Source organism: Mustela nivalis (genome assembly GCF_964662115.1).
Source record: "Mustela nivalis genome assembly, chromosome: 19".
In the NCBI taxonomy this organism is placed as follows: domain Eukaryota; kingdom Metazoa; phylum Chordata; class Mammalia; order Carnivora; family Mustelidae; genus Mustela; species Mustela nivalis.
This window is the reverse complement of record NC_139038.1, coordinates 3658651-3802829: the sequence shown is the minus strand read 5'-3', so window position 1 is coordinate 3802829 and position 144179 is coordinate 3658651. Positions and strand designations below refer to the sequence as shown.

The window sequence follows — 144179 nt, the reverse complement described above, 5'->3', positions numbered from 1 at the left end:
AAATCGGAAATTAAATTGGACAGTTTCCTAGAAAAATATCAAGTCCCAAAATTGACAAAGCAACAGAAAACTGGAAAAAAAAATAAAAAACAACCACCACCACCACTAAACATTAAATAAAATGGATGGGCACTCGGAAATAGACCCATCAAGGAAACACCAGTCTCAATAAAAAATCTAGTCAAGATTTTTGCAACATGCATAAGCCATAAATGGATTTATATCTGGAATATATGAAAAAAAATACTAAAAATAAATGAGAAAGAGACACAGCCAAAGAAATACAGGCAAAGGTAATGAACTCACAACACAATATGTTGTTCATGACCACATTCACATCTAATAAGTAAATAACATGTAAGAATAAAGCGATCTCAGGGGTTGTTACCCAGAGAGGAAGAGAAACGGAATGAGGGGGGATAATAAAATAGCTCCAATGGTACTTATAAGGTTTTAGATCTTTAGAAAATCCAAAGTAAACAAACTTTTCACATCTCCTCCGTCTAAATGATGACTGCAAAAAGTTTCCTTCTTTTCTCACTTTACATGAGATCTTTTCTAACGGGACTAGCTGAACACAGTTAAGAAAAGATCATGGGCTGTGATAGAAGAAAACCTCCTTCAAGAAGACCCAAATGCAAGTCATGATGGAAACAACTGATAAGCCTCATCAAGACGCAGAACTATAGAACCGGTTTCGCTTCACCCCCTCTCAAGTGTGTGAGCCGCCCCGGCTCAAGTGTGTCCTGTATCTTGAGCAAAAAAGTCTCAAAGAACGACAGATCCAGCCCCATCTCTGCATCTCCGGGTACCCCCACTGTGGCTCTACCTCTCCTCGTGGAGTGTGGGGAAAGAACCGTCTACACTGAACCGTGTCTGCCTCCTGCCTTCTTTGACACTCTGCAGTCAGATGCACTCACACACTCCGCTTCTCTCCCCCTCGCCAGCGCTGGCCTAGCTTCCTCCACTCACTTTTCCTGCCCCCTTAGCTCAGTCCACATCAACTCTACTCACTGCTGGTCATATTCACACCAAAAGAGAAATTTCATCACACCACTGGCTTGCCTAAAACACTTCAGATGCTAATGGAACCCAGTCCGTACCCCTAGCTCAGCTTGATATGCTCCCCGAAACCACCTCCAGCCTCCAGCCTCACCACACTGCCCCCAGGCTCTTCCATGGTGCAAAATCCAGCAGTTACCTGCAGGCTTCATGGGGGCCTCTTACCTTTGCATAGACTGTTCCCTACCCCTAATCCTTTTGCCCCCTGTCACCTATGGAGACCTTATTTCAAGTCGGATACTCAGTCATGCCTCCCCTAGCAGGAACTGACCTCCTGCCTGGGGGTCCCTTCATCCAGTAGGGCTAACTATCAGAGCACCCACACTTTGGTGGCCCTTATCTGTTCACAGGACGGACACCTCTATAGGGTTCTAGCCAAAGATGGGGCTCAGTGCTTCCCCAGTGCCTGTCCCACTCAACAAATGTTTGTCAGATGAAGACTGACACTGCAGATCCATGAAGTACCAATCATTTCACATCCTTCCTTCCTTGCCCTCATAGCTCAGAGCCTACCGTTGGCTGCAACGTGGGGTCCGAAGGAGTGAGGGTAGGTCGGACAGGAGGGACTTCCTTCCTCAACAGTCCCTCCTCAGCCACGGGAGGCCGGGCCGCACCAGCGGAGTTCAGGGACCTGGATGGGCAGAGAAGCTCCAGGTCAAGGGATGGAAACAAATCCACCGTTGGGAAAGAGAGGTGACCATTGGGGGGAGAGCTGCCCCCCAGCTCACCAGGGCCACGGCTGTCACTGGGTCCACCGCACCAAGCCCCCTGCGGACCGTGGGCTCCAACGAGGCTTGGCTGCAGGACGGCAGAAAAGCAGTGAGACAAGCCTGCCCACGGCCCCCGCCCCAAACCAGACAGGAACCCCGACCCTCCCCAGTAGACGTCAGACGGAGCCGCCCACCGGACCCCCCCCCCCCCGCCCGCCACCCTCCACCCGCCACCCAGCACTGCACCCCTCCCAGCATCCGCCAGCTCTGCAGCCGTGGCTCTGCCACACGTGCCCTCTCTACCGCTCAGGCGGAGGGAATAGCCAGTCCCAGATGCCGCGGGGGCCTCAGGACCAGCCAGGTCCAAGGTGCTGACCACCGCGAGCCCAGCCTGAGGTCCGGAAGTGCGCACAACACTCTCGGAGACCTCCAGACACAGCCGAGATGCCCCTGGACTGGAGGAAACTACAATTCCCGGGAGCCTCCACGGTGAGGTACTTCCGGCCGGCGGTCCACACATTTCCGGCCACGGAGTCGCGGCTGTGGGCGGGCGGGCATGGCGCGGGGGCCACCCCAGTGGTCTCCCGGGATGTGAGTGAATGCACCCTCTCTCACATTGTTGCCGGCGGCAGTCGCCCTAGGGTCTTCCCACCGGATCGGATCCGGGCAGTCCCCAGTCCTGTGCCCTGTTGAGGGATGGGTTATAGCTGTCCCCCCTTGGCCCCCTCTTTGGGCGCCAACCTGGGCTTGCCCGTATACCACCTCCCCAGAAGTCTACTACCACCTGAGGGGCTCCATGTCGGGCACTTGATTTTGTAAAAGCAAATAAACAAACAAACAAAAACCACTCCTATCCTTCAGTCCTCCTGAGAGTCCCGAAATAGGTATCATTATCCCCCATTTCACAGATGAGGAATCAGAGGCAGCCTTTCTCAATATTTTCCCTCTGGAGGAACCCTTGAAATAATTCTCAGGTCTCAGGGAACCCTTGCCTAACTATTCTGTCTGCAGCTCATGGTGGAATAAGGCGGTCCTGAGGTTATGCATAGGAGATACTGAATATACAAGTGCACAACAGCCGGACCAGGGACCGAGAAGGGACTCTGACCTACCAGCAGCGCAGCCTCCCCAGAAACCAGCTCCCTTGTCCGCAGTGAACAACGCTGGGAGCCAGATTGCAAATCTCCAGCCACAGTCTCAGAAGCTGAACAATCCCTTCTGTAACAGCCCCAAACAATGAGGACTTCCATCAATAACTGACAGCTTTCCTAAAGTTCATCCTCGCTTCTAACTCGGGATCAACCGGGGGGGGGGGGGGGGGTCGATTATACACTGCTAACCCATCACACAGGATGCCTCACTGCCCGTGCTAGCCTCCAGCCTTCTGCTGCCACCAGCCTCCAATGAAGGCATATTGGAAGCCTTCCTTTGGTCCCCACTGTAGAACTTTCTCATTTCCCTGCCTGATTTTTGAGTTTCTGCCGAAATGCAAGGAACGTTGACTGACTCCTTTGGTATAGCAAGTTCTGAATAAATAGGTTTTGCCTGTTCTCGTTTGGTTAGTGTTTATTTTCAGAGATAGATTTGTCAAGGTTTTTTTCCCATACATTCTGTTTATTCTGGCCAGCTACTCTTTTTGTGTGATATTCCCCTCATCATTTGCCATTAAACATTTATTATTCAAAATTCACCGAGTGAAGGTAAAGGAATTTAAAGCTTAAAATGATGCTTTTCGTATGCTTGTAGCACTTGAAATATTAAGTTATTAAAGCTTAATGCTTTGGGAGATCCTACGTTATAAAATAGTGCCAGTAAATTGTATTGATTTTATAAGGTTGCTGGAATTGTCTATAGAATTTGAACAACCAAATATGATATTCGTCTAAAAGAGATATTCTTTAGGACATACATGTATTGTGGGTGAGAGAGAGAGGTCAGGGCAATGAATGCTATCATGTGATTTTTTTAAACAATTAAAATGATATAAATTTAGTGCTCGCTTCGGCAGCACATATACTAAAATTGGAACGATACAGAGAAGATTAGCATGGCCCCTGCGCAAGGATGACACGCAAAATGATATAAATTTAAATTTTAACTACTAATATTCAAATAGTTTCTTATCAGTGAACTCATTATGCATTATTGGGTACAGCCTATAAGAGCTTTTAGAATATACTCTTAGATTCAGTTCATGATCTTTTAAAGGAAAAGAAGGTAATCCTATTGTTTTGTTACAAGAAGTTGCCTCTCCTTTTGTTTCTCCTTCCTGGGTCAGGTTTGGGTATCAGGGATTTGAGTCCTTTGCAGATTCAGCAAAGCTTATAGCTTTACAGCTTTTGTTCTAGAGATAGTTACAAACAGTAAAAATTATCCTGTTAAAAAACATTCAGAAAGATTCATTTGTGAAACTTCTGAGTGTAGGAACTTTTACAGGTTAATTCTCTTGGGGTTTCATGTCTTTTGTTCTTTTCTTCCTGTTAAACTGATTTTGGTAATCTATATTTTTTCCAAATTATTCTTCAATTCAGTATTTTCACGATTTTTACTAAGGGTTTTTTTTTTTTAATTAAGCCTATTACTTTAAATGTCCACATCTATTTTTTTAGAGCATTTTCCCAGAATTGTTATCTCTTTTGTGTTAACACAACCAGAAATGTATCTTTTTTTTTCCCCCCCAAAGACTAGGCTTTAGATTCGTTTATGAATTCAATTTTTTTCTTTACTTCTCTGATGAGAGAGAAAAATAAAAGTCTTATGATTATCTTCTAATATCAGGATGACAAGGAATTTACTTTAAAATAAATGGGAGCAGGGCGCCTGGGTGGCTCAGTGGGTTAAGCCTCTGCCTTTGGCTTGGGTATGATCTCGGGGTCCTGAGATCAAGCCCCGAATTAGGCTCTCTGCTCAGCAGGGAGTCTGCTTCTGCCACTCTCTCTGCCTGCTTGTAATCTGTGTCTGTCAAATAGATAAATAAATTCTTAAAAAAAAAAAAAGTAAATAAAATCATAAAAAAAAAAGATTTGGGACGCCTGGTTCCCTCATTGGGTTAAGCCACTGCCTTCAGCTCAGGTTATGATCCCAGGGTCCTGGGATCAAGCCCTGCATCGGGCTCTCTGCTCAGTGGGGAACCTGCTTCTGCCTGCCTCTCTGCCTACTTGTGATCTCTGTCTGTCAAATAAATAAAACCTTTAAAAAATAATAAAATAAATGGGAGACCCTGGGAGGGGGAGGGCTAATCAGTTCAGCATCTGACTCTTGATTTTGGCTCAGGTCATAATCTCAGAGTCGTGAAATTGAGCCCCACCTGGGGCTCTGCAGTGAACATGGAGTCTGCTGGAGACTCTCCCTCTCCCTTAGCGCTCCCCCTTAAATAAATAAATGAAATCTTTTTTAAAATAATAAAATAAATGGGAGCACTCCATTTAGGAACATTCCGATGCTAATTACAAAATGAGAACTAAAAATGGACAGAACCACATTATTTAGGATGTGGATGAAACTGCTGTAAATAGAGATGACAAAACAGCAGCGCCTTAAAAAAAATCATAGATGATTTTTTTTTCCTTACACAACCCTCTGGGCAGCTCCAAGGGAGTCAGAAAACTAAACTCTTTCTAGATTACTCCTATACTCTTCCAAGATAGCCAGCCCCACATCCGTCCCTCACTCGGCAGTAAGAAGGAAAAGAAAGAGCCTAGAATGAGTTTTCTTGTAAGGCACAATCCGAAAGAGGCACAAGTCACTTCTGCACACATCCCATTGGACGGGTCTCCGTCCTATGACCCCTCCTGTCTACGAAGAAGACTGGGAAATGAAGTCTTTATTCTGGGAAGGTAATGTTCCCGGCTAAAAATTGAGGATTTATTACTTTAGGAGCGGAGAACAGATATTGGGAGATAATGAGCAGTCTCTGCCTTTGGAGATCAGAGAGCTTGCAGGAAGTCATGGAGAACGCCAGCCAAACGACCGAGGCAGATTGTGATATTAACCACGAGCCTCCCCCACCTCATCGAGTTAGACTGCAGATAGTGCTGCATTTTATTTATTTTCCCCATTTCACCAGAGGACAAAATTTAATCTTCTAGGGATGGAATTGAAAATGATAAGCAGTAATAACCAGCCAGATATGCCGAGTAGAGCCGGAGACAAGGGGATCTAACTGCTCTGATTATAGATTCTCATGTTTTTCAATTTATTTGAAAAGCGTAAGAAATGCATAGTGTAACAAACCGAACAATACAAATAGAGAGAGGAAGCTGACACCCCTTGCCCCCGGACTCCCAAATAACAAATGTAAATAGCCTAGTGCCTAGTCTTCCGTATAATTCTCCTGCCTCGATGTAATCATATGAAATCATACAAAGGCCATTCACATTTAATATGGCCATTAATATGTTTGGGCTTAAATCTCTCATCTTGCTCTTTGGTTTCTGTTTGTCCTATTTGCTTTTTATTCTCCTTTCCGTATTTCCCAGCCATTTTTTAGATTGAATTTTTTTTTTTTTAATGATTCCTGCCTTAGACCATCGGCTGTTAGAAAAGAATATCAGAGAAAAGGCGGCTTATAAACACAGAGAATCGTTTCTTCACAGATCTGGAGAGGCTGGGAATTTCAAGGTCAAGATGGCAGCAGATTCAGTGTCTGGGGAGGACCTGCTTCCAGGTTTATAGACTCAGGACTACAGGTCTTCTCTCTGTGTCCTCACATGGTGGGAAGACAGATGGAGCTCTCTGGGGCGTCTTTTATAAGGTACAAATTCCACCAAGGAGGGCTTTACCCTCCTGACCTCCCAAAGACATCGCCTCCTAATATAATCACATTTGGAGTTAGGTTTCAACATAGGTATTTGGGCAGTGGGAATGGGGGGTGCACGTTCAGTCTATAGCATAGAGGCCACTCTTAGGCAATAGGCTTGAACAATGGAAACATGAGTAAGGCATAAGGATCCACAGCGACCCCTGGGCTGAATCCCATCAGGTGACTACCTCGAAATAGTCACAGATCCTAACTCACCAATGGGCCACTCGCGAGGTACCACAAAAGGACAATTCTGTATGTTCCCATACCTCCTCACTTCCCCCTTAAGTCTAGCCCCCCACCACCACGTCCTGGCAAACAGCCTCCCCTCTGCTGTCCTGCCGGCTGCTCCCTTGCAGTGAGTTTAATAAATTTCATTCTCCTTTGTTCTGCCTCATGTCGAATCCTTCCACCACCCAAGCCACCAGCCCCCGCTTGATCATTGCCCCCATATGTAACAGTTACACTTTATTTCTTTTGTTGGCTCATTAGCTGTAACTATTTTTTTAGTGGTTGCTTTCTATTCACAGCATCCATTTTAACTTCTCACGATCTACCTTCCAGTGATATTACAGGATATCTTACCTAACGCTCTCTGGCACTCTGTCCTGAGAGCACTAACTATTTTGGTCTCCTTGGGCTTCTCAACTCAGGGAGTCTACGGGGCTTCACCCAGGTTACCCTCTTTGTCCCAGGGCTGGGGCATCACAGAATTTCCCCCACTGAGTCTCTGCTCTCACAAAAGACAGTTCACTGCCTGGTGTCCAATGTCTCCCAAATATTTATTTCACATATTTTTGTTACTTTTTGTTTTTCAGATAGAATATTTCTGCACTATCTGCATTGGAAACAGAAATTTATCTTCATTTTTGAAAGATACTTTCACTGGATATAGAATGATAGGTCAATGGAGTTTTGGTTTTTTACTGTCAACTCTTTAAAAAAGTCATCCATTTTCTTCTGACTTGCTGGATTTATTCTTCTGCAAAGAAGTTGCCTTTTTTTTTTCCTTCTGTGTAATATTTTTGCAGTTCCCTATTAAGAATTTTAGAAAAGAGGATGCCTGGTGGTTCAGTGGGTTAAAGCCTCTGCCTTCAGCTCAGGTCGTGATCCCAGGGTCCTGGGATTGAGCCCCACATCGGGCTCTCTGCTCTGGGGGGAGCCTGCTTCCCTCTCTCTCTCTCTCTCTGCCTGCCTCTCTGCCTGCTTGTGATCTGTCAAATAAATAAAATCTTAAAAAAAAAAAGAATTTTAGAAAAGAAACAGCAAACTAAACTGAAAGAAATTAGAAGGGTAATAGTCATAAGACTGGGGAATAAACTGATAATTGAAAATAAATGAAAACAAAGAGGATCAAAAATTCAAAAGACCTCATTGTGAGAAACAGAACTATCTCACTTTGAAAAGATAGAGAGTATCTTCACGATTTTCTGGGTGCCTACCTGGCTCAGTCATCAAGACCAACATCAGTCTTGATGTTGGTGTGTGACTTTTTAAAGATTTTATTTATTTATTTGTCAGAGAGAGAACATAAGCAGGGAGGGGGCAGGCAGAGGGAAAAGCAGGCTCCCTGCTGAGTGAGAAGCTTGCTGCTGGACCCAGGGATCATGACCTGAGCCAAAGGCAGACACTTAACCAACTTAGCCACCCAGGCGTCCCTAGTGTGTGACTCTCCGTCTTGGGTCATGAGTTCAAGCCTCACCTTGGGTGTGGAGATTACTTTAAAACTAAAATAAATTTTAAAAATCAAGTATAAAATATCTTCACAATTTTAGAAAGAAGTGAAATTTCCTAAGAAAGACACAAGAATCATTAACTATAATGGAATAGATTGGTAAGACTGCATCAAGGGTAAGGACACCATAAAGAGGATGAATAACTAGCCATAGCACGGGAGAGAAGATCTATTATACCGATAACTCACAAAGACTCATCTGAAGAACTAAGAATTCCTAGAAATCATTGAGGAGAAAAAAAAAAAAAAAAAAAAAGGAGATGACACAATGGGAAAGAGAAATGATTAAAAAAACCCGAACAGATATTTTCCAGAAGAGAACACCCAAGTGGGCATTTTGGGATACAACGTTAGTAATGATCAAGGAAAAGCAAACTATAAACCACCAGGTTGGCAGGGGCAGCACCAAAGATAAGCAAGTTTGTAAAAACCAACCAGGCACTCATTACCGGGGAAGAGTGGCTATTAATACAACGACATGAGGCAACACTTTGGTCTGCTGCAGTAAAGCTGAGCGTGACTGTTTGCTGTGCCCCAGCAATCTTATCTTTAGGTACACACTGATGAGCAAATTTCTCTACCTCAGCACTATTGATATTTGAGGCCAAATAATTCTTTGTTGTAGGGGGCGCTGTTCTGCGCCCAGATGCCAGAAGCCCCCTCCACATTTATGACCACCAAAAAGGTCTGCAGACACTACCGATGTCCTTGGAGTGGTGGGAGAGGGTGGGGAGGAAAATTGTCCCCATTTGAGAACCACTCGTTTAATATAATCAAGTAGCTTATGCAAACTGGCCAGGGAGTCACAGCCTCGTCAGACCAGAGATCTAAATCATGAGAAACTTGAGTCTAGAGTATGTGGCTTGCCAGGTGGAATCTGTTTTCCTTCTTCCATGGCTGAAGCCGGAGCCATCTTCCATGGGAACTAATGGGGTTCCTTCAATAGCTCCATTTGGGAGCTGGACTTGGAATCCTTAATTCAAATATGCAACAGGGTTTGTCGCTAATTCCTATTGGAAACATTGCCCCCAACAGCAACTCTCGACCTGCGGTTCAGCGTCAAATCTCTTTCCAGGGGTGTCTGGGTGGCTCAGTGGGTTGAGCCTCTGCCTTCGGCTCGGGTCATGATCTTAGGGTCCTGGGATCTAGCCCTGCATCGGGCTCTCTGCTCAGCGGGGAGCCTGCTTTCCCTTCTCCCTCTGCCTGCCTTTCTGCCTACTTGTGATCTCTGTCTCTGTCAAATAAATAAATAAAAATCTTAAAAAAAAAAAATCTCTTTCCAGACAGGGAAACTCACCCCAAAGAGAAGGCAGCTCTATGCTCTTACAAAAAAAAACTAGTAACAATCTAACAAACAGCCAATGACAGCACAGTTAAAATAACACAAAGCCGACGCTATAAAATGTCCCAGATTTCAGGATTACGAACTCCTGATATCATCAAGCTTCAGCTGAGGAATTAATATCCCATACTGAAAGGTCCTCCTCCTTAGAAAAATTTGAATAACTAAATCTCTTACCCGTTACTTTAAAAACCCACCTTAGTGGGTTTCAGGAGCCTATATAGAATCTGCCATCTTTCTTTCAAGTCTGCTCTGTCTTCCATAGAAGCTAATGCTTCCTTCGGCATCTCCAAGGTGGACCAGTTCTCTCCCAAGGCTATTGTCCCACTTTTCTAAGATTTCAACAAGTCAACAGGATATCTATAAATACCACAGCAAATTAAAGAATTCAGAAGTTGCCATCCTACCCTAACAACAAATTAAAAACTGACTAAACTAAAGAAAAACAAAAACAACTCTACTTAGATCCATCAGACATGGGAGGTCACAGGGCAAGCTGTGGTCCCCCCAAATCGAACATACAGATGGGCAGATTCTGAGACTCACAACTTACCAGGGCAGAAACCTTCACATGAACCAGTCTGGGTTAAGAAAACCTCAACTGTAATGGATGAATTACTGGAGGTTCAGTGTGGGCAAGTCTGAGAGTCCAGGGAGGGGGGTGCCCTTTCAGGACTTTTATCTTAGGAGTTTCACCCTGTGCTCTCAGTGAAGAGGGCAGGAAAACCGCCTCATGCTTCCTGCAAGGGGAAGGGGAAAGTAACCATTTTTAAATACACCAGAGCATTCTGTTCTTCTTAACGAGGCCGGCCCTCAGGAGAAACTAGTTAACCAGAGCCTAACCTACTGGGGCTTTATCAGAGCCTAAATGACCGGGGGAAGGAAAATACTCAGCCATGGTGCACTCAGCGGGGGAGGTGCACTGAACCGCATCTGGGAGGCTCACACTCCAGAGGCACTCGCTGGTGAAAAAAAAACTGAGACCTAATCTTTGAACTGTAAGTGCTCCCCCTCCCCAACACTTTAGCACCACATTACTAACGGCCCATTACAGCGTTTTTACTTGGGGCATCATGTGTGGCCATCAAGACAAAATTACAAGGCATACTAAAAGGCAAAAAAACAGTTTGAAGAGACTGAACATTCATCAGAGCAAGAAACAGATACGGTGGAAACATTGAATTATCAGACCAAAAAATTTTTAAAACTGTGATTAATAGGGTAGGGGCTTTAATGGAAAGGGAAGACAATATGGAAGAACAAATGAATAATGTAGGCAGAGCAATGGAAACTCTCAGAGAGAATAAAAGGGAAGCATTAGAAACCAAAATCACTGCAACCGAAATAAAGAATGCCTTGGATAGGCTTATCGGTAGACCAGACACATCTGAGGACAGAATCCGTGAGTGTGAGGACATCTCAGTAGAAACCTCAAAAATTAAAAAGCAAAGGAAAAAAGAAAAAGAATGAAAAAGCAGACTAGAATATCCAAGAACTATGTATATAAAAATGACATCACATATATGTCACGGAAATGCCAGTAGGAGAAGAAAGAGAAAGGAAGAGAAGGAATATTTGAAACAAAAATGAGAATCTCCCAAAATTTTTGTCACACACCAAACCGAAGATCCAAGAAGCTCTGAAAACACCAAACAAAATAAATGCCAAAATGCACGCAAATAAATAAAGAACAAAAACTGTATCTAGGCATAACATATTCAAACTTCAGAAAATAAAGAAAAAAATCCTGGAAGAAGCCAGAGGGGAAAAATCTGTTTTATCTATAGAGGAAAAAAGATAAGAATTAATCTGACTTCTCAGAAACCATGCTAGCAAGAAGAGGATAGAGTAAAATATTTGAAGTGTGAAAAGAAAAATAACCCACCAATTTAGAGTCGTGTAACCTGCAAAATTATTCTTCAAAGGCGAAAGGAAATTAAAGACACTCTCAGACAAATGAAACTGAGGGTTTTGTTGTAATAGACCCGCCCTGCACGCTTAGGCCATTAGACAATCACAAATTGAAACAACGATGAGATACACAATGACCTCACATCTCTCAGAATGGTCGAAATCCAAGACTGAGAACCCCAAATGCTGGGGAAGATGTGGAAGAGTGGAACTCTTCGTTCGCTGCTGGGGGGAATGAAAAATGGTGCAATGGCTTTGGAAGACAGTGAGGCACTTTCTTTTAAAACCAAACATAGTCCTACCATATGAACCAGCTATCATGCTCTTTGGTATCTACCCAAAGGAGTTGAAAATGTATGCCCATACAAAAACCTGATTTTTGTAGCAGCTTTTATGCATAATTGCCAGAACCTGGAAGCAATCAAGATGTTCTTCCATTAGATGAATGCATAGATAAGCTGTTGTCCATCCAGACCATGGAAAAGCATTATGCAATGCTAAAAGAGAAACGAGCTCTCTGCTCAGCGGGGAGCCTGCTTCCACCTTTCTCTCTGCCTGCCTCTCTACCTACTTGTGATCTCTGTTGGATAAATAAATAAAATCTTTTTTAAAAAAAAAATTCAGCCTTTCTGAATCCACAGCCAGCATGCTGGAGGATGGTGCTTTATCGTTCACACCTGGATTTTCAGCCTTGACCCAGAGCACAAGAGGAGGAGAGGAGAGAGAGTAGGAGCGAAACGGAAAACTTTCTTGGTTTCTTCTTCACCAAGATACCAGTTGTGTTACATTATATGTTAATTTAAAACAAAATCCCCGGTTGTCTAGGATTTCTAACCTATGAACTTAAAACTCATTTGAGGGAAATGCCCCTTCGAAAGGTTAATGGTGACCGGGCTTCCCACATAAGCATGTGGGTAGGAGCAGGGGATGGGGGCGGTTGGAGGCAACATCACACACACACGTCCTTATCAGTAACACTCCTGGAAAAATTAATGAAGGTGTAACAGTACCTAGTTTCTTCTGCTTAATGTACTTTCCCATATAAGCTAGGCATTTTGGTCTCTGATCCTGCTTTAACTCACTCTCTGCACCTGAATGACGTTGAGTTGCCTTGGGATTCCATCTAGGAGAACTCTCTGGTAAATGCAGGTTACCTTCAGGTGAATCTGGTGAGCCTCCCTCAGAAGGGACAAAGGGAAAATAGCTACCGAAACAGGGATATTTTGCAGAATAGTAAGATGCTAGTTTATTTCGCACAACTCTATGCCAATCAATTAGTAAACCCAGAACTCCACGCAGAGATTGGGAAACTTACAAGAAATTTATAGTTTTCTAGAAAGATGCCATTTATCGAAATTGACCCCACCAGAGACAGGAAGCCTGAATAGATAAATTACTGAAGAAGAAACAGGGGAAAATAATTGAAAAGCACCAGGTCCACACTGTTTATAATAGAGAAATTATACCAAACCTTTAATTTAAAAAAATGGGGTCCCTGGGTGGTTCAGTGGGTTAAAGCCTCTGCCTTCAGCTCAGGTCATGATCTCAGGGTCCTGGGATCAAGCCCCACATCGGGCTCTCTGCTCAGCAGGGAGCCTGCTTCCTCCTCTCTCTCTGCCTGTCTCTCTGCCTACTTGTGATCTCTCTCTCTGTCAAATAATGAATAAAATTTTTTTTAAATAAAATAAAATAAAATATTTATTTTTTAGATGATTTTATTCATTTATTTGAGAGAGAAAGAGACACAGAAATAGTGACAGCAAGATCGGGGAAGAGAGGGAGAAGCAGGCTCCATGCTAAGCAGGGAGCCGATGCGGGGCTCAATCCTAGGACCCTGAGATCATGACCTGAGCCAAAGGCAGACACTTAACAACTGAGCTACCCAGACACCTCAAAAATAAAAGCTTTAAAAAATAAAATAAAATAAGACATTGTATCAGGTGGAATTTCCAACAGGATTGTAAGGATGGTTCAATGTGGGAAAAGTTGTTACTATATTATAATAATAGGACTAAGGGGAAATTTTGTATGACCATTTTCATAAGAAGTAGCATAGGGCATTATTTTAAAGTTGACACCCATTCATGATAAAAATGCTATAAAAATAGGAATTAATGAACACTTCCTTAACATGATAAAAATATATATACTTTATCCCAATGAGAAAATACTGGAAACTTGCCCACTAAGCTAGGGCCACTCTCCGGCTCCTTAACACTGTGCTAGAGTTATTTGCTGCAATGAAACAAGAAAAAGCAAATTAGAGCAAAGAAAGAGATAAAACTACAATTTCTGATGGTTTGATCAAATTAAGCATTTGGGGGAGTGTCAGTTTGCTCAGGTCATGATTCCAGCATCCTAGGATCGAACCCCATGTTGGGCTCCCTATCTCTCTCTCTCTCAAATAAGTAAATAAAATCTTTTTAAAAGGAGCATTTTGTAAAAGATGCAAGTATTAAAACCAGCATGCAAAAATCTATATAAACATAAATCATTCGAAGGATACATTGGAAGAAAAAAGGTATACTGGGAGAGATGACCCTATTGGTGATTTCATAAAAAAAAATAATAAAATATAAGCATAATCTTAAAAAGAAATATCTAAAATTCATATAAGAAGCTATAAAAACACATTTGGAAAGGCAAAGGCGAGCTTGAACGAATGAAAAGTCGTGTCACATTCCTGGATTGGATCATCATGAAGATGTCAGTTGTCCCCAGGTTAATCTATACATTTTACAGGATTTCAAGAAAAAAAAAATAATAAACCATTCGTTTTCTTCTCCTGGGATTAAAAGCAAGTAGATTATAATTTGGGCAAGAAGAAATAAAACAGCCAGATAGTGCTTGAAATACAGCCAGATTCCAAGGTATTCGAACACATATACAGTCTCTGTCATTAAAATGAGAGACACTGGTCTCGTCACAGACAGAAGGGCACAGAAACCGAAAATCCAGAAGCAGAACCAGGTACAGACTCAAAACAAAGAACAAGACACAACATTTCCAATCAGTGAGGGGAATAAAGGACTTTTCTTTCTTTCTTTTTCAAAGATTTTATTTATTTATTGGATAGACAGAGATCACAAGTGGGCAGAGAGGCAGGCAGAGACAGCCCAATACGGGGCTCGATCCCAGGACCCTGGGATCATGACCTGAGCCAAAGGCAGAGGCTTTAACCCACTGAGCCACCCAGGCGCCCCTATAGAGGACTTTTCAACGTGTGATGCTGGGACAGCTGGCTGGCCTAATGGAATTAGATATAATTAAATCCATTCCTCACACCATACACCCAATAGATTTCAAATGAATCAGAGATTTCAATGACAAACAAAAAACAAAACCATATGAGTATTAGAGGAAAACATGAGGAAATTTCTCTGTAACTGGGAATGAAGAAACCTTCTCTATAAATATGACTCAAAATCCAGACACAATAACGGGAAAAAAATAGTAAACTCGACTGAATGAAAATAGGAAACATTTACAAAGCTTAAAATACCATGGCCAGAATAGAAAGGCAATTGATGTACCAGGGGAAATATTTGTGGTGTAGGTCCTAGACCTACAGGGTCTACGGACCTATAGGGTTGCTCTGCCTAATACAGAAAGAGATCTAAAAATTAGAGGATAAAAAGACAAAAATCCTATGTAAACATGGATAGTTCTCAGAAAAATAGCAAATTCCCTCAAACATATGATAAATTGCTCAATCTCATTCATTATAAGAGAGATATGAGGGGAGGCTATTTCCCACCTTTTGGATTGGCAAAAATCCATGTTTGCCAAAATATTCCAGAAATATTTGTTAATCACCTCTGGAAGATATTAGGAGACCAAGTCATTATTTTGAGGATGGGTGTATATAGAAGGAAAAATTATCTTGTCATTCCTATATAAACAGTATCCTTGGGTAAACAAATAACTAATAAGGAGTAATCTGTAAATTCAGAACTGATTGAATCATACTATTTATCATTTTTACAATCCTTAATGAGCCCTTTGGCAATGATCACCCACCACCAACGACATCTTTAAAAAAAAAAAAAAAAAACTCCTCTCTTTCTGCCTGCCTCTCTGCCTGCTTGTGATCTATGTCTATCCAATAAATAAATAATCAAAAAACCAAAAAATAAAAAACAAGCAAGCCAGATGTTCTGTTCCTCTATATGGTCATAAGGAACATCAGCTGTGAGTAATCCTGAAAATAAACAGAAAAAACAAACCCAAAAAACCCCATAAAAAAACCTGACCACGCCTGTGGATCTAACTACCCACACTACAGGAAAAACAAGGAGCAGCAGAGAAATATGTCGGATGACCCCACAATGAGACAATCCACAAAATCCAGGCTGTGGGAAATTCCACAGTTTCCTTAATGCTCACACTCACTTCTCCGCTGCCTTCCCCTCTTCCTCCGAATTTTTATTGTTGCGCTTTTCATTTCACGGTTGTGTAAACCGCGGATCAGAGCGCTTTGGCACGGAACCCTTGGGAGATGTTGGAGAAACAAAAGAATAACTTGGCCCCATCATACAAGATCAGAAGCGGCAAAGCTAGCATGCGACTTGACCATCTTGTTCTGAAATGTTGCCCCTCCCCGACACACACACACGCGCACACACACACACACACACACCTGATTTGTTTCTTGATTCCCTACCCCCGCCCCCAGAATGGAAGCCACGGAGCCCCTGAGTGCCTGAAGCGACAAGCATTTTACACTAGGCCTACTATTTACGGGGTCTAAACAGTCTCAGAGCTCCTCCTCTCCTTGGTACAAAGACCTCCAGGGTGCTTTGTCCCCTGAGCTCGGGTAACCGCATTGTGCCCCTGGGTTAAGTGGCAGCCCAGAGAGTTTAGTGGTGGGTGAATTAGTGCCCAGTTGGGGACTAGAACCTTGCTCCCCTAACTCTTACTCCAACACTATGCCCTCCCCACAGACACCTTTCCCCACCATCTGGAAGGTTCTGACACCTTCTGAAACACTTGAACCTTCTGGGCCCCGCCGCCGCCTAGCACAATACCAGCATGCCCCTGCGAAATGGCCATCACCAACTTGTACCCTGGCACTCGCTTGCTAAAGACACCTGCCACCACGCCATCCATGTTTCCAGCTGTCACCAGGGGACCGCCGGGGTCAACCAGCAGGTGGAATTTTTCATTGCCTGCAAAACCTCCCACAGAGCTGATTTTCCCCACTCTCTCTCTGGAGGCACCTGAGGCCCCATGCTTATTTTGTCCCATGGCTAATATCTGTGACAAAGCAGGCCCTGAGAGAGGGTGAAGATACCCTGATTACCTCAGCGACAGAACACGCTGTGCCTGTGAATCATATAATCCCATCCCCATGGCAACAGAGAATCACAGAATCACGATCCTTTGGGGCCCGGTGGCAATAACACCCACTTTAGCCCAACCCCTTGGATGAAAACAGAAACACAAACAAACGCCTCTCGCAAATGTCATTTACTGTTCAGACAGCCTTCATATCCTCATCCGTATCCTTTGTTTGGATTGTTTTGAATGAGTGTTGATTCAGAGAGGAGAAGCCTCCCCGTGTCCACTTTGGCTGCTGATTTGGGGGCTGATTTCAAATCCAAAGCTTTGTCCCGCAGCCTGCGGAACAAAGGAGCGTGGCTTGATTGATGGAGGCCGCCCAAGGCTGCAAGAGAAGAATGTAGATACGTTGACATCAAAGACCACAGAACCAAGGCAAGGATTTCCCAGTCATTTATCTCTTGATGCATCTTCCTGTGGAAGAGAACACCATCCTTATCAGCTGGAGGCACAGCTGATAATGGGAAAGTATTTCTCTATAGTCAGGACACCTCGGACTTCTGGCCTCAGGGCAGCTCTCCAGAAGCTCAGCACTTCTTCCTGGTGTCGGAGGAAGTGGGAAGAAGTGTCCTGCCTCGTGCATGAGTCTGGGCCTCATTCAGCACAAAGAACTCTGGAATGGGGCAATGTCTCCAGGCCCATGGGAGGAACCTGCTGTCAGCCGAGATTCACAGAGCAGGGTGCATGGGGGCTTGGCACTCAAAAGATGAGTGTGTCCACCTCCGGGCAGACGAGTTCGGGGAGGGAGGGACAGGGTCTTACTCGCCGCTGCAACCCCAGTGGTTAGCCCAATTCCTGGCATACATTACCAATTCCTGGCATACATTAGGCATTGGGAAAAAAATGTTTTCATGTGGCAGGAACATGGGGAAAGGTTGGTTTCCAGTCTTCCTGCTCTTAAGTGAACAAAACAACAAGGATAACAGGGGAGGATCCCAATGACTCTGCCCCACAGGATCCCCATAAACTTCCGAATTTATGGGGCGCCTGGGTGGTTCAGTGGTTAAAGCCTCTGCCTTTGGCTCAGGTTATGATCCCAGGGTCCTGGGATCGAGCCTCACATCGGGCTCTCTGCTCGGCTGGGAGCCTGCCTCCTCCTCCTCTCTCTCTCTCTCTGCCTGCCTCTCTGCCTACTTGTGATCTGTCTGTCAAATAAAAATCTTAAAAAAAAAAAAAAAACAGAACTTCCGAATTTACGTAAAGGAGGACAAACATGTCACGCCAGAGGGACAGAACTCTGGCACGCAAGGAGCTCGGAAGGTGCCACTGCATCCTAACAAATAAAAAGCTGAACCAACTGAAAACAACAACTTTTCATCGGCCCATGAGGTCGTAGGGTAAGCCACTGGCCCCCAGATCAGACAGACACACACAGGCGAATGAGAGAAAGAATCAAGCTCACCCCAACAGAAACCCACAAGCAGGGACGTTGGAACTATCTGACCGGGAATTTAAAAGGACAATGACTCATATGCTAAGGTTTCTAAGGGATAAAGTAGACAGCTTATATTATTCAAGACAGTGCAGTATTGCCAGAGAAAAGACAAGTTATTACACGTTTTTATCTCCTACTGTTAAAAAAGAGGATGAGCATTTGATAGGCCTCTCCGAATCTGGGAGACAATGCACGTCACCCATGAGAATAGCACTCTAATTTGTTTTTTAGGTGACTCAGAAGGCTGACATTTATGACTGCTGCCTGAGCAAGAGCGAGCTCTGTCTCATGTCCCAGCTGAGGTCCAAAGGCCCTCCTGTCTGAACCTTTGACTTATATGACAGGTCATAGACCACCGTGTCCCGTGTCCCCATGGTGGGCGCCATGATGCTAGAAATAGCAACTGGACGTGACGTCTCTGGCACATCCCGAATGGAGAAGCCACAGTGCAGATACCTAGGATTCTAGAACAAAGCTCTGCTGTCTTCAGCACATGCGTAATTCAAAGGCAGCTCTTTTCATGCTACCAGCTTCTGGCCCAGACTAAGCCCTTGACCATGGGGCATCAAGTGAGTACAAGACCAGAGCTGCCCATCACGAATTGTGCATGACCACCCAGACCCACCAAGTGATAAAAATTGAGTGGGCAAAGCCATAGTTCATGCTGGTATTTTCTAGATTAGGCCTGAGCAGGCTCACGGGGCAAAAATAAGTTACATGAATGGAGAAGCCAGACTGGCTCCCACATTCCGCTACCTTTGTTGCAACTACATCTGTCGCCCAACTTCACATCTGTGGCCTCATTGGGGTCATCTATAACCGGATGATGGAGGAGGAAACGCTAAGCCTGGTTCAGTGCGGGTGCCGTTTGGAAAGGGAGCACTGTCCCTCTGTTGTGTTGTTCAGGGGTGACCCTGGAATCAGGCAGTGACGGGAACTCCTCCAACAGAGTGGCATTTCAACAGGTGCATTTGCTGGTTACGGGGTGTGCGAGGAGCATTGACCTGAAATTAGCGTTTACACGGACCCCCTGGGAAACACCAAACGGCTTGTCTTGTCACACAGGAGATGAAGGGAAATAGGTTAATTTTATGTTATATGAGTATTACCTTAATTAAAAAAAAAAAAATGGATGGGTCTTCGAGCCAAAGGGGTAGAAAGAAGTAGAAGGGACCAGGGACCTGCTCGGAGATTTGTGTTTTCTGTCCCAACAGCTTTAGGCTCTGCTGGATTCTAGGTCCTGGATCCCGGGAGCTGCGGAGTACACAGTGGGGACACAGGGTACCCGGTGTACACAGGGTACACAGTGGGGATCTACTTAGCCTAAAGGTAATGACTGCCCCCTGGTCATTTGGGGCTCCGAATGCCAATAGACCAGAAGGCAAAGAATGAACCTTCTCCGCTGGCAGGGGTCCTAGACCCTGATGTGTTTTTCCTGTGTGTTGGGAGCAGGAAAGAGTGTGTGGAACTCCATGGATGCCCAGATCCCAAAGTGGGCTTCTGCTCCTAGTGAGAATCAGAAGCAGCAACCGCAAAGGCCCCCCAAGGGCGTGGCCACCAGGGGCTCAGACCTCCCGGGAAGGCGAGGTACCCCACGCAGCAATCAACGTCCACCCACGGACATGTTAGCTGGAGATGGGGGATGGGGTGGAAGAAGAGGGCGGTCACAAATGTCAAAACACCAACTGCGGTCATAGAGATTGGAGCCTAGCCCGCTCTAAGCATTTTTTTTTTTTTTTTTTGAGGTCATGACCAGCTACCACTTTGGAGAATCAGTGAGAGGATTGAGTGTGAGCTGAGGGACGAGCTGTCCGTGGTTCACCGGCGACAGGTCGGCATCCACTTCCACACTCCAGAGGCTGGGACCTGGAAAGAGCCCGCACCTCTCCGCCTCTGAGCCCTTCCGCTGGCGGCCGGAGGGAGTGCGGCTGGACCGTGCATGGCGAAAGCAGAAGGGCTAGAGAGAAAATGCCCCAGGAAGCAGCCTGCATGCAAACACAGGTGGTGAGTCGCTGAATAACAGCCCCAGCCTCTTCATCCTTTGGGTGGGTGACTTTGAGAGGCCTTCTGCCTCGTCTCCCAGAAGTCCCTGGGGGGCTGGAGCTCCGGGGGTAACTGGCTTCACAGCACACTTTAGCTACTTTAGGTTCCTTCCCTGTCCCACCTCCCCACGCCCCCCGCCGGTATTACTGGAGATCACATCTCAGGGGCGCCTGAGTGACTCAGTCGGCTAAGCAGCTACCTTCCGCTCAGGTCATGATCCCAGGATCCTGGGATGGAGCCCCAGGTCAGGCTCCCTGCTCATCAGGGAGACTGCTTCTCTCTCTGCCTCTGCCTGCTGCTCCCCCTGCTTGTGCACGCGCCTCTCTCTCTCTCTCTCTCTCTCTGTCAAATGCTTAAATAAAGTCTAAAAAAAAAAAATCACATCCCAAAATGCCACTGGCACTTCAGTCTTTGTCTCAGGGTCTTTGAGAAGAACACAAACCAAGATACCATGTCCTCTAAATTTTCTAGTTGACTTAAATATATGTTTTTATATTTCTATTTAAAATACATTATATACAGGGGCGCCTGGGTGGCTCAGTGGGTTAAGCCGCTGCCTTCGGCTCAGGTCATGATCTCAGGGTCCTGGGATCGAGTCCCACATCGGGCTCTTTGCTGAGCATGGAGCCTGCTTCCCTTCCTCTTTCTCTGCCTGCCTCTCTGCCTGCTTGTGATCTCTCTGTCAAATAAATAAATAAAATATTTTAAAAAAATACATTATATACAAATAATATTCCTGCATATATGCATACCTATAATTTATATATCATAATTAAATATTATATATTATATTATTATGTAATATATAAACTATATAAAAATATAGATATGCATATATAGGAATATTAATATGTATAAACTTATATACGTACATAAACATATATAAAAACATGTATCTAAACTTCTGTTGGGCCTATAGTTCATTTGAATCTAAACTTTTTTTAAAATTTTATTTATTTATTTGACAGACAGAGATCACAAGTAGGCAGAGAGGCAGGCGGTGGGGGGGGGGAGCAGGCTCCCTGCTGAGCAGAGAGCCCTATTCGGGGCTTGATCCCAGGATCCTGAGATCATGACCTGAGCCTAAGGCAGAGGTTTAACCCACTGAGCCACCCAGGTGTTCCTAAAACTCTTCTTTTCTTGATCAGAGTTATGCTCATCTTAATTTTTTTTCCAAAAAAATCAGTTTCAAAGAATGTTCTCCTTTTTTTAATTTTCTTCTGATATCTCTATGATTGATTCCTGAGTTGACCCTATGTTCATTAATTTTTTTCCTGCTGCTTTGGGTTTGCCTCTAGAGTTCACCATTTAGCTGCTTTTGTTTCCTCAGAAATGTGCTTAAACAGCTGTCCTTCTGTAAGTGTCAGTGGTGTTGCACAAATGTTGACTCAAAGTGGCTTTTACTCCCATTCTATTCTAAATATTGCTCGATTTCCTTTGGAGTTGCAATCGTAATTCTTGAATTTCAGATCCAGAAGTGGAAGCTATTTTAATGATCTCAGCCCCAGAAACTCTACTTAATTAATGACATTAACCAAGAAGGTTATGATGGGGTTAGCGCAAGCCTGACCCGAAGCAGTAACAGGAACATTCACACAGAGCTGGAAAATGGCTCAGTCTTGACTAAGGGGCAAGTGAAAGAAAGATCTGGAAATGAGATAAACGGTTCATAGGTCAGTCATTGCCTTCAAGGAAGACCGCCTAATGATTTAATGGTACTAGGAAAAGTTTAGCAACTGGGGCACCTGGGTGGCTCAGTCGGTTAAGTGTCCAACTTCTGATTTGGGCTGGTTGTTATCTCCGGGTCATGGGATTGAGCCCTGAGACAAGCTCTGTGCTGGGAGTGGAGCCTACTTAAGATTTTTCTTTCTCCCTCTGCCCTCCTTCATCTCAAAAAAAAAGACACCTTCTCAAAGCAGAAAGGTAGGGAGTGATAGTGGACCATTCCAGAAATCTCTGGAGAAGGGAGTCTGTGCTGGGTCTTTCCATAGACGTAAATTGGGCAATGTGTGATTTTCCTGAGCATCGTGGAAAAGTAAGGTCAGATAACGGGCAGGCACAACCAGATATGGAGCACTGGAAAGGCTGGTGTGGGAGATGTGACAGCAGTGACCGAGGACAAATGAGGACTTGCGGAATGTCCCTGAGCTCGCAGCAGAGTGAGGGACCGTGAGTCGCAGTGGCCTCCACCCACACCGCTGGGAGAACTCTCTCTGCAGCCATGGGAGGAGTTCCAGGCTTTTCTCAGAAGCTGGATGTATTCAGTTTACAGCTGTGTAAAGTCAGGCTGTGCAGCCTCGTGATTCCAGAAAGCTCCCAAAGTGCCATGCTCATGGAGACTGAGCCAGCCCTCCAGGATTGAGGAGCAGCTATGGGTTAGGGGTAGAGGTGGGGACAAGGGGGAGGGGCAGGAGGTGAGGACAGAGGAGGAAGTTCACGGGGGTGATCAGGACTTAGCCCAGCAAATTAAGAACGTGGCCTGAGACAGCAGGAATCGTTGAAGACTCCGGAACAGGAGATTCCAAAATACCCACGTTCTGCCCTGATGTGCTGGATCCAGCTCACGCCAGCTTGCAAGAAATGGCTTTTATTTTTCTTTTTAAGATTTTATTTATTTGTTAGAATGAGAAAGAGAGAGAGAGAGAGAGAGCACAAGTACGGAGAGCGACAGGCAGAGGGAGGGGGAGAATCAGGCTCCTTGCTGAGCAAGGAGCCCAGCTCAGGACTCAATCCCAGGACCCTGGGATCATGACCTGAGCCAAAGGCAGATGCTTAACCAGGTGTCCCATGGCTTTTATTTATTTATTTATTTATTTATTTGGCTTTTACATTTTTAAGAGTTTTGCAAGTCAGTCGGCAACAAGTTGGTGGTTGAGATCAGCCACGGAGGAAGGATTTACCCATGGAAATCATCAAACAATGCAAGTCACTGTGCTCTGGTACAAAGTTGGCCCCCGGGGAAAACAGGAAGTGTGAACGGGTCAAGAGAAGGTCCACAGCTGATCCTAGCTAGAGAAAGCCCCTCGGGTCATGTGCCTATCACAGCTGGAGAGAGCCCAGAACACACTTGAGCATGAGGACCAGGGGACCTACTCCCAGTGAGGGCACACACGCATGCCAGCCACACACTAGCTCACCTGATCTAACCAACCCTCCCGAAAGGGCTTAAGAGTTCAGTGTCCAAGAAGCCATTAAACACAATGAGGTGTGCCACCTCTAGGGGAAACCCTGGAGATCGCTGAGAAAAAAGACATGCATGCTTGCTCACAGAACATCTTTTGCTTACACGACCCAGCCTCGGGCATTACCAAGCTCCGTCCATCCCTACAACTCGCGCCTCCCCTTCAGAAAATTTAAGAAATCAGCCCTCTGCTACTGCGTTGATAGGGACCCCAAATCTTCTTGGGTCAGATGACTTACTTCTAACTCTGTCATTGGCATTGGGACCCTGGCTCCGCCCACCCCAGCCAATCTTGTTGGTTTCACGAGCAATCTCCAATAAGAATCCTCCAACTCTGGCCTTAGGGGTGCATACAGCTCTCCCTTAACCCTGGGGTACCATCCCAGCCAACTCACCCGCACATCACCAAGGGGGGCAGGGATTGGTGCTGGAGGAGCCTTCAGTCATTCTTCCAGGAATCTGGTTCCAGAGCTCAAGCTCTCCTCCCTGGGAATGTTTTTAAAATGACCACTGCGCAGCGTCCCTTCTGTGGCATTCTGCTGGTCTCCAGGTCAGCCCAGATCCAGGGACAAAGTCACACCACAAATGGCATGAACACGCAATTCATGGCGAGGGGGCTGTCATTATTCTAACAACCTGTTACAGTCCTTGGTTTCCATTTCCATAGCTGAGCCCACTCTGAGAGGAACTCCCCTGGATCCAGTACCCTCAGTTTGGCTCAGGACCTGGTGTTGTCCTCAACTTCTGCACCAGCTGGACCCAGAATTGTATGATGGCCTTTTTCCCCAGGTAACTGAAAAAAAAAATTTAACTAGAAATAAATGCTTTCTGCAGTTAAAAATTTACCTTCACAAAATGTGGTGCAGCACGCTTTCTCAAACTTACTTGCCTCCTAAGCCCTTCATGCAAATTGTGAGACCCCGAAAGCCCTATCATGTTTACCACACTAGGAACTGAAACTGAGAGTTCTTTAAATGTTGACTTATTTTTTTTAAAGATTTATTTATTTATTTATTTGACAGAGAAAGATCACAAGTAGGCAGAGAGGCAGGCAGAGAGAGAGAGGAGGAAGCAGGCTCCCTGCTGAGCAGAGAGCCTGATGTGGGACTCGATCCTAGGACCCTGAGATCATGACCTGAGCCGAAGGCAGCGGTTTAACCCACTAAGCCACCCAGGCGCCCTAAATTTTGACTTATTAATTCATTTAGAAATAACAGTGATGAGCTCATTACAAAGTAACAAAAAATAATAGCAAACTCATTAGAGAGTAACATAAATTTTTATTGCTATGAAAAATGACTGTATTTTCCAAAACAGTCCCCTGACCCCCCCCCCCAAAAAAAACATTAGAGCTTGAAGAATGGCATTTTTTTTTTTTGCATTTTTGCAAATCTCCTTCATGTCAGATTTCGGAGGAAGCTGCTGTATTTTCATATCTGCTTCTGCATTCAGTCTGTTGCAATATGTTGTTTTAGTTGAAGTGTGTGAAGAAATTAGGGACTTACACATATATATGTGATGGGAGAGGAAAGGAGTATTTTAACAGCCATGTCAAATAATTGTGTATATTCTTCTTTGGGAATCTTACTAAAACTTGACAAATGGTGGTTTCTTAAAGGTCAGTTGGCTCAGTCAGTAAAGCATGTGACTCTTCCTCCCGGGATTGTGAGTTCAAGCCCCGTGCTGGGAGTAAGGTTACTTTTTTAAAAAGGGGGGGACTAACTGTAACAAGTAATCTAAAACCATATCCACATACATAAATCTTTTGGTTTATCTCCCATTTTGCAATAGATCTCGTATATATGCATGATTTTGTCATATCAGGCTTTGCTCATTTAGAGAATATTTCTTCACTGAATTATGCAACTTTTCCAAATGTTGACACATTTCATAAAGTAGGAGAGAATCACATTCATTAATATCACCCGCCATCTCATCAAAACACCTTGTAAGTATTGGGAAACTGTCAATCTCACATTGGCAGATATAAACATAGAATATAGAATATAGAAAAATTAGAATAAATTCTAATTTTCTCTTGAAAGCTCAAGTTTTATCACTGGCAATAAATACACGGTGATTTTCTTGCATTTGCTTTCTAGAAAATGTCTGCCAAGTACTCGAGTCTGAAGAATCATAGTTGCTTGGCCAGTCATTCTTAAAAGATGATGTTCCAAAAAAAAAGATGATGTTCCAAAAAAGAAAAAAAAAAAGTGGCCAGCGCAGCTCGTGACTTAAATGATGATGCCAAGGCTTTTCCTCAAGACAACCACTGTGTTCTGTGCAAATTTAGCATCTCACCATTCGCAGTATGAAAAAGACCTACATACTCAAGTGTCCAGATTGAAGGAAATCTGCATCTTCACTGCTTTTAATAAAGCACATTCTTAAGTGAAGCTGGATTTTTTTTTTTGTCCTTGCAAGTGTGTGGTAGTAAATAATACAGTGACCATGATTTTCGTTTGGTGCCATTGTCCTGATTCGTGCTAAGACACCCACAGTCTTACCTATCATTACCTTTCCACCATTAGCAAGAGTGGAAAATAATGCCAGATGTTATGATGAAAGAAGTTTTGACCTCAGACAATCCCTGAAGGCGGTCTTGGGAAGCCCCAGAGTTCTTCAGACCACACTTTTTTTTTTAAGATTTTTACTTATTTATTTGACAGAGAGAGATCACAAGTAGCCAGAGAGGCAGGCAGAGAGGGGGAAGCAGGCTCCCTGCCAAGCAGAGAGACCAATGAGGGGCTCAATCCTAGCACCCTGAGATCATGACCTGAGCTGAAGGCAGAGGCTTACTTAACCCACTAAGCCACCCAGGCTCCCCTCCAGACCACACTTTTTGAGAACCACTCTACGATAGTGAGGATGACTTACACCCACATAGGAAGTAACCTCACAATTGTAATGTTGAAGGAAAAAAGCCAAGCACAGAGGAGTAGGTCAATATAATTCTGTACATACCTAGGAAATAAAGCATCCAAAAACCTAGAGAATATGGTCCATGGCATTGAACGTCAGGATGACAACTCCCCTTGCAGTGGTAGGTAGTGCCTGGAAGAGAGCAGGACGGGGGCTTCTGGAGTGCTGGTCAAGCCCTTTTTCTTGTTTTGGATACCAGGGCTGGAAACGTGTTCACTCTGTGAAAATTGAACAAGCTCATGATATATGTACTTTCCTATATGTATATCATCCTCAAATTAAGAGGTGTTTCTGGGGCGCCTGGGTTGCTCAGTGGGTTAAGCCACTGCCTTCGGCTCAGGTCATGATCTCAGGCTCCTGGGATCAAGCCCCGCCTCGGGCTCTCTGCTCAACATGGAGCCTGCTTCCTTCCCTCTCTCTGCCTGCCTCTCTGTCTACTTGTGATCCCAGCCTGTCAAATACACAAATAAAATCTTAAAAAAAAATAAAATAAAAGGAGCTGTTTCTAACAAGATTTCCAGTAGTACCAAGTGTAAAAAAATACCCCCTGCTGAAAATCACCACCAACAACAACACAAGAAACCCTGAAAGAAGTCCCTAAATGAAAACAAAACACAACTGTCCCCGGCAGTAATCATGACCAAATATGTACAAAATAATGTGTCCATGAAGGTACCTCCGTGACAATTCTTTGACTCCTTAGGCAACGCTTCCTATGTGCCAAACGGGCAGGAGAGAAATGTCGAGAGAGAGGAAGGGATGTTCTGGACCCTATCTGGAATGTTCATGTAATGTTAGGCAAGGACATCTTCTTAACATTAGCATTAGAGCTTTAGTAAGAAAAATTTAGGACATGGAGTACATCAGCTGCTTTTGTGCTCCCTTCCCAAAGGTCCTTCAAGAAAGAGACAAGCTGAGGCTAAAAATGACTCACACAAGAGCAGACAAGATGCAGTTCTGGGAGAAGAGGGTTTCTTGCTGGAGGCCTGCTTTCCAAAAAAGGGCCAGAGTGCCAAGCCCAGGAGAGGAACAGAGTTGACGCACCAAATGTACCCCAAGTTCAGGGTAAAGCGTTAGGGACATAGGATGGCAAAAGAGAGCCTGGGGGAAGGTTGATTGTCAGGCTCTTCAAAAACTCCTCCCTTTGTGAACCCTCTATGACAGGGGACCAGCTCACTTGTGGTGCGGGAGCCCCGAGGTTCGTGGGGGCAAGCATCTCATGCAGAAAGTCCCTGCTGAAACTCGTGGCCTCGCCCTCTAGATTGGATGCTCTTCTGCACCTCGTCTGTCGAGTTTCCCAAGTCTGCACATCCATCCCCTCCCTGGCCCCATGAAGCCCTCGGAGTCTCTCCTAGGGAATGGCCAGGAGTGACCTCAGCCTGGGGCAGCCCTGAGTACGTAACTGATCCCTCAGGATGACTGTCTTCTCTGGATCTCAGCCCACTAATGACTCAAGATCTTGTCAGCCCTTTGATTATTTCAGGAAGCTGTTTTATTTCATGTGACATCCATTTCATGTTGTCGCCTGTGGAAAGCTTGCCTCAATGACTTCACTGTTACTAAGGGGATGCAGCCGTTCTCCAAGTGGGTTTTTTTAATTTATTATTTTTTTTAGAGACAGAGGGCAGGCATGCACAAGCAGGAGTGGAGAGGCAGGGTGAGAGGGAGAGAGAGAGAGGGAATCTTAAGCAGACTCCATACTCAGCGCAGAGCCGGAGGCAGGGCTCGATATCACCATCCTGAGATCTTGACCTGAGCCGAAACCAGGAGTTGGATGTTCAACTGCCTGAGCCACCCTGGCGTCCCCTGGCGCCCCTCAGAGAGGGTTTTTATTTTATTTTTTTTAAAAGGTTTTATTTATTTATTTGACACAGAGAGAGAGAGGGATCACAAGTAGACAGAGAGGCAGGCAGAGAGAGAGGGGGAAGCAGCTCCCTGCTGAGCAGAGAGCCCGATGCAGGGCTTGATCCCAGGACCCTGAGATCTTGACCTGAGCTGAAGGCAGAGGCTTTAACCCACTGAGCCACCCAGGCACTCCGCCAAGTGGGTTTTTAAAAGGAAGTGCACACCTCCACCGGCTTCCAACCCTTCCGCAGCGCTCCTTCTGCCCCCTGGAGGAAGCTCAGATTCCTCAGCGGGGCACTCAGAGCCTTCAGGATTTGGTTCCAGCCTTTCTCATCCCTTGCCCCCATGTCCCGCCTCCTGTCCGTTCCCTGCTTCATTGGCCAGCCCCTAGCTCCTCCACTCCCTGGGTTCTTTCTCACCATCAAGACTTTGCTTCTGAACATCTTTCACAATCTTTCAGCCTCTCCCCTCCTCCAACAGCCCAAACTTTCCCCCAACAAATGGTTGCCCATCCTTCCAGAATCTGCCTCGCTCGCTAGAGATGGAGACTTCCTCTTTACCCCTCCTCCAGGAATGACTGAGCACCCTTCTCTGTGTCTGTACAGTTCACTGCTACATTACTTATTTTTTAAATTTTTTTAAATTTATTTGACAGACAGAGATCACAAGTAGGCAGAGAGGCAGGCTGAGAGAGAGGAAGGAAAGCAGGCTCGCTGCTGAGGAGAGAGCCCAATGTGGGGCTCGATCCCAAGACCCTGGGATCATGACCTGAGCCGAAAGCAGAGGCTTTAACCCACTGAGCCACCCAGGCGCCCCTACATTACATATCAATTGCAATTTTTTTTAGCACATGCATCACCTTATTAACTGAGTTTTTCCCATGGGAGTACTTCCCATCGTTTCTTTACTTGGTTAGTACTGCTGGTTACCTCTATCGGTGTGCTGGGGCTACCATCACAAGTACACAGACTGGGCAACTTGGACAACAGAAATGTATTTTCTCACAGTTATGGGAAGGCCAAGATCAAAGTGTTGCCAGATATGGTATCTTCTGAGGCCTCTGTCCTTGGCATGAGACGGCCACCTTCGCTCTGCACCTTCTCTTCACGTGGTCTTCCCTCTGTATGTGTCTGTGTCCTGATCTCTTCAGCCATTGTGGAGTATGGCCCACCCTAATGACCTCATTTTCACTTAACTACCTCTCTAAAGACCCTATCTCCAAATACAGTCACGTTCTGAGGTCCTAGAAGTTAGGACACCAACGTATGAATATTTGGGGGGCACAGCTCAGCCCATAACATCACCCTACTAAGAACCTGACACTAAGCTTATTATCAGAGAGGATGGATGTGTTCTTACCTTCTGAAGTCTAACCCAGAACATCTGTCGCCTGCATTGAATTCAAGCCACAGCAGGAAGGAAATCATTTCAGCACCTCCCAGGGGCCTCCTTGTCTCTCAAGATGAATGGGCGGTGGTGATGGCCCTGGAGAGTTTCCAGTGGGCAGGCAGAGCACTGGGAACCACAGGTCTACAATCAAAATAGGCAGTTTGGTGTCCTGGGGGGCAAGCCCCTCACGTGGGCATCGTCCTAGCAAGGTACTTTGAGTGCCAGCAAGAAGGCTTTTGTCTTTCAGAGTTTTGTACTCAGTTCCTCTTCTGCGATGGCCAATGAGCAAGAAAAGTCACAGGATCACCGTCAGGATGCCAATCCGCATGGCCTTTCTTTGACAAGTTGGGCCCTCTCTCTGGCGGTACGTTATAAGGGTTGCTTCTCTGGTTCTCAATCCTTCCCCCCACCCCCAATCTTGAGTCCCATGACAGTCACGGCTTTGGATTTCCGGTGGGTGGTCTGTGATGGCTGGATCTCAGGGCAATACTGAGGCTCACATCCCCTGGTGACGTCAGCTGATTCGGGGGGCTTGAGAGTGGCCTGGCATCCTTCCAAGGTGGTCACTGAAAGATAGTGGCTTCCTCTGGCTGGGAGGCGGCATGTGTAGGACCACACCTCACACACTGGGATCACTTTGATAGATCCAGGAACACACTCTGCTTGTTTTTTGCTTTTTGGAGCTCAACCAGCAAGACCCGATCACATCTTATTCAGGCATCTCTTTGAGACCTTGAGGGGTTTATGGCTTCTCTAGGGATGCTATTTTTATCAAATGTATTCAACAAATATTTATTGAGTGGCTTTGATGTGCTGGGTGCTGGGTGCTGGGCACTGGGCACCGGAGAAGAGTGGGGAGAAGAGAAGAAAGAAAGAAAAAGAACCCAGCCCAGCACCTGTCCTCATTCAGTGTGCTGCACTGGAGGAGAGAGCATTACTCAAACAATAACTAATCAATAATCCATACATAATAACAAATGATAAATGAGCTACAAAGGGATGTTTCAAAGGGAAAACTGATCTGTCAGAGGTTTCCATGACAAAAATAACATTTGATCAAAAAACTGCATGATGAACAGGCAAGGTGTAGGCACTCAGTATACATCTGTAGAGCTGGAATCTTCCCCCAGAAGCTTCCTTTGAAAACGTGGATGTGAAAAGAGATAGAAAACGAAGCAAGAGCGGTGCAGCGGGGGTGGGCGTTGCAGTGGAAATCACCTGGAAATCGGCAAACCTTCAGGGTTTCAGATCAGAATCAGACATTAACCGTCTGTGTGACCTTGGGCATGTCACTCGCCCTCTGTTTTCCCCCTATTTATAATACTTAGAGATTAGACTGGCTTCTGGTTTTCCAAAGCAGGTGCACATACCATCGGTGCTGGGCAAAATCATTTTAACAGATACATGTGTGCATGTTAGTAGAATGTAAGCAATAAAACCAAGCAAAACAAAACCCATGATTTCAAAAAGCATTATTGCTCATGGGGTGCCTGGGCAGCTCAGTGGGCTAAAAAACACTATTGCTCAGGAGAAGGGTAAAGTAAATAAGTAAATAGTGCTAAGACTTCCACTTCCCAAGCTGGTGAGTCATCTTCCCACAGCAAACAACCGGAAAACTGAAAAAAAAAAAAAAAGAAATAATATATATATATGAAACAGAAGTTTCTAGACATTGGGCCGCATACAAGACAGGACAGGATGCCGAACGGTAGGATAACAAATGAGCTGAGCCCTATAACCACCCCAGCTTCTGCCTGGAAGCAATTTCCGGACTCAAGAGGCATGAGGAAGGCAAATCTAATCAGAACCCAGGAGCCTCACTGAGTGGAGGAGATATAGATCAGAACTCAGAGAGACTCAGGCAGCTAGAAATCATAAGGCATGATTTCAGAAAGGGCAGAATCATGGAGTTCATATTATATGTGGAAGTAAGAGCACAAAAGGTAGAGGAAGAGATGGTAGTATATTCTTGTAAGGGTCTCAGATTAAATGTAAAATGGTGCAACGTTTGAAGAGGATTGTGAAAAGGTCAGCATGCGTGTTATGAACCTTAGTGAAATCATTAAAATAGTAATACAAGGAAGAATAGCGAAGAAACCAACAGTAGGGAGAAAATGAAAAACTCGACATTGCTCAATTAAATCCAAACGAGGGCAGGAAAAAAAGAATTGGAGGGTCAAATAGAGAACAAACACAAGACAATCTGGATAGATTTAGACCCAATCACATCAAGAATTATATTAAATTTGGGGGCGCCTGGGTGGCTCAGTTGGTTAAGCCACTCCCTTTGGCTCAGATCATGATCCCAGGGTCCTGGGATTGAGTCCCACATCGGGCTCCTTGCTCAGTGGAGAGCCTGCTTCTCTCTCTGCCTCTGCCTGCCTCTCTCTGCCTGCTTGTGCGCTCTCTCTCTCTGACAAATATATAAATAATAAAATCTTTTTTTAAAAAGAATTATATTAAATTAAAATGGTCTGAGCACTTCAATTAAGTGACAGAGATTGTGAGATTGGATAAAAATGCAGGAGCCAGCTATCGGCTGTCAACAAGCCTACAGTTACAGGTGGAAGTTTCAAGACTCAACTCTCACCAGGTTCGAGAACAAGGGGATGGAAAATCAGTAAGGATGTAAATTCTAACATGGACCTAGTTGGCGTGCATAGAAGTTTCCCTGAAGAACAGTGGGATACACATTTTTTCCACGTGTCCATGGAAAATGCACCAAAATTTCCCCAGCCATATGACGAGTCTTAATGAATTTTTAAAAGTTGGACAGCATACAGAGTATGCTTTTTAGCCACAAAGAAATAAAATTAGAAATCAAAGAGAGGGGCGCCTGGGTGGTTCAGTTAGTTAAGCGTCTGACGCTTGATCTCAGCTCAGGACTTGAACTTGGGGTCCTGAGTTCAAGCCCTAGACTGGGCTCCACACTAGGCATAGAGCCTGCTTAAAGAAAAAAAAAATTAATTAGAGAAAGATATCTAGAAAACACCCCAACTAAAAGAAAAATTTTAAACACAATTCTGAATAACCCATGAGTCAACAAAGAAATCTCAAGTGAAATAAGAAAATGTTTAAATTGAATGGAAATTTTAAAAAAATACATCAAAACTAAAAACTCCTTTTTTGACAGTAGGTTCCTTGGGGCTCAAACTCATGACCCCGAGTTCAAGACCTGAGGTGAGATCTAGAATCTGACGCTTAACCAGTTGAGCCACCCAAGAGCCCCCAAACTGAAAACTTCTGTTCTTTTTTTAAAATTTTTTTATTTTATTTATTTATTTGGGAGAGGCATAAGTGGAGGGAAGGGCCTAGGGAGAGGGACAAACAGACACCCCGCTGAGCAGGGTGCCCAATGCAACATGGGGCTGGATCCCAGGACCCCAAGATCATGACCTGAGCTGAGGGCAGAAGCTTAAAGGACTGAGCCCCCTAGGCCTCCCTAAAAACTTCTTCTCTTCATAAGACACTACTAAAAAATGAAAAAATGCTTCTGCCCCACCCCTGCTGGTGCGTCCTGCTATGGTTCCAGATGCCCCCCCCCCACCATCTCTGCAGCTGTGGTGGTCTCAGGGAGTCAGTGCAAGAAAGTCAAGTTGAGCAATAACACGTAGAACGGAGGGGGATGCAGAGAGCAGTGAATGTCCCCTATCAGGCTCACCCTATCAGCAGGAACGGGGGAGTTTGGGTGGTGGGGACCAGAGGTTGTTTCCATGTTTACACAGTCTGGCCAATGGGAACTGTCCTTCCATCAACTGGATGCCTGAAGAATTGTTTCTTTTCCAAATGTTCTTCTAGAAATTTTGCCTTTCTCATTTGGGCCCCATCTGCAGTTGATTTTTGTATGTGTGTATGAGGGAGGGATCTGTATTGTTTTGTTTTGTTTTTTTCCCTCCATGGGGATAATCAGTTTGTCTCAAGAGCATCCTTTTTTTCTCCCTAGCTATCCTGTGTCAGGTCTCCACTTATGCATGGATTTGTTTCTGGGCTCTCTGATCTATTCCACTGGTCTCTTCCTCTGTCATTGCCACACTGTCCTACTCACTGTGTATTAATAAGTCTTGAAATCCAGAGAAGTAAGTCCTCTTACCATATTCTTCATCAGAAGTGTCTTGACCTTCTTTTTTTTTTTTTTTTTTTTTGCTCTTTGCATTATTGTATAAATTTTGTAATTGGTTTAACCAATTCCTCCAAAATCCCACAGGGATTTAGTTTGGGATTACACTGTTATCTAAAGGCCAATTTGAGGGGAAACTGATCTTTGGAATATTGGGTAATCCTTTTCTTGAACATAGTATGTTCCATTTATTATTACCACTAATGATGCTTATAAATACTGTTTATCTGAGTTTTTGGTGCCTGCTTTACACTCAGGCACATAATTAGTTTTCATATGTATATATTTGAGAAGAATACCTCTTCCTCCACTACGTGCACTATTCTCAAGCCTGTTAATTATGTTGTAAAAAAGAAAGAAAGAAAGAAAGAAAGAAAGAAAGAAAATGAAAAGTCAAGAGAGTGAGAGAAAATATACACAATACTAAGGACTCATATCCAAAATATAAAAAGAACTCTCACAACTCAATAATAAGAAGACAAACAACTCAATTTAAATAATGGGCCAAGGGGCACCTGGCTGGATCAGTCGGTAGAACATGGAACTCTTGATCCCAGGGTTGTGGGTTCAAGTCTCAGTTGAGTATAGAGATTGCTTAAAAATAAAATCTTTTTATTTTTTTAAAGTATTCTTTTTAAAAATTTTATTTATTTATTTGACACAGAGAGATCACAAGTAGACAGAGAGGCAGGCAGAGAGAGAGAGAGAGAGGGAAACAGGCTCCCTGCTGAGCAGAGAGCCCGATGCGGGCCTCGATCCCAGGACCCTGAGATCATGACCTGAGCCAAAGGCAGCGGCTTAACCCACTGAGCCACCCAGGCGCACAAAAATAAAATTGTTTTAGGGGGGACCTTGGTGGCTCAGTCAGTTGAGCAGCCAACTCTTGATTTTGATTCAGGTCATGATCTCAGGGTTGTGGGATTAAGCCCCACGTGGGGTCTGCTTGAGATTCTCTCTCCCTCTGCCCCTGCTCTCTCTCTCCCTCCCTCCCTCCCTTCCCTCTCTCTAAAATAAACAAATCTTTTTAAAAAAAATAAAATATTTCTAAAAAATAATGCTTTCCTCCCAAAAAAGCCCAAAAACTTCACAAGAGAAGGTGTAAAAAGTCCAGCAAGCGCAAGAAAAGATGCACCACACAATTAGCCATCAGGGAAATGCAAACTAAAACCACACCAGTACAGCACCATACATCCATCACAATGGCTGGAATTAAAGATTGCTGATTAGGAGAAGGAGGACCTGGGACTCTCCTTCCTTGCCAGTGGAAAAGCAAAATGGCACAACCACTTCGGAAAACAGTTGGACACTTAATACATGACTCAGCAATTCCACACCCAGAGAGATGAAAACACATATCTGCCTAAAATCATATACATTAGTGTTCCTAAGAGCTTCATTCAAAATAGCCCCAAACTGGAAACAATTCAGTGCCCATGCACAGGTGAGTGGATAAACAAAGTGTGCTATATCCATGCAACGGAACTCTACCTGGCAACAAAAAGAATAAACCACTGGCACACATTAACAACGCAGAGAAACCTAAAAAGCACGTGCTGACATAGCCTTGTCCGATGAAACCTGCAAAACATTGCTGGAAGACATAACCAAATGAAAATACATCCCAGGTACATGGACTTGAACCACTGATATTGTGAAGATGTCAATATTACCTATAGAAATTTATAGGTTCAATGCAATCTCCATCAAAATCCTAGGAAAATTTTTTTAAGCAAACAGAAAAACCCATCCTAAAATTCATATAGAATCCTGATTGGACCTAAGCAGCTGAAGCAATTTTGAGAAAGAAAAACAAAGCCCAGAGGAGTCACACTTCCTAATTTCTTTTTTTTTTTAAAGTTTTTATTTATTTAATTTGAGAGAGGGAGAGAGGGGGGGAAGAGGGAGAAAGAATCTGAAGCAGACTCCACACTGAGCCAGAGACCCATGTGGGGCTTGATTCCACAATCACCAAGATCATGACCTGAGCTGAAACCAAGAGTTGGATGCTTAACCAAGTAAGTCACCCACACTTCCTAATTTCAAAATTCACTACAAAGCTGCAGTACTCATAACTGTGTGGTCCTGGCATAAAGACAGACATACAGACCAATGGAATAAAGAGTCCAGAAATAAATTCTCAAATATATGGTCAAATGATTTTTAACAAAGATGTCAAACCCATTCAATGGGGGTAATGAGTGTTTTCAACAAATCGTGCTGGGGAAAGTGCATATCCACATGGAAATTTTTAAAAATGAATTACTTAATTCCATATATGAGAATGAACTAAAAATGGATCAACCTAAATGAAAGACCCAAAATTATAAAATAGGAGAAGACATAGAGCAAAAGCTTCATGACATTGGATTTGGCAGTCATTTTTTTGGCTGTGACACCAAAGGTACAGGCAACAAAAGAAAAAAGAGACAAATAGGACTTCATGAAAATTTAAAAATTGTGTGCATCAAAGACATTATCAACAGGGTTAAAAAAAAAAAAGGCAACCCAGGATGGGAGAAAATATTTGGAAACCATACATCTGAAAAAGGACTAATATTCAGAAAATATAAAGAACTTCTGAAACTCAACAACCAAGAAACAAACAAATCCACACAAGAATGGCCAAAAGATTGAATGGACAACTCTCCAAAGAAAATATACAAATGGCCAGTAAGCCCATGAAAAGATGCTAAAGATCATTAACCATTAGAGAAATGTAAATCAGAACTACAAAAAGATATCATCTCACACTCACTAAGATGGCTACTATTAAAAACCAGAAAATAATGAGTACAGGCAAGAGTGTGGAGAAATTGGGACCCGTGTACCCAGTGCGGGGCAATGTCAATGGTGGAAAATAATGTGATGTTTCCTCAAAAATTAAAAATAGAATTACCGGGGCACCTGGGTGGCTCAGTGGGTTAAAGTCTCTGCCTTCGGCTCAGGTCATGATTCCAGGGTCCTGGGATCGAGGCCCACATCGGGCTCTCTGCTCAGCGGGGAGCCTGCTCCCTCCTCTGTCTCTGCCTGTCTCTCTGCCTACTTGTGATCTCTGTCTGTCAAATAAATGAATAAATAAATCTTTTTTAAAAAATAGAATTACCGTATGACACAGCAATTCCACTCTGGAAATATGCTCAGAAGAATTGCAAGCGGGGTCTTAAAAGAGATCACTGAACACCCATGTTCACAATAATTGCTAAGACATGAAAGCAACCCAAGTGTCCATTGACAGATGAATGGCTAAAACAAAATGTGTCATGCACACAATGGAATATGATTCAGTCTTAAAAAGGAAGGACATTCTGAACCTTAAGAACGTTATACTGAGGGACATAAGCCCATCACAAATACTGCATGATTCCACTGATTATGAGGTTCTTAGAGCAATCACAATCACAGTGACAGACAGTGGAACAGTGGTTGCCAGGGGGAGGTGGGGGTCTCATTCAACGGGTACAGAATTTCAGTTTTGCAAAATGAAAAATCTTATGGAGACGGATGGTGATGGCGGTTGGCACAATGTACATTATGAATGTGTTTTATACCACCGAGGTGTTTGTTTAAAAATGGTTAAGATTTAATATTTGGTTATGTGCGTTTTGCCACAATGAAAATAATGAAGAAAATAAACATGCATTGAGCAAAAGAAACCAGACACGAAGGTACCTGCTTTATGATCTCATTTATCTGAAACTACAGAGAAAGCAATTCTAATCTAAAGTGACAGAAAGCAGATGAGTGGTTGCCTAGCACCAGTGTTAGAGATGGTGGAAAGAGCACCACAGGTCGAGGAAGAAATACCAGAGAATATTTTGGGGTGATGGGAATGATCTCTATCTTGATGGTGGTGGTGGTTGCATGCGTGGGCATATAAATCTGTCAAAACTCAGAAATGTACACTTAAACCGGGCACCTTGTACTGCATATAAATCATTCTGCAATAACACTGATTAAAAAAAAAAAAAGCAATGTGATCGAATAGCAGGAAATTACTGCTTCTGAAAGCAGACAGAGTTTGGGAATAATTTCCTCCATGGCCAGACTAGCACAGCTTCATCTAGATAAAAGTGATGGCAGTACTTATAGCTCTTGGGAACAAAGTGAAGATGATTTACAAATTGTGGTAATGGCAGTCCTCTGTGATTATAAATGATTTTACAAGTGGCCACTAATTGTAACCAGAAAACTTAATAGAGGCAGCGGTCTTGCGATGACTCACAGAGGTGTGTGAGTTGTACCCCCAGCTTTCTGGAATGCATGTAGCGCTCGTAGGGGTCATCCCTTCCACCATGACTGCGTGGAAATATAACCAGCACACGCGATATGAATTTCCACAGATGGAATTGAATTCACATGCTTCTACCCAAGAAAACAGGAAAGTATTGCTTCTGGACAACAGTTCTGTCCGCAAGCAGGTATCTTCTGCCCTTTCTGATTGCTGGTGCTGATTAACATTAAGAGAAGAAAAAGAGGGGTGCCTGGGTGGCTCAGTGGGTTAAAGCCTCTGCCTTCGGCTCAGGTCATGATCCCAGAGTTCTGGGATCGAGCCCCGCATCAGGCTCTGTGCTCCACGGGGAGCCTGCTTCCTCCTGTCTCTCTCTCTCTGCCTGCCTCTCTGCCTACCTGTGATCTCTGTCTGTTAAATAAATAAATAAAATCTTAAAAAAAAAAAGAAAAAGAAAAAGAGTAACCCCTCTTATTGACATCAGATTTCATTTCTCTTAAACTAAAAACATGGAGCAAAAATCCCTTTACTTCCGACTGATCACAAACTAGTCCATCAAACTATTCCATCTTTCTCTCTCTCTCTCTCTTTTTAAATTGAATTAATTTTTTTCACTTTCTGTTTGTTTCTTAAGCACGCTTTACATCCAATGTGGGCTCGAACTCACGCCCCTAAGATTGAGTCATTTGCCTTACTGACTAAGCCAGCTGGGTGCTTTTTTAAAGTTTTTATTTTAATTCCAATTAGGTTTTTTTAAAGGTTTTGTTTATTTACTTGTCAGAGAGAGTGCACAAGCACAAGCAGGGGGTGGGACAAGCAGAGGAAGAAGCAGCCTCCCCACTGAGCTGGGAACCCTATGTAGGAGCCTGGGATCATGACGTGAGCCGAAGGCAGACGCTTAACCGACTGAGCCACCAGGTGTCCCTCGTTCCAGTTCGTTAACATACAGTGTTCTATTAGTTTCAGATTCCCATCCTTGTCTTGAGGAAGCAGATTTTCAGGTCTATGCTTCACAACATGATTTTAATTTTTGCAGTTTATTTGTTGGTTTACTCTAATTTTGACTTTTTAAGAATTCAACAACATTGTTGTATTTCATGGACTCCATTTTTATGGTCATTTTCCGCCTAATCAAAGTGAGACTTGTTTTCTATTTATGGAGCGAAATAAGGCTTCCTTTTTAAAATATATTTTGACAAAAGTGAATCCACCTAAAGAACAAAATAATACTTATGGGTCATGGGTTTTTAAATTTTTAAATTATATTTTGACAAAAATGAATCCATCTAAAGAACAAAATAATACTTATGGGTCATGGATGGCAAATGTTGCAGTGTTGCTGTACTGCTCATATGTTTGAGGTCTGTTGAAGACTGTTCCCTGTCCTGCTCTGCTGTCTTGTGGTTCAATGAGAGGACAGGTGTGAACTCATCAGTGGCATCCTGATAAGAGGGACCAGTGCCAGGGACACCTGGGTGGCTCAGTCGTTTAAGCGTCTGCCTTTGGCTCACGTCATGATGCCAGAGTCCTGGGATCCAGTCCTGCATGGGGCTCCCTGCTCAGTGGGGAGTCTGCTTCTCCCTCTGCCTATTGCTCCCCCAGCTTGTGAACTTACATGCGCACTCTCTCTCTCTCTCTACCTAACAAATAAAAAAAAAAATTTTTTTTTTAAAGATGGAGCAGGGTCTACATATCACTAACAATGACCACAATTAACTAAATCTTCAGAAGCCTGTGCCATCAGACCTTACCACCCTCTTCCTTGTGCAACCGGTCTTTCCTTCTCATTCATTGAAGATTTTAGGACTTGTCTCATTCTGTACCCTACCCCTGTTTCTGACATATTTCTTGATGATTTAATATCCTTTTAAATAATCTAGCTACATCCATGCCTTTGTTTCTTGGTTCCTCCCCTTGGAAGATCTACATCTCCTCCCCCACGTCAGCCATGCTCATAGTTGTCCATGGGCTTTATCGTTACTGACAAGTGCATCATCTCCAAAATCTCAGTGCCAAGCATACCCCTTTTTGGCCCCCTCCTATCTCTCCAGCTCCTTTTTCCCCCTGCACATAAGCAGGTTGCTGGAGAAAGATCCACATCCTTGCTGCCTGGCCCCATTTCAAATTTCGGATCATAGAACTCCACTACTGCATTGGGCTGGTCATTTCACCCTTTGCTCTTTTCTTCACCAAACTCTCAGATCTTCTCCCTGACCTCACTATCAGCTAACCTCCCTCCTTCTCCTTTCCCGAAGGTTCAGTCCCATCGTATGGCTTCTCTGAGCAGCATTTGGAAATGCCAATCATTTCCTTCTTATCGAAATACTTTCTCTCTTTGGCCTCTGAGATACCACACTCTCCTGGTTTTCCTCCGCAGCATCCTTCTCTAGATTCCAGATGTTGACATGACCCTGAAATCCATCCTCAGCTTTCCTCTCATCCCTACCTACACTCATTACGTTTTACACATTTTCTCTATCTCAGTGATTCCCAATTTAAATCCCTAGTCTTGCATTACCATCTGTTTTTCTGAAGCTGCAGACATATACCCAACTGCCTACTGATGTCTCTACTTGAAGATCCAGTTGGCAATTTCACGTGCCCAAAACATGTTCCTTTCTCCCTACTCCAACTAAAATCAATCCCTCCCAATCCCCCCTCCCATATTTGTGACCTAAACCACCATTCACCCAGTTGCACACGCCAAAAACCTTGTATTTACCCTTGACTCCTTTCCCTCTCACCTCACATCCAATCCATCTGCAAATCTCTCTGTTCCCCCTGAAAAAAAAAATCCCTAATTTGATCATTTGTCCCCACTTCCTTCCTGACCGTACTAGTTAAAGTCACCATCCAGTATTACCCGGACTCCTGCAGTCTCTTCCTAACTAGCATTCCTGCTTCTACTCTGAGCTCTCTAGGACCAGAGTCCTCTTTGTAAAAATCAACCCACGCCCCCACTCTCAATGCTCTAGTAGTTTCCCATCGCAGAATAAAGTACAGATTCCGTATTAAGACCTTCTCTGACCTGGCCCCCCATCACCTGGCCCACCCCCATTCCCTACCACTCTTTGTCTCACTCCCTGCATTGCAGGCACCCACACAGTTTCTCTAACACACCAGGCATAGCCCCTCTGCTTGAAGTGTGTTTCCTCCCAGCGGTCACCATAGCTCACCTCCTTATGTCATTCCATTTTCTGCTCAAATGTCCCCTCTTCAGAAGACTCCCTGACCACACTTGTACCTCCGTCACTCTCTACCCCTCCCTCTGCTTTATTTTTCCTGTGGGTCCCCCCGACCCACAACACTTCCTGCTTAGGCTAATATTTAGTTCGTTTGTTAGTGAGTTCGCTAGTTGGTTATATACTTACCCACTAAAACATCGCTCTGGGAGGACAGGGACCTTCCATACCGTTGTATCCCCAGTTCCTAAAACAGTGCCTGGCACACAGGAAGCTCTCCAAAAATATGCGTTGAATGAATGATTTGCCAAAGGCAAGGGGTGCAAATAAGTGTATATCCAGTAGATTTCCATGGGCACCTGCTCCCTCCCAACAGCCCCCCCAACACACCCTCCTTTTCAGCTCTAGGGAGAGGGTGACATTTCCTGGGGTTGGGGGAGGGGCGCCTCAGTTTCCTTCGTCCTCCCACCTCGTGGGGGAGTCAAGACTCAGTGGGCGGTGAGCGGACAGAGGTCCCTCTCTATGGTCCTACTCCCCAGGCCCCTCCTCCCTAGCACCCGGCGTGCCTCTATGGTTCTTCCTGTCATTAGTCGGGAGGGGGCGCTGTGCGCAGGCGCGGGGTGAAGCCGCGGCGGGGCCGGAAGGAGTGCAGCGGCGGCCTCGGCGGCGGCGGCGACGAAGCTGTCGGCGGCCGCTCCTGGTGACTAAAAGCCGTGGCGACAGAGGCCGCCGAGCCCGCTTGGCGAGCCGGCGAGCTGAGTGGCGAGTAAGTGTCGGCTGCGGGGCGCACCCGGCTCCTCGGCAGGCCGCGTGAGGCGAGTGGCGTCTCAGCCCGGCGCCTCCATTAAGCCCCGGGGTGGGGGCGGGGGCGGGGGCCACGGCCGTGAGGGGCGGCGGCGCCGCAGAGTCGGGGGCGCGGGCCTGGCCCGGCGGCCGCCCGAACGCGAGCGGGCCCGGGGCCGCGCGGGGCGCCGCTGAGCGCAGGGCGGCTCGAGCAGCGGGGCCGGCGGCCAGGCGGGAGCCACAAAGGCGCAGGCGGCCGGCGGACCCTCCCCCGCGCCCGCCACTTCGGGAAGTTTCGCGGGCCGGTCCCTCGGCCTGCTGCGCGAGGGCGAAAGCGCCGAAAGACCGAGTTTCCCCGGCGGCACCTCGCGGGAGGCGGCGTCGGTGGAGCCGAGCACGGCCTGGAGCGCGCGGGCAGCGATGCCCTGTGACTCTGAACTCCGGCGCCCCCGGCCCAGGGGCGCCGGGCCTCAGTCCCCAGTCCTCCCGACTCGGTTCAGGAGGGCTGTCTTCTCGAGGAAGCCGGCGACTCCCACCCAGCCCTCGTGAGGACATCCAAGTGCGTCAAAACCCCGTGCAGCGCGGGGAACGCGAGCCCGACAAAATGTGCCTGGAGCGCCGCGCAGTGAACGAGACCGGCGTTCCCGCGTGGGATGTGGCTGGAGACTGCGTGGAACGATTGTCTCAAAACTTTGGGCCACTTCAGTCCTGTGGGAGACCCCCTCCCCTCCCCCAGGGTGCCTGCGGGGTCCCATGTAAACCAGCCAGGGGCCCTGTAAATAACCCGAATATCGCACACGTGACAAGTGCCTGGGTCGACCTGGTCCTAAGCACTTTGCTAATGCAAAGAGAAGATTTATTTACCCTGCTGGGAGCTGGGAGAGATCAGGGAAGATTTTAGGACCGACCTCAATTTTAGCACGCTTGCGTGAAGAACGACTGCCGAGGAACAGCCGTGCTTTGTTTGTGCTTATTGTATGGGTGATTTATTGGGGCTGGGCATAGGGAATGGTGTGACTCTGAGGAGAACCTGGGGCCAGATTTGGGATCTCCCCCTCCCCCCCGTAATCCTAAATAGAGGTTAGCGGGCGCAAGTGAAAAAGAAGCCTTCCAGCCCATGTGGAGGAAGTCCAATAAAGGAAGTTGAAAGTTGAAATGGGAGTCAAGGAGACAAAGTTTATGAAATAGGGTAGACGAGAGCACCTTTGCTTGCTAACTCTGATGGCTTCTATTTATTTATTTATTTTATTTATTTTTAGATTTTATTTATTTGACAGAGATCACAAATAGGCAGAGAGGCAGGCAGAGGAGGAGGGAGAAGCAGGCCCCCCCCGCTGAGCAGAGGGGGGGGGCAACTCTGGGCTCGATCCCAGGACCGCCACCCAACGCCCCTGATGGCTTCTGTTTAATCAGTGTTCGTTATATTCCAGGCTGTGTTAGGTTCTTTTCAGACCTTATAACTAGTTGTCATAGCTGGCGCTGTTATTTTCATTGTCAGAAGGACAGAACATGATGCCAGTTACTGTGTACTAGACACTGTTCTAAGCATTTTAAATATATTAACTCCTTTAATCTTCAGTGATGGGGGTTCTGTTCTTAACAAGGAAGGAAAAGAGGTACTGAAAAATAACTTACACAGTCACAAAGCTTGTAAGGGTCAGAGCTGGAACTTGAACTCAGTTGGGTTCCATAGTTTATGCTCCTAATTATTTTGCTATACCTATGAATGATACTTATTCGAAAAGTTCTGGAGTATTTACTTGGGGCCAGGCAATGTGCTCTGTCCTGTGGCTATGGGAGTCAGTAAGACGTAGGGTCCTACATCTTTAGAACTTGCTTTAGCAGAGGAGCTAGCTATCTAATACAGCTTCCTAAGTAATTGTAGGTTATTGTGCCAAGAACTCTGAAGGATTGTGATATGTTGTGTGAATGAACAGTGGGGGATGGTCAGGAAAGGTCCTCCTTCTGAGGAGGTGATACTTAAGATGAGAAACTCAATCAAGGATGAATGGAGTTTATTTGGTCAGAGACAGTGAAAAATAATCAGCCAGCTAGAGGGAAGAGGAAGCAGCATGGCCTGTTCAAGGGACTGAGCCATGGTCCCTGCAGAATTGTGAATAGGGGAGGGGTGCAAACTGAGGCTAGCTGGGTCAGCAAGGGTCCTAAGGCCATGGGATTTTGGTCCTACCATGATGAGATTTTATGATTCAAAAACCAACAAACCAACCTCCATGCTACATGAAGATAAGTCAGACACTATTGAGATAGAAGGGGTCTCGTATCATGAGTTCACAGAGGATTCACCTGTAAAAAGATTGTTGAAAACGATTTTTTTTTCCTTTTGTGGATGAGACTGTGCTTGCTTATTCCAGTTTCTGAATCAATTTTTACTCAACATTTGAGGAAAATCTTGGGTTATATATGTTAAACATTTTAGCCAACCCAGTGAAGATTTTAATTTTTGGTTTTAAACCTTTCCTATTGTAGAAAGACACTGATACGAGGATTTTTAGAGCTCTTTTGAACTCTGCTAAAACTGCAGACTAATTGTCTACATAATTCTGTCTTTGGTTATGAATGCCATTTTATCTTAATTCTTTCACTGTCTATATATTAAAATATACACCCATTGTATTTTTTTTTTATTCTGAACTCCTCACTTGCCTTGTTCCTTCTTAATAGAATTGCCATCCTTCAGTCACCCAACATCTAGGTGTCCTCAACATCTAAGTCAACTTTGACTCCTTTATTTTCTTCTTGCCTCATGGCTCTTTACATACAAAAGCCCATTGAATCTAACCATAGTTGGTATCTTACATCTTTTTCTTTTCCCTGCTTATTGTTATCTCTAGTTCATACTTCACTGCCTCTTGTTTCCTGGGTTTCCTGCTACTAGATGTTTTTTATAGTCTTACACATTGCAGTTAGGTTGATTTTCCTAAAGTACAAGTCTCTGTATTACTTCTTACTGGTTAGAAAATAAAATTTGACCTGTACTTCAGTTATCCATAGATGCACAGAGCAAACCACTCAAACGTATAACTTAATATGACAATTTGTTTTTTTTTTTTTAAGATTTTATTTATTTATTTGACAGAGAGAAATCACAAGTAGTCAGAGAGGCAGGCAGAGAGAGAGAGAGGGAAGCAGGCTCTTGTTGAGCAGAGAGCCCGATGCGGGACTCGATCCCAGGACCCTGAGATCATGACCTGAGCCGAAGGCAGCGGCTTAACCCACTGAGCCACCCAGGCGCCCCTAATAGGACAATTTGTCAGCAATTTTGTGACTCAGGAGATTGGGAAGGACTAATGTGGGATTTCTTTTTTTCCCCCGTGGTCCACATGTTGCTAGCAGAGGTGGTAGGGCTGGAGGTTCCACTTCCAAAATGCTTTTTCACTCCATGCCTTGCCACGGACTGCAGGGAGGCAGGGCTCAGCTATGTTTTATTTCTCTGGGTAGTGTCAGCTTTCTGTGTGCTCTCTCCATCAGGAGGCAGACTTCTTAATGGTAATTCTGGCCTCCAGGAGCCCTAGGTGGAAGCTGCCTAAAGTTCTCTTAAAGGCAAAGCTTGGAGCTAGCACATCATTCATTTCAGCTTAAATACAACTATCTGGGCAAAGCTTCCCTCACTACCTGCCCTGTCCCAACTGGAATAGTGTCTTTATTGTGCTATTTCTTTTTATTTTGTAGTGTGCTTCATTGTGTACTGAGTTTCTCTCACTGATTTTACTCCCCCAAGTTTTTTGAGGCAAAATCCATGTTGGATTTTCTTTGTACGTATTCCCCATGGTGCATAACACTTTTTTTTTTTTTTAAAGACTTGATATATTTGAAAGCAAGAAAGAACACAAGGGGAGCAGCAGAGGGACCAGCAGATTTTGTGCTGAGCACAGAGCTTGATGTAGGGCTTGATTCCAGGATCCCCAGATCATGACCTGAGCCAAAGTCAGATGCTCAATGAACTGAGTCACCCAGGCACCCCACAACTGTTTTATACTACATGGCAAGATGACAGTAGTATTTGCTTAATTCTTTAATGTATTTTAATTTTAAATAGTCATGTAGGGGTGCCTGGGTGGCTCAGTCAGTTAAGCATTCAACTTGATTTCAGCTCCTTGATCTCAGCGTCCTGAGCTCAAGCCCCATGTTGGGCTCCACACTGGGCATGGAGCCTCCTTAAAAAAAGAAAAAAGAAAAGATAATATAAATAATTCAAGTTCAGTATAGAAAAGTCAGGAAATATAACAAAGCAAAAAAAAAAAAAAACCTACTCTAAACTTTGTACTTAGAAATAACCATTATTCACTTTTTGTTGTGTTGATTTAATATTGATTTAACGTTAGTATAGGCTTACAACGAATGAATATCCAAACGACGGATAAGATGAGGAGCTAGGGTTTGAATGAAGAGCAATAATCACTTACAGTCACTCAGAAAACCATGCTGGGAAACAGTATTGTGGAGTGTACGATGTGGGCACATACAGCTTCTTGCAGCCTCTACCTGGCTCTGCTTCGCCCACCTTCTGCTGGAATGTTCACAGAGATTAACTCATTAACTTGGAAACATACTACCCCAAGACCAGTGTTGCAGATGTGACAGACATATTTATGGCGATTATTCTGGAAAGCAGGAACATCACAAACCCCAGGACCATGCAGTATTATTAGCATGTGGAAGGAAAAATGGAGATGTAACACAAATAGAAGGATGAGAAGAAATTTATGACCGAAGAAAATCCTGATAAACTGATTGTTGTCACTTAACCCTAACTCTGGTTATATATGGCTCTGATGGATGAAGATGTCTTTGGAGCCACTCCTTTACTCAACAACTGTGCCAGACACAGGAAATACCGCTCTGAATAAGATGTTGTCAAGGGCATATGGAGAACACAGTTGACATGTGAACTTTGTCACGTGTTGCTATATCCATCCAAGGAAGAGGAGATTTTTAAAAAGGTAATGAGGACAATTGTAGGTGGTGGAAAAGAATATAGAATTGTCACCTCATTTTTCTTAAGTTTTTACAATACAGTAGTACTACATAACAATTCTCTGTGGGGTGAGGAAGTGCTAAAATGTATGCTAATCTGGAAGCATTATCTGATGTATTGACTATAGAGTATAGACACAAATGTACATATGATAATTTTTACAATAAAAGGAAGAGGCAAAAACTATTCTGTTAGGTACCATTTCTCATTTCTGGATTCCACATTTATTGAGCCATTTTCTTCAGCTGTGTGATGAAGAAGCTACTTCCTGAGGAAAAATGAAGTTTCTTCTAGAAGGAAGTAAAAGTTTAACTGAATAGTTATCATAAAACTAGCAAAAAGTAACCTGGAAGAGGAAAATAAAGTCCTACCCCAAAGCTGGCTATATTGTCAGCTTACTAATAAACACTGTACATCTACTGTGTACTTTTGATAACAAGCTCCTGTTTTGGTGACATTTACCATTTACAAAGCGGCTTCTCATATTCCAGCACAACCTTACAAGGTAAGAATAGCAATTTCCATTTCATAGGGAATAATAGTAGCCATAATGTGACACTGGGCATGTGCCATGCACTATGGTAAATATATTCAACTTTAAAACAACTATCCTCATTTTACAAATAAACTAGGTCCAAGAGATTGAGCAATTTATGCAGTCACTGAGTCACTAAATGGTGAAACCAGGGTTCATGCTTAGGTAGTTTGATCTGAAGCCCAGATGAGAGGACCGAGTGTCAGGGACCTTAATGACCTTTGCATAGAAGCTAGTAAGGAGTAGAAATTCCCTTGTCAGACTCCTTTTCTCACTGAAGTTTGAGGACATTGTATGTACCACTCGCTCATGAGGAATCTTGCTTTTAAAGCACTGCCAGTAATCTGTTTAACTACAAGCTTGACATTCTAGCTAAATTAGGTATATGTAAAATGAGTCACATGTCCCTTTGACTTTCAATATAAAATTGAAAGAACCTTGTGGTAAAAGAAGAAACAAGAAACGTGGCTAGTGGGATTATGTTCACAATACTTTTTTAAAATTGCATTTGAAAGAAAAGTAATGATTTGAATACAGTTTAAATTTGACATTAGAACTCTTTTACCATGCTGTTTATAAATGATGCCACTTTTATTTCAAGGGAGATTTGTAAATTTTTAAAAATTGAGATACCTTTGTCCAGTTACAGATATCAGAAAGTTTTACTATTAAATTTAGTCTTGATACACAACTTAGTATTCTCTATGTTGGAAAAATGCTGATGTTATTTGATTTTTAACTTTGTATAGGCATCATTGTGTGAGAAGCCAGAGTATGGGGTCTACTTTCTCTAAAGCATGTTGTTTCTCCCAGGAAGGTGGAAAAAATTGAGATTTTCTTGGCACCAAGAACGTTGGTTCTTAATTATTTTCATTAAAATAAAGCAAGAAAATGGTTCACATGGTTCAAAACACTACTGTTTCACAGAGGCAACCACTTTTTTTCCTCTCATAATGGCTTTTGTTCCCCTAACTTTCCTATTTTGAAATAGAGTACACACAAAGAAGTTTGACCCCAAACTCAGTTTAGGCCTGTGCCTAAACTTCATCTAAATGAAGTCATTCGAGGTATATTCTCTTATATTTGGATTCCTTCCCTCAACCATTATGAATGGCTTAATGGATTAAAAGATGCTTGTATCTACCACCCAGTCTAAGAAGTAAACTCCCATCTCTAAGCCATGTCCATGTTCTCCTATCCTGATCTTAACTCATTCCTTCCCCCAATATTAACTCTTAATCTGACTTTTATAATCATTTTTTCATGTTTATTTTATCACCCAAGAGTACATTCCTAGATACTGTAATCTCATTTTTAAATTTTGATGTATTTTTTAAATCTAAGTTTCCTCTTCCTTTTTTTTTTTTTTTCCTTATAATTTATCTGTTGTTGAGCCTGATCCATTTAGCCTGTAATTCCCAGAGCCTACCTAGGTGTTCATCAGACTTCTAAAAAAATTATCATCCCCATATAGAACCTTTTAAAACATTTTTATTTCTAATCCTTTCTCATTAAATACTAAGGAATAAGATTTTACTGGATGGGACTGAATTTTGGAGGGTCACAAACCACTGTAATATCTTAAGATCTTTTCACACCCTTGCAAAAGCACTCCCATTGAGAATATATGGTCTGGGTTGCATAATTATGCTGCAGTTCAAAAATTTCATTTTCTGTCTAGCCTCTATTTTAAAAGGGGTTGGGTCCAGATCCTTGTCCAAACTCTGGTTCCATCTCTTTCACAAGACTGTAGATCATGTTCTTTCCTTGGAAGGCACTTAGTTCTTGTCTCTACGATGTTAGCAGCCAGTGATACTTCAGATCCAGATTTAGTAATCATTGAGGATTGCAAAATGGTATTTTAGTTGGATTTTTTAAATTAATACTGGAATACTTTTTTATAAAGAAATCATTTTCTTGTCTACTATTTGTCCAGTTACATACAGTTTATATAGAAAAGGCAAGAAAGTACCAAATTCCTTGCCTCTATTTCATCTATATTTTATTTGTTTGCTTGCTTATTTGTTTATCTATAGAGAGGAAGAGGGAGACACAATCTTAAGGAGGTTCCACACTCAGCACAGAGCCCATCATGGGACTTGATCTCACAACCCTGAGATCCTGACCTGAGCCAAAATCGAAACAGACGCTTAACTGACTGAGCCATCCAGGCACCCCTGTTTTACCAGTTTTAAAGATAAAGTTTTGGTTGATAGTATCCTTTGAAAATGACCTTTTGGAAAATAATTATGGCCATTTTTATTTGTGTTTTTTTAAGAGACTCATACCATATTATTATCTTTTTTGGAGCTCAAATTGTCCCAAGTTTGGCCAGTGAGAGCCTCTTCAGCATTTTCTTTTTCTGTGTTATTCTGACTGAACCCAGCTTTTGATAAGTAGTTTTTGATTGCTTTCTTGATACCTGGTATGATATCTGGTATTATGGCTCGTTTTGTAATATTCCTGCTCCAGAATTGGAATTAGTAATTTCTCCAAAATCCTGGTTTCTTTTGGTGGGAAATAGTATTTTAAGACATAATCTAGGCATTGTTCATTGCTACAAGTAATAGGTTTTCAGGCCTTTGGGGGTGGAGGGGGGCAGGACAGAACTAAAATATTTTATGAGTTCACACTAATTCAGATTTAGGGCTGAATCTTCTTTTATAGGTTTTTTCTATAGGCTTTTTCTTCTATATTATAAATAAGATTCCTTTTTTTACACTGAAATTCTTGATTCTCGAGGGCACAGGGATTAATAGAATATGCCATAACTGCTAATCTTTTTAACTTGTTACACACAAAAAAGTGTCAGAATGAAAGTCTCAGAATGTCTCAACTGTTAGGATTTGCTTATGCTTCCCCCCATAATTTTTATAATTGTACTATATTGCTTAATTTTAGTTCTTATTTAATCTTTGTGCTACAAGTAATTAATTACATATTTAATGTTTACTGCCAGCCTTTGTGTTGTTGTCTTTAGTCATTTTGGTTGCCTAAAGTTTATTTTTCTGTCAGATTCCTTAGGAAGGTCCTATAGAAACAATCCATAATCCTAAATTCTACATGTTGATTAATTTGTGCTCCTTTTCTTTGAAATTATTTTTGCTGGATATAAAATCTCTGGTTTATATTTTTTAAAAAAGTATCTTACACCATTTTCTAATGACATAAAGCGTCACTATCAAAGTCTGCTGATCTAATTTTCTTTCTTTTCACTGGCTCAAGCCCAGCCCCTAAAAGGATTTTTTTTTTTTTTTCCCTTTAAAGTCTGTGTGTCTTGGTAGTTGTCATTTTGGGTGGTTTTGTTTTGTTTTTCTTGGTTCTTTTTTTAGGTATTTACTGTATTCTTTTGAAATGTAGTCTTAACATTTTTATTTTAGGAAAAATAAAATTTTTTTCTGTCACAATTTTTAGTATTCTCTTCCCTTTTGATTTATTCAAGAGCTGCTGTTTGTTACACTGGACAATCTTTGTCTTGAATATTTGTTCCTTATCTCTTTATTTTTCTATTTAAAGTTTTCCTTTTACCTTTCAGTTCTCCTAAGCAGAATGTATTGTGTTTATTCACACTTATGTTCCTTCTAATTTAGTCTTCACTTCTAAAACTTCTTAAAATTTTCTTTCTTTCCTGAGATCTGCCATGCCATTTATGAGTTTTCTTGTTCTGATTTATGTTGTTGTTTTATGTCTTGTATTATTTTCATAGTGTCCTTTGGGTGTTTTTTTCTGGCATGTATTTGTTTATAGGGATGTTGTTTTGCTACTGCTTGTTTTTCTTACAACTTTATAGGAGTTTTGACATCAGTTCTTTTCTAACTCATTTTTTCAGCAGAAACTTTGCAGGCCAGAATCTTTGCTCATTTTTAATGAAATTGGGTTTTGGGGGACTTATAGAAGGAGGGTAAGTTTAGGATAGCTTTTTCAACTTCACAGAAATCCCTTTTCATGCAGTTTTCAAAATATGACAGCTTCTTCCCCCCAGTGGCTTGCCTTTTCACTCTTAATAATTTATTTTGTGAATAGAAGTTTTTATTTTTAATGTTCAAAATTTTATTTTTAATGTACAATATTTACAGTAGTATAATATGTACTACTATCTTTCCCAACCCCAAGTTTGTGAAGGCATTTTTTTTAAGGTATCTTCTAGAAACTCTTCTACCTTCCTATTTAAATCAAGAAATCACCTAAAGTCATTTTTGTCTAAGGCATGAGGAAGAGACTTAGTTCCTCATTCTTCCTGTCCTCCCCCACAGCTTTCTAGTACAGCATACAGTAAAAACATGTTTTCCACTGCTCTGCAATGCCACTTTTGTCATAAATCAGACATCCGCATGTGAATGAATCAGTTTCTGGACTCTGTTCCTTTCATCTGTTTTTCTCTTCTTTTGCCAATACTGCATGGTTTTAATTAACTGTAGCTTTGTATTAATAAGACTCAACTGTCTAATAGTGTAAGTCTTTCACCTCTTGTTTTTCTTTATGAATGCCTTGGTTATTCTTGGCTCTTTGCATTTTCCTGTAGATTTTAAAATCATGTTGTATATAGCCACTTTTTAAAAATCTGATTAAGGCTATATTAGATCTGTAGATCAGTTTGGGAGGAATTGACATCTTTACAAAATGGAGCTTTCCAGTCCATGACTGTGGTATGTGTCTCCATTCATTAGTGTTCTTTTGTTTCGCTCAGTGATTTACAGTTTTTTATATAGAGGTTTGGCACCTCTTTCATTGCATTTATTCCTTGGTATATGATAGTTTTTGATGCCTCTAAGGAGTATCCTTTCAAAACACCATTTTCTAATTGCTTCTTACTAGTATAGCATTCATTTTTGCATATTGGCCTTATATCCGTAGACTTTGTTATTCATTCCACTTACTCATTGCAGTGGTGGTTCTATGTACCGTCACTTATATGTATTTGACCCACTGTTTCGTTCCTCTGTTATCTTCCAGTATTTTATCATTTTATTTATTTTTTTAAGTAGGTTCCATGCCCAGCGTGGGGCTTGAACTCGAGACCCCAAGACTGAGACCTGAGATCAAGAGTTGGACACTCAACCGACTGAGCCACCCAGGTGCCCCTGTTGTTTTATCTTTTGATAATCCTTCTGGAACAAATGTTTATGTGTGGTATAAAGAATGAATCAAGGCTCATTTTCTTCCTCTATTGATACCCACTTGGCCTAGCAATGTTTATCGGGAGACCATTGTTCCCACTACATTACAGTAGCACCTTTGTTTTTATATAGATGACCAAACGTATATGGGTCTGTTTCTGAGCCCTCTAGTCTGTTTTTCTGTCTTGCGTCAGTAGACAATCTTGGGGCCCCTGGGTGGCTCAGTGGTTTAAAGCCTCTGCCTTCGGCTCAGGTTATAATCCTGGGGTCCTGGGATCGAGTCCCACATCGGGTGCTCAGTGGGAGCCTGCTTCACCCCCTCTCTCTGTCTTCCTCTTTGCCTCCTTGTGATCTCTGTCAAATAAATAAAATCTTAAAAAAATCTATGTATGTATATATATAAAATCTTATCATCTGCATATAATGCCATTTTAATTTCTCCCTTTCGGCTTGATATTTTATTTCTCTTTATTGCCCTACTGCACCTTTTACAACCTCCAGTACAGTGTAGATGAGAAATGGTGCAAACTCTCCTCAATTTTAGGGAAAAAACTTTTCATTGCTTCATTGTTAGGTGTGAGGTTTGCTCTAGTGTTTTTGAAATGTCTTCAACTTGGCAAAGGTAGTCTTCTCTAATAACCAGTAGGCTGAGAGATTTTAATCATGAATGGCTGTTAAATTTTAATGCTTTTTCCTCCAACCTACTGCAATGATGATATAGTTTTTTCTTTATTCCAATAACATACCTTACTTTGCTTTTGGTTATGATTTTTGCATCTGTGTTCATGAGAGAGATTGGTCTTTCTTGTGCTGTTCTAATGAGCTTAGAGTATCAGAATTATGCAGGCCTCATAAAATGATTCAGAAATAATGTTTGTTCTTTTTCTGTTCTCTCAGTTTTTGTAATATTAGTTACACTTCTTCCTTGGATATTTCGAAGACTTTACTGGGAAAGGTTACAGGGCTTTTACAGTATTCTTTGTGGGAAAGTTATTAGTTACTGATTCAGTTTCCTTATTTGGTAGAGCTCTTTTGAGATTTAGTTTTCTTTGTTCAGGGCCACCTAGCTGGCTCAGTCCACAAAGCATGTGTCTTGATTTCAGGGCCATGAGTTTGAGCCCCACGGTGGGTGTAGAGATTACCTAAGTAAATAATTTTTAAATAAATAAATAAAAACTTTTCTTCCCCTATGGTAAGTTGTATCTCAAAGAGTTTATCCAGTCACAATTTCAAATTGATTGGTATAAAATTATACAAAATACTCCTTTTATATTGTAGAATCTGTGGTGGTGTCTTCTTTTACATTCCTGATAATGGTTGGTTGTATTTTCTCCCATTTTCCCTTTATCAGTTATGAGAGGTTTATCAGTCTTCTTAATCTTGTTAGAGAAACAACTTTTTGTTTGGACTTTTCTTTATATGTTTGTGTCTATTTTGTTGATTCCTGCTGTTAGGATTGTCTTCTATTTTTCTGGTTTGATTTACTGTGCTTTTTCTAGCTTCCTGAGATTGAGGCTTCAGTCATTGATATCGTGGTCCTTTTTCTTCTCTAAACTAGCATTTGGATGTATAAATTGCCCTCTAAACACTGCTTTAACTCTAGCCTATGAATTTTGACATATTTTGTTTTCATTACTGTTTGATTCATCCAGTCAAAATACAGGCGTTTCTAATTTTCATCATAATTTCTTCTTTAATCCATGAGTTGTTTAGTTTGCTTAATTTCCAGTATTTAGAAATTTCCTGGTTATCTTTTACTGACTGTTACCAGGTAACAATACACCGTATGATTTCAAGCCCATGAAATTTGTTGAGACTAGTCTTATGACTCAGGGATATAATCCATTTTGTAAATGTTCTCTATATACTTGAAAAGAATATGTGTTCTACAGTTGTTAGGTAGAGTGGTCTATCAGTGTCAGTGAGGTCAAGTGGTTTGATAGTGCTCTTCAGATCTGTCCGGCTATAAGTGTGGATTTGTGTTACTTCCTTAACTTCTGTCAGTTTGAGGTGTATATATTTTTGAAACGGTATTATTAGATTCATACACATTCAATACTGTATCTTCTGTGAGTTGACCCTCTTAACTGGATGAAGTCTCCCTACTGGTCTCTGATAACTACTTATGTCAATTTTGTCTGATTCTAGTCTATTCATAGAATTTTTCATGGGTTTTGTTGTACCCCTTCTGCCTCCCTCCCAAAAAGAAAAGATTAGTTGAAAAGAGAGCTTCAACATAGAATTGGAGTTTATTTAAAAAATCATATGGAGGGGCGCCTGGGTGGCTCAGTGGGTTAAAGCCTCTGCCTTTGGCTCAGGTCGTGATCCCGGGGTCCTGGGATGGAGCCCTGCATCGGGCTCTCTGCTCGGCAGGGAGCCTGCTTCTCCCTCTCTCTCTTCCTGCCTCTCTGCCTACTTGTGATCTCTGTCCGTGAAATAAATAAATAAAGTCTTTAAAAAAGAATCAGATGGACATCTTATGACTGAAAAATAAAGTATCTTATTAGTTGACCAGTCTATTGCTTTCCATCCTTTTGCTTTAAAGCTTTTTCTTAACAGTGTTTATGTTGTCTGTTTATGTAGTACAGTTTCCAGTATGATTATATTTAAGTTGTACAAGATAACGACTTAACATAAATTGCAAAGTAATTACCTTGGGAAGTTTAGTTAACATCATCATCTCATATGGGTAACCCCCCAAAAAAGAGAAAAATGTGTTTTCCCTTGCGATGAGATCTTTCAGGATTTACTCTCTTAGCAGTTTCCAAATACACCCTACAGCAGTGTTAACTGTAGTCCTCATGTTGTACCTTCTGGCCCCATTATTATTTTATAACTGGAACTTTGTTCCTTTTGACCTCCTTCATCCAGTTCTCCTACCTTTGGTAACCATATGTGATCTCAGTTTCTACGAGTTTGGGTCTTTGTGGGATTTTGAGTTGTTTTTTGGACTCTACATGTGAGATCATATCTTGTTTGTTTTTCTGTCTCATTTCACTTAGTATATAATGCTTAGTGTATAATTCATCCATGTTCTTGCAAATGACAGGATCGCCCTCTTTTTTACACCTTAGTAGCATTGTTTTCTAGCATTTCTTATTTTTTTTTTCTTTTTAAAATTTATTTATGAGAGGGAACAGAGGGAGAGGGTCAAGCAGATTCCACGTTCAGTGCAGAGCCTAACGCAGGGCTCATTCTCAGGACCCTGAGATCATGCCTGAGCTGAAACCAAGAGTTGGACACTTAACTGAACTACCCAGGTGCCCCTCTATTTTCTTTACCCATTCACTGAATGAACATTTAGGCCGTGTCCACATCTTGGCTGTTGTAAATAATGCTGCAGCAAACATACATACCCAGAAATGGAATTGCTGGATCATATGGTAGTTTTATTTTTAATTTTGGGGGGTTATTTGTTTGTTTGTTTTAAATATATTTGAGAGAAAAGCACAAGTGAGGTTGGGGTTGGTGGAGGCAGAGGGAGAAGCAGTCTCTCCACTGATCAGGGATCCCAATGCAGGGCTCCGTCCCAGTACCCTGGGATCATGAAGTGAGCCAAAGGCAGAGTCTTAACTGACTAAGCCCCCAGGTGCCCTTTTTAAAATTTTTTGATGCACCCCCATACTAGTTTGCATGAAGAGAATTTACATTCCCTCCAGTAGTGTAGGAGGGCTATCTTTTGTCTGTATCCTTGCCAGCATTTGTTATCTCTTTACCTTTTTCTAACAAGGGGGAGGCCATCACTCTTGGTTTTGATTTGCATTTCCCTGGTGATTAGTGATAATGAGCACCTTTTCATGTACCTGTAGTCCAATTTAGTATCTTATTGGAAAAATGTCTATCTAGGTCCGTTGCCCATTTTATAATTGGATTATTTGCTTTTGGCTATCAAGTCGTGGAAGTTCTTTGTATATTTTAGATTTTAACCCCTTACAAGCTACTATGAGTTGCAAATATTTTCTCCCATTCTGTAGGTTGCTGTGATTGAGTTTTTAAGTTTATTTTATTCTTTATGTGTTCCATTTGTTTTTTGATGCTTTGTTCCTCTGTTCTTTTACAATAATAGGTTATGTTCTTTTACAATAATAAGTTATTTTTTTAAATTATTCTTCTCCGGCCACCCATCAGCTTTTCAGTTACGCATTCTTTTATTTTTCCCTTCAGTGGTTTCACCATAAGCTTAGAATGCTACCTTCAAATATGAGGGAAGAGTTCTGACAATCCCTCATTCTTAATGTGTTTTTTTTTTTCAGACCCTTTTGAACAGATAGTGACCATGTTTAGATATTAGCAAGCACGTATGTGTACGTCTGCATTTGAAAATGGCAGAGGGAAACAATAATGAAGAAGTAATTCATTTGAACAACTTTCACTGCCACAGGGGACAAGGTAAGTGTTTGTTCTCACTTTCTCCCTTTTATTATTGCTTTTTCTCATATGGTATAGTCATAGTTTCTTTGAAATGAACCTGTTTTGCACCATGTGGACCCCAGAGACATTTCATTTTTAGACCTCAGAACATCTGGTGTAATGGGCTCGTTAGACTGGAATTTTGTGTCAGATGGTGACACATACTGACATGAATGAAGTTTTAAGAATCTTTCATCACAAGTGGATTATTAAGCTATTAATGAGCAAGCCACAATAAGCTGTGAATGTGCAGTCATTGGATCTTAAGAGGTGGGAGTGTGGGAATTGTGACAGTTCCGTTTTTGAAGGAATGGGGTCTTCAAAGGAGTGCTTTTCCAGGCCTGTATGATCTGAAAGTGCTGCTACAGCATTTTTGTCCCTTCATATGATGCTTAATTTTTTTCCCCAAAAGATTCTGATTGCCTAAAATAGGGAATTTTAGAATATATATTCTTTCATTGTACGGTGTTTAAAATTTGGGGAAGTTCATTGATTCAAAAAGGGAAGGGAGGGCGTCTGGGTGGCTCAGTCGGTTAAGCAACTGCCTTCGGCTCAGGTCACAGTCCTGGAGTCCTGGGATCGAGTCCCACATCAGGCTCCCAGCTCCATGGGGAGTCTGCTTCTCCCTCTGACCTTCTCACCTCTCATGCTCTCTCTCACTGTCTCTCTCTCAAATAAATAAGTAAAATCTTTAAAAAAAAAAAAAAAAAGAAAAGAAAAGAAAAAGGGAAGGGAGCCTGCATATCTGTAACATTCCTAAATGCATGTGAAATTTCCTGTCAAATCAGAATTTACATTTACACCTAGGCTGAAAGGAAAAAATTCATGCTGCTGAGTAGGAAAAGTATTTTTTGCAAGTGTAAATACCATGGAAGGGGGCTCCTGGATGACTCAGACAGTGAAGTGTCTGTTCAGGTCACGATCTTGGGGTCCTGGGATCAAGTCCCAAGTTGGGCTCCTTGCTCAGTGAGGAGTCTAATTCTCCCTCTCCCTGTGTCACTCCCCCTCCCCACTTGAGTGCATACACATTATCAAATAAATATAATCTTTTTTTTTTTTTTTAATTTCCATGGAAGAAATTGTACTATATATTTTTTGAGGTTTTCTTCCCATTGATAATATTTTGTGCTTATGAAGATGATTTTTTTTCCCAGCAGAGAGTAAATTATATACATTTGGCTTTCAGAGAATATTTAAAGTTGAGCAAATTTCTTTTTTTAAGATTTTATTTATTTATTTGACAGAGAAAGATCACAAGCAGGCTGAGAGGCAGGCAGAGAGAGAGGAAGGGAAACAGGCTCCCTGCTGAGCAGAAAGCCCAATGTGGGGCTCAATCCCGGGAACAGGGATCATGACCTGAGCAGAAGGCAGAGGCCCAACCCACGGAGCTACCCAGGCATCCCTAAAGTTGAACAGATTTTATTAAGCAAATAGAAAAATAAAATGCTTAAACTGTGCAAATTATTAATGCAAAAGAAGCACTACTTTTTAAGGATTTTACGAAGAGTTTATTCTAGCTTGGTAGTAAGAGAGCCGTAATTTATTACGAGTCAGAAAGTTTTAAATCTTAGCTATAATTTGTATATGGGATTGTTTCCAAATCTTTTAAACATGTATATCAAATTAATGTTGTAGTTGTCTTTTAGCTGGGTTTTAAATATACTTGAACAGGGTTTCAGAACAACTAATTCCTTTGGGGAAATTACTCACTTTGGAGGTTTATTTTTCTGTTAGACAAGTTTTGGTGTATTTTGCACACTGCATGAGGATTTTTTTCAGGATTGCAGAGTTTTGCTTTTATGAGCCATATTAATAATTTTTATAGTGCCAGCTCCTGTAGATTTCTTTATTTTTAAATCTGCTTTATGAGGTATAATTTATTTAAATGCACACATTTTAAGGATATAGTTCAGTGAGCTTTGAAAAATGAAAATACCCATGTAATCACCCCCTTTATTCATGATGTGGGACATTTCTGTCTTCCCAGAAAGGTTCCTCTATGTCCGATCTGCAGCCAGTCCTCACCCTACTCTCAGCCTAGGGAAACTACTGATCTATTTTTTGTCACTATATAGTTTCATATAAATGGAACCATACAGTCTATATTCTTTATGCCTGAATTTTTCTGTGCAGTGTGATGTTTTGAGATTCTGCCATGTTGCATTAAATTAAATCCTTTTTAATTGCCGTGTAGTATTCAATTGCAAGAATTCCATACCCAGTAAAAATAGGCTTAAAAATGAAGGTAATGGTCGGGTGCCTGGGTGGCTTAGTGGGTTAAGCCTCTGCCTTCAGCTCAGGTTATGATCCTAGGGTCCTGGGATCGAGTCCTATATCGGGCTCTCTGCTCAGCAGGGAGCCTGCTTCCCTCTCTCTGCCTGCCTCTCTGCCTACTTGTGATCTTTCTCTGTCAAATAAATAAATAAATTTTTTTTTTTAAAAATGAAGGTAAAATAAAGGTTAAAAGTACAGGAACAAAAAAAGACAGGTTATGCAAATAGCACAGAAAAGAGATGGTATGTCTGTGTATTATCAGATAAGGTGGACACTTTAGCCAGAAGTATTAATAAATAAAGAGTTTATAATGATAAAGGGGTCAGTGCACTGGAAAGATAAAACAGTTCTAATCTCTGTACACTCAGTAACATGTTGTGAAAATACACAAAGCAAAAATGAACAGAACTAAAAGGAGAAATGGATAAATCCACAATTATTTTGGAGATTTTAAGCATGTTTCTTTCATTAACTGACAGAGCAAGCATACACAAACATTGGTGTGAATATAGAACACGATCAACAAGTTTGACATAATAGACATAAATGGAGTATTGCACCCAACATATTTAACAAAATTGGCCATTTTGAACCACAAAACAAGATCCAGGTTTCAGAGGATTGAAATCATATAGCTTATATTCTCTAACCATGTTGGAATTAAGTTGTAAATCAATTACAGAAATATAATTAGAAAATTTCTCTATGTGTGGAACTTAGGAATACATTTCAGAATGACTTACAGTTCAAAAAAGAAATCACAGTGGAAATAAAAATATTTTGAATTGCATGATAATGAAAATACAAATTGTTGAAGGTTATGCGATGCACCTAATAATCATGTTTGAAGAAAACTGAATAAATGAAGACTCCACAAACTTTTGAAAGTCAGATAGTCACTGTTTTTGTTTGGGAAGTCTTATGCTGTCTGGCAGTTACTCAGCTATACCATGGTAAGATGAAAGCAGCAATAGATGATGTATAAATGAGTGATCATGGCTATGTTCCACTAAGGACATGAAGTACAGGTACCATCCCACCCCACACTGCTGGCAGGAGTGTATATTAGCACAGTTGAGAAAATTATTTGGCGTTGTCCACTGAAATTGAACATATGCTTTCCCTATGGTTTAGCGCTTCCCTCCTAGAATGTACCCAACTGAAATGAGTATACCAAGAGACATGCATAAGAGTGTTCAAGATAGCATTAAGGGGCATCTAGGTGGCTCAGTCAGTTAAGTGTGCAACTCTTGATTTTGGCTCAGATCATGATAATCGGCTGTGGGATCAAGCCCAAGTTGGGTTCCGTGCTGGGCATGGAGCCTACTTAAGGTTCTTTCTCCCTCTCTCTCTTTAAAAAAAAAAAAAAGAGTGTTCAAGACCGTTTTATCCAAAATAGCCAAGACTGGAACCAACCCAAATGGCCATTGACAGAAAAATAAATATCTTGCGATAGAGTCACATAGTGGATTACATACAGCAGAGAGCTACGGGACATGCCATAGCATGGATGTGTGGGCCTGGTATTTGCAAGAAAGCCAGGAACGAATGTATACTCAAAAAACAAGCAGAATTAGTCTGTGGAGCTAGGAGACTATTAATGTGCTAGAAATGTATTTACTGACCTTGGTGATGGTCCCTCAGGTATGGGCCTTTTGATTAATTCATGGAGTTTGACATTTGGTTCATAGATTTTGTTATACTTTAATTTTTTAAAGGCTAATGTATTTATATATGGTGTGTTGGGGAATAATCTTGTCAACCATTGGGCTTCCACTCTGAGACGATAGGTTTCAAGCCAGCTTTTTCTTTGGGTCTTCCAAGGGTGTCAGTAAGTGTTCTGTTCTTGGGCCAGTTCTTGCAGAGAGGAATGTACATTTCCTGCCTCAGGAATCAGAGACTGCCAGCATTCTGGGAGCGAAGCAATAGAAGGTGGCTGGAGGCTTTTTCATTATGCTCTGGCACTGGCACTGGCACTCTCTTGACCCTGTGCCTGGTGCCTCTGCCTTAATGTCCCTTCATAGTGGACCTCCACCGGGTGGGTTTTTTTGGAATGGCTGACTTGACAGATTCTCTTCAAAACCAGTGGTAAAATTAGACAAAGTTGTCCAACACTCCATTCTGCTTGCTAGGTGGGGTGTTGCCCAAATCAAGAATTGCTTAATAAAGCCAATTAGAGTCTTCCAAAGAAAATTAAACAAAATTGTAAAAACAACAACAAAAATTATTCAGTATCAGAAAATAACCGAAGGAATATAATGATCGGGAGCATTCAGGAAAATGTGAAATTCTGTCATGAATTGGGCTACCTCTGGTTGGCTGTCCACCCTGCAGGCTGGGGGTGTGAGCCTTCTCCCCTCAAGCCATCATCGTTAACTTTTTTTAATGTTGAGGAAGTGGATGCTTGAGGAAGTTAGGTAATAGCATCCCGCGGCTTTCATATGGTGGAGCGGAGACTTGAACCCGGGTAGTCTGACCTTAGATTCAACAGACTGCTGTCCATGGCTCACCACAGGGTTGTTACAGGGATGAAGTGAAATAATTGACTTTAGATTGCTTTTCAAATTGTTGAATACTGTAAAAATAAATGAGGCATTTGCCTTGAGAAAGATATTAGAGCTTTAATGGAGAAATTTCAACATTTGTAACTGATGGTGCCTCTTTCCTCATTGTGTCCCCCCCCCCCCAAACTCTCAAATGCATTTGCTCTTTTTTACCTGTTTTAACCTTTAATGTTCCCATGAGCCAGGCAGAAAAAAATTAACAGTTTCTTTTACCCAGTAATTCATAGACATGCTCTATTTTTTTTTTTAAGTACCATTTTCTGCAAGATATTTATTTATTTATTATTTATTTGTTTGTTTGATGGGGGGGGGGGGTGGAACATAAGCAGGGGGAGTGGGAGAGAGAGCGGCTGGCCTCCCCCCAAACAGGGAGCCTGATGTGAGGCTCGATCCCAGAACCCTGGGATCATGACCCAAGCCAAAGGCAGACGCTTAACTACTGAGCCACCCAGGTACCCCAGCATGCTCTGTTTTCAAACAAATAAAAGGAGTTAGAAACTTCCAACATAATTACTATATCCAGATAGCTTAACTCTAGTTGTACTTAAAAGGATGGGGCACCTAGGTGGCTCAGTCAGTCACGTATCCAACTCTTGATTTTGGCTCAGGTCATGATTTCAGAGCCCTGAGTTTGAGCCCCACATTGGGCTCCATGATCAGCGGGGAATCTGCTTCTCTTCTCCCTCTCCTTCTGAACTTCATCTGCTCCAGCGCTCACTTATGTTCCCATGTTCTCTCTTTCTCAAATCTTAAAAAATAATAATAAAATTTAAAAATAAAAAGAAATTAGGATGTTTCTGTTGTTTACAGTCGTAGATGATAAATGGGTTTTTGAAATACTGAACTGTGTATAAATTGTATCTAAAGTTTATGTCTAAGGTGAACAAATTAAATGAAAATTTTACTAGTTTTGAGTGAAAGTTTTTTCAGTTGAATAATAAAACAATGTTTTATTCCCTGGAAAGAATAGAGATGAGGTGGGAGACCATGATTTCACTTTTTAAAAACTGGCAGTCAGGATTTCACCGACAGATTTCTCAGACCTAGTATAAGAAAAGGTTAATAATGTTGTTAGATTTTCTCTATTGCTTCCCAAAATGTATTATTGGCAAGGCTCACCACAGAAACGTAGCTGTTAATATTTGGGCGTGTGTGCTGCTTGAGGAGATAAGCTAACACACCAGTAGCCATGAATTCGGCTTTAGGCTTGACCCTTTTCATGCCAAAATTGAATTAAAAGACTGAAGATCACGCTCATCTCCTGGTAACCATGTTCTCTGCCTCCTTTTAGACTGGATCAATCTCAGAGATGGACCCATCACCATATCTGACTCCTCTGATGAGGAAGGGGTTCCTATGCTGGTCACCCCGGCCCCTCAGCAACACGACGATGAGGACCTGGATGATGATGTCATCCTGACAGAAGTGAGTTTTCTTAAACCTACCATGATGAGGCATTATTGCAAGTTAGTGATCTGATTCTTCGGCCCTAGGCTAGTGGTTGTTGGGACCTCATAGGACAGCTGAGAGCACCATTTCTATTGCACTGTGGCTCTGTGTGTGCTGTGGTCGTGCATCTCTGAGAATAGCCCCTTTCTGCCCTGACTGATGCCCCCGTAACTTTAGAAGCCAATGTTTGGTCTGTTTCTCAACTTCTGCATTATTGCTGTTTGTGCACTGGTCTCTACTGTTGCAATTACTAAATCCTTCTTGTAGTGTTCATCTCCCCTTTTTACTGTACTTTTTTCAGACTCATCCTGGATATTTTTGTGCTTCATACTTTTATATAAATTTTGAGCACAGCTTTTCTAATTCCAGTAGGTAGCTTGATGATGGAATTCAAAACAAACATTATTGTTAAACAACAATTTTTTATAGTACTGACCCTTTCTAACTTCTGTTCCATTTGGCCTATCCTTCCTTTATATTCCTCAGCTAGAGCATTTGAATTTTTTTTTTTTTTCAGTTTAAATGTTAAACATTTTTTGTTAAGTTTCTTCCTAGTTATTTTATCTTTTCTGTCACTTTTGTAAAGGATATCTTTGCTTCAACTGTACTTTCTAACCATTTTTTTTTTTTTAATTTAGAAGTGTGGTGGTTTTTATGTTAATTTTATATTAATTTCACCTTGTCTTTATTGTCTATAGTTGTTTTTCGGTTGATCCTATGACCCTCTCAAGGGATGGCAGCTGATCTACCTGCAAATAACGATACTTGCAGTTTCTTCCTTTCCAGTTTTTATTTCTGTCTATATCTTGTCTAATTATATTAAATAATGCTTTCTCAAAAATTTTAATAATAGGAGTAGGAGTGAGAAAAATATCCACTGACATAAATGGGAATACTTACTAATGTTTCTTTGCTAAGTGAGTAGTAGATTTTTGCTTGAGTTATCCTTTTTTTTTTTTTTTTTTTTTAAGATTTTTATTAGAAAGAGAGCATGAGCAGGGGAGGAGCAGAGGGAGAGGGAGAAGCAGACTCCTCCCTGCGCAGGGAGCCTGATGCAAGGCTGGATCCTGGGATTCAGTGATCATGACCTGAGCCAACAGCAGACTCTTAACTAAGTGAGCCACCCAGGCATGCTGAGATACCATTTTTTTAAAGTATGTTACGGAAATAGCCATCTACTTTAAGTTTTTATTAGTGAATATAGAATTCTGTCAAATTCCATTTCAGCATCTGTGGAGATTGTCATATAATTTTTCTTCGATCTGTTAATGTAAAATTTTCTGCTATCTCTGGATCAACTCTGCTTGGTAATGGTATTGTAATGTAATGGTAATAAGCCCTTGGATTCCATTTGCTAAGATTTTATTTAGGGTTTTCTCCAAAGTTGTTATGAGGGAGAGTGGCCTGTAGGTGTATATGTGTGCACCTGTGCTGTCTCTGACAGGGTTTTTACAAACATGATTGATTCTGATTTCATGAAAAAAATTTAGAAGTTTTCTTTCTTCTTCTTCTTTGTGTTGACATTACTGTTTTAAATAATATCAGTGTTGTGTGTTAGAGATTTGATAGAATTTACCCTATAGGTATTTGGGCTATTGCTTTTCTTGGGGGCCAGTTCTTTGAAACTGTCTCTGCTTCCTCTGTGGTAATTAACATGTTTAGATTTTCTGTCACTTTTGTTTTGTTTTTTTTTTTAAAGTAAGCTTTACACCCAGCATGGAGCCCAATGCAGGGCTCAAACTCAACAACCATGAGATTAGGACCTGAGCCAAAATCAAGAGTCACTTAACCAGACCCCAAGGTGTCCCCTCTGTCACTTCTTCTTTTTTTTTGAAGATTGATTTATTTTAAAAAGTGGGGGAGGGGTAGAGGGAGAGAGAATCTCGAGCAAACTGCACTGAGCATGGAACCCATCACAGGGCTCGATCTCAGGACCCTGGGATTACAACTTGAGCCAAAACCAAGAGTTGGATGCTTAACTGACCAAGTCACCCCAGGCACCCCTTCTGTCACTTTAATACCAGTTTTGTTCTGTGACACTTTCCTACAAAATTAATTCTTTAAGTTTTTTTTTTTTTTTAGTGTATTAAATAAAATTAAACCTCTTCTCTCTGTGTCTTCTGAGTCTTTTTTTTTTTTAAGATTTTATTTATTTGAGAGAGAGTATGAGCAGGGGAGGAGCAAAGAGAGATGCACACTTCCCACTGAGCAGGGAGCATGATGCGGGGCTCGGTCCCATGACTCTGGGATCATTACCTGAGCTGAAAGCAGACGCTTAACTGACTGAGCCACCCAGGTGCCCCTCACATTTGTTTTTCAAATACGGTTGGGGAACGAGCAATTTCAGATGGAGGGATTTAAACTCTCCAAACAAGGATTCATTTCCAGAGAGGTCCAGCACATCTCCAATTCACCCCGAGCTTGAGATTTACCAGAACCCTTCCCCATGGTGAGTTCTGAATTCCACCTTTGGTGCCCATAGCTCCTCAGCGAGGATGTCGGAAGTGTTGTTTATCTTCTCCTCTTCATCTGGGTCTGGAATTAGCAAATGCAGCTACAAGAGAAAAGTACCCCATTGTGGGGCTCATTTTACTGGACTACCACTTCCTTGTCCCTGTCCCACTATATCTCTGAGGCCTTCAAGTAGATGTTTGATGTTGCTTTTATATTTTGACCCAAGTTTGCTGCTTTTACTCAGTAGAAGCATTGATCTAGTATGTTGTTACTAGAAAAAGAAGCCCAGGGGCACCTGGGTGGCTCAGCAGGTTAAGCCTCTTCCTTCGGCTTAGGGCATGATCTCAGGATCCTGGGATCAAGCCCCGCATCGGGCTCTCTGCTCAGCGGGGAGCCTGCTTCTCCCTCTCCCTCTGCCTGCCTCTCTGACTACTTGTGATCTCTCTCTGTGTGTCAAATAAATAAATGAGGGGCGCCTGGGTGGCTCAGTGGGTTAAGCCACTGCCTTCAGCTCAGGTCATGATCTCAGGGTCCTGGGATCAAGTCCCACATTGGGCTCTCTGCTCGGCAGGGAGCCTGTTTCCCTTCCTCTCTCTCTGCCTGCCACTCCGCTTACTTGTGATTCTTTCTGTCAAATAAATAAATAAAATCTTAAAAAAAATAAAATAAAATAAATAAATAAATAAATGAAATATTTTTTAAAAAAAGAAGTAGTCCACTTTTTTGTCTTTACCCATGTGCTTTCTGAATCAATGTGCCAATAACTTGGTTATATGTGAGTGTGTGGTTGGGTTTTGCTTTAGGGGATCTTTTTAAAGAGACTTTTAAATTTAATAGAAGAATTGATCTTGTTTATATTAAATTATTTATTTAATCACTACATCCAGAGTAGGGCTCAAGACTTCTGACCCTGAGATCAAGAGTCCTTCACTCCCCTGACTGAGCTAGCAAGGCACACCCCTCATTTATATTTAAAATGTGATTATTATCATTTGTTTTTAGTTCTTTTGTAATATTTATTTTGCTTTACATTTTTATTCTTTTAAAAATAATCTTTCAAGAACACCTGGGTGGCTCAGTCAGTTAAGCATTTGACTCTTGATTTCAGCCTGGACCATGATTTCATGGTCATGGGCTCAAGCCTTGTTAGGCTCTACATTCAACAAGGGGTCTGCTTGAGGTTCCCTCTGCCTGTCTCCCCAGCTCATGGGCTCACATGCTCTCTCTCAAAAATAACGAAGTTGTTTTTAAAAAATAATCTTTCACTATATATTCCTTGCATCTTGGAGGTTTTGTTTTTACTTATTTTGGAACTGTGGTGTAGCTGGTAGTTTGAAAACTTTTTTTTTTAAAGGTTTTTATCCTTAGTTCTATTCTTTTTAGTTCTTCTGGTATAACTTTTATAGTTTCATATGCTGTCCTTACATGTACCAGTTGATTAATCAGCTTTAAGTGTATTTTTGGACCCCTGGCTACTTCATCTCCCATTTTTTGACAATTATCTTATTTCCACTCAACCATGATTTTAAACATTTATATTAAAGAAATAATTATTGTATTACTAATTTGTGTTTTTGTTTCTGTTTTGTCATTATTTTACCTGCTGTGTAGTACTAACTTTCTAATTGTGTTATTCATCTGCCATTTCTTTTTTTTTTTTAAGTTGGGTATCTTTCTATAGTTTCTAGTTGGTTTTTATTACTCAACTTCAAATGCAATTGAACTTCTCCTGGACCAGGCAGTTATGTTGGGGAAAGGCTCAGGGACTGTTGTTGGCTAGCGGGAGTTCTCTCTTACCAGAGGGTGGGTGGGTGTGTGGGTGTGTGTGGGTGTGTGTAGGTGCGTAGACATGGAGTGTTTGTGTACCTGGACTTTTGTTTATTTAGCGTTCTCTTCTTAGGACCTGGCAGAGATTGCTGGCTCCAGAGAAGCCCATTTCAAAGTTTCTGTCCATCCCGTGTCACTGACACGTGCCCCCCCTACAGAGGTGTTTGTCCCCTCATAGTCTAAGATCCTCAGAAACTCCTCTGTCAGTGGAGTGGCCGTTCCCATGTTCCAAACAGGGCACTGGTCTTATCCTCCCGGGGCACATCACCATCTTTGGAAAACTTTCTGCCTTTCTGAAGTTTTCTCTTCCCTGCCAGACATCTGTAGTTCTGCATTTATTGGCTCCTTCTCTTATATGCTGTGATTTGGGATTGCACATGTCTGCTGGTTTCATCAAAGATTTTGAGTTTTGTGTCTTATTCTTCTGCCTGGATTGGGGGGATTTCAGAGAAGAGAAGGGACAGAGGACCTGTATTCCATTACCTTAAAATTGGACATGCATTTTAATTTAACCACTCTCTCGGGCATAAACTGTAGAATGTCTCCGATTTTTTTCTTTTTATGTTTTGAGCAGTGTGGCAGTGAATATCTATTAAATATGTGCCCTTTAGCTACAGAAGGGTTTATACAATAGATATAAAAAGGTTATACTGATAGATCCTAAGGATATGTATTTTTAATCAGTAATGCCAAATTGCTCTCCTCAATTCAGCAGCGGTGAATGATAGCCTGAGAGTTTCTCCACATCCTTATCAGTGTTTTGACTTATCTAACCAAAAGCTCTGCCAGTCTTATGAGGGGGTGGAGGACATCCTTTTTTAATTTGCATTTTGCTAATTACGGATGAGGTTTAAATTGTTTTCATGTTTTTTGAACAGTCCTTGTTCTGCTGTTTTCTTGTTCTTTCATTATTTCCTCTGCAGTGCAGTTGCATTTTAGTGGTGTCCGGTAAAATTATAGCTGTAATTATATAAACTATATATGTAAATTTTTATAAATTTTTAATAATTTTAAATAAATTTTTAAACTTTATATATATAAATTTTATTATATATAAACTATGTGTAACTATATAAGCAAACTAGAACTCAGGTTCCAATCTATGAATGGCTGTGTTGATTCTTAGAGTTGGAATCAAATTTCAGTGTTAAGATAAATGTTAAGAAGAATAGGTTTTGTGGGGTAGGGTGTTTTGGGTTTTGTTTCTTTCCTGTCCTGTCTCCAGAGCTCAACATAATTACACAAGGAGACATAGGTCTAGGAAAGAAATTGAATTATTATTAAAATTTCATTTTTTCTTAGACAAATAAACCTCAGACATCACGACCCAATCTCATCAAACCAGCTGCCCAGTGGCAAGATCTCAAAAGATTGGGAGAAGAAAGGCCTAAAAAGTCTAGAGCAGCCTTTGAATCAGATAAGAACGGCTATTTTTCAGTGTGTAACAGCTCATTGTTTGATTCTGGGGCGCAGGATGATTCTGAGGATGACTACGGTGAATTTCTGGATCTTGGTCCTCCTGGAGTTTCTGAATTCATTAAGCCAAGTGGCCAAACAGAAAGAGAACCCAAACCTGGACCAAGTCATAACCAAACAGCAAATGACATCATCAACCCAAGGTCAGAGCAGAAAATCGTTATCTTGGAAGAAGGTAGCCTTCTTTCACCAGACAGCGATCCTCTGGACACTCAGAACCAGTCATCTGAAGATTCAGAGACAGAGCTTTTATCAAACCTTGAAGAATCGACTGCTATCCTGGATGATCAGGCCATCGAAGAAGACTGCTGGTTAGACCATCCTTACTTCCAGTCCCTAAACCAACAGCCCCGTGAGATAACAAACCAGGTTGTTCCTCAGGAGCGGCAGCCTGAAGCAGAACTGGGCCCATTGTTGTATCAGCATGAACCCCCGGGACTCACTTTTCCAAGACCAGCTTTTCCAAGACCGGAACCCCAACAGGATGGGATTCCAGGCCCCTCTTCTCCTCAGCCTGCCCATCCTCTAGGAGAACTCGAAGACCAACAATTAGCAATAGATGATGAAGAGCCAGGGCCAGCCTTTCCACTCCAAGGATCTCAGGAGCCTAATTTGGAAAACCTTTGGGGGCAGGAAGCTACTGAGGTAGATCAAGAACTCGTTGCACTTTTAGTGAAAGAAACAGTAAGTTTTATTTTATTTAAGTGAATAATTACATTAAATGTACTAGGTTTTCTTTTACTGCAAAGTCACAGCAGGGTGGTGGGGGCACTTTGTTTTCATCAGGGATCTAGAGCTGAATACATAAAACAGAAGAAAGACTCTGAAGAATAAGATTACCTAGAGCTGCACTGTCCAGTGTGGTGGTTTCACGTACCTGTTTAAGTGCCTTAAAACTAGATAAAATTTAAAATTCCGTTTCCAGTGGCACTAGTCACATTTAAAGTGCCTGGTAGTCACATGGGTCCAGAGAGCTACCATATTGGAAAACACAGAATAGAACATTTCCATCACTGTTTGAAATTCTGTTGGAAAGCCCTGATGCAGAGTGTGATGCAGGGCTGTGGATTCCGACTCAGCTGCTCATTGCCCTTGAACAGGCTTTCAGCCCTTTTCCCCTGGGTGTTTTTGTCTGGCACACGAGCTTATGTGCATGTTAAGAGGTAGCGCTTTCTCCTTTTCGGACTCCTTTGGCCTGGGCAGAGGTGTTCAGTGTTAATTGAAAGAGTGAAGAACAGATACGCAAAGTGGCAGAGGACCAGGTAATCTCTAGGGTCCTTTCTGGAGTCCACACTCCATGTAGACACATTAAGTCTGGGCACAGACTTGCCTTACAGTCTCTTTCTCGTCTTGAGTTATTTTACTTTTTGCCATCTGATTTTTATTACAATTTGAAAGCATTCTAGTGGATGAAAAATAATGTTTTTATTCCTTTTCAGGAAGCCAGATTTCCAGATGTCGCAAATGGGTATATTGAGGAGATAATTCATTTGAAGAATTATTATGATTTGAATGTGTAAGTACACCACATGCCTTTTGTTTTTCTTACTGTAGTGAAATACACATAATATAAAATTTTACGGTTTATACCATTTTTAAGTATACAGATCAATGGTATTAATTAGCTCCACATTTTTGCACAACCATCCCCACCATCTCTAGAACATTTTCATCTTCCCAAATTGAAACTGTCCCCATAAACAGTAACTCCTTATCCCCCACCGCTGCACCCCCAGCCCCTGGGACATACACTTCTACTTTCTGTCTCTCTGAATTTGACTACTCCAGAAACGTCATAATAGTAGAATAATAACACAGTATTTGTCCTTTGGTGACTGGCTTATTTCATTTAGCATTATGTTTCCTTTAATGATCCTATTAGAAGAGTTCTAATTTTAGTCATATACAGACTTTCTGGGTTTTACTTAGTGCTGCATGGTTGTGGAATTAAGGTGCTTTGTTAATTCTGAGCATTGATACTACATGTTCTGGTCAGGTTGTTAAAAGACATTTTCTTCCCTTTATTTGTAACAGAAAGTGTTCTGCAACCACTCTGCCTGTTTGGAGAAGTGCATGGAAATGTTTTCTTTAGTGTTTATCATAAAAATGATAACTATAGGGGCGCCTGGGTGGCTCAGTGGGTTAAAGCCTCTGCCTTCAGCTCAGGTCATGATCGAAGGGTCCTGGGATCGAGCCCCGCATTGGCCTCTCTGATCAGCAGGGATCCTGCTTCCCTTCCATTCTCTGCCTGCCTCTCTGCCTACTTGTGATCTCTGTCAAATTAAAAAACAAACAAACAAAACTATAATTTTCTAAAAAATTGAAGTGTCTTCCAAAAAACAAATAAGTCTTTCCCCTTTTACACTCTTCCTCCCCCTTCTAGTCTGCAGAGGTGAAATTGTTGTAAATTTGTGAAGAAAGTAGAATACTGAAACTAAGAAAATTTTCAGTTAATACAGATCACATCCTTTAGACAGAAGAGGTAGTATACCTAAAGCTCTATCCTCAGAAGATTATGCCCAGTACTATAGTACTCAGCCAGGAGTGCAAGTGAGAGCTGTTCCCTGCCACGGCCAAGTGGGAGGAGCCCTATTGCCCAGGTCAGCAGCCAGAGGAGATGCTCTTTTCTAATTCATACAAAGACTGTTGGTGCCAGGGGCCACCTTGTCCGTCGCCCTCTATCCAGGGACAGCCACTAACCAGTTTTTGGTTTTCTGTTTGTTTCTAGGATTTTTTTTTTTTTTTTTTTTTGAGAGACAAAGATAGCGAGGCAGAGCACAAGTGGGGAGGTGAGGGAGAAGCAGCCTTTCCCAAGGAGCAGGGATCCCAGCTCCAGGCTTGATCCCAGAACCCCGGGATCATGACCTGGGCTGAAGGCAGACTCTAAAACGACTGAGCCACCCAGGCAGTTCTGTGACCAGTTTTTAAACCAGAATTGAGTCAGAGTTTTATAATGGTGTTTATCTCTTTAGCTTCTTAATCTAGAACAGTCCCCCACTTAATTTTTTTAATGTCATTGATTTTCCTCCCAGTATTATTTTTTTAAGTAAACACTTTTCTTTTTTTTTTAAGATTTTACTTATTTATTTGACAGAGATAAACACAGCGAGAGAGGGAACACAATCGGGAGAAGTGGGAGAGGGACAGTCAGACTTCCCACTGAACAGGAATCCTGATGTGGGGCTCGATCCCAGGACCCTGGAATCATGACCAGAGCCAAAGGCAGACACTTAACAACTGAGCCACCCCAGTATTTTTTAACATGGGTTGAAAGACTGTATGATGAACCCCATATATCCACCACCTGGGTTATTATCTGGTGTTGCTCTGTAAGATTTTGTCCTTTTACTTTTTAGTCTTTTTCTAAGTTACTGTGGACTTTAAGATTTTATATAAGTGATATTTTACAATCAGTTTAAACCTTTTTTGGTTTTGGTACTGAATTATCCTAAGTTTGACCAGTAGGAGCCTCTTAAGATGCATCTATGTCATTTTGACATGACCCTATTAGTCTGAGCATGTCCTTGCTTTCTGAAATACAGAGTTGCTTGGGCTTACCTTGAATGTTTCTTCCCTAAACCAGGAATAGGATTATTTCTCCATGAAACCCAGGTTTTTGCCACTAGCATCACTTGTCAGCTCTTAACAGGGGACATACCAAGAATATCGGGTTTTTTAATCATATGTTCATAATTTCACATTCAAGTTTAACATTAAAGTTTTTTTCCCCTCGGTCTTTTTTTTTTTCTTCTTCTTCTTCTTCTTCTTCTTCTTTTTTTTTTTTTAAAGATTTTTATTTATTTATTTGACAGACAAAGATCACAAGTAGGCAGAGAGGCAGGCAGGGGTGGGGAGAAGCAGGCTCCCTGCTGAGCAGGGCACCCAATGCTGGGCTCTATCCTAGGACCCTGAGATCATGACCTGAGCCTAAGGCAGAGGCTTTAACCCACTGAGCCACCCAGACACCCCTCCCTCAGTCTTTGTAAATTTTACATTTATGTGTCCCTCCACTAAAAATGTAGTTTCTAGTAACATTAATACAACTTTTTATCCTACAATATACATAAAATTGTTGTGGCAGTGCTACTACCGATGACTACTATTGAGTAAAGTAAAAAATGTTTTATAGTTATTTTATGCTTAATGCGTTTCTCACTAAGATGGTACAGTTAGAACATAGGCTATCCTAGGTAGTAGAATGATGACATTCCTCAGTTCTAAAAATTCAGTAGCCAGTATATCCTCAAATAACCCTGTTCTCATCCTTCTCCTGTCCCGCTTCTCCCCCGTGCTCTGTGGCTCTTGACCCCCATCTCTTGCCTCTGTGATATACTCTGGATGATTCCTTCAAGGCAATCCTCTAGCTCACTAATTTTCTTTTTAGTGGGGTGTAATCTGCCACTAAACTCATCCACAGTGTTTTTAGTTCCATTTCCTATATTTTTCTCGTTCTGGCATCCTTAATTGGTAATTCTCCAGATCATTTTTCTAGTGTCATCATTTTGCCTGTATTTTTAATCCATTTAGTTCTTTAAACACAATAAACATAGCTTCTTTGTGTTCTGAGTATGATCATTCTGACACTTGAGGTCCTTGTGACCCTTACAATGTTGTTTCTGCTGACTCTTTGTATCCTCTTTTCCTTGTGCATTTTGTAAATTTTGACGGTCAGCTCATTCTTGGGGTTTTGATAGAAATGGTTCCTTCAGGAAGAGTTCGCTTTGTCTTTCAGCACGTGCCTAGGGGCAGTTGTTGGTCTAACACTACTTTATCCTTTAGATTGTTGTCTGTAAAGCTTTGAGTCATCGAGATAGTAAGAATTTAGTCCTGGATGAGGACTGAGTATAATACTCACAAATTCTCAGAGTGCATTTTGTTTCCTCTCCGTCCACTCATCATCAGTATTAAGGCATGTTTCTCCTTATGGCCTGTGAGCTTTGTCTCTGTGCCCTATGAATTAAGGACTTAAGAAGAAGATGATTATCATTATCTTTATTTTCTTTTTGAATATGTAAGTGACTTGGTGAGTACACTCAGGAAAATCTTGCTTCTGGGATTTCACTTTCACTTAGGTTTGGATTCCTAAGAACTTCTAATTTTAATTTGATGTACTTCTTTTTTTTTTTTTTTTTTTTAATATTTTATTTATTTACTTGAGAGTAAGAGAGAGAGAGCATGAAAGGGGAGAGGATCAGGGGGAGAAGCAGACTGCCTGCTGAGCAGGGAGCCTGATGCAGGACTCAATCCTTGGACTCCAGGATCATGACCTGAGCTGAAGGCAGTCGCTTAACCAACTGAGCCACCCAGGCGCCCCAATAGTCAGCATTTTTAAAAAAACTTTTTTTTTTTTTTAAGATTTTATTTATTTATTTGACAGAGAGATCACAAGTAGGCAGAGAGGCAGGCAGAGAGAGAGAGAGTCAGGGGAAGCAGGCACCCCACTGAGCAGAGAGCCCGATGCTGGGCTTGATCCCAGGACCCTGAGATCATGACCTGAGCCGAAGGCAGAGGCTTTAACCCACTGAGCCACCCAGGCGCCCCTAAAACCTTTTTTATTGTGGACTGTAATACACATATAGAAAAATGCACAAAATAAAGATAGCGAGCCTAATAATTTATCACAAACCAGACATTCATGTAACTAGCATCTAGAAATCCTCCCTCAAAAAAGGACATTGCCACCATCTTCAAACACTGAAGATTTTGTGAAGATTTCATGTTGTCTCTATCCTTTAGTGACTGGCTTCTTTCACTCAGCATTGTTTCTGGGGTTTACCCATGCTCTGTGTGGAGGCCAAGAAAATTAAGGCCATCCCACCTCAAGTTTAGCTGATGTGGGAAACAGAGGCAGAAGAAAATCATTATAATTCCTCACCTACTGACAAGCCCTTGAAACAGAGTGGCTCTCCCCTGGGGACTTAAATGCCCTCACCTTGAGGTTTTGCTAAGAACAATCCTAGCCTAACCGACCCCCTACCCGGACAGGTCCGACCAGAATCCTGTAAGTCTACTTTAACAATTCCTTTAGGAAACTTTATCTTTAAACCTCCAAGATAGTGTGGAGAATCATTCCCAAGTATATGGCCCACTGATATACATCTAAAAGGTCTCACGAGAAGATTTTTATTATTGGTAATAAATAACCTCTCTCCCAACAATAGCTAGCCCCTCAAGGTCCTGGAGACCTTGTTTCCGAAAGTCCTTAGAGACTTACGCCATCCCTAATCCCCTTTGTCCTCACCCATCGCTGAGTCCACCCCTACTCTGCCTTTAAAAACTCTGACTATAATCTGGCTTGGGGTCCAAGTTCTTAGTCCACTGTGTAGGGTACACTTGGGCCCAAGCTTAAGCTTGTCAAATAAACCCTCGTGTGATTCCATCAGTGCTTGGCTCCTTGGTGGTCTCTCAGATGCAAAAACTCGGGCACAACACTCTGTATAACTATAGTTCATTCATTTTCACTGCTGTGTGGTATCCCATTTGTTCAAAATACTATAATTTTTCCCTCTGGTTTTGATAAGCATTTGAGTTGTTTCCACCTTTTGGCTTTCACAAATAAAGCACCTTTGAACCATTCTTCCACATCCCTCCCGAGCCTCCAGTATTTACCAGATTTGGCCTTCTTTGCCATCCTGTTGGCTACTGTATTTTCTTTCTCTCTCTCTTTTTTTAAGATTTTATTTTTTACTTGAGAGAGAGCGTAGAGGGAGAGGGAGAAAGGGAGAAGACAATTCACTGCAGAGCAGAGAGCCCAATGCAGGGCTCAGTTCCAGGACCCTGGGATTGTGACCTGAGCTGAAGGCTGATGCTTAACTGACTGAGCCAACCAGGTGCCCTGACTACTGGTATTTTCAAGCAGAAATTTTTTATTTCTGAATTTCTGGTCTTGTTTCTCATTTTTGGGAAGATTCGTCTGCCATTACTAAAAATGAAAGTAATGACTTCATAATTACATTATTTTTAACTAATAAACTTTGTTTTTAGAGCATTTTTAGATTCATAGGGAAATTGAATGGAAATAACTAGTACATATTTGCAATAAAAAGTATCTCGGGGCACCTGGGTGGCTCAGTGGGTTAAAGCCTCTGCCTTCAGCTCAGGTCATAGTTCCAGGGTTCTGGGATTGAGCCCCCTCATCGGGCTCTCTGCTCAGTGGGGAGCCTGCTTCCCTCGCCTCCTTATCTGCCTGCCCCCCTTCCTACTAATGATCTCTGTCTATCAAATAAAAATCTTAAAAAAAAAAAAAGTATCTCGACTTCCCCTCAACTAAAAAACAACTAATTTTATTTTTATGCAAGCTTTTAGTTCTTCTTGGAATGCAAACACAGTTTTTTCAAAGAGTTGATGCAATTCTGGGTATCTTGTTTGTGAAATAATGGCGATGTTAATAATGATCACCTTTAATAACAGTTAATTATTGAGTTTAACTCTTTGTTAAATACTTTGTTCTTCGTTTTCACCGTTGTTCTAAGGAACATAATTTTCTGTATGGCACTTTCCCTTTTCTTTCTGTATACTCACTACTTGCTGAAATCCTAAAAGTTAAAATTCAGGGTTGGACATTATAAACAAATTCATGGTCACTGAAACATATTTCCCCATAGATTTCCAGTGGAGTCATACCACTTTATGTTGCTGTTGGAGCTGTACGTGAATTGCTTTAGTAATGTCTCAGTGATGATGCATAATGGTGGTGTTAACTAGGCATAAGGGAGCTTACTGTTTATTTCTTTGATAATGGGGGCTGCATGGGATTTTTCATGTATTTGTTTACTAATTGTATTTCTCTCCTATGTGAATTGTTTGCACCTTTTCTCACTGAATTCTTTTGCTGTTGTTCATGTTTTCCCGATTAGGAAATGCAATACTGGTTTTGTTCCGTTTGGAAAACATAAATGATTAAGTATAAACCCAGCACATGTAGCTAATACTGTAGGATATACTGAAGAATGTAGAATACGGATTTGAATAGGAAATGCCAAGTTTAAGTATTTTTTAATAATTTATAGTAAATATTAAAATGACCCTTTAGAAATTTAGTATACTTTAATGTTTCCCTCTCATTCTACAAATGTGAATGTATTATTTTTCAACTTTTGCAGGATTAATTTCTGTGAAATTGACAGATTCTGTGACAGTTTGTTCTCTTACCTGCTGAGTCTCATCCTAGGGACTTACTGATTCTATGCCTTTCACATCACTCAGATGCAAATATTCATTCTTTTTTTTTTTTTTTTTTTAAAGCTTTTATTTCACACAGAGAGAGAAATCACAAGTAGGCAGAGAGGCAGACGGCGGGGGGGTGTTGGGGGAGCCATGCCGACCAGAGAGCCCAATGCCGGGTTCCACCCCAGGACCCTGAGATCATGACTTGAGCTGAAGAGAGAGGCTTAACCCACTGAGCCACCCAGGCCCCCCTCAAATATTCATTCTTAAACATATAAAAATACTTGTGAAATTCAAAGAAAGGGGACTGTGCGGTAATTGTACATGACTTTTATCCCTGGGCTCTTGGGACCTAAGGTGTTAATTCTCACAACAGCTAAGCTAAATATTGTTAATACAGACCCAAAAGGAGGCACAAAGCAGAGTTGAGCAAGCTGGCATTGTGGGTGGCTGACACTCTCGGTTACTTTATGTGCAATCTTTAAATCACCTATAGACATAACCATCTGGTCATTTTAGCACGAGGGATTTATTCACCAGAGAACCAACCTCCTGTGATGGTAATCTCTTTGAGCTGATTACTAAGACTTTTCACTCACATGTAATGAATCTTAAATTAGATCGAGGCAGCAGCAACTATCTAAGGAATAAAAGCTTGGAATACTAGCCTGGCTCATTTAGTAGCAGTGCTTTCTTGAGACCCTTCAGCTTGTCAGGTCAGATCAGGTATGAAATAATATACATGGGTGGGGAGATTTGAGTACTGACAAGCCTCCCACTGCCTTGGCCCCAGGCTGTAAATATTGATGTCTTGGGTTATAGTTACATTTCTACAAAAAAGAAACTTTGTATTTAATTACCTGTGCCACTGAATATCATTTAACCTTCAGGAAAGTTTTTTTGGTAAGGGTAAAGGTGTTAAAATACAAATGACTTTGACAGTTCAGAATGAGAGCCTCCAGGGCACCTGGGTGGCTCAGTGGGTTAAGCCTCTGCCTTTGGCTCAGGTCATGATCTCAGGGTCATGGGATCGAGTCCCACATCAGGCTCTCTGCTCAGCCAGGAGCCTGCTTCCATCTCTTTCCCTGCCTACCTCTCTACCTACTTGTGATCTCTGTCTGTCAAATAAATAAAATCTTTAAATAAGGGGCGCTTGGGTGGCTCAGTGGGTTAAAGCTTCTGCCTTCGGCTCAGGTCATGACCCCACGGTCCTGGGATCAAGCCCCGATGCATTGGACTCTCTGCTCAGCAGGGAGCCTGCTTCCTCCTCTCTCTCTGCCTGCCTCTCTGCCTACTTGTGATCTCTGTCAAACAAATTAATTTTTAAAAAAATTTTTTTAAAAATCTTTAAAAAAAAAAAAAAAGAGAGCCTCCAGAGGCCTCTGTCTCAATCAGTAAAGGACCTCCGACTCTTGACCTTGGGATCATGAGTTTGAGCCCCATGTCAGGTGTACAGATTACTTAAAAATATATTGCATCATAAACAAGTTTGACTTGAGATTGAAACTTACGTAAGTAACCGAACGCAGACCTCTGATTTCTGCCATGTGGAATTCCTTCTCTTGCAGTGTTTCTGGGTGTGATCTTCTTAATACTGAAAATACGAAATGAATGGTCAGAGAAGAACCCCTAATACATGGTTGGCTTTTGTTTTGTTTTCTAGAAATTACACCTACTATTTTACTTCTGTGTCATATGCTGTAATTCTGTATCATGTACTTTAGAAAAATACTTCCAAGTAGAAAATTGTAAAGAATGAGTTTTTTAAAAATAGGAGTTATAATACTTTCTTTCTGCTAGTACTCTAGCAGATCATCTGCCATGCGCCCCACATAGATGCCACTGGCTGCACCCATGATAGCTGTGCTGTTAAAGAAGGTTCTTCACTGAGTGACCTTTTTATCTTCCCTCAAGTTCCTGATATCCGGTCTTCATTGGGATGTGGTAGCCTCACTTAACCAGAACATTATAAACAGGCATGTTTGAAATGAAGAAGGCGCTCCACATCTGGGTTGTAGTTTGTCCAGATGTGCATGTGAACAGAGTTATTTCGACCTTGAGGCCTTTCCCCATGGACACTAGATTCTTGGTGGTGACTAATTCTCAGGTCAGCCTATAGAGGTCTGTATAACCTGCAGAAGGGGCTGATGAAGAAGCCCCCCCACACACACACTCTGTTCCCACTTCTCCCCTCTGGGGGAGAAGAGGAGCTGGAGGGGAGTGCTTTTTCTCTCCTCTTCCTGCTGGACCTGTCCTCCTGTTAAAGGCTCTACTGTTGGCACTGGACAGGAGAGACCTGGGAAGAAGGGATTCAAGAATCCTGGGGTGGAGTCATTCTAAGAACCTGCAGGAGCAAGGAAAGGGAGAGAGGTGGAGTAGGGAATCCCCATGACCCTTTGCGCTGAGAAGCTTTCCTGCTACTGAAGCACGAGAGCTACACCTCACCCCCCAGCCTGTCCTCGTCTCTGTGGAGTCATCCCAAGAGCTCAGTATGTTGTTGTATTTGGTTGTCACAGGGTGAGGGACCTCGCTGGTTAATATTTGTTCAGTCTGGACAGTGATATATCAGCATGTGTTATGTTACTCTGTATCCTTACCTTTAAACGTGTTTCATAATAGTGATAAAGGGACAAAACTATGCGTTTGGAGTGAAGAGAGTCTGTTCTTAAGCAGACATGGTCTGTTCCTTCAGCCCTGCAGCTGGGCCAACTGAATGTCACTGAAATTCTTCATGGGGACCGATACGACCAGAGGGTTACAAAAAGTATTAATGAATTAACAGAAGATTCATCAGTCTTACATAATACCCAGTGCTCATTACGCCAGATGCCCTCCTTAATGTCATCACCCAATTACCCCAACCCCTCTCCCCTCCAGCAACCCTGTTTATTTCCTATGATCAAGAGTCACTTATAGTTTGTCTCCCTCTCTGATTCCATCTTGTTTTATTTTTTCCTCTCTTCCCCTATGAGCCTCTGTTTTGTTTCTTAAATTCCACATGTCAGTGAGATCATACAATTATCTTTCTCTGATTGACTTATTTTGGTAAGCATAATATCTAGTTCCAGCCACATCCTTGCAAATGGCAAGATTTCTCTCTTTTTTTTTTTTTTTTTTTTTTTGATGACTGAGTAGTATTCTGGTGTGTGTATGTGTGTTTATTATATTTACCACATGTTATTATATTTACCACATGTTCTTTATCCATTCATCTGTTGATGGACATCTGGGCTCTTGTCACAGTTGGGCTATTGTGGAAATTGCTGCTACAAACATTGGGGTGCAGGTGCCCCTTCAGATCACTACATTTTATCTTTTGGGTAAACACCCAGTAGTGCAATTCCTGGGTCATACGGTAGCTCTATTTTAAACTTTTTCCATACTGTTTTCCAGAGTGGAACAAACTGTTTTTAATTGCGAATGTGAATACATTTTCCCACCCCTTGTCTGTTACAATTTTCTCACGGACCATAGATACTTTTCATCTAAATTTCCCAGCTCCATACAGTTCAACCAGTAAGAATTTCAGTGACTTCATGACATTGACACCTGACGAACAGGGAAGTGTGCATTAATTAGTATGTTTATTGCTTTTTAAAACTAGAAGCAAAAATAGGAATTAAGTATATCTGTTTTTTGTCTATTTGTTTTATTTTTCGGATCTGCAAACAATTTAATAGGCCAGTCATAGTGTATGATGAGGCACATTATTTTTCAAACATTGTATTTAAATCAATGGCAGGTGTGAGATTTGGAAGTATTGTGAAAATAACATCATTTATTTTTGCAGACTTTGTAATTTTCTTCTGGAAAATCCAGACTATCCAAAGAGAGAAGACCGAGTCATTATCAATCCCAGTAGCAGCCTGCTTGCCAGCCAAGATGAGACAAAGGCAAGTGTTGTGCTCTTTGTTTTGCAGTCTGCCTCAAAGCCCTCTGCTTTTTTCATCTTTGTGGTAAGAAAATGCCTTATTGGGACACATTTTTTAAAGACCAGCCAGGAAAATAGGATTTCAGAATACACATACCCCTTCAATGGGTTTTCCCAACCTGAGTCGCTTTGGATTCTGTGTTTAACTTCTTTTGTTGTAACTTCAGCATCTCTTCCCACAAAAAAACCTTCCATATCTTTAGTCTTACAAAGCAAGTTTTTAAGATGAAACAAGAATTGGCCAGGATTCTTTGTATCATTTTGGTAGTGGTTGTTTTTTCAATATTTTATTATGAAAATTTTCAAACATAAAGCCAGAAGAATTTTACACTCATCACGTGTGTATCTACCAGCAGTACTATTAGAAGTTAACATTTTATTATATCCACTACATCACAAACCCATTCCTCTGTCCCATCAGTGCATTTTTTTTGTATTTCTTATATAATTCTCTTAGATTTCATTATGATACATTCTTGTGATACATAAATCACAAGGAAATCAACACACTGCCCCATACCTACATACTTCAGCGTGCATTTCATCACCTAGAGTTCAATATCTGTTATAGTTTTTCTTTTGATGTATGACCTACATATAATGCATGCACCTGTATAACCAAATCTGTATTAAAAAGTTTGATTTTTCTAATCTTTTTTTTTTAAGATTTTATTTATCTGAGAGAGGGAAAGAGAGAGCAAGCACAAGTGGGTGGAGAGGCAAAGGGAGAAGCAGAGTCCCCGCTGAGCAGGGGACCTTCCCCCTGCCCCACTGATATGGGACTCGATCCCAGAACCCCAGGAGCATGACCTGAGCCAAAGGCAGATGCTTAACCAGCTGAGCCACCCAGGCACCCTTGATTTCTTTTTAAATCTTAATCATCACTTTTATTGCAATCCTAACTAGCATTTAGTGTGTCAAGTGGTGAAGGAAAGTGTAGATCAGAACTGCTACATGGCTGCTTGATCCTTCTGCTCCCCATACTGTTTTTTGACAGTCTTTTTTATGTATTCTATAGCAGGAAAAATGCTAGTTTTTTCTGAACATTTTGTGGACAGAAGCTGGCTGAAGGCTCCGTTTCAAATCCGTAGCTATAATTTTTTTACTAGTTCTGGCACATACTCATCTCCAGACTCCAGACGGCTGATTTAATATCTCCGAACCACCAGTTCCTTCATTTCTGTACAGGACTGGTACCCTCTGTGGAGTAATCATGAATACAAGTGAGATGATTCTGTTTCGTAATAAGCAGTTCTTAAAGTGATGCCCCTTGGTGGGAAATGCATTATCTGGCTTCCTAATGTCATGCCCCCCACCCCCTGCCTTCTCGTTCCAGTCGCCTGAGATAGACTTCTTTGATTACTCTCAGTTGGTTCCTCTCGACCAGCGCTGCTTCATCCAGGCTGCTGACCTCCTGATGGCCGACTTCAAAATGCTCAGCAGTCAGGACATCAAGTGGGCCCTGCATGAGCTCAAAGGACACTATGCAATCACCCGAAAGGTGCTGTACTTGGTCTTCTGGTGGGGTCACACCTCTTGACTGCTTCTTCCTGTGATAACAGAACGAAGAGTTCAGCTTGTGGAAATTGGGATGATTTATGATGGCAAAGCACTAAGGAGTTTGTCAGGGTGAAGATAAATAGAGGTATTTACTGATCAGGAGGAACTGGATGAAAAGAAATCATAGTTTAGAAGAAGGGAAGTTCTGAGGGCACCTGGCTGGCTCAGTCAGTAGAGCATGTGACTCTTGAACTCACAACTGTGAGTTTCACCGTGGGCATGGAGCCTACTTTTAAAAAGTTTCAGAAAAGCAGCAGGGAAAGTTCTGGTTGGCCCATGAAGACATGACGGGTAATGAATGTTACTGTGGACGGCAAGATGACTAGGAGTGAAAAGTGTGTTCCAATGCCCCTCCTTGCTTTCCTCTCCAGCTGGGAGCAGGTCTCCTGATGAATGTGGCCTCACCCCAAGTCTAGGCCCCTTCCCCTTTATATGGCCAAGAAGATCCAGGCAGTTGTCAACAAACCCGTCTAATTGTAGGTTAATCTTAGGAAAATTACTGTGAGGGGAACACAGTTAGTGCCTTCTATTTCTGAATCTCATTCCTCATGCCAAAGAGGGAATGCTGTGTTGTCACTGAAAAATGAATGAGCTCCCTCCCCCTCACCCAAAAAAAAAAAAAAAAAAAAAAAAACCCAAACCAGTGACCGCAGCTTGAGGCCTTCCTAGCATCTTTATTGCTCCAGAGGTTCCCAACAGCTTTGCCGAGCTCCCAGGGAGCCCAGATTAAAAGGGAAAGGGCAGTAGCAAGAGGTGGCTCCTGTGGCCTGGAGGGTGGGTTGGTCCTATTAGCAATGTTCCTGCTACTGTCCTGGGACCAGTAAAAGAAATTTGACTAGCAGATGCTTCTCCCTGGTCATGCCACAGCCCTCTCATTATTTGGGTGGGAAGTTGGTAGGATTTTGTGGTTCACCTCTTACTTACATCTTCTTTACCCCTTTCTTTGTTTCTGGTCCTTTTTTTTTTTTTTTTTAATGGTGTCTGCTTGTTTTGGTGAGTAGTTGGAAAATTTACAGCATTTTAAAATGGGGTTGGGGTGGGCTGTTTGAATGAAAGTGGGCTGTTTAAGAGGCAGTACTATTTGGCAGAAGCTAAAACCTGTTGCATTTAGTTAGAACTTCTCCCTGCTGTATGCAGATCACGCCCAGGGGTTCTGCCCTGTGGACAGTGATGCTCTTGTGGACTGGGCGTGGGAAGCACACCCAGAGATGTTTTCTAATTATGGCCACAGCACATCTTCCCTGTGCCACTCCCCAGACATGATGATAGCTTAGTCTCCTGATATATATATATATATATATATATATATATATGCATGTTTACTGGAGACCATCACATTTCCCTGGATTTTTTCCTTTTGTGTTATAAACATCAAACACACGTAAAATTAGAAATTGTACTGTAATGAGCCCTGCTTACCCATCACTCAGCTTCAGTAACTCTCAGCTCCTGCCTGGTTTTTCGTCCCATGTGGACCCACTTCCTCCCTCCCTGACTGTTTTGTAGCAAACTCCAAGAATTGTTTCATTTTCTTTAAATCCATAACTATTTCAGTGTTAACCTTTAAAAGATGGATTCTTTTTTGAAAAACAAAATACCAGTATCACACCTTAAAAAGTGATGTTATTAGATACCCACTCATTTTGTTCAAACTTCTCTGGATCTGTCAAAAACCTTTGGTCATATTGAGTTCCAAGTAAAAGTCTTTCTTGCAGTTGGTTGATAGGTTACTTAAATCTCTTAATCTCTTAATCCTTCCCCCTTTACTTTTTCTTGCTGCTCATTTATTGAAAAAAATCAATTTATCTTCCAGGTTTTGACAGTCTAGATTTTGCTGACTGTACCCTGTGGCATCATTAACTGGTTCTTTGGTGTACTGTATTTCTTATAACTTGATAGTTAGATCTAAAATCTTGATCAAACTCGGGTTTAATTTCTGTCCCCCCCTTGAATTTTAATTCCATTTCTGCCAGTTGGGTCTTTGACTTTGAGCCTGTGTCTTGAACGTGCCGGGCTTCAGTTCTCTTGGTAAATAGTGGATTTTTATTTTTATTTTTTTTAATTTTTTTTTTTTAATTTGTCAGAGAGAGCACAAGTAGACAGAGTGGCAGGCAGAGGCAGAAAGAGAAGCAGGCATCCTGCCAAGCAAGGAGCCCGATGCGGCACTCGATCCGATCCCAGGACTCCGGGATCATGACCCGAGCCGAAGGTAGAAGCTTAACCGACTGAGCCACCCAGGTGTCCCAATAGTGGATGTTTTACGTGGCTTGTAGGAGAATTAGATGGGACACAGTGTAGAGTGAGCCCAGCACAGTGCTTCGTGTGTATGAGGTTTCAGTGATAAGTTCCCTTCTTTTGCACTTCCTTTCATGTACTGAGGAACAGTTGTCAAGCCTCTGCATTTAGAAATTTCCCAGTAGCCCACCTTCAGTGTGATCTTAAGAGTCAGTCCTTAGAGTAATATTACAAGACTCCTTAGGTTTATGGTGCTGAATTCACTCTAGAGGGGCCTGTGACCTGAGGACCTGCTCTGGTTTGTTGCCAGCCGGTGGTATCAACATTCATTTTAACAAGGAGCTCCTGCCATGAGTTTTAATAATGTTCTGTTCTGTCCAGTTAGAAGTTATTTATTTTGGGGAGCACTTTGGTCCCTACAGAGCTAACAACCAGAGGAAACATTACTGCAGCTGCACTGTGGTCTCCAAGAAACCTATGCATAGGACACATTCACGAAGAGCTGAGCTAACATATCTGCAACCACACACGCACTGGGCCCATATACCACCGGCTTCCTATACCACCGGCTTGGTGGTATTCTAAGGACTTTGATTTTCATGAAAGTAATTTATGGCCATAAATTTAAAAATCAGTTAGTGCCAAAATGCTTATTTATAATTTTTTAAACCACAGGCTGAAGCCCCCTTCTTCACCCTCTTCCTCTGTTTTCCAGACATAACTCGACTCTTAATCTGTTTTTTTTTCCTAGTACTTATCTCCACATTTATGAACACAGGCTTATCCTTGATTAGTTTCAGAAATTACTTTAGTTCTCTTAAGGTAGATGGGGCTCTGAATCTTACACACCCATACACACTACCTTTTCAATATACAGTTTTTGTTAAATCTGTTTTTAAAGTTTTATTATTATGACTGTGGAAGTATTCACTGCTGGGGCAAGTAAGGTACTATGATAATGTCTCCTTTCTTGAATTTTCTGTCTTTCTTGGAGTTAACATTGGTTTCCCCCGTCTTTTCATTTACTTTTTCTTGTTTTTGTTGCTTTGTTTTTTGATGCTGTAGCTGACAAGTCTAAAACACTGTTCTCATCACAGTTTGCCTTTTGTCAAACCTGTCCATCAACACTCAGTTTGTTTTTTTCCCTTCCTTCTCCATGCCTGTGTATACCTTTCCACTTGGGAGTGCCCTTTGCCTTTGGACAAAGTTTGATCCTCTGTGTTCTAGATCCTGACCGCTTTTTCTGTCTTGGTTTACACACTCACACTTGGCTTATAGTTCCCTGGTTGAAAATTATTTCTCCACCAAGTTTCTCTTCAGTAATCCTGCCACAGATTCAACTCTTTCATTCAGACAGCACATTGAGTGCCTACTATGGGCCATGCCCTGGGAGAGTCACGGTGAACAGTGCAAGGCCCCTCCCCTTGTGGAGCTTAATACTAGTGGACAGTGTTCTCTCTTTAACTTCTTTGCCCCTTAAATTCTGTTCCTCTGACATGTGCTCATTCTGAGGGTCTCCGCTTCCCAGCCTCCCCAGATTTCTCTCCTGTGTACTTTAATGATCACCTCAGTCTCCTTATAGGTGACAGTGTCTGCATTTTTGGACCTGACCCTCACCAGGCTCCACAGAGGAGTCTGTGCCTCTTCTCAGCTTTAATTTCATCAGATGCCCATTGTAGTATTTCTAGGTCATGCCTTAAAGGAATTTTGGCCATTGTCAAGATATCCTAAGAATCTTAGCAAACTATATCCTTGGTTCTCAGAACCAGTACCTTGAGTGGGGATTTGATTTGTGAATGTGAGCAAGCTGGAGGGAGAAATACCAGATAAGTGAAAAAGGAAAAATTATCTTCGATATCTGTTGTTCCTGTGTTCCTCCTGGTCGGTTTTTTTGAGTACTTTTTGATAGTTATCAGCCAGACCCTGAAAACAATGGCATCTGTAGAACACAGATTAGCTTCCTTCCAAAGAGCTTTCAGTCTATTTGAGAAGATTAAAGGGAAAAGAAAATTAAAGCGGTGTGATGAGTGTTACAAAAGAGTGAATAAATGTACATGAGAACACTAGGAAAGAAAGGGTGGATGTCATTTGAACAAAGTCTTAAGGGAAAGTTGTTTTCACTAGAGAAATCTTATGTGCAGAGGCCAAAAAAAAAAGAAGTAACCACGTGCCTTTGAGCAAGTAGGTATGAATTTATAACTAGCAGTTCTTGAAAGGGAAGAACTCTGATTTATAATTGTATTTGGTCTATTTAACTAGATCTTTAGTTAATATTAAGATAAGGGGTGGTTGTCGTAACTACTGAACTAAGACTTTGGAGTCTCCTTTACTTGGTCAGCCTCATTTGTTTTAAGATACAGTTTTCCTGACAAGGGCCAGTATGGACTTTTTTTCCTTCTAGCTAGAAATAGTGTTTAAATGGGACCAAGGTAATGACCTCATTTCACCTCCAGACAAGAGGGTGGTGTGGTTGAAGACTCAGTGGGCTACCAGGTAAAAGTTCTGAACTGAGTTCACATTCCCATTTCATTCGTTACTTATAAATAACATCTACCCTTTAATCACCTCATTTGTAAATTTAAGTTATTTTAACCTGTCCTGCTTTTAGAAGATAGCCCTGGTTCAAGGATGGAGTGTTTACCTCTCGGTAAAACTGATAGAAATTAGTGGTCTTGCCGTGGAGTACAAACATGTCACTTTAAGACTGGTACCTAAGTGTTTGTGGGAACAGATACAGGGAGGATCAGGGAGATGGAGAAGTAGTAGGATGGCTTCTCCTGTCAGCCAGCCCTTGGTGGGTTTCCTGAACCGCTCCGTGAGGGCAAGGCAATGTCAGAGAGAGGAAGGAGCCTTAGTGCTGCGACTGGCCTGAGTTCATATTCTAGCTTTAATTAATTTGACTGGGGCAGTGTCCTTCTCGTAAGCCTCGCTTCCCTCTGCTGTGAAAGAAGCCCTCCCTCAGAGGGTTGCTGTGAGAATCCCATGACCTGAGGGGTGGCCACACCCACACAGGATGCTTCATTCCCAGAGGTGTGTAAGCCCATGGCGATTCCCTTGCTGTTCCCAAACTTAAGAACTTTGGGAAGGAGGGGATAGAAGGTAGATGAGGGTGCAAAGATGATCTGTCCCTCTTCTGTAGCTAAAACACTTGTTTTCTTTTTCTTTTCTTTTTTTTAAGATTTTATTTATTTGACAGAGAAAAATCACAAGTAGGCAGAGAGAGAGGAGGAAGCAGGCTCCCTGCAGAGCAGGGAGCCCGATGTGGGGCTCAGTCCCAGGACCCTGGGATCACAACCCGAGCCAAAGGCAGAGGCCTTAACCCACTGAGCCACCCAGGCGCCCCAACACTTGTTTTCTTTTGCTTTCATTTTATCAGCGGGGGACACAGCTGTTTTCCTAAGATAAACATTCAGAATGTGACTTACTGGCAACATTCCTGTAACACATAGATATCCCTGTAACCTTTTGTTATTCACTGAGAGTATGAAATGCAAACCCCACAGGTTGCCAAGGTTATACCCTGGGCTTTGGTCACCTTCTGTGGCCTCCAGAAGCCCATCCTCCAGCGGAGGGGCTGACATGAAACAGAATCAAATAAGTGTATCATTACTATTATCAGCATTTCAAAGAAAAAAGGTACTCAGAAAGAGTGTAGCCCGAGGACCTAGGGTGGACGGAGAGGCTCCAGGAAGGCCTCCCTGAGCAGGAGACATTCAACCACAGACCTGAGTGTTGTCTAAGTAGGAGTTCAGTAAGTGGGGTTTGGGAGTGTCCTTTCCTGGAATGAGGGAATACTGTAGAAGAGCTAAGTTGGAGGGAAAGGGTCATTAATTCAGCCTTGGAAGCATTGAGTTGCCAGCCTGTTGAGTGAAGCTTGTGAGACATCCAAGTAGAGAGAATTCATTTGGGTGCTTGAATGGCCAGAAGAGGTGGGATCATGAGGGTCATTGGCACTTGCAGGGTGACCTCCCCAGCCTGGATGAGGTAGGCACAGGGAGAGAGCCGAGGCTGTCTGGAGGCCTCCAAACGTGTGAAGACCAAGTAGAGGGAGGGTGGCGAGGAGTGGGCAGAGGAGGCAGGACGCCAGGCACGGGGAGCAGTCCGTGTTACCAGTACTGCCGAGAGGCCAGGTGAGATGAGGACTAAAGCATAGGGGCTGGAGTTTGCCTCCTGTTACCAAGGAGATGAGCTAATGGAAAGATGGGCTTCGGTGCCTGACCGGAGGGAGCTGGGAAATGCACGCAGGGTGAGATGAGCAAACATGGGCAGGTGGCCTCTTCGGGCAGTTCCAGGTCGGGTGTTGTCGCTGGTACCTGAAAAGGGAAGGAGGCCAGGGAGGAGGGATTTGTGTTTTGTTTTGTTTTGTTTTTAAGATTTTTTATTTATTGGGGCGCCTGGATGGCTCAGTGGATTAAAGCCTCTGCCTTCGGCTCCGGTCACGATCCCAGGGTCCTGGAATCGAGCCCCGCATCTGGCTCTCTGCTCAGCGGGGAGCCTGCTTTCTCCTCTCTCTCTCTCTGCCTGCCTCTCTGCCTACTTGTGATCTCTGTCTGCCAAATAAATAAATAAAATCTTAAAAAAAAAAAAAAAAGATTATTTATTTATTTATTTGACAGAGACAGCAAAAGAGGGAACAAAAGCAGGGGGAGTGGGAGAGGGAGAAACAGGCTTCCCGCTGAGCAGGAAGCCCGATGCTGGGTTCGATCCCAGGACCCTGCGATCATGACCTGAGCCTAAGGCAAATGCTTAATGACTTAGCCACCCAGGTACCCCCCCCCCCTTTTTTTAAGGTGGCAAAGACTTGAGCATATTGAAATGTTAGGTGGAAAGATTTTTAAAAGAGGGAAGCTCAGAAGGAAAGGAATTATCACTGGCATAAAAACTTTTGCCCTCCAGTGTGCTGTACAGAGAGGGGACACAGGTGAAGCCACAAGGAATATGGCAGTGTTGGTGGAAAGTGGACAAGAGAGTGTTGGCCAGAGGTGTGCCATTTAGGGTATGCCTGTAGAGTGTGACTCGCCAGCCATCTGTTAAGTGGCCCACCCTGCACACAGCCGAGACAGCTTGCCCACTTGCTGTTTTCTTATGTTGCTTTGTCAGTAAGCGTTGGTTCTGCCCTTGCAGCAGTTTGTGAAAGTCAGAAAGTGAAAATAATGAAAACACACCCTGTTCATTTTGCTGCAGCCTGTTTCTGGTAAGCTGTGCAGGAGAGCTAGCTGAAACTGAGAGTCAGAATGAGATTTGGGGTTATTGGGGTTTCCCAGGGTTGCCTGGGTTTCCCATATTCTTGTGTCCCATGTACAGCAGTAACTTTTCTTTTTCTCAATTTTCAGGCCTTTTCTGATGCCATTAAAAAATGGCAGGAGCTATCACCAGAAACCAGTGGAAAAAGAAAAAAGAGAAAAGAAATGAATCAGTACTCTTACATAGATTTCAAGTTTGAACAAGGTAATAGCCAACCCTGATTTTTGCCAACTGTGTGAAGCAGCTCTGTGGAGCCCTCTGCTTCCCACACAGCCCATAAAGACTGCTGTGGTATAGCCACCCTGCCAGGCTAGCCCAAGGACTGGCTGCATGGCCTTCTCTGGTGACGCAGCCATATGTTTAGGAAGGGCTGTGGTTGCCACCCTCCTTCTTTCTGCCTAGGGTACACTGTGACCGGAACATCGTGTACAGTGGCAAAGAACTCACGTGTGGGAAAGTGGGGACACTCTCAAACTGGGGGGAGTGGGAGGCTGATCTTGAAGGTTTGATAAGAATTAGCTTTATCTTTAGGAAAATTACCTAGGCCAGAGATTGACTGCTCCCTGCAGAGGGACCACTTGTGCACCTGAGGGAGTGGCTTCTGCACAGGAGAAACCAGCAGCTCCTAAACAGCCACTAGTGTGCTGAACATTGTGTTATTGATGACGTAACTGCCGAGAGCCCTTCCAGAGACGTTACCTTGGGTCTAATCCCCACCCCCAGGGTAAACGTGTTAAATTATACATCAAATCTGATATGAGTTGCTTGTGTCTGAGAAAAGAGCCCACTGTCACTTCTATAGATTGTGTCATAAACAGTAATATTTTCCTTTTGTTTTCTCTTATGTGTCTTTCTCTTAAATCAGTACTTAGTTATGTAACTTGATTTCAGATCTAAATGGAAAATCTCTGAGCTAACTGTGGAGTTAGAAAGTTCTACGGGTTCTGAGCTCCTCAGGATCTAAAATGAAACCCCTGGGCTCTGACTCCTGAGGTCCCCGAGCTAGTCTGTGGTGCAGCGCTCTCCTGCCGTGACACTCTTACAGGTCTGCCAGAGAACGGGAAAGTGAGGGCAGTGTGTAGGTGGTTCTTCATTCAGCTAAATTTATCCGGTTTAGACTCGGCATCCCAAATACATAGCCGTTCCATATTTGTTTCTGTCAGTGATAGAGAATAGAAAGTACCACTTTGCAAAATGGTTCACTCCCTTGTTGGTCACCTCTATCTTTTAGAAAATTCTTTTCTATCAGGTCAAAATGTACCTTCCCAAAATTTCTTGCCATGGATGTAGTTCTTGTCTCTGAAAAGACTTGGAATCTGTCTGTTGCTCCTTTGTCTTTCTGAGTGCCTTTCTCTGTGTGTCTTCTCTAGCTTGTCAGAATCTTTGAAAGTCTGGGTGGGCAGGGTACTCCAGATGAGTCTGCTGTGTGGAGACAACTCTCAAAATTAATATTTACAGCTAACAGATACATTTAACCTTCCTTGACAGCAGTTTACAAGTATAGATCGTCTCAGAGTCCTCCATTTGCTCCAGGAATCTAATTTTCCATTTCTTCGGCCATTTTTCCATCCAAGCACCACCGTTTGGGTTACATGTTGCTTGGCTCAAAGAGGGAGTCAGGATTCTCCCTCCACAGTCCTTTCAATGGTTTCATGAACTGACCAGTAGACCGTATTCTCATGAAGAGTCTGGGTAGAATCTGGATCTAAACTGAACATCAATAAAAAATGCAACATACTATCTCTCAAAACTGACCAAGAAAAAAGACACAAATTACCAGTATCGGGATTTTTCACCCCTTACAGGGCCTCTCACCATAGACCCTACAAACAGCCAATGCAGAATACTATGAACAACTTTACACCCATGAATCTGGCAGCTTAAATGAAATGGACCAGTTCCTCAAAAAACAAAATATCAAGACTTACCCATATTTAAATAGATAATTTAGATAGCCCTGTAGCTCTCAAGGAAACTGAATTAATAATTTTAAGTCTCCCAAAAAAGAAATCTCCAGCCTCATTTGGTTTCATTGGAAAAGTCTTCTAAAAAAGTTTAGAAGAATTGGACACCTGGGTGGCTCAGTGGGCTAAAGCCTCTGCCTTTGGCTCAGGTCGTGATCCCAGGGTCCTGGGATCGAGCCCCACATCGGGCTCTCTGCTCAACAGGGAGCCTGCTTCCTCCTCTTTCTCTGCCTGCTTCTCTGCCTGCTTGTGATCACTGTCTGTCAAATAAATAAATAAAATCTTAAAAAAGTTTAGAAGAATTAATACTAGTTCTGCATAGTAGCTTCTAGAAAATAAAAGAGAGGAAGCACTTCCCAATTCATTTTAGGCAGTCAGTATTAACCCAGATAACAAAAGCCAACAAAGACAGCACAGAAAACTATAGACCAATATCCCTCATGAATAGGCATGCAAAAACCTTTAACAAAATACCAGCAAATAGGAATTAGCGATATATAAGAGGATTATGTGCCGTGACCAAGTCAGGTGTATTCCAGGGGTATAAGGCTCATTTAGTATTTTGAAAAGCAGTCAGTATAATCCACCATATTAACAGGTTAAAGAAGGAAAATTTCATGACCATGTTAAATGATACAGAAAAGTCATTTAACAGTATTTAACACCTAATCATGATTAAAACTCAGGAAATTAGGAACTTGAGAAGAGCTTCTTCAACTTGATAACATCTTTAAGAAAATCTAAAGCTAATGTTATATTTAATGATGAATCCTTTTCCCCTCAGTCAGTAGTGGGGGAAGGATGCCATCTGTTTACTGCTGTTCAACATGAATTGGAAGTTATAGCCAATGAGGAAACTCCAAGGAATCTACCGAAAATACATCTTCCACAATCATTAAATAAGTTCAGTGTCATTGCAAGGTACAAGGTCAATCTGGAAAAACTGATATTTCTACATACTGGTAATCAGCATGTGGAAATCGCAGTACAATACTATTTAAAATTACTGCCTCTCCCATTATTTAATGTTTGGTTTAAAGCTAACAAAACATGTATAAGACTTGTGATTTAAAAAAACAAAAAACTGGAAAACACTGAAGAAAGAAACCAAAGGTAGATGTCAGTGCATGGACAGGAAAATCCAGCATTGTAAGGATGTCAGTCCTCCCCAAATTGATTCATAGTTCCCAGCAAAACTTTCTGGTGGCTATAGGAAAGTTTATCCTAGAATTCTTATGGAAAGGCAAGGTACTGGACTAGCCAAAATTTTTGAAGAGAGTAAGTGGGTGAAGTGTCAGGAACCTAATAGAGTAAATCTTGAGAAAGCCAAAAGGAAGAGACTATGAAGAAGAGACTTTAGAGAGTGAGTAGATTATCTGGGTAGAACAGACAGTTTCCTAGAAAACATAAATTACCAAATGCACAGAAATAAAAAAGCTGAATAGGCCAGTAGCGTTGTCTGATATTTATCATTCTGTTATCTTTTACTCTAAATATTTGTTACTTATTGTAGATTTAGGTGCTGCTCTTCCAGCTTTTCTGTATGAAGGTTTTCAAAGTAAAAAGTTTAAAAAAACATTCATCAGACACATGTTGCCTTACCAGAATGGCTACGATTACAAGCTGCCAGTTACAGGTGATAGGGACATGGTATGACACACTGCCAGTGGAGGGAGCGTGTAAATTGACACAACTGCTTTGGAAACCTGGCACTATTTTCTAAAGCTGCGAATATGCCTATCTCTGATCCAGCGTTCCCACTCCCTTATGTGTGCTCTGCTGAATTGCAGACACATTCAACAGCCCTGTTCACAGTAACCCAGAACTGTAAACCCAGCTGTCTTTAGTAGAATGAATAATACTGTGTGGTATATTCACACGGTGCCGTACTGCCAGGATAGGAGGGACCTTCCATTTGGAGCATAACAAGGAAGAAGAAAATGAAAGTCAAAATATATGCATGATAAGTTAGGGAATGGTAAGGGGCTGAATTTTCCTGAACATAGACTACATTATTGGAGTTAGAAATGTACTGTTGGGGGATACGTGGGGGACTGAGCCACAGGAGCCTGGAAGGGACACTCTGGATTCCTCACAACAGTTGTCTGCATGATTTTGCATTGTCATATGCCTCCTAGGTGACATAAAAATAGAAAAGAGGATGTTCTTTCTGGAAAATAAGCGGCGACATTGTAGGTCCTACGACCGACGTGCCCTTCTTCCGGCTGTGCAGCAAGAGCAGGAGTTCTATGAGCAGAAAATCAAAGAAATGGCAGAGGTAGGAGGATGGGTTTGGGTTGTGTTTCTGACATTCTGGTTTGCTCTTAGGGCTTAGTATAAAACTATCCTTGAAGATTTCTGTTGTCTTTGAAGCAGTTGGTTTAAATAAATAAACTTAAAAAAAAAACTGGGTTTTGTAAGGATATTGACTAAAGGTCACCATTTTATAAATTAGATGCATGTTAAGAATTTAATTTGGAGCTTGGTGAACATGTGTATTTCACCTCCCTCAGCCTTTAGTAATGGAGAACAACCAGAGAGAGAGCCTACTAAGCTCTTCAGTTCTTCCAAATAAACTGTCAAGTGTGCAGGGCGACCTGATAGATATACTGATGGTAGATATACTGGTGTTTTACTACGTATTTACTATGTGTTTACTACGTATTAATACATATTTAACCCACTGAGCTACTCAGGCGCCCCTGCACTCAACGTTTAAAAAAGAAGTCTGAGGGGTGCCTGGGTGGCTCAGTGGGTTAAGCCTCTGCCTTCAGCTTGGGTTATGATCTCAGGGTCCTGGAATCGAGCCCCACATCAGGCTCTCTGCTCAGCAGGGAGGCTGCTCTCTCCTTTCTCTCTGCCTGCCTCTCACCTACTTGTGATCTCTGTCAAATTAAAAAGAAAAAAAATCTAAAAAAGAAGTCCATGTTACCTAAAAATGCCTTTGATGAGGGGCGCCTGGGTAGCTCAGTCCCTTAAGCCTGTCTCACACTGTGATCTCAGGTCTTGAGATTGAGCCCCGCCTCCCCCTCTGCACTGGGCATGGGCTGGCCCTGCTTGAAACTGTCTCCTCTCCCTCCTTCCCCTCACTGCATGTGTGTGCGTGTGCGCTCACTCGCTTGCTTTCAAAAAAATAAGTAATAAGGGATGCCTGGGTAGCTCAGTCGGTTAAACTGCTGCCTTCAACTCAGGCCATGATCCCAGGGTCCTGGGATCGAGTCCCGGATTGGGCTCCCTGCTCAGCAGGGAGCCTGTTTCTCCCTCTCCTGTCTGCAACTCCCCCTGCTTTTGTGCTTTTTCTCTCTCTCTGTCAAACCAATAAATAAAAATATTTAAAAAAATAAAAATTAAAATAAAACTGCTTTGTGTGCCATTGTTTGCAGTAGCGGTGTGGATTTGGTTATTCTCCTTGATGGATGTCCAGGGTGGTTTCCATTGTTTTTGCTATTAGAAATAGTGCCATGCGGGCGCCTGGGTGGCTCAGTGGGTTAAGCTGCTGCCTTCGGCTCAGGTCATGATCTCAGGGTCCTGGGATCGAGTCCCACATCGGGCTCTCTGCTCAGCAGGGGGCCTGCTTCCCTTCCCCTCTCTCTGTGATCTCTTCCCTTTCTCTCTCCTACTGTGATCTCTCTGTCAAATAAATAAATAAAATATTAAAAAAAAAAAAAAGAAATAGTGCCATGGTGAATAACCCTGAGCATCCCGTATTTCCTACTTCTGCCCCCTAGTATCTTTGGGATACATCCCTAGAAGTGCCTCCGGTGAATCAAAGTACCTAAATATGTAGGTAATGTGTTACATAGTGCCAGGTCTCGTCCATAGCGCTTGCATTGGTTCACATTCTGAGCAGTGTGCAGCAGTGCACGGGTCACCCGCCTCACCGACAAAAGATGTTGTTAAACTTGTTTTTTACCGTTTGGTTTATTGTTTGCTTGTGCTATTCTCTGCTATTCAAAAGTGTTTCTATATACTTTTCACGTATTCCTTCTGCGGTTTGAGTGAGATTCAAGAAAGCTTCTCTTATATTTTCTAGTATTTGCTTGGTTTCCTGTTTTATATTTAGCTTTCTCATGGATTTTAAATTTACTCTGAGGTAGCTTTTTAAACTACTAAACTATAACTGAAGAGATCATTATTCATAATTGAGTTCTTTTACGTCCATGGAAATAAATGCTAAATGTTTGTGTTAACTTTGGTAACTTTGTATCTGCTTGTATTACTTTTATTCTTCAGCATGAAGACTTTTTGCTTGCCCTCCAGATGAATGAAGAGCAGTATCAAAAGGTAGTTTGAAATTGCACTAATTCACTTATTCTGGGTATTTACATGACCTGTTTTCTTTATCACATTTTCTGGTGGCAAATTGGTGTCCGTTTGACTCCCTGTTCATCTGCTGGGCTTATGGTTTAGCCAACTTACTGTGGATGCTTGAACCGTCGTGGGTGCTCCTGATCCCAGACTGGATCAGAATTGAAGCACAGATGACGACATAGTTGTCGCTCTTAAAAAAAAAAAAAATCAAAAAGCATTTCCTAGAATCCATCAAATAGACTTTTAGAGGAAAATTCAGAATTCTGTTGTCAAAAAGTTAGAAGGAAAAGATGTCGTGTTTAACCTCAGGACCAGGTGGCTCTTCTCCATGCTCTGCCATCCTTACCTTGCAGCCTTTTCTAGGTGGGGATGGCCTGGGGGCTGGGTCTGGCTCTGCCAGTGGGAAGAGCAGGTTTGCTGGTGTTCACAGTACGGGGGGTTGCTGCTCTAGCTGGCTTTGTAGTCTAGTGAGATACAGTGTGGGTTGAGACACAACCCCCTTACACACCTGTTTTCTAACAGGGAGAACAAAGTCCAACATCAGAGCCTTTTTGGGATGACATCCTTTATGCCACTTCCTGACTCTCAGTCCTATTTCCATCTGAGTATAGATGTTATAGTTCTGCTGACACCATGGAGCTCATGATAAGATCACTTTATACAAAGGATGACTCCAAAGAATAAAAACCCATGAAAATTCTCACTGTCTTTAGTTATGTATTGATATTTGTACTAGCACCTCAAGCTAGATTTACAGAGCCGAAAACAGCTCTTCGTTGTCTTACGGCTTCTAGAGGTGACTTCTGACCTCAGCATGTGTTTGGAAATGGGGGAATATGAAATCTAGCTGCTCCTCTGCTTCAGTGCTTAGCACCTAATGTGTCTCCGACGGCCCACAGGACGGCCAGCTGATTGAGTGCCGCTGCTGCTACGGGGAGTTTCCATTCGAGGAGCTCACTCAGTGTGCGGATGCTCACTTGTTCTGCAAAGAATGTCTCATCAGATACGCCCAAGAAGCGGTCTTTGGATCTGGAAAGGTAAGACTCAACGGAATATGTCCGCACACACAGGAAATGTTTACAGAGTCTGAGACATCTATAGACGAGTGTAAATGCCTCGTGGAATTGCCCTTTCTGGGGTGAGGTAGAGCTTTTGAGATATGCTGGTAAGTGTGTGATTCCTAGACAATGCCTGGCTAGTGTGATTCTGTTGGTTGTAAAGCAGAGCAGATTTCTTCTTGGAATGGCACTGTTCCTCTGTGCCCCCATGCCTACTCCAGGAGCACCACGACTTCTTCACTCATCAAATCTTTTTTTTTTTTTAAGATTTTATTTATGTATTTGACAGAGATCACAAGTAGGCAGAGAGGCAGGCAGAGAGAGGAGGAAGCAGGCTTCCTGCTGAGCAGAGAGCCCGACGTGGGGCTCGATCCCAGGACCCTGAGGTCATGACCTGAGCCAAAGGCAGAGGCTTAACCCATTGAGCCACCCAGGAGCCCCCCCTTATCGAACCTTTTTGTAATAAAAATGAGATCCTTACAGCTGTTTGAATGAGAGTGCATTGTTGGGCTTTTTGTACACAAAATTTTTGAAGGATTTTATAGTTGTAGTTAAATGAATGACTATTAGGATGCCTGGCTGGTTCAGTCAGAATAGCATGTGACTCTTCATTTGGGGGTCATGAGTTCAAGCCCTACGTTGAGTGTAGGGACTACTTAAAAGTAAATAAGTGAACTTTAAAAATAGACCAAAAAAGAACTAAAAGCTTTTAAAAAAGTAACTGTCCAAGATCATATTTCTCTGTCTGAAGTTAGTGTCTGTTGATACCAGCATAATATAATACAAAAAGGGGGGGGGTGTGTTTTTTTTTTTTTTAAGATTTTTTGTTGTTGTTGTTTAATGTATTTATTTGACAGAGAAATCACAAGTAGATGGAGAGGCAGGCAGAGAGAGAGAGGGAAGCAGGCTCCCTGCTGAGCAGAGAGCCCGATGCGGGACTCGATCCCAGGACCCTGAGACCACGACCCATGCCGGTGTTTTGTTTTGTCTTAAAGAATGCTAAAAACCGGGGCGCCTGGGTGGCTCAGTGGGTTAAGCCGCTGCCTTTGGCTCAGGTCGTGATCTCAGAGTCCTGGGATGGAGCCCCGCATCAGGCTCTCTGCTCAGTCGGGAGCCTGCTTCCTCCTCTTTCTCTCTGCCTGCCTCTCTGCCTACTTGTGATCTCTCTCTGTCAAGTAAATAAATAAAATCTTTTAAAAATAATAATAAATAATAATTAAAAAAAAGAATGCTAAAAACTGGGACGTCTGGGTGGCTCAGTTGGTTAAGCAGCTGCCTTCGGCTCAGGTCATGATCCCAGCGTCCTGGGATCGAGTCCCACATTGGGCTCCTTGCTCGTCAGGGAGCCTGCTTCTCCCTCTGCCTCTGCCTGCCATTCTGTCTGCCTGTGCTCGCTCGCTCTCTCTCTCTCTGATAAATAAATAAAATCTTAAAAAAAAAAAAAAAGAAGGAAAAAAAGAATGCTAAAAACCAGAATTACTCTTCATAAATAACTGACCAGTAATCATTCAACATCAGTTATTCTAAAGTCAGTTGCAGTTTTAGTGAAGATTGGAGTAACCATTATGAGCAGAATAATTGTCCCCCAGAGATATCCCCATCCTCATCCCAGAACCTGTGGTTAGTTACCTTACATGACAGAGGAGAATTAATTAAGGTTGCTAGTCGGGTAGCCTTGAAACGGGGAGAGTATCCTGGATTATCTAGGTGGCCCAATGTAATCACAAGCATCCTTAAAAATGGATGAGAGAGGCAGAAGAGGAAGTGAGACTGATGTGGCTTGGGAAGGACATCTGCTGATGGCTTTTGAAGATGATGGCCAGCGCCCACTGGGGCAGCTAGCTGTCCTGGAGGCTGTCTTCCTTTTTCTTGGAAGAGTTAGTCCCTTGACTCTATCTGATGGGGTTAGGATCAAGATAGAGGCTTCTTAAACAATTCCCTTGGTTTTAGTCTGTGTTCCTGTCCCCTCTTCTATCACTCGCCTTCTGCCTTCCTTGAGATCTAGACATCCAGCCTTTTTAGAGTCTCTGGAGAAAATCAATTCACTTCTCACAAAAACCACCTTTTCAGACCTTCCTTCCTTGTTGCTCTGCACCTTGCTGTGGTTCGGACTGATAGAAGCCCTCTGGTGCTGTATCATAGATGGACTTTGTGGGGTTTTATCATGGTTTCCTTGTTTTGAGCATGGCCTCTTTCTTAACCACTGTTAGTCTGCTTCCTGTTGAGGGATGCATTAAACCCATGAGACACTTGTTTTTCTAAAAATTTGGTTGAGTTTTTTTTCTTTCCTTCTTTCTTTTTTAATTTAATTTTACCTGCCCTTATAATTCCAGTCAGAACTCAGCTGCATGGAAGGCAGTTGCACATGTTCGTTCCCAACCAGTGAGCTGGAGAAGGTGCTTCCCCAGACCATCCTGTATAAATACTACGAGCGGAAAGCCGAAGAAGAAGTTGCTGCAGCTTACGCCGATGAGCTTGTCAGGTGAGTTCTCAGAATTGGAGAGTGTTGTCTGTCACCTCATTCTCCATTATGAAGACTGCCTGAACACTTTCATTAGACAGTGACAATCTCTAACAAAGCTGGATTTTCCAGGTCTTCTGGTCTTCTGAAGAATAAGGGGATAATTTTATTAATGGGAAAATCCACATTTCACATTTTTACTCACATTCCTTGGTACCTCTTAATCACTTGGCTTATAGGTACAGTCATTACACATTGGGTTGGAGGATGGAGGAAGGGTGACATGGGCAAGGAGTTCTCACAGAGGTAGGGCTCTATGTTGATTGAGCGGTTTGCACTGAGGCAGGACCCAAAATGGCATCTGCATTTCCTGGTAAGAGCCAGCACAAAGGAGAGCCTCAGTCTGTGTTTTATTTTATTTTATGTGTTTATTTTATTTTATTAAAGATTTTATTTATTTATTTGACAGTTAGAGATCACAAGTAGGCAGAGAGAGGAGGAAGCAGGCTCCCTGCTGAGCAGAGAGCCCAATGTGGGACTTGATCCCAAAACCTTGGGATCATGACCTGAGCCGAAAGCAGAGGCTTTAACCCACTGAGCCACTCAGGTGCCCCTAAACTCTACTTTAAAAAAGAAGTAAGAACAACAACAAAAACCAACAAAAAATAAAACTCTATGTTATTATGAACATGAAATCAATTTAATATTCTGAGTAATATTCCTTCTGCTGTTTTGATTGTAGGTGCCCCTCCTGCAGCTTTCCTGCTCTGTTGGACAGTGATGTGAAGAGGTTCAGTTGTCCCAATCCTCGCTGCCGGAAGGTAGGGAAGCATATTTTTTCTAGGTTCGTTTTCTAGATTTTGATGTTACAGACTACACTGATGGCCAGGTAACTGCTGGTTATCTGCCTTTTGACCTGTGAAAAGGATTTGTGTGCTCTTCCTTTTCATGAAAGCAAATGAAGTTAGGTACTTAGTGAATCATGGTTGACATGGTTGCAGAAATAGGGGCCAACCGTGGAATTCCAGTCACCTGTTGGAGGCCTTCTTGTGAGGGCATATGTTGTGATGTAAAATGTGAAGGGATAAAGGCCTGGGCATCATGATGGCATTTCTGTCGCATCTAGTAGATTATTCACTAACTGTTCTTATAAGAATTGATTGTGTTGGGTGCCAAAGCTGTCCAGTCATCTTGCTACTGAAAATCTTCTTTGTAACTAGACTGCACTGTGAGCTAAGAACATCTTCAAATGTGTCAGCTATTTAGAAGCCACTAAGAGTTTTTAAATGCCTAGCATCAACCTCAACAAGTATGTTTTAAGCCATTTTCCTAAAATAACATGACCAGGGTGCCTGGGTGGCTCAGTAGGTGAAGCGTCTGCCTTTGGCTCAGGTTGTGATCTCAGGGTCCTGGGATTGAGCCCTGCGTCGTTGGGCTCCCTGCTCAGCAGGGCATCTGCTTCTCTCTCCCTCAACCCCCCTTCCTGCCTGTGCTCATGCGCTCTCTCAAATAAATAAATAAGATCTTTAAAAGAAAATATCATGGGGCTCCTGGGTGGCTCAGTGGGTTAAGCCGCTGCCTTCGGCTCGGGTCATGATCTCTCAGGGTCCTGGGATCGAGCCCCACATCGGGCTCTCTGCTCAGCGGGGAGCCTGCTTCCCTCTCTTTCTCTCTGCCTGCCTCTCCATCTGCTTGTGATTTCTCTCTGTCAAATAAATAAAATCTTTATAATAAATAAATAAATAAATAAAATAAAAAAATAAAATATCATGGCCAGAGTTGAACATTATAATATCTCTGCCTTGTTGCAGGAGTGAAGAAATGAAAGTAGTCATTGGGAAAGGAGGAAGAAACCAAAATAATGGACTAAATTTTATTCCTTTTGTTTTCAGCATTCACATTTCTTTGTAAAACCTGAGTGTATTCTTAGAACTTACGTGTCCCACCCTAAGGCTTTTGCTGTAACAATTGTCCCAACAGTATCTGGCTTTTGGAACTAAGTGGAGCCCCTGACTGCCATGTGTGCCCCCCGAGCGCCCAGCACTGGAATGCCTGGGGAGGCAATAGCCAAGGGAACGAAGCGGAGAGTGGGGGAAAAGTAGAGATGCTGGAATGTTGTAGGTCTGAAGATCAGTAGTCCTGAAGGCTCACAAGCTGGTGAGGCCAGGTTATGCAGGTCTTGAACACCAGTCTGAGGTGGCAGAGGGCGGACGACAGGGGGACTGAGATACCAGGGAGAGCTCCTTGGCTGCTGGAGGCCAGGTCAGAGACCCCCGTCACTGCCACCTCCTGTGGAGTCTCCAGGAATTGCTAAGATGGAGCTGGGAACTACATTTCCTCTGAGAATTCCAGATTAGACTCTCCCAATAAAACTCCTCATAGACAGTTTGGAAGGCCAAAGAGAAGGTGAGGTCAGTATTCTCCGGAGACAGTAACAGGCAGTCATATGGGCATATGTGAGTCTGAAACAGTGTCCTGTTAGTGTCTTCAGAACATCAACCTGTGAAGTCAGTGAAAGTGTCTGAAGTAGAAACATCAAATATTCAGCTTCCTCTCCGTGAAAGGGATATACATATCTTCTTGAACTTGGAGGTGGCCATGTAGCTTCTTTTGGTCAGTGAAATGTCAGTGTGGATGAAGTCAGTCACTTGGAGAAGAAGTGGTAAAAACCTGATTTGGGGTGATGTCAACAAGTAAGCAGCCCCAGACCTTCATTCCCCAGCCCCCTACAGATACACTGATCAATAGTACACAGACCGGCTCCCTTATGAGAAACTTAGAAACCAATTAAGAGGCTCCTGCATTCCAGACATTGCAAAGCTGGCTCCCTTGAAGCCTGTAGGAAAATTCATGAAACTCACTTGCCAGAGACGCTCCCATCTGCACATGCAGGAAACCCCTAAATCCTAGCTTCCCCCCAGAGGGAGGGAGAGGGAAGACTCGAACATAATCTAGCATTCAGACTTCTTGAGCAGCTACCCAAGGGGCTGGCTTTGGTCTTTCCTGACACTAAGCATTGACAGGGTGGGGCACCAGGTTGGAGATGGCTGAGAACAAAGGCAGCATTTTATTTATTTACTTATTTAAGTAAGTTCTATACCCAACATGGGGCTTGAACTCAAGACCCAGAGATTCAAGAGTCACATGTTCTACTGACTGAGGTGCCAGGTGCCCCCAAAGGCAACATTTTAAGCTGACATACACTTGCTCACCACTGCCCTTCCCCTCAGTTTAGTGTGGAAAGAATTGGAGAAAACCCCCAACTCCTTGCTTCTGCCTAAGGAGGGTAAGAGTTGAAGCATAGGTCCGGTGTTCTGACTTTGGGAGTACTGCCTAAAGGGCTGGTTATTGTCTCACCTGACTCACTGCACTGACAGGACCCGGCAGACCCCAGATGCCGGGAACACTAGAGCTGGGAGGCTCGCTGCTGCCCCAGAGGACTCACGGTTCAGACAGAGACAGCGGTTGATATGGTTTGGCAGCTTCTCCCTTGAAGAAGGGAAGAGTGGAGCATGCACCCAGTGTTCTAGCTTCTTGGGGGAGGAGGTTTTTGAAGGGACTGGTTTCTCTTGCCCGCCTCAGCACTGATGAGACCCACCATGCTGTAGATAACTGGGGGCTGCTAAGAACAAAAAGAAGGTGGACTGCTTATAGCAGTCCTGCAGTACTATAGGCAGACACCAGAGATTTATAAATATTTATAAAAGATTTATAAAAGAGATTTATAAGCTCCTGAAAATAAGCCAGCAAAACTGCAAAACTTCTCTAATTGGGAATTTACATTTGTTAAGTCCAAAGAAGACACTTCCAAAGGTTCCCAGAATCTATAGCTAGGTTGACTGGTAAAGGTCTTTCCCTTTGCAAAGCCAGGGACCGTTTCTTCAAATGTGTGGATCCTGCCACAAAGCAACAAGGCACAGGAAGAAATACAATCCAACCAAAGGAACAGAGTAGATATCCAGAAAGGACACTAAAGAAAAGGAGGTATGTGAATTACCTGACAATTTTAAATTATCTAGGCAGAAGAACAGAAAGGAAAAAAAGAATGAAGAATAAGGAAAGCTTGAGGCACCAGTGGGAGGGACACGATTAAGTGAATCAGTGTCTGTGCTGTAAGAGTTTCGGGAGAAGAGAGGAAGAGACAGAAAGCTTATTTGAAAAAAATCAGATTCTAAAACTTCTACAGTGTGGGAAAGGAAAATGGATATCCAGATTCAAGAAGCCAAATAGGCCCCAATTGAAATGAATCCACACGGCATAAGGGAGAGTTAATATTGTTAAAATGTCGTACCTGCCCAGTGCCACTTAACAGATTTAATCACAATTTCTATGAAAATCCCAGCTGGTTTTTTTTTTTTTTTTTGAAGAAACAGAAAAAACGGTCCAAAAATCTGTATAAGCCAAAAACAGTCTTGAGAAAGAACAAAGCCAGATGGCTCATACTTCCCTGGCTTCAAAGCATAGTACAGAGTTATAGTAACCAAAACAGAATGGTAGTGGTATGAAAACAGACCTACAAACCAGTGGAAAAAACAAAGAGCCCAGAAGGAAGCCCATACCTACGCAGTCAGGGGCATCAAGATTACACAGTGGGAAAGGTCGTTCTGCTCCACAAATGGTGCCAGGCAAACTGGATGACTGCCTGCAGAAACACCACAGAGATCAACTGAAAATGGAATAAAAACTGAAACACACAATCTAAAATTCCTGGAAGAAAACATACGAAGCTTCCTAATACTGGTTTTTGCAGTGATTTCGTGGATATAACGAAGGCACAGACAACAAAAACCAAAATAGACCAATAGGACTACATCAGACTGAAAATCCTTTGCACAGCAAAGGTAGCCTGTGGAATGGGAGAAAGTATTTCCAGATTATTTCTCTGGTAAAGTGTTAATATCAGTAATACACAGGAATTCCTATAACTCAGTGACAGAAATAAGTTAATTAAGAAATGGGCAAAGGATTCAAATAGACATTTCTTCAAAGAGGACACGCAGATGGTCAGCAGGTATATGAAAAGGCACTCCGCACCACTCGTCCAAGAAATGCAAATCAGAGCCACAGTGAGTTTGTCTCATATCTACTAGGACGCTCACTGACACAAAAAGGGGGGAAAGGAAATAGTGTTGATAAGGATGTGAAGAAATTGAAACTGTTGTACATTGCTGATGAAAATGTAAAGCAGTATATCCCCTATGGAAACTAAAAATTAAAAATACGGGCAGCTGGCTGGCTCTGTTGGTGGAGCGTGTGACTCTTGATCTCAGGGTGGTAAATGCCAGCCCCACATTAGGCGTGCAGATCACTTAGAAATAAAAATCTTGGGGCACCTGCGTAACTTAGATGGTTAAGCATCTGATTCTTGATCTCAGCTTCTATCTTGATCTCAGGGTTGTGAGTTCAAGCCCCACATTGGGCTCTTTTTTTTTTTTTTTTTTTTAAATTAAAAAATATAAGTACCATACAATCTAGTGATCCTGCTTCTGAATATTTTTCCATTGAAAACGGGATCTTGGAGAGCTGTTTGTGCTCTCGTTCATTACGTTGTTGTTCACAGTAGCCAAGACATAAAAGCAGCATGTCTATCCATGGATGAATGGCTAAAGGAAATGTCTTCCATACAATGGAATAGTAATCAGGATTTTGAAAGAAAGAAGTCCTGTCATGCTACAACATGGGTGAACCTTGAGAACATGATGCTAGTGAGATAAGCCTATCACAGCAAGACAAATCCTGTGTGATCCCTTACTGCAGGTAGTAGTCACTTACAGAAGCCGGAAAGAGAATGGTGGTCGCCAGGAGCTAGGGGAGGCGGGAACAGAGAACTGCCATGCAATGGCTGTGAAATTTCGGTCACCCGGGATGCAAAACTTCCTGAGATCTGCTGTACACTAGTGCATATGTAGTTAGCAGTACTGTACTATACACTTTCAGATTTGTTCATAGGGTAGATTTTGTGTATTGTGGGGTTTTTTTTTTAACCCAACGAAAAAGAGAGCTAAATGGTTCCTTGTCCCTTCCTTCTGCCAAGATGGACATGTAGAAGTAAGTCTCTTTTGGAGCTACTGAAGTTTGAGTTAGTTCCAACAGCATAACCTATCATGTCCTGACTGGTACAGATCTTGAGAACCAAAACAGATGATGGGGGTGGAGAAAAGGAACAGATTTGAAGGATAATGGGGAGATAGGATTCGAAGGACACACTCTGGCTCGTGGGGTAGGGAGAAGTCCAGATGACTCACTTCTCTGGTTTAGGCGGTAAGTGGGTGATGATGCTATTCACGTGCAGTTGCAAATCGAGTAGACAAAGAGGGGCGCCTGCGTAACTCAGCTGAGCGTCAGACACTTGATTTTGGCTCAGGTCGTGTCCTCGAGGTCATGAGATTCTGTCCCGTGTTGGGCTACACACTGTGCCAGGAGCCTGCTTAGGATTCTCTCCCCTCCCCTCTCTTAAAAAAAGGAAGAAAAGAATAGAAAAAGATTCCAGGAGAGAAGGTTGGTTGGTTCTGTTTTAGACATGTAGAGTTTTGAGGCTGGAGGTGTTCAGTATATGTATGTTTGCCTGGCACATAGGTGCTCAGTAATTACTTAGAAAGTGACTGGAGTCAGGAACGTGAGGCAGGATCTAGGCTAGAGGAAAATTCTGTAGTCAGGAGTAAGAAGCATTGGAAAGAGGGAGCCCTGGGGACAGGGAACACATATGGGAGCACGGAAAGCTTCCGGCAGGCCATCTAAGAAGTAGGTAACAGGAGTTAGAGAATGCTGACAGCATTTTGCTGTAGTCTTGTCAAATTCGTAGATGAGTTTAGGGAAATAATTACCATTAAAGTGAGTCCTGATGGGTTCAAAGCATGTACTTAAGTTTTTTCAGATCCTTTTGTGTCCCTTAGTAATGTTTTCCAGTAAAGAAAATGCATCATAAGGCTTTCTCAATGACAGTGTGCTTCACAACTTGACCCTCCCTGCATATGAGAGCATCCATGTTCTGGACAGTTTCCACCTTTGGGTAATGTCTGCAGAGTTTGGCCCACCGTGGAAAATAAAGTAAAAACTGTCTCTTGGGAACCTGAGGCAGAGACAGCAGGTTGGGAAGTTCCTGCCCTGTTCTTCACGGGGAAGGGAGAGCCAGCTTATAATTAGGTCTAAGGTGGTCCCTCGTTATTCGGCACTATGGAGAGTCACCACTAGGTGGCACTGACACTCCATGAGAAATGGTTTTCCTCTTGAGCATTTCAGAAGTATGTCAGTCAGCAAGACTGTCTCGTAAACAGAATTCTTTTAGGCTCAGTACCAAAGCAAACCACTGTGTGCATTTGGAATTTAATATCAGAGATGTCAGTGATTTTAGAACCTGTGCTTTTACCTTTTCACTTAAATGAATTCCCCTTATGACATCGTTTCTTTTCAGCTAGGTGGCTAAACCAGCCGTTAATCCTTGTGGATTGCTTATGTTTAAGAAATGAGCCACAAACTGATTTTTGGCCCATGTGAGACTAAGGGCATCTGCTTCCTCATTGCAGTGTCTTTGCCAGTAATCTAAACTCCAGTTAGATTTCCAGGAACTTGTCACTCTGAGATGAGGCATTTATATTAATGCATTATCTAGAGGCGGGCTTGAATGCCTGGAATCATTCCTCTAAAATCCCTGAAGAGAATAAGATACTGTATCTCTGATGAAATGGGGAGAGAGTCTTTGTTTCATTGATAGGATGGAATGCTTTTGTCAAGGCCCTCAGCGCCCTGTGTGTTTGCAGATAAAGGATTCATCAGTTTGTTTTCAGCATGGTGCTTTTAGGAATGAATTGAATGTGTTTGGTATGGGACTGCAGAGTGTCAGATAAAAGGAGATTTGAAAATGATGCATTTGGAATATTTATTCTGAGGGTCAGAATTTCCCTGTTGAGTCTTTCTGTACTTTTCCAGAATCCTAGCTTTGCTCCATAAATTCAGAGTTTTGTACGTAGAGCTTTCCAGAAAGGTAGCCAGAGCTAGAAGGTAGAGGTTTAAGACTATTCATGAAGTAAGTGCCAAGGGAGGGAGCCCTATCAGGTGGTAAGACTTCAGTTGAAGAACTGTGACGGACCCTTGAGGCTGGGTGTTCCTTAGTGAAACCAAGAGGGTGAGCGTGGCTGGACAATCACATGTCTTTTCCTGGTGTGACTTGTACTTGTTTTCCTGTGTCTTTCTCACCTTTCTTTCCTGTGTTTCTCTTGTCTCTTCTGTACTCCTCTTTTTCTCCTGTTTCCAGGCCCCATCCTGTCCTTTGTAGCGTTCAGTGTTATTGACTCCACGGCAGTGAAATATAACCAGAATTCACATCTGCAGTGAACCAGTTTGTTGCTAAAAAACCAGCATCTGCGGCCGCCTACCGTAGCTGGATGGCTGCGTGAAGAGAATGTAAATGAGCCTGGACCAGCTGTCAGTGCCAGGGCGGCTCCAGCTGTGACAGTGGACGCTTGGCACTTATTAGCAGCACTATAATTTGAGGCCCAGCCAGTCAGCTGACTCCTGTGCTGAGCATAGGCGTTTACATTTATGTAGATCTGAATGAAGCTTGATCCTCTTGTTCTCACTGTCAGGGAGGATCTTTATTCAGGAACTTATGTTGACAAGAACCGAATGTTTGGGTAACAAAAGGATTTTTTAAGTCCCCGAGTAAGCGCTCATTCTCTGGCGTGGAAGTCCAAGCTTCATCATTCAAGTCCACAAAAGAAGTGGGGTGAGGCAGGATGGGCATTCCCTCCCGGGGATTTGGCATGCTCTGCTCACAAGGTGAGTCACTTCCTTCAGAGCCGGAGGGTTCCGGCCGAATAGTTTAAGACCACAGGCAGCGTGGCATGCAGGCATGTTGGGTAGGTGCCTTTCAGGGCTCTCAGCTCCTGGCATTTCTCCCAGCCACCCTAAAAAGTGACCTCTAAGGTGCGGAGTGGAGGGACAATATTTACCCAATGAGGAGAACCCAGAGTAGATCTCAAGCAGCATCCCTGTGGGTGCCCTCCCGCCAGTCCTGGAGCAGAACTGGCATCGTAACAGTGAGGTTTCAGGATCTAACTCTGTTTTTAATTTAATATTTCTGTTATTTTCCAGTTTTTAAAATCCCTTGTAGCAAACAGCCACAGTGTTTGTGTTCATCATCGGCTTCTTGATCCTTGGAAGATTTGGTTGACAGTTACACTTCATTACTTAAGATCTTCACACATCTAACACTGTGACTAGAGAGCCTGGTTCTTTCAGTGGATGTGTGTGTGTGTGTGTGTGTGTGTGTGTGTTCCCAAGAAGAATAAAAACAACAAAAGGCAAATATTGTTTACCTTTTCTCCTGTACTGCCTTCCCAGTAAAAGTCATAAAATACGGTGGCTGCTGTTGTTTGCAGCACTTATCTGAAAAGGAGAGAGAAATCTACTCAAGGGGAGGAAAGGTAAAATGTATACGTGGGAGAGGGGTGCGCCTGGCAGGCTAAGTCAGTAGAACTTGCAACTCTTGGTCTTGGGGTTGTGAGTTCAGTCCCCATGTTGGGTATAGAGGTTGCTCAAAAATACAAAATCCTGGGGTGCCTGGGTGGCTCAGTTCTTAAGCGGCTGCCTTCGGCTCAGGTCCTAGGAGGCTCCCTGCTCAGCAGGGGTGTTTCTCCCTCTTCCACTCCTCCTGCTTGTGTTCGCTCTCTCGCTGTGTCTCTCTCTGTAAAATAAGTAAAATCTTTTTAAAAAATATGTAAAATCTTTAAAAGTACATACACATAGGACACCTAGGTGGCTCAGTTGGTTAAGCGTCTGCCTTGGGCTCAGGTCATAATCCCTGGGATCATGTCCTGTGTCAGGCTCCCTGCTCTGCTTCTCCCTCTGCCCCTCCTCCCACTCGTTCTCTCAATCCCTCTCTCTCAAATAAATAAAAATCTTTATACACGCAGGTATACATACGCCGTATACACACAGGTTAAACAGAAAAGCTAATATAAACAAAACGGTTTTTTCGTTTCCCCTTGGTCCTGTGGGAGTAGTTTTTATTCCTATATTTAATCTTTTCTGTCCCGTGACACTGGGCACTGAGCAGTGAAAACAAGTGCCTCCCCTTCCTGGCCTGCCTTTGAGGAGGCTGAGAGGATGGTAAGTGGGCACCGGCGGGGCAGCAGGGGGGGGGCCCCTCCAGCAGGCCGGGGCAGCCCTCACACTTCTCCCCTGGGAACTCGGGTCGGCGCTGCCTCTCCAGCACGCAGACGAGCACATTTCAGAGCCCAGGAGGTCCAGGCAGGCTGAGCTGTCAGTGTGGACTTGGGTATTCACCCATTTCCTTGACACGCACCCCAACCCCACCCCACCCAGGAGGTGGGCATGACTCTGCCTTGACCCCAGAGAGCATTCCAGGACTTCTTTTCTCACCCGGGGAAGCTGCTCTAGATGCTTAAAATGTTGCCACCTTCCAGGAGACAAATCACAGAACTCTCCGTTCGAAGGAAGAGGCTTTGTGTTCCTCTGCCGTCAGCAGTGCTTGGAACACACACTTGTGTTGGGCTTTATTAGGAAGTTCGGAATTTGGAGACTTCTCTGGAAGACCCCCTTGTGAGAAGCATTCGCTGGCGTGGGGCTCTGGACCCAGCGCTGAGCTGGGCGCGCCATGAAGCCGCAGATAGTGTGGCGCCCGTGGCTGCTGCCTGCGCTGCGGCTCAGAAGACAGCCTGGCGTCCTGGAGAAGACGGATTTTGATGTTAAACGGGCTCTGGTTTTTGTTCCAGCTCTTTGGCTTCTTGGCTTTGTGACTTAGGGTAAATACGCCCCCTCCCTGAGCCACAGTATTTAAATCTGTAAAATGAGACTGGTTGCACCTACCTCGCAGACCTGTGGGGAGAAGTCAGTGTAGTGTTGGGTGTGTCTCAAGGCGGGGAAGGGGGAGTAAGCGGGGACCGCGCCAGCTCCGGTGCCTGGCACGGCTTGGGTCACAGGGAAGGTGGAGACTGACGCCAGCAGTGCGCAGGTGAGGAATTCCTAGAAAGGAGGAAATTGTCCCGTATTTCTAAACTCTCCCTCAAGAGTGTGGAATTCCCCTAAGATGGGCAGATGTAAAGTCCCATTAGGGACCAAAAGATGACTTCTCGCATACCTTAACTTCTCAGATCACGTACTCAGAAAACTCCTTTCTCACTAGCGTGCCACAGTGAAAAGAGGATAGGTTTCTTTAAGCAAAATTTTGTGCTAATATGTTCTGTAAGAAATGACTACTGTTGCTTTAACCCGCGTTGTTCAAGTTCAGAGAAGGAGCCTTGCTTCTGTGGGGAGAGCCGTGTCCTGATGAAGGCTGCCTATGCCCCACGAGTCTTAGTATTTGGTCCACAGCACTGCTGTGTCCCTCCTTTGGGGTTTCTCGGTTTTTCTTTTTTTTTTTTTAATCCCTTTCTGAAAGGATTGGCATTTCAGGGAATATTTCAAGAGATGAGTGTAGGAAGGACCTAGAAAAACAATAATTCGTTTTGCTAGAGAACCCAGAATTAGTCACAGTGAAGATAAAAATCCATGGTTTGGGGCGTCTGGGTGGCTCAATGGTTTAAGCCTCTGCCTTCAGCTCAGGTCATGATCTCGGAGTCCAGGGATCGAGCCCCGCATCGGGCTCTTTGCTTGGCATGGAGCCTGCTTCCTTCTCTCTCTGCCTGCCTCTCTGCCCACTTGTGATCTCTGTCTGTCAAATAAATAAATAAAATCTTTAAAAACAAAAAAAAAATCCATGGTTTGTCTCCATGACACATGGGTTATGTTTTTTGTCTTTTCTTTTTCTTTTTTTTTTTTTAAGATTTTATTTATTTATTTGACAGGCAGAGATCACAAGTAGACAGAGAGGCAGGCAGAGAGAGAGAGAAGGAAACAGGCTCCCCGCTGAGCAGAGAGCCCCATGCGGGACTCGATCCCAGGATCCCAAGATCATGACCTGAGCCAAAGGCAGAGGCTTTAACCCACTGAGCCACCCAGGCACCCCTGTTTTTTGTCTTCTTGGTAGGTACAGATTTTTGAGTCTTGACCCCACCCACCCCCAGTGCAGCAGGCAGGCCCGGAAGTCGGTGCTGCTCACATCACAGTTTCACTGTCCTTGTAGTGAAAGGATATACCTCCTTGTCTCTCTTTTGTTGTCTGGGTTTCTGCTAAGATACGTTGTCTGTGGTATGGAGAGAGACTGAATTTTTAACAGACTTGGATGGGCATGTTATTAAAGCTGAAACTCTGACCCTTTCTCATGGTTTCTGTGGCCACCATGAGCCATTGCTTATCAGACTCACCACAGCCTAGCCCTGTTCACAAACCATATGGGGATCATAAGCTCTGAGTGCCTATCTTTCTGGAAACCACAGTTATTTGTTTAGTGCCTTCATATGTTTTGTTAAAATAACTTAATGGTTTTCTTGTGTGTGCCTGTGGCCTCATCAAAGGAGAGACACATTTTGATTCAAATTCTTTAGAAATCTCACGTTAAAAATCCCTCAAGAATTGATGTCTACAAAATATCTTTTTATAGTCATTTGCCGCCTTTGTCTTTCCACTAATTGTGTGACCAGGTGTCAACATTTTAATTTAATTCGTTTTACTGGTTCTCACTGCAGTGTCCTTGGAGGAGTGTGCCTGTGTCACATATGCATGTGTGTGCATCGCGTGTGCGCATGTGTGGTGTGCACGTGTGTGTCAGAGCACAGAGCCTTCATGTCCCCTCTTGGCGTTCTCAGCACAGAGCACTGCAGGGCTTCCACCCTTGCAGGTAGAAGAGAAGTTGTTGCTATGGTAATAGCACAGGCATGAAAACACCCCATCTCCCTGTGGGTGTGTGTGTCAGGGAGGAGGAATGTGGGCAAGGGAAACAGGAGCAAAAACGAATGCTTAAAGCACAGAGCGGAGCTGTCACAGGGTGGAATTTCTCCTGTGTACTGTTGGATTCAAGGTCAGTTTCCTATTGCTGGGTAGTGCCTGAGCAATGTAAATGGCATTTGACTGTTCAGTGTCCTCCCTGACTTGGAGACAAACATATAGAGAATGAGGAGGGCCTCTTTCACCCCCGAGGCTGCGTGGCTTTCTCCCAGACCACGATTAGAAATGCATGTCCGTATCTGTGCGCCAGTTTACTGTTCGGAGTGAGATTAACTGCGCGGTCGCAGAGCCCACTGCCCTTCGTCTCCACGGTAACAGGCTCGGGAGCCAGCACTGCCATTTCTTGAGAGCGAAGGGCAGCTGTGTGCTCTGTATCTGCACCACATACCAATGCTCCTTGAGAAAACGACCTTGGCGACTAGGATCAGCTCTGACATACTGAGTCCAGCCTGCCAGGGTCAGGGTAAGAATAAGCACAGCCTTGGCTCCTGCGCCGTTCTGTCAGAAAGAGCAAAGGCTGTCCCGGTCGTGTGAGGTGGGGGGTTGGCACCTTCAACAGGCAGATGCTGACAGGCCTGCCAGTGGAGCTCTTACCAGTAGCGTCTTTTGGGGACTTTCTGCTCCTTGTCTGCTCAGTCACGGCTAGCAGGGGACATCAGGAGTCAAATCCAAGGCTGCCTTACTTGGTATTAGGTGGTTCTAGGTGTGATTTAGGTATGGCTGGCTGGTGTTAAGAGTCCTTGTCTTTTAGAGATACAAACTGAAATGCTTATAAATGAAATTATACGTGATCAGAGATTTGCTTTAAAATTACACTGGCCAGGGGTGCCTGGGTTGCTCAGTGGGTTAAGCCTCTGCCTTCAGCTCAGTCCTGGGATCAGGCTCTCTGCTCAACAGGGAGCCTGCTTCCCCCTCTCTGCCTGCCTCTCTGCCTACTTGTGATCTCTTATTGTCAAATAAATAAAATCTTTTTTTAAATAAATAAATAAAATTGTGCCGGGCAAAAAAAAAAAAAAAATTACACTGGGCAGGGATGCCTGGGTGGCTCAGTTGTTAAGTGTCTGCCTTCGGCTCAGGTCATGACCCCAAAGTCCTGCGATGGAGCCCCACATCCGGCTCCCTGCTTGACTGGAAGCCTGCTTCTCCCTCTCTCACTCTCCTAGCTTGTGTTCCCCTTTTCACTGTCTCTCTCTGTCAAATAAGTAAATAAAATCTTTATTAAAAATAAATAAAGTTACACTGAGCAAGAGAAGATGGGGTACAAAAAGCTAATTGGCCCTGAGTTGATAATTATTAAACCTAAGGGATGGGTATGTGGGGACCCATCACGCATGTTTATTGCTTATACTTTTATATATTTAAAAAGTTAATTTTTAAAACCTCATATTGGAAAAAAAACCTAGTTTCACTTGACTTTTCTTTTTTTTTTTTTTTTTTTTTAGATTTTATTTATTTATTTGACAGAGAGAAATCACAAGTAGATGGAGAGGCAGGCAGAGAGAGAGAGAGGGAAGCAGGCTCCCTGCCGAGCAGAGAGCCTGATGCGGGACTCGATCCCAGGACGCTGAGATCACGACCTGAGCCGAAGGCAGCGGTTCAACCCACTGAGCCACCCAGGCTCCCTTGACTTTTCTATATTTGTGTTCTTACCTACTTTGTTGCTTTGAAGGCATCTCACTTTGGGGAACTGCAAAGATCTGTACTTAGATGTCCAACCAATTCTGTGGCATGGTCACTTTTTTAAGAGATGAGGGAAATTTGTTACATAATAGGAAAATGTTAACAGCTTTTTGTGGGAAGAAGAAGGGGCTGGTCATCTTGGAGGAGGGAAGGCTGTGTGTGTGTCTGTCTGTCTGTCTGTCTATGGTTTCTGTATTTGTACAAGATTCTTCTGTAGGAGTGGTCATGGCTTGGTGTTTTCCAGCTTCCCTGAGAAAAAAAGACTTCAGCTACCCAGAAGGAAATCCAGAATGGATCACTAGACCATAATATAACCAGTGAAACAGGGTCTAGGAACCTGGGCCCCTGTGCCAAGGCCCTGCTGGAGGCTTTTGGATAGGCTTTCTCTGGAATGACTTCCAGCATAGGGTGCAGCTTCAAGGCCAGAGAAGAGACCAGATGACCTTTTGGGTGTCCTTCCAGTCCAAAGTCCCTGGTTTCCAATACTGAGGGTTTTCAAACTGGTGTTTGTATTTGCTTTTCAAAGAGAAATAGTCTAAGAGTTTCTCAGATCAAGTACCTATAGCCTCATAAAAGCACTTTTTTGTTTTATTTCATCAGAAATTCGTATGAGAAAAGCATTTTAAGTTTCAAAAGTTTCCCCATACCTGAGAAGCTGATTGAGATTCTAGCGCAAAGAGAGTGATGGAGGCCACAATTTTTTCTTCTCTTTTCTTTGACTGCAGTTTGTCCTTTCCACCACTTCTCCCCTCTTCAGTGAGATTTTGCTGTTCCAGACGTCTCCAGTTGCCATAATTCTCTTGGCTCCCAGGCCCTTTCACCTCCCATAAAAGCCTCTTCCTCTTCTCTCCTGAGGCAGGCGCCCATTCTGACCTCCCCTTAGCTCTCACAGCATGGCTCTTCTCTCCAGGCAGACTCCCTGCCCCTGAGCCCTCTGTCACCATGGCCCTGTCTGCTGTGCAGCGCTGCCTTCTCCCCTGCACTCTTCCCTTGGACTCACTCCTCCCTACAACTTTGGCCTTGCTCTCTTAGCTGCTCCCTCAGCATAGGCTTATGCCAGCACAGGCTGGTTGGCTTTGATTGGAATTTGGTCATTCATTCAGATTTTTTTGGAGTATTGCTATGCCTCAAGAAATACAAAATAGACAGTAACAGTCCTACCCTCAGATCTGGGTCAAGGGAAGCCAACTCCCTTGTGCAGACAGCTAACTAGTGAGATGTAATGGGAACTGCTGGAGAAAGCCAGAGGAGGGAGGGGACAGTCATTTTCATTGGGCGCAGTCTGGAAACACTTTGTGAAGAGCTGGATCTTGGCCTGATAGTCTTTTTTTTTTTTTTTTCTTTTTTAAGATTTTATTTATTTATTTATTTGACAGACAAAAGATCACAAGTAGGTAGAGAGAGAGGAGGAAGCAGGCAGAGAGCCTGTTGTGGGACTCGATCCCAGGACCCTGAGACCATGACCTGAGCAGAAGGCAGAGGCTTAACCCACTGAGCCACCCAGGCGCCCTTGGCCTGACAGAGTCATAACGGGGCCTGATAGGTGCAGGTAGACCAGTATTCCCGACCAGGGAGTGACGCAGACAGAGCTATTCAGGGGTCAGCCAGTAGACGTGTGTGACCAGAAGAAAGTTGACTAGGAGGATGGATGGACTCCAGCTCAAAAAGGGCTCTACAAAGTAGAGGCCTGACTCTGATTCTGGACACACCAGGGAGCTGTTGCAAGCCTGATGTAGAGATGGTGTGATCAAAGTGCTGGTGGGAGGATGGATCTTGTACAGCCACAAAAGAAGGCATGGGGGGTGGGGGGAATGGGGGGGGTGGCAGCAGGTGGTGCCTGGGACATCTGGTTGTTTCTGGTAACCTAGCAGCCTGGGACCTGGGGATGCACAGTGCTCTTGTGGCCCTTGGTTAATAAAACCTCTAGTCCCAAAGCCCATTTGTGCAGTGCTGTGGACGTTTGCTAGTGTTCTTTTACCCTTCTCCAGGAGGCCTCGGTGGGAGTGAATTGGCCTAAAGAAACACCAGTCTTGGGATACCTGGGTGCCTCACTTAGTTAAGCATCTGCCTTCGGCTTAGGTCATGATCCCAGGGTCCTGGGACCGAGTCCCACATCAGGTACCTTGTCAGCGGGGAGCCTGCTTCTCCCTTTGCCTGCTGCTCCCCATCTGTGCACTCACGCACATGCTCTCTCTCGCCCACACTGACAGGTAAATAAATATAATCTTCCAAAAAAAGATAGGAAAGAAACACCAATCTTCTGAGGGCTGACTAAGGGGCCAGAGGGGAGAGGCCAGACGGTCCAAGGCTAGCAGTGGATCCTGAGCATACACATGCAGGAGGCCAGCTGTTCCTGGAGCACACACACCACCCACACCCCACACCCCACACCCTGCACCCTCCCCACCCCCATTGGAAGAGGAGGGAGGTAGAGGACATGCTGTGGTGGAGGGGTCCGCAGTGCCAGCTACAGGAAAACCGGACATTTGGCCCCTCATTTAGTGGCTGCTACTTTGCTCCAGTTCCATGGCCAACGTGGTGTTCTTAATCCTTGGGTGCCTTAAATATGGAAGAAACCATGTAACCATCACAAGCTTTTTCCTACCCATTTAAAAAAGGCTTGTTTTCCAGCCGAAAGCTTGTTGGATAAGCTTAATTTCTCTCACTCAGATAAGCTTAATTTCCCTAACTCCAATGTGCATACAGAGAATTGCCTAATTCTCCTTTTGCAACATGTTTTCCCAGCTGCTGGGAGGCCTGTTTTTTTTTTTTTGTTTTTTTGTTTTGTTTTGTTTTGTTTTTTCTGTGAGCCTACTGACAGAAATGCAAACAATTTAAGGCCCTCTGGTACCAATGCTGTTTATTACCCCAGGGACTTGGATATTGGTGTGTTCCCCCCCCCCCCAATGTATTTATCAGGAGTTGGTGGCTACTCCCCCATCCCTCTGAGCCACGCAGGAGACAGGGATCAGGCTGACTGGGCTGGCCTGGGCTGGCCTGGGCTGGTCTTCATCAAGAGCGGCAGCTCCTCCTCTGAGCAAGGTCATCTCACTGCCTAGCTTCAGTCCTTCGGCCTCGTTGTGCAAGGAAATGAAGGCGTTCCTTGGATGAGATCTGATTGGAACCGTGTTTTCTAGGCCACCTCTGCTTAGATCTTCCAGCAGAACACAAATGGCCTTTTTTATACCTTGTTTTGTAAAAAGTGCATTTCCACCAAAATAAGGCTTGACACTGTTCATAAATAAACACATCCCTTTGCGGGCCAGGCAAGGAAGGAATGCATCTGGGAGCAGTTCGGCGGGGGGGTTGCTTTTCCCCTGCTAAATGCCTGGTGTGCAGTGTCCATCCAAGGGTGGCTGAGGGGAGAATGCTCTATTCTGTTGCTGCCAAAACCACAACAAATGACAACTTTCCGTTCTGTCATCTCTCTCAGCTCCACTGCTGGGCAAGCAATTCATTTTTCTACCATAAAAGGGCAACGAAGCTTGTGTAGAGCTGTGGCGCCTTCTGCACTGCAGTGAGAAAGCAGAAGACAGTCCAGGAGAGAGCACGGCTCTGCGTTTGCCGTGCGCATCTCCTACTCAGGCCAGGCCGCAGGGCGGTGGCGGCAGTGGAGAGCAGGGCATGGGAGCCGTGCTCTCTGATTGGGCATAGTGAGGTCGGAGCAGGCGTGGCTGTCCTTGGCATCTCGTACTCATCTAGTCGGACACATGAATGTGTAGTCCAGGGCTGTGCAGAGGAACTGCTCCAGGCCTACGCAGGTGGTTTTATAATACTGGCATCTGGTTTTCTCGGTTTGTAATAGCAGGCACCAGATTTATCAGGGGACCGGGGAGATCATATAGCCCCGACATCTTCCTTGTATGGATAAAGGGAAGAGGTTAAGTGCAAGGTTCACGTAGTTTGAGGAAATTCTCCAACTTCTGTTTTTCACTTATACGTGGACTCTGGATTCAGGGATAGTTCTCTTGTCTGTATAGGTCCTCTGTTTGCCTCCATTAGTTGTGAGCCATAGAGACCCAGACTAATAGAAATATCATTCTTACTTGGTGGGTGGCTGTGTCAGTCAGCCAGGGCATTCCAGAAAGTGTGTTTTCTTTGTAGTGTTGTTGGCTATAAAAGTCATGGATCTTTTAGGTGATTATAAATAAATACTGTTCAAAGTCAGTATAGGAGTAGGTAGAAAGCAAACATTTAGCTTTTTTGGTAACAGTAGAGTGGCTGTAGAATTCCTGCCCCATAAGCCTGGTGAAGAAACCAGAATAGGAGCTTAGCATACAGTGAGCTGGAGCCCCACGCCACAGCAGGACCACCGGCACAGACCTCTGCCCTGGGCCTCCGCCTTCTCTTGGAGCAGCCACTGCCCTAGAGAGAGCAGGTTTTCAGGTTGGGCTGAGAACTGTCCCCACATCTTTTTGCCTAACTCCCCTGAAGGTTTTCCTATAAAGAGCTAAGGTTTGTCATTTACACTTACCTTAACTCTTTTTTTTTTTTTTAATTTAAAGATTTTATTTATTCATTTGAGAGAATGTGCATAGGAGCCGCAGCAGGGAGAGGGACAAGCAGACTCCCCACTGAGTGTGGAGCCCTACGCAGGGCTCTGTCCCAGGACCCAAAGATCATAACCTGAGCCGAAGTCAGATGCTTAACGAGTTGAGCTACCCAGACATCCCTACCCTTACCTTAACTTTTAACTGCACATCTGATTTCATAGCGGATTCTGGAAATAAACCAGGCACATTCTTCAGGGAATAAAAACCATGTCCAAGAATCTTGCTGATCTGGAAATTTGGGAGGAAAGCAAGGATTTTCAAGTTTAAACTTTATTACCCCAATAGTACTGGTGGTCAGAATAGATTCTCAGCTCACTGGCTCAGAATCAAAAGTTAACTCAGAAGTCATTCTTGGAAGAGAGTTACACTGAGTAGAGATGGCAGAAACAAGCTCAGTATGAATGATTCAGGACCACATTCCTAGACCTTGTTGGAAACTGTTAAGATGAGCTTAAATCTTACCGTTCCAGCAAATAGAGCAAGTGGGTAGGCCGTGGTAAAATGGAGCATTTACACAATTCTTTTTTAGCGTGACCTATCTAAATTCTTTTTTTCTCAATAGCATAAAACTAAATATCTTAATCTATTAAAGAGCTAATTGGTATATTTTCCCCTGGTATTTCTCAAGATCTTCACTGCCCTCAGAATAAACAGAATAATGCCCAAAAGAATTTGTCTCCACTGCCTGTCTCATACAGTCTTTCCTTGTAGAAACCTTTGTTCTATTGTCAGCAGCAGCAAGAGAATTCCATCTTACAGAACACTTACTCTTATTAAGTGTAATTTTTATCAGGCTAATTTCTCAAGCAAATAGCATTTCCTTCTTGGATAGAGCCTCTCCCTCCCCATCCATCACTGTCTACGCATGCCTGGGCGTCCTGGCCATGTGGTGACCAGCTTAGAGACATCAGCCCGCTCACTTCCTAATTTGGTCACAGTATGCTGCAGGCAGCCTTGCCAAACTTAGAAAAACACAAACACAGGGAGTAGCTTTGATACAGCAAAGGGGGATTTCCTCTTATCAGAAGTCCTACAGTTCGCCTCTTGCTTCCTCTAAAAAGAGGAAGTGACACTTGGGAGGTTATAGCTCACCCTGAAGTTCCCTCTTTAAGCCTTCTCCTCCATGCTGGCCTCTGCCCAGCTAGTTACTGCTCTTCCTTTCCTCAGCCTTCTTAATGCTTCTCAGCATTTGCAGAGTCTAATTTTAATCTTAAGGAATTTTAAGGAGTTTTCCACTTGAATGTCCATCAACGGGAAACAGGTTAAATATGTCTCGGTGCATACACCAGGGGACGGCAGGCTATTTCTAGAAAGGGCAAGAGAGCAGACAGTTTAGGCTTTTTCAACTACACAGTCTGTGTCATAGCTTTTGTAGCACACACGTAACCCTAGACGGTGCGTAAATGAAAAAACGTGGCTGTGATCCAGTAAGATGATGTTTATAAAAACAGGCAGCAGGCCAGATTTGGCCCATGAGCTCCAGTCAGTCAACCCCTGGCATACACAATAAGATTTAAAAGTATGACATGGGTCCAGTAGTGCCAAGACAGAGCTGCCCCCAAGATGTTGTTAAGTGAAAAAAGCCAGTTGTAGAGCGGTGGGTGGGTATGGTATGTGTATATCTGGGTCTCAGATGAGCGGAGGACAGGTGTGCTGACATGTACAGAAAATCCGTGTGGAAGGGCAGTTTCTTGCATTGGTGCCCAGGTGGTGCTTCAGGGGAGGCCACGGAGGTGGGGGACGGGGCAGTTGGTCTGTATTACTTTTTCAGTTCAAAAAATAATGTACTCATTTTCGTCAACCCAGACAACTCCAAAATTTTAAAGCAAAAGGATTTTGTTCTGTTGGTTTTAAGGGAACTCGAAAGGTAGAAATGTTATTTTTAAACTGTGCTTGCATGTGTTTAACCCCGTAGCCATTTCTCCTGGATTGCTGTGGGGGCTGACTTTACCTCCCTCAAAAAGAGTTCATGGCCTCAGATTATAGGTGAGGTGGTGGGGTTTCAGGGTCGGCGGAAAGAGCTGGAACTCGGCAGCTCTGCCTTCTCACTGCCCTTTCTGCAGGAGCCCCGTCTACAGTGCGTGCCCAGGAACTGCTGGACAGTACACAGCCAGTGAAAAAACCGTAGCCCCAAAGTCAGGGGATAAATACAGCTTTCATTAGTAACCATTCAAGACTGCTTCCAGCTGCTTCCTTTTCCCACAGAGACTATTTCTGACTCACAAGTAAGAATGGGTTCTGATTCACCTAAGCATTACGATGACCAGTTTTAAAAATGTCTGCCCTTGATTGTGAAACTAGCAGATGAAGTTGTTACTTTCCTACTACCAAAAACAGCTCACTTTTGGTATGTAAGGGATGAATAAAAGGTTTAATAGCAAATCCTTCTCTGCTTAAAAGACAGTGAAGCTAACTAAGAACAGTTCAGGAGTCAGAGATAACAGTCAGCCTTGCTGTGTGGCCCTTCCCCCAACTACCAAGCAAATATTTCTCAGATAGCTCTTCTGATCCTTTTCCGTGCATAATCTGCAGGCTTGTGTGTGGTCATTCAGTTCTTTCTACGAAGCTCTTTGCAGGAAGGTCTGATATGGTACCTTTGGAAATCCCCCTTGGAGCCATGGCGGTATGGGGGATTTGCAGATGCGGAAGCAGTTGTAACAACGCAGTCTTGTCTTCCACGAGGGAGGGCCTGGCTGCCAAACCCGGGGCCTGTTCTGCATCACTTGTCTTGACTTTCCTTTAAAAGCATTAAGTGGGAAGGTACCAGTTCTGCTGAACAAGCAGGCATTGCCTTTTATGAGAGAAGTCATTTAAAACATCGAAAATATGTTTGAAAGATACTGGTGTACTTTTCTCTGACCTCAATTTCATACACTAGTAACTCTCCCGAGCCGGAGACTTAGCACGACACACTCCCTACCAGGTAGCCAGAGACGTTCGTCCCCTTCAGAAGAGGGAGCGAGCTCCATCGAGGACACCAGGAAGTTGCGCTTTGCCATACATATTGCCCTAAAGGGACTATTTGCGTTTCAGAAAATAGATTTAGATCCCTCTCTTTCCATATCTTTATCTCTCTCCCTCCCTCTCACAGACACACATCCTCTCCTCTTCCCCTACCAACACCACCTGCACACCACCCACCACCACACACACACCCCCCGCTGTAGTCTCTCCATTACTGCTTTTAACCTTGAAACCTCTATTGCACACTTACGCATCCATCCTGTTCCTGCTCTTGCATTATTAATGGGCCTGGAGCAATCCAGCCAGAACGCTGACATTACTAATTACTGCTTATAACCGAGAAGTAAGGAGTAGGGAGTAAAGTGGGTCACAAGACAGTGTCATAACAATAAAATACTGCTGTCGGGCAGAATTGCTTGGTGTCTGTGCTCTGTTGTTCGGGGTGGAGGTGGGCTTTCACCACAGGCTGACCCGGTAGAGACCCTGCTGGCAGGAGGGGGGAAATAAGTGCTCTTCACCTCGGTCACCGCAGGCTCTCACTGTCTGTGCACAGGGTTAGAGAAGGGGATTTGTTTTGTTTGTATTAGTCCATAAAAACCTCCAGGATTCTTGCTCTAGCTGAACAGCACGGTGGTGTGAGCCAGAAGGAACTGCCGCAGAGGGCTGGCTTCGTCCTCTTGGGGCCACGTGCTGTGTGCCCTGTGCTTGCCTCAGCCCTTCCCCTCCAGGTCTGAGTCTGCTCATCTGTTAAGCCCCCCAACGCCAGCCTGACTCCTTGGAGAGTGGATATGCCTCCGTGCATTCATCTGTGCTCTTAGAAGATGTGAACTGGGGGGACCAAACGCAGGAACTGACCTGACTCACAAAATACTGGGCGGCAGAGCATCCTCAGCGGAGGAGGGCCCCGAATTTAACTCTGCCCTCAGCTAGCCAAGGCCTTTCCCGCCACCTTTTCCCTCTGGAATGAGGATAACACCAGCCCTGCTTGCTCGGAGGGTGGTGTCGTGCTGGCAGATGTCTGTGGAAGGCAGGAGCTGACAGGCCCTGTGGGAGCTGCAATGGCGGGTTCTCTAAGGTGAGGGCAGCATCTCCTCCCCCGGCCTGAGCGGCATAGGTTTCAGAGAGAGGAGCATTCACTGCGCCACAGTGATGAATCTGATGAATCTCAGGCCTTTCGTGTCACCTGAGAACCTTAGCCAAAACCCGCCTGGCTCCTGAGAACACTGACCGTGTCTGCCAGAGGAACAGGAAATAGAAAGGGACTTTAAAGATGCAAGTAAAATAAAATACAGACTTACCTGGCCCTTCGCATACCAGTTTCTAGAACTACACATACTTAGATTATTTTACCTGTGTATTATAGGATTCCAGTCCTGAACTAGATTTCTTATGTTGTGGAAATGTCATCACTTGTACAAAGTCCAAGAGGAAAAGAAAACTACTTTGAAATAATATTTTCTATTTGTTTAAAAGTACAAAAGACCATTTTGAGAGGACACAGAGCTTGGACTTTTTTTTAAAATAGCTCATGAAAGAGGAATCATTGATCACTTGACAGTAGAACTGAGAAGAGGTAGGTTTCTAGGTGCCCTGCCTCCTGGTCTTGAGATGTTTTGCCTTTCTCTTTTCTTCTTTCCCTTCTTTTTTTTTTTTTTTTTTTTTTTTTTAATACTACAGGTATGGCCACAATTGACAGAGTATTGGGGTGAGTCACAGTTCTCAAAACAGAGAGTAAATCCTATCACTTTTTCCCATGTGTCCCACACCAACCAGGTGCTTGAAGTAGGCTGTGTGGAAGGGCAGGCATCCCGAGGTGGCATTGCCCTGCGGTGGGCTCCCTGGTGCACGTGCGCACTGAAGGCCGAGCCCCACACCAGGAATTTCTGTCTCCTCGCCTTGCCCTCCTATTCTTCCACAAAGGATGGAGCCATAGCAGAATCCTCCATACCCAGAGCTTTTCAGATCCACTTGATAAAAAAGGGCTATTTCCTTTATTCAGTTCTTTGAACTCTTTTCCTCTGTTTCCTCATTTAATCAACATTGGAGTTCAGAGTCTGTTACTTTAAAAAGCACAGTCATCTGTATGGTAATGTTAGCCATGGCCATTTAGGGGCCTTTGTCATGCTTTATCAAAAGCGACCCTTTTTTAATAAGAATGTGAAATAGGGGCACCTGTGTGGCTCAGTCAGTTAAGCTTCTGCTTTTGGCTCAGGTCACAATCTCAGGGTCCTGGGATCGAGCCCCATGTTGGGCTCCCTGCTCAGCAGGGAATCTGCTTGTCCCTCTCCCTCTGCCTGCTGCTCCCCCTGCTCGTTCTCGCTCTCTCAAATAAAATCTTTTTAAAAAAGAATGTGAAACAGATTAACTGAGAATTATCCAGTGCTAGAGTCACTAACAAAATTTTACATAACCCATCCTAAAAAAATAAGATCGATCTATAGGTACTGATCAGGAAACCTCTCCAAGAAATGCACTATCAAGTGAAAACAGCGAGGTAAAGTGTGTGCAGTGTGTTTGGGTCCTCTTGTATAAATATGTAAAAGGTTTATCTGTTAAGTATGTATATTATTTTTTTCTGGAATGAAACAAAAACTGCCAACAGAAGGGTTAAAACAAGAGGAGTCCACTCTGTCTTCATTTATGCCTTTTGTGTTTCTTAGTAGTGTGTCCACGGGTGTCCTTGCTCTCACCAGTCATCTCGGTATCAACAGAAATTAAAACAAAACACCCAACAACCCCAAGACAGAAAACGTGTTTTAGCCAAACCCTTTCTCCTCCTGACATTCAGTGTGTCTGGAATGAACCAGTCAGCAGCTCTGGCTTCCATTTCTTGTAGCTTTTGGATATGTGAGTGTCTGGTACTATATACAGTTCCCACCCCACTTCATTTACGGTCCACTTTTTACAACTTTTTTTATGCTCTCCTCTCAACATAAGATAATTGAAAGAAGACGAATCATTGCTAGAAATGCCTTTCAGTTTTTCACAGTTTTGTGCTTTTAACAGCAGAATAACACCCTGGTGTCCTCACTGCCCAGCAGTAGGAATCCGGGACTTGAAGCAGGAAAGTCTTCTGTTAAGAATACTCTCATGTCTGTTCCAGGAAATCTTGGCAGAGCTTCATGGCATTTCAATGGTAAAGTTCCATCTCACTCATTTGAACTGCATGGCTCCCTCCATCTGTTAGACCTAGACTCGTGTCAGTGTCCATATCTGTCATCGTGTAGAAGTGAGATTCACATGGCAGGAACTTTGAGGCTAAAATCTGTGTTGTATGTTTTCTCAATTAGGGAACAGAATCAATACACAGAAAGCAGAGACTTTGCTGATTGGATATACCCATTGCTCTGATGTTTATTTACTGCTGGAGCCACCTCTCTGATTTCATTTCCAAAAGCTAGTACCTTCCATTTAACATAAGTAAGCTTATCAGAAAAGCTTTTTTTTTTTCCTGCTAGAAAACAGAGGAAACAACAGGGTGATAGGCTGCTGATTATGGAATGACTGGAAGAATTTGGGGCATAACCTATGTAATCTAGGCATGTTCTTCATTCTCTTAGTAGCTTGGTTTCCTCTTCTGTAGAATGGGTATGATGATACCTGCCTGTCTCAGTGGGTTGTTCAGGGATTGAAGAAGGGATGTTGGTAAGGTTCTTAGGTGGCACCTCTCATCTTCAGAAGTTGGGTGTCTTCCCTCCAAGACACACAATAGGTTGGGGTGACCACAATCTCTTCGGTGGTTGATTATCAAAGAGAAGGTTTTCTCTGGAAGACGACACAGAACAGTGTGTTTTATTGAGAAGATAAAATAGAAGAGAGGATCCCAGGACAACAGAAGCAAAGAACTTTTCCAAGACTCTGGGGGAGGGGATGCCCTGTCAAGACCCAAAGTGGTGAGGACTAAAGTGGAAATTATCAGTGGGCAAATGCTGTGGAGCCTAAAAACAGTGACGATGTTTATCTTTTTTTTTTTTTTTTTAAGGTTTTATTTATTTATTTGACAGAGAGAGATCACAAGTAGACAGAGAGGCAGGCAGAGAGAGAGAGGGAAGCAGACTCCCTGCTGAGCCGAGAGCCCGATGCAGGACTCGATCCCAGGATCCTGAGATCATGACCCGAGCCGAAGGCAGCGGCTTAACCCACTGAGCCACCCAGGCGCCCCTCAAGGCTCTTTTTTCTAAAGCTCAGGATGACCAGAGATTCTAGCTATATTCTTTCTGCCGCATTTTTACAACGTGTACTTCACTGAATTTTTTACATAGTTTTCTACAAGACCAGTACTTTAAATGCATTATAATGCTATGAATGTAAAGAAGTCACATTTTGAAAATGTTTTGCTTTTGTCCAAACCTTCTTAACATACATATTTAATTACGAGGCATGAGGATTAATGGGGCTTTGAATATTTAAAGCTCTTTTCCCAGGATTAATTTGATTTAATTACCCCTGAGCTCAGCGTTTCCAGCCTTGGTGACTTGCCGTTTGGATGTGTCTGTGAGAGGAGAGGGGCTCAAGCGTGCTTCCCCACCCGCCAAGCCCCTCCCCGTTCATTTTCAGCTCATCACTTTGTCCTTTCAGTTGGGGGAAGAAAAGAAAAGGTAGTAAAAGTTGCCTCTACGGAGTTCATCTTACAGCTTGCTGTGTTTTCAAAGTAGCAGTGTTTAGTGTGCATCCCTTGGCATCCAGGGCGATAAGATAATAGAACAGTTTCTACAGCCCTGCTCTTCCAGAGATGTAAAAATCCTCACTTGGACCCTGGACAGGGGCCAGTGAACGTCTCCTCTCCCAACATTGATCACAATTATCTATCTAGTTGTGAAGGCAGAACAGGGCCGAGAGCCTGTGGAGCAAAGAGAAGGTGGTGTCTTTGTTCAAGGCAGTTGGGTTCTTTCCACCTCAGGCTGTCCCCGCCAGCAGAGCCACCCTTGTGTCCACATCTGTGGCGATGACAGCTGTGGGGAGCTTCCCTGGTTCTGGCAGCCTGAGGCCAGTGACTGATGGCTCACTGTCTTTCTGCTGTGGTCTCGCTCCCTGTAAGAGGCAGAGTGTGGAATGAGCAGCCCGTGACAAAGGTGGCAGGGTTGAGGGGATGCGCGGGTTGTAGCCCACAGAAGCTGGCTTGCTCTGGTGTGCCGCTCCCCCGCAGCAGCGTGGGCGCTTGTGCTCAGCCTGAGCAGGGGACAGGGTGTTTCAATGATGGCCCTTCCCTGCACAGCCTGGAGCGTGGGGTTGGGGAGCAGCCGCAGACTGCCCCAGTAGGAGTTCACGTTTCCTTCCTGCTACAGGAGGGGACCCTACAAAAGCTAAAGTTTTGTGCCTTGAGAGCCCATTGAAATAGCTGTGAAGATGTCAGTAGAGGCTGCCCTGTTCCCCTCTGCTCGGGAGCTAGCAAGGGACGGACACCTGGGCCTTGAGCAGACCTGAGAACGCAACACAACTCCTGGGGTGATCTTTGCTGCCACTGACATGAGCCAGGCTTGTTTTCCAGAAACCCCAGGGGCATCACGCGCCAGGAGTGGCAGCTGGTGCTTCCTGTAGCAGGTCAGGAGTAACAGAGACTGGCAGTAGTTTGAACATCAGGATGGTTTTGTTTGTTTTTATATTTGCTTTTTATTATTTATTTTAATTAATTTATTCATTTCTTTTTAATATATGTGCTGCCGAAGTGAGCACTTGCTTTTGCTTTTTAATGCACAGGCTCAGCTTAGAAAGCCCCCAACTAGTGGAACCCCATGTTCACCCATCACAAGTCAGTGTCAAATGCTGCCCAGGCTGAATTGCTTTTCTGCCCCCTTGTTCTTCACACATCACCATCTGTTTTTATCTAGTCCTTAACTCAGCCACAGCCAGCCTTCTCACCGTATGTAACTTGTCATGTAATGTTACTATTTTTCCTTAAAAACTTCCCTGCTTTGTCCCGCACCCCACATGCCCCACAATAACTGTACAATTCATTGATTATCTGCTGCTTTGTTGAGCTCTTGAAAAACTATTCCCAGGCTTCAGTATTACCCCCGTTTTACCAGATGGGGACACTGGGGCTTGTGGGGTGACCCGATCAGGTTGGGGGCCACTGGCACGGTGGTGGAAAGACTCATCTGAGGCAGAAAAAAAGACCTAGATATTTGCTGAATATACTGCAAGGGAGCAGTGGGCAGTACAGCAGAGGGGAGGCTGTGTGCCAGGACGTGGTGACGGGAGGCCAGAGTTAGGGGAGAGTGAGGACGTATGGGAACATATAGAATTTCCCCTTTGTGGTACCTGTGCCTGCTCGCAAGTAGCCCATTGGTGAGTCAGATCCTGTGGCGCTTTCAAGGTGGGTGACCTGATGGAACTGTTCGCATTCAGCCCAGTGGTCACTGTGGGCCCTTGTGCCTTACTCATATTACCATCATTCAAGCCTGTTGCCTAAAAGTGGCCTCTGCCTGGCTCAGGTTAAGTACACACCCATAGACAGCAGAGCCAGGATTGAGGCTAGCACATCTGTTTAGAAGGTTCTAGTGACATAGTTAAGATAGTGATGCCCGTGGGGTGCCGGGGTGGTGTAGTCAGTTAAGCGCCCAACTCGGTTTTGGCTCAGGTCGTGATCTCAGAGTCCTGAGATCGAACCCTAAGTCAGGCTGCACGCTCAGTATGGAGTGCTTAAGACTGTCTCTCCCTCTCCCTCTGCCCTTTCCTGCATGCACATGTACTCTTTTTTTTTTCTCTCTCTCTCTCTCAAGTAAATAAATCTTTAAAGAAAAAAAAAAAGATGATGCGCAAGTACCTGTGGCCAAGGTTACATCTAACGGAGAGCAAGGAGATGACATTGCTCCTACCTTAGTGTGGCAAGGAATGTGGGAGGCACCGGCTGTCCCCCTCATCACTGCGTGAGAAGAGCAGCTGTCCTTTATGGGGTGCACCCAGTTTCTCATTTATCTTTGAGGAGATCCTGCCAGGTACTTGTTCTCCCCATTTTTATTGACAAGGAAGCCCAGGGCACAGGACTTGCGCAGCCTCACACAGATGCCTCTGGTCCGTCTCCCCCTTCCCAACATGTGATGCTGTATCTTTAGCTTGTGGTCTCACATTTGCTTTTTGCCACATGATTGTAATCATTCTGTAAGCACCGTGTCGTGCCCAGCTTTTTTTTTTTTTCCTTAGCCTGACAGAAACACCTTCTGCATTTTTTTTTTAAAGATTTTATTTATTTATTTGAGAGAGACAGTGAGAGATCATGAGCGAGGAGAAGGTCAGAGAGAGAAGCAGACTCCCCGTGGAGCTCTGAGCCCGATGTGGGACTCGATCCCGGGACTCCAGGATCATGACCTGAGCCGAAGGCAGTCGTCCAACCAACTGAGCCACCCAGGCGTCCCCACCTTCTGCATTCTTAAACAGTTGGTGAACTTGTGTCAGACAGATGTACTCGAATTGAGTTCCATGTGCCCCGAGTCCGAGGTGTGAAGTGTTTTCCGCTTTTGCTGCTGCAGATAGTGCAGTGCGTGGCTCTTGCACATAAAGCCTCTTCTTTCTTAAAATGGTTCCTTAGGAGACTCCCTAGAGTAGAACTCCTGGGTCCAAGAGAATCTATTTTCTTGAGACTTCCAAAATTCTTTCCAGAATTTGAGTTAACACGTAGTTCTCTTTCCTCTAGTACATGCTGCATATTTTAAAGTTGTTTTTTTTTGTTTTGTTTTGTTTTGTTTTGTTTTGTTTTGTTTTTATTTGACAGAGAGATCACGAGCAGGCAGAGAGGCAGGCAGAGAGAGACAGGAGGAGGAGGCAGGACTCCCTGCTGAGCAGAGAGCCCGATGCAGGACTCGATCCCAGGACCCTGAGATCATGACCCAAGCTGGAGGCAGAGGCTTTAACCACTGAGCCACCCAGGCACCCCATGCTGCATATTTTAAAAAGAAAAGTGCCATAGTATGTTCTTCAGCTCAGATACTGGCTGCCCTTCCTTAGCGACCCCAACAGCTGTGAAGGGCTACTCTGAAATAGGTTTTGAAGTGTTTCCGAAGGATTTCAAAACAAAATAGGGATCTTTAGAGTCCACCTTTGAGCAAAAGCCGTTGTGGGCCAGCCCAGAGGTACAGAATCTACCAACCTCGCAGTTTAGAAAGGGGAAAGCCCGCGCTGTGTGTCCCGGCAAGACGGCACTCGCACTCACTGTGCTCTCGGGTGGCCTCCGAGCGGACGAGCGTGCTTGTGGTCGAAGTGCGGGCGCCTGTGGACAGACCCTGCTGTAAGAAGAGCCACTGCTGGGGGAGAAACAGTGCGCAAAGAGCGAGAACAGATTTGCCCATGAGGCTGTGTTGTGTTGTGTTTTGTTTTAATTAGCACAGCATGTATTACTTGTTTCAGGGGCACAGGTCTGGGAATCATCAGTCTAACACAATTCACAGCACTCCCCATAGTGCATACCCTCCCCGGTGTCGGTCACCCAGCCACCCTTTCCCTGCCCCCCACCCCCCAGCAGCCCTCAGTTTGTTTCCTGAGATGGTCTCTTATGGTTTGTCTCCTTCTCTGGTTTTGTCTTATTTCCTTTTCCTTCCCCTATGATCCTCTGTCTTGTTTCTTAAATTCTTGGTATCCATGAGACATGAAGCTCTGTCTTGAGAGCATGAACATGTTCCCTCAAGGCTTAGGGTGGCTCGGGGAGTTTGTCACCTTCGGTCACCTTTGTAGCATTCTTTAGAAGATCATGCGTGCACCCTTTGAGGCCATCGTCTTGACTCTGAACTTGTTTTGAGTTTGGTCTTTTCCCTTCCCATTCTGGCAGTGTGTCCCATTTGTAAACTCTGAACTGAACTGTGGCACTTGACTGGACACCCGGGCCCGTGAATAATGTACTCAGGCAGGCCAGTGCTGTCTGTGGCATGTGGAAGTTGTGACCAGTGAGGCTTGGGCCAGCTTGCCTGATGCAACTGTCCCAAGTTGAGTTGGTGAGATTTGTTGTTGACCTACCTAAGTAATGTAGTCAGGGAGACGTTCATGATGTGCTCAGTTGGTAGACTTAGAAAGGAGGGGGACGCCTGCCCTTGATTCTCAGGGTCCTGTCTAACCCTTAGGGCTTTGAGAAAACCCTTGGAATAAACCAGGAAGAGATGTGCACTGGAAGAGGGCTAGTGGGTTTTAGTGGTTTTCCTCCCAGAAGTGTAGAAGCTATTGGAGACACAGTGGCAGGCCCTGGAGGGATAGTGACGATCAAAATCTAGGTAGGCTCTTTCTGTGGTCTCAGTCAGAAATGGTGGTGGTTTCTGGACACAAGCAGGAGTGGAGGGACCTAAGGGAGAGAGCTGGAAGGACTAGCTAATGGGTGGTAATATCCTTCAGTGTCCCAGGGGAGACTAAGAACAGCTTTGTGAGGAGACCAGGTGATCTGGATTGTTTCAGAAACGTGTAGCCGGGTAGAGCTGTAAGCCTGCTGCATAGGGGAGCCGTCAGAGCCTGGGTGCCACGGGGCGGGGTGGGGCGGCGGGGGCTGACTGATTTTGCCTGGGAGAGTTGGATATCGTGGAGAATCAACTCCACGACTGGACCTAGAAGGCTGTTCTAGGACTGGGGCAGAGGAGTAGGAGAGGCTCCCAGAAAAGGGTGCAGCATATTGGAAGCGATTCCAAGGGTGGGTGGGGCGGTGACGTGGCTGGGAGGGGAACAGCCCCTGTGGGAAGTCCATCCAGGATAGGCAACCAGCTCAACGTGATCACATTCAGTGTCTCGGAAGGTTATTCTGATAGGAGTTTGGAGGAAGATCTGGAGGTGAGAAGAGATGAGAGGCAGGGAGAGCAGAGAGGGCAGCTTGCAGCGTGAAGACACCTTGCGCAGCCGCACTGCCCCCCTCATTACGGGACCATCTGTCACCAGCAAAAAGGCAGTCATGGGCGGGCTGGCCCTTGCGGGGAGCAGCTGGCTTTATCAGAGTGTGATAGGAGCTGGCTCTGGATCTTGTGTGATACTCTAGCTATTGCTGGGCCAGTTGAGTTTTTTTGTTTTGTTTTGTTTGTTTGTTGTTGTGTTTTTTGTTTTTTTTAAGTAGGCTCTAGGCCCAGCATGGAGTCCATTGTGGGGCTTGAACTCATGACTCTGAGATCAAGACCTGAGCTGAGACCAAAAGTTGGACACCTAATGGACTGAGCCACCCAGGCACACCTCCTCCCCGTCCCCCCCCCCCCCCGCACCCCTGGGCCAGTTCTAAAGGCACTTCTGTGACTATTGTCCTAAAATCAAGGGTTTTAAATGCACACACAGAAATGTGCTCCTTCTCCTGGTGCTGTGCTGTGCTGTGCTGTGCTTGCTTGCTTGGTGCATGCTTGCTTGCTTTTTAAATTGCATCCTGCAACAGCACATTCCACTGGCGGATTCCACGACAGGCATGTTCTTTCACTTGCTTGATTTCAATGGATTGATTTTGTGATCCATTGCCACAGTACATAGAGCTCAGGCCTTGTCAGATGACTGATTATGCGGTGCAGACAGCAGCTCCCAGAAACACCAGGCGGGGGAACTGCTGAGGGGCTCTCCAGTCAGCTTTCCCGGTCGGAAGGACTCGACCAACTTCCCTGGCGTCCTCACCGCCTGTCCCTTGGAGGTGGGTCAGGCAACCGTGTTCCCTGCGCAGCTCCATTCTGGGCCTAAGAGATTGGCTCAAAGTTCCTAGGTGGTGGCAGAGCTGGCTGTCGGTCAGCAGCTCTGCCTGCGTTGAGAACCCAGCCCCTGCCTCAATAGCTGTGTGGCCTTCAGCCACCCGCATCACCCTCTGTTGCAGTCTCCTCATCAGGGGTGCTGTGCTCCTGTGGAGGGAGGTCTTTTATCCGGGCCGAAGGACTTAAGGTAAGAAGGTGCTTAGTCCATAAGCATTGAGCCAGTGCTGGCTGTCGTCCCTTATCCTGCTGTGTATCTAAGCTCGTCCTCCTAGATTTGGCAGCCTTACTCAGATATTCAGGCTTCCGTACATTTCCTGTTGCTCTGCTCAGGGCCATCTCCAGTCCCTGTGCAGGCGGGGTTATTGGAAATCAGCTGGTAAACCGCCCGTGCCCCCCGCATCTCCACCTGCTCACACTCGGCTCCACTGCTGCGTGCAGCCTCCTCAGCTGTCTCTGCGGACCTGCTGTCCGGTCCTTTATCACTCTCAGTGCTCTGTCAGCTCTCCCTTTCCTTCTGCTTTCTAAGTGAGAGAAGCCAGCTCTCACTTGGTGAGTTGGTGTCCAGAAATAGGTGTCACCCTCTGTGTGTGGGCCCTCTCCGTCCTGATTGTTGCAGACAGGGCAGGGTGTTCTGCACTGTGCTGGAAGGGCGACCGGGTGAGCAGTCCCGGTAGCCTAGTAGCCAACGCAGAGCTGCGGCTCTTCCCGCTTACCGTGCCTGCTGCGCGCTGCTGCAGCTGTACGTGCTGGAGGGGAGTTGTCTCATTCCATCCCCCAGCCCCCTGACATCCACTTTTATAGATTTGGAAACCGAAGGTGGGAGAGATGAGGCATCCACCCACCCGTGGTCACCATTGAGTAAGTGACCGAGGCAAAGTGCCCAGATCTACCCAGCATTCCTGACCACGCTGGTTATGTGGGACAGGTTATGTGGGGAGCCCTGTTGCACTCGTCTGTCAGAATCCCACTTGTCTGTGTGACGAGATTAGCGGTATGTGCTTAGGAGGCTGTGATGCTGATCAGAGGATTATCTCGGGCAGAGGCAGACGCTTGTCTGTCACTTCCTTCCTGAGACTGGTCGCAAGCTGTTGTTCTGCAGATCCTTTTCATGAGATATGGATAAAATATTTACATTGCAGAAGCTCAGATGACTTAAGGCTGTGTTGTGTTTCTCTGCAGGTGGCTGTTTTAAGTGAGTTGAAAGCCTTATCGATGGACCCAACATGGGTAGTAGCTTTCCGAGGGGAATTGTTTTATTAGTCTATTGAGGAGCTAATAGTTACAGCAGGCAGCCAGCAGAGGGCCCCAGAGCCTCACAAAAGAAGCCTAGATTTTGTCCTGGGCTGGATGCTTGCCAGTTCTGGAGCCAGCGCCCTTTGGCTCAGTTGGGGATGCATTTAGGCAAGCCTGCGCTGGAGTCATCATCTCTGAACTGGGAGGAAACCCCAGCACCTCCAGGATCAAGATACGAATCAAGCAGAAGGTAGAAGTTAACAGTTAATTACAGAACAGTTGCAGAATCTAGTGACCTGATAGTACATATGTGGTTTTGCTTTGGGAGTTGGCCGTGAGATTGTGCTCCATTGTATGTAAAGGAGTAACCCACTGGCTCCTGTGGGAACCAGGAAGGAAACAGGAAATTAATTGTCCAACTCCTTCACATTCTAGTATCCCCTTGCCCTGATTTTTGGGTTTCTGATTCAGTAACCCTAATGGCCTCTGTATGTATGACCCTCCCTCCGGGCAGATTCTTTCCTGGAATGTTCTGAGCAGCTGTCCCAGGGCTGTGGACAGTAAGTGCTAGTGAGGTAATGACAGACACACCCAGAATGGGATTAGCTGTTTGGCTCTTAACCCTCAGTATTAGCAATTGAATGGCCAGATTCCAGACTAGTTCTTAGTAATTTCTTTCCACTCAGAGGATCCTGGCTGTAGGTGCTTCGAACAATGCCTTTATAAGGACCTGTTGTTATTATCGTCAACTACACACTGTATATGGACCTTTCAGTCATGGTCTACATCTTACTCTTTTCTCTTCTTCTTTTTCTTTTTTTTTGTTCCCTTTATGGTAGAAAGCTCCGGGAAATTATAAGAAAGCCGAAAGAATGGTTATATCATTAGCAATCACGTCCTACTATGGGTACAACTTCTCTCCTGCACATCTTTAGTGAGCATTGGAGGCCTTGACGCACGTACAGCAAGTGGAGCAGGTAGTGTTCAGAGGCAGGGGGAAATGATCAGGAGAAATGTATGCTTAGCAGTCTCTAATATGTGCTTGCTCAGAAACGAACACCCTGATGTATAGAAATGATACAAAGTAAAATCTTTTCAGCCCTCTGCACCTTATAAGCTCTGCAGGAGTGCTGTTAGAATGTTGGGTGGGAAGGCTGTGCACATTGAGATTCTGTAGTGGTTTCTTCTTAAGGTCATTTGACGGGGTGCTGGGTGGTTCAGTTGGTTAAAAGGCTGCCTTGGGCTTTTAAGCCATGATCCCAGGGTCCTGGAATCCAGTCGCATCAGGCTCCTTGATAAGCAGGGAGCCTGCTTTTCTCTCTGCCTCAGGCCCTTCCCCCACCCTACCCCCTTACCCCACACCCTCGCGCACGCCTGTGTGTGTACATGCGCACATGTGTGTACATGTGTGCACACTCTTTTGCTCTAAAAAATCCTTAAAAGGTGGGGGCGCCTGGGTGGCTCAGTGGGTTAAGCCTCTACCTTCGGCTCAGGTCATGATCCCAGGGGCCTGGGATCGTGTCCCGCATAGGGCTCTCTGCTCAGCAGGGAGCCTGCTTCTCCTCATCTCTCTCTCTGTCTGTCTCTCTCTGCCTATTTGTGATCTCTCTCTCTGTCAAATAAATAAATACAATCTTTGAGGCGCCTGGGTGGCTCAGTGGGTTGGGCCGCTGCCTTCGGCTCGGGTCGTGATCTCAGGGTCCTTGGATCGGGTACCGCATCCGGCTCTCTGCTCAGCGGGGAGCCTGCTTCCTTCTCTCTCTCTCTCTGCCTGCCTCTCCGTCTACTTGTGGTTTCTCTCTGTCAAATAAATAAAATCTTAAAAAAAAAAATTTTTTTTTTAAATCCTTAAAAGAGGGGGAAAAAAAAGATCATTTAACACAACTTCATTTGATTTGTCTTTTAAGAGGCATTAGCCCCAGGACACCTGAGTGGCTCAGTTGGTTAATTGGGGTCCTGGGGTCAAGTTCCGCATCAGGCTCCCTTGCTCAGCAGGGACAAAGAAATAAAATAAAATAAAATCTCTCTGACAAATAAATAAAATCTTCATTTTTTTTTTTAAAGATTTTATTTATTTATTTGACAGACAGAGATCACAAGTAGTCAGAGAGGCAGGCAGAGAGAGAGGAAGGGAAGCAGGCTCCCCGATGAGCAGACACACACCCCCTATGAGGGGCTCAATCCCAGGACCCTGGGATCATGACCTGAGCTGAAGGCAGAGGCTTTAACCCACTGAGCCACCCAGGCGCCCTTAATATCTTCATTTTGTTTTTTAAGATTTTATTTATTTTATTTGAGAGGGAAGGCATGAGCAGGTGAATGGGGCAGAAGCTAGAGGGAGAAGTGGACTTCCCTGGCCCACAGAGCAGGGAGCCCAATGTGGAACTCTATCCCAGGACTCTGAGATCATGACCTGAGCAGAAGGCAGATCCTTAACCAACTGAGCTGCTCAGGCACCTCAGATAAATTTTTTTTTGAAAGCAGCACTAGCTTGTATATTTATATGTATAAATAATGCTCACTGGAAATAGGGACCTTGGTGAGATTGTGTCCTGCAGTCTCTGGTCCTGTGGGAGCAGCCCAGCTGGATGCACACCTGTTCCTGGACCCAAGGTCAGCCTTGAAATCACAGCATTGGACAATGGCTAGAGGAGCAGCTGTTTGAGCCTGAGACCTAAGGAAGGCTGGTGGTTTTTCTGTATGTCCTGGTTCTCATATTGTCCTGTGTGTTTGTGAGTCCTTTGTTGTTTTGTTTTATTTTTCCCAGTTGTTAGGCCTGAATTGCTATTCTTCCATAAAAATAAGGTCTTAGATTAGACCAGCTTTTTCCGGCTCAGGGCTACTCTTTCCAGGTGTGCCTCTGCCCACCCCCCACCCCCGCACCCACCCCCTGCCAAGCCCTCTCTGGGTGTCCCAGGAGCACCACTGAAGCTGTGAGAGCCACACACCAGGCAGCCTGGACTGGAGCAGTGGGTCTGGAGCACTCGACACCATTTCTTTCTGTGGGAAACAGTCCACGGCTCTGCTGCAGATTGGCTGTGACCCGGCTTGTCTTGTTTTTTACACCTGCCATCAACACTTTCACTGCCAGATTTGTTTTGTGTTGAAGTTTACATAAACTTCTCAGGTAGGGGACTGAGGAAGAGGGAGTTTCTTTGGAACCAGAACTCAATAGAGGAGGTGCTGTGGGCTTCAGGATATGTGTGCTTCTGCCTCTCCCCGTCCACTGAGACACAGCGCGGCAAAGTTTCTCCACAGCAGGAGTCTCCCATGCGGGCCCACGATAGCCCTGGTGCCTGAGACGTGGACAGGAGGCACCCTCTCCAGTAACTAGCTCATAATGGGCACCGAATAAAAGTCCCCTCATCTACGTGTTCCAGAGCCATTGCTGCTTTCCATGCTGTTATCTCAAAATAAAAAATGAAAAAAATGAAGCTTTCAGTTAAATTGTGGGACTCTGCCATCTTACAGCAGAAGCAGTAACCATTTTTGCATCCATGTTGTTTAAAGGCTCCCCTCCTTTTACTCCTACAAATGAGTGAGCATCAGCACCTCTTTGAACAGTCTCCCTAGGAGTCCTGGGCCAGCGGATTTTTCTCATAGGCTATGGTTTCTTAAGGTTGTTCGGGGTTTTTCTCTTTAGCTGGATGGAAGAGGTTCTTCAGAACCTTCCAACTTGCTCTTCCACCTGGCCCCGAGTCTCACGCTGGACCAAAGCCCTGGCCTCCTGCTCTCCCTCCCGGCTGCCATATCATGCCAGGTCAGCCTTGCTGTTCCTTCATATCACCGAGGGAGAACCTCCGGTGGCTTCTAGAGCCCCAGGCTTCTGGCCCCTTCCTCACTCCATAGTTAAGAAAACCACGTATTGGGGCGCCTGGGTGGCTCAATGGGTTAAAGCCTCTTCTTTCAGCTCAGGTCATGATCCCAGGATCCTGGGATCGAGTCCCGCATTGGGCTCTCTGCTCAGTGGGGAGCCTGCTTCCCCCTCTTTCTCTGCCTGCCTCTCTGCCTACTTGTGATCTCTGTCTGTCAAATAAATAAATAAAATAAAAATCTTTAGGAGGAAAAAAAAGAAAAAGAAAACCACGCGTGATACATTTTCAAGCGTGGGCTGGGAGTGGTGAGAACAACGGGCCGGGCCGGCGAGTATAGCAGTTCAGTGGGTGAATGTTTCCTTGGTGCCCAGAATTGCCCCTGGCTATATCCAGTCCTGGGCCTGACCCGTGAAGTGCACGGGGAAGTTGTGAAGTGGACGCACACCCCCACCGGATCCATGCGTGTGTAGTCCTTGTCAACATGATGAACGAGTTTTTAGTTAGCTACCGATAGATAAAATCAGATTTTGTGAAAAATTCCAGATCTCTGACTTCTCTTAAATTTAAAACCTTGGGCAAACTGAATCTCATTTTTGCTCGGCAGCTGTGTTCTTTTTTTTTTTTTTTTTTTTTTATTAACATATAGTGTATTACTAGCCCCAGGGGTACAAGTCTGTGAATCGCCAGGTTTATACACTTCACAGCACTCACCACAGCACATACCTTCCCCAGTGTGGCAGCTGTGTTCTTGAATATTACAGTCTCCTGAAAATTAGGGACAGAGTCTACTTCCTAACACGGCGTCCAGCTTGCTTGGTAAATATTTTTTGAAATAGGTGTAATTAATTACACCTAAATATCGTAAACTATTTATTTTTGGTACTGGCGAGAAGATAGAGGAAGATTAATTCAGCACGTGTTTTGTGAATTCTGGAGACCTCTCTTTATTCCCAGAAAATACAGAGTCTCATTCCTGTCGAAGTTGGTCAGTAGCATAAACTATCTCTGCACATTGCAAGCACTCCACTCTTACTAGGGGGGTGGGGGACGGTGCTTATTCTAAGGCTGGTTGCTCTGCTTCTTTTAACTGAATTTAGCAAACAGAACTCTCCAATCTGATCATTTTGTAGGGTAAGACTATTCGACATCTTCAATGAAGACAAAAGTAACTGGGGCACCTGGCTGCCTCAGTCGTTAGAGCAGCCCATTGTTGATCTCAGAGTCATGAGTTTGAGCCCCACGTTGGATGTAGAGATTACTTGTTTAAAAACTTAATTAATTAACTGATATTACTACAAGGTTAATGTTCCCCCGGAGTAAACACATATTTGGAGGCAGGTACTTCCAGGAAGCCATGTGTTCATCTGGATTAGAAATAAATGGGTGACATTCTTGGTTTTCTGGAACTCTACAGTCTGTGTTTTCATCTGTCCCCCCAAGAACCATGACTCAGTCTCCAGCGCATGCAAAAAAAAAAAAAATCAGGGGCACCTGGGTGGCTCAGTGGGTTAAAGCCTCTGCCTTCGGCTCAGGTCATGATCCCAGGGTCCTGGCATCAAGCCCCACGTGGGGCTCCCTGCTCCACGGGGAGCCTGCTTCCTCCTCTCTCTCTGCCTACTTGTGATCTCTGTCTTTAAAAAAAAAACAGAGGGCGGTGTGAGGGGTCACGGCTGCTCAGGAGGCACCGCCGTCTAGGGTTTGATCGACATCAAAGGCTCCTTTATTGGTTGGCTAGGGGCGCCATAGCCAAATGTCATACACTGGGTGGCTTAAACAACAGAAACTGATTTTTTTTACATTTCACAATTTATTTTCATTTTTCTGGAGTCTGTAAGTCCAAGATTAAGGTGTCAGCAGATTTGATTTCTTCTAAGACCTCTCTCCTTGGCTTGCAGGTGGGCCACCTTCTTCCTGTGTCCTTCCATGGCCTTCCCATTGTGAACATGCATCTCTGATGTGTCTCTGTGTGTCCAAATCTTCTCTTCTGAGGACACCAGTCAGATTGGATTAGGGTCTGCCCTGCCTTTTGTCAACCTAAATCACCTCTTTAAAAACCTTATTTCCAGATAAATACACATTCTGAGGTACCAGGACTTAAGCATCTGAACTTAGGGAAAGGGGGCACAGTTTAGTCCATAACAGCTACAAATAAATGATGCGTGGGGTCTTTTTACTGGGTCAAATAGTCAGTTGGGAGAGCAATAAAAAGCAGGACCATGATTGGGCTTCTAGTTGTGCCATAGACAAATCAATTAGAGTATTAGCAAATGCGTCCCTTAGGTGTTTTCAGGTCTAGCCTTCATCCAGGCACATGGAGCAGTTGCTTCTGAGCCTGAGTAGAGCAGAGCTGGAGGAGCCTGCAAAAGGCACATGGTTTCAGTGAAGTTGTATTCTGTTGTCCATCTGTTGTTATTTTGAGCAGTTGCTGTAAGGAAAGAATTAAGAATGAAAACAGCTTTCTGCAGGGCCAGGTGCTCACAGGAATCACTGTAAGCCCTCTAGGGCAAGGGACAAGGATTGGGGGGGCTTCATCTGGACCTTCATGTAGACCCTTAGCTCTTCCTTCCTGGGCTGGATTCTTGCCCTCCAGTAAAGCTGTAGGTGGGCTGCACGTGTGGCCACCACTGCACCAGGTGGCCCTATAACAGGAACTGAGAGCTGGGGCTGCAGATGAATCCTGAAGATGGTCGCATTTGCAACATATGGTGTTAGGAGACATACTCACAATCAATATTTTACTTGCATTTCTGCTTCCAGAGGTCATGTTTAGGTTTTTGAATGTGAAGAAACTAATGAGAAAGTGGGAGTAGGAATTAAGAATGCTTTAGATTCAGACTTTTTTTTTTTTTAAGATTTTATTTATTTATTTGACAGAGAGATCACAAATAGGCAGAGCAGCAGGCAGAAAGAGATGGAGAATCAGGCTCCCTGCTGAGCAGAGAGCCCGATATTGGGCTCTGTCCCAGGACACTGAAATCATGACCTGAGCCAAAGGCAGAGGCTTAACCCACTGAGTCACCCAGGCGCCCCTAGGATCAGACTTTTGTGACGGTGTTTGAGATAGTGGCATCCTAAGGTTTGTTTTATTTTGTATATACAAAAATGTATATACCCAGGAATAATCAAACAAGACAATAGAAGATGGTTTGTCTTCATCAGACATTCTCCCTTGGGTCTGAATATCTCCTCTTGACAGCTGCCCCCACGTGACATGGCATCAGGCAAGCCCATCTCCCCTCATAACTGGGTCCTGCTTGCATCAGCAGGCAGCCACGGTGCTCAGGCAGGTGTGTGCTCAGGGCAAACAGTTTACATACAGTCCTGAAGCTGTGTCAGCACCGTTTACAGGACTGCTTTCCCAAATACATTGTCCAGGGGCACCTGGGTGGCTCAGTGTGTTAAGCCTCTGCGTTCGGCTCAGGTCATCATCCCAGGGTCCTGGGATCGAGCCCCACATCGGGCTCTCTGCTCAGCAGGGAGCCTGCTTCCTCCTTTCTCTCTGCCTGCCTCTCTACCTATTTGTGATCTCTGTCTGTCAAATAAATAAATAAAAATCTTAAAAAAAAAAATACATTGACCACGGTCTCATCTTCAACAGTATTTGCTAAATTTGATACTGAATTTAGTCTTTGATTTACAGCATGAGCAGTTGTAGACTTCACTGCCAGCTCTTCCTGACACCTCACTCTCTCATACCTTTTTGGTATCTTACTGTTGACTCTCTTGATCACCTTCTCCTTGAAACAAGATGGAGTGATGATTTCAGGGGCATTGAGCAAAAGAATGGATAATGAATGAATGTAGTCAACTTCCCTATAATTGCCAATAGCAAACTTGATCTTCTGAAGAACCCAGATTGTCTGATTCCCCCTCCCCCCATAGAGGTATCAGAAGGATCAGCAAAACCGAAACCTGTATAAAAACAGGTCAGGGCTTCTTAAAGTTCACTGTGTATCAGAATCACTGGTATTTGTGTCAAAAGTGCCATTCTGATTGGTAGGTCTAAGAGTGGAGCCGGCGGCCATTCTGCATTCCTGACAAGCTCCCAGGTATGGATAGTGCTGGCTTGGGGCAAGGGAGTAGGTAACTGTCCCTTGAGAGGACCATCTGTAGCCACCTGCCTGCCTTAAATGTTCTCCATGTGTTCTTCATAGTAGTATGTCCTGCAGAACTAAAAATCACTGATTAAACAAGCCACTCCTTTTTTGAAGGAGAAGACGAGTTTTCAGCTGGAAAAAGAGCCATGGGAGCATGTGAGTAGGAACGTAGAAACAGTAATGTCTGGAGACCTCTGATGGGTGATGTACCAGCCAAACAGTGTTGTGCTGTTTGCCACAACAAAAATATGTGAACAACATTCATTCCGTATCTGGGCTTGTCAAACCTTGTGAGCTGGGTGAATAAAAGGAATGAGGGATTGGAAGAATAGTGGCAAGCTCGTGCTGTTCATCAGGCGGTGTTTCTCGATTGAGATCCGGGCCGGTGGCCTCTCGCCGTGCCTTCCCAGCTGGGACTCTTCCCCACACACTGCTTATCATGCCACTGTCGATGTGACCTTGTTTTCCTTTGACCTGATTTTCCTCCCTTCTCTGACCCGCACTCTCCACTCATATCCCCTGTGCCCAAAAGAGACTTGCCTTTTTGTCATTCTTCAGTAGTAACAGGAGGGGATGACCAAAAGCCCACCTTTGCTGTTACTTTGAAAAGGGTTTGTTTATATGTGTGTGTATGCTTTTTACAGGGCGGAAGGGTTTTTTGTTGCTGTTTCTGTTTTTAATGAGAAGGTGAAAAAATACCAGCATGGGCAGCAGCTTTCTCTTTGTAAGCCTGCTACATACGTGGCGCTTGTGAAGTATGGGATCACCTTGGCTTCCAGCTAAGGTCAAGGATAGGACTTTCCTTCCAACACTAGAGAAGGGGGACTGTCGTCTGCAGCACATGGGCAAGCCTGTTACTCTTGGTTTTCTTGTCCTACTTGACAAGAATTAAACAGCCCATCGTTATTACACCTCCTCAGCTGATACCAGAACAGAATTAGTGAATTTTGAGGTGGCAAAGAAAGATCAAAAGTGATTACGCAGCTCCCCACTTTTTTTTAAGTAGTCTTCACACCTAGTGTGTAACATGGGGCTTGAACTCACCACCCTGAGTTAAAGACCCAAGCTGAGATCAAGAGTCGGAGGCTTAACCAACTGAGCCACCCAGGTGCCCCAAAAGTAATCACACTCTCAAATTTGCTTTACCGTTGTTCTTTCTGTGAAGACAGAATTCTGGCTCCTCATGACATCATTGTGGAAGAAATGTGAATTTTTTGGAGGAAAGCCATCTGAAAAACCTTTACGAGTGTGCAGTCCCCTTGATTCCCATCCCTTTTCCCGGAGCTAACTGTGTGGCTGAGGGCACACGAATGGTTTATAAATGGCCTTTCACTCCCTGGGCATTGAGGAAGGCCCTGAACTCAGAAGAAAAGAGTTTTGTGGGAAAATGTAGTCTAAGCAGAGTATTGCCAGGGTTCACAGCGGAAGGATTAGGCCCTCTCGTGTGGAGCTATCCCTAACGTAGGAAGTCTGAAGAGAGTTGTGTGGTTTGATGACATCGTGTGCAGCAGACCGCACCCAGCACTCTGCTTCAGCCTCAGTGAGCGCTTGGTAAATACTGTACATGGACGGTGTCCTCACAGGCTCTGCCCTGCGCACCATATGAGCAGAAGAGCAGAAACAGAAAAACAGACATACACAGATTACGCACAAGTATAGAAAACAGGCCCTGGGGAACATCAGGCTTGTTGCTCTGTTCTTAGTGAGTTGGACACAGAAATGGCAAAGTAGTCAAAGGTTTCTCAGCAAAACAGAGCCCACCAGTGATGTCAGCATTCAGAGGGACCGCTTCCAAGTGCCTGGCATCGTCACCGAGGTCATGTATTTTCTCATGTACTTTTCCAGGGAGATCTGAAGAGTAAGTCTTTGAGAAGAGACCAGGGAGACAGCCCATAGCATAAATAGCAACAAATTGTCTTACTGTCTAAAACCTGGGCTCTTTCTGCTATATTGTGCTGTCTTCATTCCTTTCAGGAGTTGGGATAGCAGTTAGGAAAAGCTGGTGGGCTTCAAAAATAAAAATAGAGGGGCATCTGGGTGGCTCAGTGGGTTAAGCCTCTGCCTTCGGCTCAGGTCATAATCTCAGGGTCCCAGGATCGAGGCCCACATCGGGCTCTCTGCTCAATGGGGAGCCTGCTTCCCCCCTCTCTCTGCCTGCCTCTCTGCCTACTTGTGATTTCTCTGTCAGATAAATAAAATCTTTAAAAAAAAAAAAAAAGAAGAAGAAGAAGAAGGAAATCCATGGGGACTTCCTAGTTACCAGCCCAGAAGTGCACCTGAAACCACACTTCGAAGCCATTTACTTAACTTC

At 43.8% G+C, this 144179-nt stretch overlaps 1 protein-coding gene across 6 annotated transcripts; it reads left to right on the top strand.

Moving 5' to 3' along the window:
• The first annotated feature begins 41835 nt into the window (after window positions 1–41835).
• RNF216 (ring finger protein 216) lies at window positions 41836–104051 on the top strand. Of its 6 annotated transcripts, none has more exons than XM_082714223.1 (14): window positions 41848–42009; window positions 52543–52632; window positions 56928–57063; window positions 63214–63347; window positions 69126–69812; window positions 70568–70644; window positions 81085–81187; window positions 82562–82726; window positions 90354–90468; window positions 94367–94506; window positions 96462–96512; window positions 97439–97576; window positions 99931–100079; window positions 100801–104051. In XM_082714223.1, exons 3-14 carry the CDS (start codon window positions 56997–56999, stop codon window positions 100913–100915), a joined length of 1941 nt encoding a protein of 646 aa, XP_082570349.1. In that variant the 5' UTR covers window positions 41848–42009; window positions 52543–52632; window positions 56928–56996; the 3' UTR covers window positions 100916–104051. The 6 variants fall into 6 exon arrangements, with proteins under 6 accessions (XP_082570347.1, XP_082570349.1, XP_082570346.1 ...); XM_082714220.1 differs by having other exon boundaries at window positions 68955–69812; XM_082714222.1 differs by having other exon boundaries at window positions 52540–52632.
• The last annotated feature ends 40128 nt before the right edge of the window (window positions 104052–144179 follow it).

Coding starts and splice junctions, on each gene's coding strand:
- RNF216 (XM_082714218.1), top strand. CDS start 56,997: ATGGCAGAGGGAAACAATAATGAAGAAGTAATTCATTTGAACAACTTT. Junction 63,348..68,954: donor ATGATGTCATCCTGACAGAA/GTGAGTTTTCTT, acceptor ATTTTTTCTTAG/ACAAATAAACCTCAGACATC. Junction 90,469..94,366: donor AGATTTCAAGTTTGAACAAG/GTAATAGCCAAC, acceptor TATGCCTCCTAG/GTGACATAAAAATAGAAAAG.